This window comes from Pristiophorus japonicus, chromosome 6 (assembly GCF_044704955.1).
Source record: "Pristiophorus japonicus isolate sPriJap1 chromosome 6, sPriJap1.hap1, whole genome shotgun sequence".
Taxonomy (NCBI): Eukaryota; Metazoa; Chordata; class Chondrichthyes; family Pristiophoridae; genus Pristiophorus; species Pristiophorus japonicus.
This window is the reverse complement of record NC_091982.1, coordinates 47376067-47520245: the sequence shown is the minus strand read 5'-3', so window position 1 is coordinate 47520245 and position 144179 is coordinate 47376067. Positions and strand designations below refer to the sequence as shown.

The 144179-nt window shown below is 44.6% G+C and overlaps 4 protein-coding genes across 4 annotated transcripts; 2 read left to right on the top strand and 2 right to left on the bottom strand.

The window, feature by feature from the left end:
* Nucleotides 1–14274: 14274 nt before the first annotated feature.
* sowahd (sosondowah ankyrin repeat domain family d) lies at nucleotides 14275–16420 on the top strand. Its single transcript, XM_070882048.1, has one exon. It carries the CDS (start codon nucleotides 14563–14565, stop codon nucleotides 15739–15741), a length of 1179 nt encoding a protein of 392 aa, XP_070738149.1. The 5' UTR covers nucleotides 14275–14562; the 3' UTR covers nucleotides 15742–16420.
* A 34026-nt stretch (nucleotides 16421–50446) lies between these two features.
* Nucleotides 50447–70256, bottom strand: upf3b (UPF3B regulator of nonsense mediated mRNA decay). Its single transcript, XM_070882821.1, has 10 exons — nucleotides 70031–70256; nucleotides 68840–68946; nucleotides 65631–65737; nucleotides 63899–64024; nucleotides 61191–61304; nucleotides 59627–59670; nucleotides 59311–59502; nucleotides 59063–59217; nucleotides 53590–53893; nucleotides 50447–51993 (listed from the first exon to the last, which is right to left on the bottom strand). Exons 1-10 carry the CDS (start codon nucleotides 70139–70141, stop codon nucleotides 51826–51828), a joined length of 1428 nt encoding a protein of 475 aa, XP_070738922.1. The 5' UTR covers nucleotides 70142–70256; the 3' UTR covers nucleotides 50447–51825.
* A 278-nt stretch (nucleotides 70257–70534) lies between these two features.
* On the top strand, nucleotides 70535–84288 carry ndufa1 (NADH:ubiquinone oxidoreductase subunit A1). Its single transcript, XM_070882822.1, has 3 exons — nucleotides 70535–70762; nucleotides 83854–83943; nucleotides 84137–84288. The coding sequence occupies exons 1-3, from the start codon at nucleotides 70661–70663 to the stop codon at nucleotides 84155–84157; spliced, it is 213 nt and encodes a 70-aa protein (XP_070738923.1). The 5' UTR covers nucleotides 70535–70660; the 3' UTR covers nucleotides 84158–84288.
* A 987-nt stretch (nucleotides 84289–85275) lies between these two features.
* LOC139266107 (putative defense protein Hdd11) lies at nucleotides 85276–95879 on the bottom strand. The gene is made up of 5 exons (XM_070883954.1): nucleotides 95780–95879; nucleotides 94305–94417; nucleotides 94080–94195; nucleotides 91647–91711; nucleotides 85276–85524 (listed from the first exon to the last, which is right to left on the bottom strand). The coding sequence occupies exons 1-5, from the start codon at nucleotides 95877–95879 to the stop codon at nucleotides 85427–85429; spliced, it is 492 nt and encodes a 163-aa protein (XP_070740055.1). The 3' UTR covers nucleotides 85276–85426.
* Nucleotides 95880–144179: the final 48300 nt, after the last annotated feature.

Here is a 144179-nt window from a genome sequence, read left to right as displayed (position 1 = left end):
TGTGGGGGGGGGTGGGTGTGTGTGTGTGTGTGTGTGGGGGGTGCGAGAGGGATGTGTGTGTGGGGGGTTGTGAGGGGGGTTTGTGTGGGGCGGTGGGGTGTGGGGGGGTGTGTGGGGGCGTGGGATGGGGTGTGTGTGTGTGGGGGTGGGGATGTGTGTGGGGGGGAGGTGTGGGGGTGTGTGTGTGGGAGGCGTGGGTGTGTGTGTGTGGGAGGGGATGGGTGTGTGTGTGTGGGGGGGATAGGGGGGTGTGTGGGGGGGGGGATTGGGGGATGAGTATGTGTGGGGTGGGGGAGAGGCTGGAAGGAGGCACCCCTGCTCTCTCCTCCGGCCCTTCGATCATTGAGTGCCCCCCAACCCACGCTCCCTCCTCCGGCCCTTCGATTATCGAGTGCCCCCCAACCCACTCTCCTCCATCCCTGTTGCCACGCTCCCCCCCTCCCCACCCTGGTTGCCACGCTCCCCCCCCCCGGTTGCCACGCTCCCCCCTTCCCCCCCCCCCCGGTTGCCACGCTCCCCCCCCCCCCCGGTTGCCACGCTCCCCCCCTCCCCACCCCGGTACCCACGCTCCCCCCCTCCACCCGGTACCCACGCCCCCCCTCCTCCCGGTACCCACGCTCCCCTGAGCCATTGCGCAGGCGCACATGCTCCAACGCGCCTGCGCAATGCTGCCGGCACTGAGAAGAAGACATGATCCCTAGCCCCGCCCCCCTGCAGGCAGGCTCCTCCCCAGGGAGACTACGCTGCGCCACGCCACGCCACGTCATGGTCCAGGAGGACTGGAGAATTGCTGCAGAATATTCCGGCGCACCTTCGAGCCCAGGCAGGTCACATAAGTCTTGGAGGTGCGCTCGGACGAGGACGTGCGTGGAGAGGCCTATAAAAGGCACAGCAGGGAGTCCGGGGCCCAGCGTCGAGGAGGTGCGTGGAGAGGCCCAGCTTGTGCAGCTACAGGGAGAAGGCAAAAAATAAGTAGAAAAAAACAGAAAGGTGACGTCACAGCCAAGGGGGTAAGTGATTGGCTGGTGATTGGTGAGTAGTTTTTCTTTTTTCTCTTCTATAACAGTGAGTAAACTTTAGCATTGTTGTTGCCAATTTAAGTGTATCTAAGGGTTAAGTCATGACAGGAGAGCTCGGTCACGTGATATGCTCCTCCTGTACCATGTGGGAACTCAGGGACACTTCCGGTGTCCCTGACGACTACGTGTGCAGGAAGTGTGTCCGCCTCCAGCACCTGACGGTCTGCGTTGTGGAATTGGAGCTGAGGGTGGACTCACTCTGGAGCATCCAAGATGCTGAGAATGACGTGAGTAGCACGTGTAGCGAGCTGGTCTTACCACAGGTGAAGGGTCCACAGCCAGCTAGGGAATGGAAGACCAGCAGGAAGAGCAGTGCAAGGAAGGTAGTGCAGGGGTCCCCTGCGGTCATCCCCCTGCAAAACAGATACACCGTTTTGAGTACTGTTGAGGGGGATGACTCATCAGGGGAGGGCAGCAGCAGCCAAGTTCATGGCACTGTGGCTGGCTCTGCTGCACAAGCGGGCAGGAAAAAGAGTGGGAGAGCGATAGTGATAGGGGATTCGATTGTAAGGGGAATAGATAGGTGTTTCTGCGCCCGCAACCGAGACTCCAGGATGGTATGTTGCCTCCCTGGTGCAAGGGTCAAGGATGTCTCAGAGCGGGTGCAGGACATTCTGAAAAGGGAGGGTGAACAGCCAGTTGTCGTGGTGCACATTGGTACCAACGATATAGGTAAAAAAAGGGATGAGGTCCTACAAGACGAATTTAAGGAACTAGGAGCTAAATTAAAACGTAGGACCTAAAAGTAGTAATCTCAGGATTGCTACCAGTGCCATGTGCTAGTCAGAGTAGGAATTTCAGGATAGCTCAGATGAATACGTGGCTTGAGCAGTGGTGCAGCAGGGAGGGATTCAAATTCCTGGGGCATTGGAACCGGTTCTGGGGGAGGTGGGATCAGTACAAACCGGACGGTCTGCACCTGGGCAGGACCGGAACCAATGTCCTCGGGGGAGTGTTTGCTAGTGCTGTTGGGGAGGAGTTAAACTAATATGGCAGGGGGATGGGAACCAATGCAGGGAGACAGAGGGAAACAAAAAGGAGACAAAAGCAAAAGACAGAAAGGAGATGAGTAAAAGTGGAGGGCAGAGAAACCCAAGGCAAAAAAACAAAAAGGGCCACTGAATTCAAAGGGGCTGCAGGAGGGGTCAAAACTAAAAATCATGGTTTAAAAACTAATATTAAAACACTCTACCTAAACGCACGCAGCATTCAAAATAAAGCAAATGAGTTGACGGCACAAATCATTACAAATGGGTATGATTTGGTGGCCATTGCAGAAACGTGGTTGCAGGGTGGCCAAGACTGGGAATTAAACATACAGGGGTATCTGACGATTTGGAAAGATAGACAAGAAGGGAAAGGAGATGGGGTAGCTTTGTTAATAAAGGATGATATCAGGGCAGTTGTGAGAGACGATATTGACTCTAATGAATAAAATGTTGAATCATTGTGGGTGGAGATTAGAGATAGTAAGGGGAAAAAGTCACTGGTGGGTGTAGTTTATAGGCCCCCAAATAATAACTTCACGGTAGGGAGGGCAATAATCAAGGGAATAATGGAGGCATGTGAAAAAGGAATGGCAGTAATCATGGGGGATTTTAACCTACGTATCGATTGGTCAAATCAAATCGCACGGGGTAGCTTGGAGGAGGAATTCATAGAATGCATACGGGATTGTTTCTTAGAACAGTATGTTACAGAACCTACAAGGGAGCAAGCTATCTTAGATCTGGTCCTGTGTAATGAGGCAGGAATAATAAACGATCTCCTAGTAAAAGATCCTCTCGGAATGAGTGATCACAGTATGGTTGAATTTGTAATACAGATTGAGGGTGAGGAAGTAGTGTCTCAAACGAGCATACTATGCTTAAACAAAGGGGACTACAGTGGGATGAGGGCAGAGTTGGCAAAAGTAGACTGGAAACACAGACTAAATGGTGGCACAATTGAGGAACAGTGGAGGACATTTAAGGAGCTCTTTCATAGTGCTCAACAAAAATATATTCTAGTGAAAAAGAAGGGCGGTAAGAGAAGGGATAACCAGCCGTGCATAACCAAGGAAATAAAGGAGAGTATCAAATTAAAAACCAATGCGTATAAGGTGGCCAAGGTGAGTGGGAAAATAGAAGATTGGGAAAATTTTAAACGACAGCAAAGAATGACTAAGAAAGCAATAAAGAAAGAAAAGATAGATTACGAAGGTAAACTTGTGCAAAACATAAAAACGGATAGTAAAAGCTTTTACAGATATATAAAACGGAAAAGAGTGACTAAAGTAAATGTTGGTCCCTTAGAAGATGAGAAGGGGGATTTAATAATGGATAATGTGGAAATGGCTGAGATCTTAAACAATTATTTTGCTTCGGTCTTCACAGTGGAAGACACAAAAACCATGCCAAAAATTGCTGGTCACAGGAATGTGAGAAGGGAGGACCTTGAGACAATCACTATCACCAGGGGGGTAGTGCTGGACAGGCTAATGGGACTCAAGGTAGACAAGTCCCCTGGTCCTGATGAAATGCATCCCAGGGTATTAAAAGAGATGGCGGAAGTTATAGCAGATGCATTCGTTATAATCTACCAAAAGTCTCTGGACTCTGGGGAGGTACCAGCGGATTGGAAAACAGCTAATGTAACGCCTCTGTTTAAAAAAGGGGGCAGACAAAAGGCAGGTAACTATAGGCCAGTTAGTTTAACATCTGTAGTGGGGAAAATGCTTGAAACTATCATTAAGGAAGAAATATTGGGACATCTAGATAGGAATAGTGCAATCAAGCAGACGCAGCATGGATTCATGAAGGGGAAATCATGTTTAACTAATTTACTGGAATTCTTTGAGGATATAACGAGCATGGTGGATAGAAGTGTACCGATGGATGTGGTGTATTTAGATTTTCAAAAGGCTTTCGATAAGGGCCACACAAAAGGTTACTGCAGAAGATAAGGGTACGCGGAGTCAGAGGAAATGTATTAGCATGGATAGAGAATTGGTTGGCGAACAGAAAGCGGAGAGTCGGGATAAATGGGTCCTTTTCAGGTTGGAAATCGGTGGTTAGTGGTGTGCCACAGGGATCGGTGCTGGGACCACAACTGTTTACAATATACATAGATGACCTGGAAGAGGGGACAGAGTGTAGTGTAACAAAATTTGCAGATGACACAAAGATTAGTGGGAAAGCGGGTTGTGTATAGGACACAGAAAGGCTGCAAAGAGATTTAGATAGGTTAAGCGAATGGGCTTAGGTTTGGCAGATGGAATACAATATCGGAAAGTGTGAGGTCATCCACCTTGGGAAAAAAAACAGTAAAAGGGAATATTATTTGAATGGGGAGAAATTACAACATGTTGCGGTGCAGAGGGACCTGGGGGTCCTTGTGCATGAAACTCTTTTAGAGTTTATCTGTAAAACAAAACATTAAACCGTGCCACCCGACCTGGGTGACACACCAGACATTTACAAGGCCCTTTTTTTTCTTTCCTTTTTTTGTTTTTTTTTTGTGTTTTTCTTTTTTTTTGGTTTTTTTTTTTGGGCACTAAAATCACAATTTTTCCCCAGTGCCCCCTATAAAAGGGAAGGGGGATCCTTGTGCATGAAACTCTTTTTGAGTTTACCTGAAAAAAACATAAACATTAAACCGTGCCACCCGCCCTGGATGACACAGCAGACATTTTCAAGGCCCTTTTTTTTTCTCCTTTTTTTTGTTTTTTTTTGTGTTTTTCTTTTTTTGTTTTTTTTTTTTGGGCACTAAAATCACAATTTTTCCCCAGTGCCCCCTATAAAAGGGAAGGGGGACACTAAAAGCACCGGCAATTAAAACAAATTAAACTTAAAAACGTAAAATCAAATTAAAATTTGGTTGCCGGGCGTGATGATGCACTCCAGTCCCTCCGGTGCCCACCTCTCGCGCAAGGCCGCGAGCGTACCGGTGGACACCGCGTGCTCCATCTCCAAGGACACCCTGGACCGGATGTAAGAGCAGAAGAGAGGCAGGCAGTCAGGTTGAACGACCCCCTCGACCGCCCGCTGCCTGGACCGGCTGATGGCACCCTTGGCCGTGCCCAGGAGCAGTCCTACGAGGAGGCCTTCGGACCTACCCGCTCCCCTCCGCACAGGGTGCCCAAAGATCAGGAGAGTGGGACTGAAGTGCAGCCAGAATTTCAGGAGCAGCCCCTTCATATAATGGAACAGGGGCTGCAACCTCGTGCATTCAATAAAAACATGGAACACGGACTCCTCCAGACCGCAGAAATTGCAGGCGGCCTGGGAGTCCGTGCACCGGCTTAAAAATTTATTGCACGGCACTGCTCCGTGCACCACCCTCCAGGCCAAGTCCCCGATGAATAGTGGGAGGACCCCTGCGTAGAGTGCCCTCCATCGGGGACCCCCGCCTCCTCCGGACGGCAGGATGGTACGCCATGGCGTGTCCGGACGGCAGCCGAGGATGGCAAAGTTGAGAGTGTGCAGGAGCAGCCCGTACAGGAAACCCCTCCGCGCGGAACTGAAGGGCACGGAGGGGATTTCCCCGAGGCGGCTCAAGTTGTGAGGCGCCGGCCCCCGAGGGAGGTTCCGGGGTTTGGCGCCAATGAGGAATTCCGTCCGGACGGGGGTCAGTTCGGACGGGATCTCCCCACGTGCTTGAGCCTCCTCGATGCACCTAACGGAGTCAGGGCCCAGAGCTGTTTTTAGCGACTCGATGGCATCGGCCGCGTGGCGGACGTTGGCAGAATTTAGGCGCCGCACCAGCGCGTCTGGCGCCATCCAGCCCGCTCCTCCGCCATCGAGCAGGTCCCTGACCCTGGTCACCTCACCAGCCACAGCCCTCTCTTCCGACCGCCACATAAAACCTCGGTCGTGGAGGTACGGATTCCCGAGCAGCGGCTCCTGCAGGACGGCCGCCACTCCAGCCGGCGGAGAGCTGCGCTTGGTGGAGACTTTGTTCCAGACCCTGATGAGTTCCTTGTAAAAGACAGGCAGCTCCCGGAGGGCGGTCCTGACACCCCCCAAGTTCACAAACAGGAGCTGCGTGTCATAATTGAGGTCGCGCTGCTGGCGGAAGAAATACGTCGCCAGAGCGCACCACCTAGGAGGGGGCTCGACGTAAAGGTATCTCTGCAGGGTCTGAAGACGGAAAGTCGCGAGCTGGGCGCTGACGCACACCAACGACTGACCGCCCTCCTCAAGCGGGAGACTCAAGACCGCAGCAGAGACCCAGTGCTTCCTGTTGTTCCAGAAGAAGTCCACCAGCTTCTTCTGTATCTTGGCGACAAACGCAGGGGGAGGGGTCAAAGTGACCAGCCGGTACCACAACATTGCGGCCACCAGCTGGTTTATGACTAGCGCTCGACCCCTGTAGGACAGCACTCGGAGCAGTCCTGTCCAGCGCCCTAGCCGAGCGGTGACCTTGGCCTCCAGCTCCTGCCAGTTCGCCGGCCAGGCTCCCTCGTCGGGGCTAAGGTAGACTCCCAGATAGAGGAGATGGGTCGTGCTCCAGGCAAAAGGCCTGAGCTCCTCCGGCAGGGAGTCCACCCGCCACTGACCCACCAGGAGTCCGGAACATTTCCCCAGTTGATCCTGGCGGAGGACGCGGCCGAGTAAATCTCCTGGCACTCACGCATCCTCCGCAGGTCAGCGGGATCCTCTACCGCGAGGAGCACGTCATCGGCGTAAGCCGAGAGGACGACCTCCACGCCCGGCCCTTGCAGAGCCAGTCCCGTCAACCTCGTCCGCAAGAGGCGCAGGAAAGGCTCCACGCAAACGGCGTATAACTGGCCAGACATGGGGCATCCCTGGCGCACCCCTCTCCTAAAGCGAAGGGGCGCCGTCAAGGACCCGTTAACCTTAATCAGACACTCCGCGGCGGTGTACAAAAGTCGGATCCGGGTGACGAAATGCGTCCCGAACCCGAAAGCGCGCAGAGTTCCGAGCAGATAGTCGTGATCCACCCTGTCGAACGCCTTCTCTTGGTCGAGGGATAGGAAGGCGACCGACAGACCAGCCTCCTGGGAACAATGGATGAGGTCCCGGACCAGATGGATGTTATCGTGGATTGTCCGGCCCGGGACCGTGTAGGACTGGTCGGGGTGGATCATGTGGTCCAGCACGGCACCAAGGCGAGCAGACATCGCCCTGGCGAAGATTTTGTAGTCCGTGCTGAGGAGGGAGACCGGGCGCCAGTTCTTAAGGAGGCGGAGATCGCCCTTCTTAGGCAGCAGGACGATGACTGCCCTGCGCTAAGAGAGGGGCATCTCCCCGGTCGCCAGACTTTCCCCCAGGACCCGCGCGTAGTCGCTCCCCAGGACGTCCCAGAACGCCCTGTGGAACTCCACGGTCAGCCCGTCCAGCCCCGGGGATTTTCCCCTCGAGAGCCGGTCGAGGGCACCGGTCAGCTCCGCCAGGCTTAGCGGAGCTTCCAGATTTTCGGCGCCCTCCGGGCTGACCTTCGGCAGGTCCTCCCACAAAACTCTATGCGCTTCCTCGCTGGACGGATCCGGAGAGAACAGAGCCCCGTAATATTCACGGGCCCTGTTGTTGACGCCCTCCGGATCCGAGACGAGAGAGCCGTCGTCGGCCAGCAGCGTCAAGAGCTGCTTACAGACACTTTGCCTTTTTTCCAGCGAGTAGAAGAAGGGGGAGCCGCGGTCCAGATCCCGCAGGAACCGGATCCGCGACCTCACGAACGCGTCTCAGGACCCGACGAGCTGCAGGTCCTTCAGCGCGGCCTTCTTCGCTTCGTACACCGTCCGCAGGGCCGGGTCCTGGACGACTTGACCGAGACGGGCTTCCAGGTCGAGCACCTCTTTTTCTAGGCGCCCGACTCTGGCCGCCCGCCTCTTGGTCGACCCCCTCGCGTACTCTTCACAGAAGACGCGGACGTGAGCCTTGCCCACGTCCCACCATAGCCTCAAGGAGGGGAAGCCCCCCTGCTTCCTTCTCCAGTCGGACCAGAATCGACGGAACGAGTCCTGGAACCGCACGTCCTCCAGCAGCTGGTTGTTAAAATGTCAGTACGCGGACCCCGTCCTCGCGCGGAGCGAAGCGAGCTCCGCCCACACCAGGTGGTGGTCCGAACACGGCACCGGCCGCATGGAGGCCGCCGGGACGCAGGAAACGTACGCCCGAGACACGTAAAGGCGGTCGACTCTAGACCATCCTACTCCAGGCCTCGCCCAAGTAAAGGCGCTGGAGCCGAGGTGGAGATTTCGCCAGATGTCCACCAAGTCGAAGGACCCGACCAGGTCCCTCAACTTCTCCATCGCCGTCATGCACTGCGGGGCACCGGAGCGGTCCCTTGCCTCGAGGGTGCAGTTAAAATCCCCCCCGAGGACAATGCAGTCGCCGGCGTCGACGGAGCCAAGAAGAGCGGACACTTCTTCGAAGAAGCGCGTTTGCTGCGGGCCGGGCTGAGGGGCGTACACGTTCACGAGATGGAGTGGCACGTCCCCCAGGCGAACCGTTACGTGCAGCAAGCGGGCTGGCACGGGCTCCTCGACCCCAAGATCTCCGGCTGAAAATGCGGGCCCAGCAAGATGGCCACCCCACTAGAAGTACCGGTGAGGTGTCTCATGCGGACCTCTCCTTGCCATTCCAGGAGCCACGTGGCTTCGTCTCCCGGAACGGTGTGGGTTTCTTGCAGGAAGCACACCGCATATTTCCCCTCCCGCAGGAGCGAAAAATTGTTAAATCTACGGCGTGCCTCTCTGCTGCCGTTGATGTTGAGGTTGGCTATGGTTATCTTCATGACTAGAGCATAGTGCAACCTCTACCTAACCTATTGTGGGGGGGGAGTGGAGTCGTTTGTTGACCTCCACTCCTTCAGCAGCCCAGCGAGGAACTTTTTGAGCCGGCGCAGCTCAAGGCCTTGAGCCTTTGATAAGGGCCCGCCCGCGGCCATGGTTTTAGCGGCGGCGCGGACGGACGCGACGAGCAGCCCCGGCTCGGACCATCTTTCCAGGGCCAGACGGGCTTGGTCGCGGCGACCCCGGCACTGGACCAAAAAGTCCCGGAGTTCCTCTGCGGGAATGAGGAGGGTCTCAGTGGCGGCCGCGAGCAGATCCACCGCCTCACTGGCGATGGACTCGAGATCTTCACCCGCGTCCTCCACCGAGTCCCCGTCCCCCTCCGGGAGGTCGCCGCTAGCAGCCGGCCCGTCGACCGCACGAGGTACGGCAAACGGCCTGGCCGCTCCATCTGGCCCTGGCTCTGCCCCGATCCCACCCCCAGGATCGTCGGCAGAGGAGTCCCCACTGGGCTCTTTTAAAATTAGTGCTGGGTCGGGAAGCGACAGCGGAAGGGGTTCCTCCTCCGCCCCAGGAGCCGGGGAACACGGAGAGACCTGGTTTAGGAAATTATCCAGGTCCACCAAGTCCCTCAGCTCCAAAGTAGGGGGCGAGGGTTGTTGTTCTTCCCCCTCCCCACCGACACCCCCCGGCCCAGCGTGTGGATGTATATTAAAATTGGCATTTTCAGTTTCTGCCGAGTCGAGCAAATCCCGGGGGAAGTTGGGTATTGGCTGGGCGGGCTCATGTTCGGCCTTTTCGGCCCCGCCCGCCTCAGTCCCCGGGACGCTCGACCCGGCGGCTACGCATTCTTCCGCTGGCCCCACGCCCCCCACGACAGGCAGATCTTCCACGCCCTCCCCAGGAGGCAGCGGCTGGGCAGCCTCGACTGCCTCACCCTCCCCGGGGACAGATTCCTCGCGCCTACAGCGCAATTTGGGGGCGCTGGTGGGGGACGCGGGACACACGGCGGGCACCGCCTCCTCCGCGGAGGGATGTTGTTTCCCCTCCACCTCATTGGGGCGGTGCCTCCTTTTGTTCCTGGGGGTGCGCGGCGGCAGGGAGACCTCCATGTCTGCCGAGGTCTCCCGCTCCGCCCCCCCCTTTTCCTTATCTTGCCCTCGCCCGAGCCCCTCTGCGGTATTGGTCAAGGGCTCGGGCACGGGCTCAGGGCACCCCGCATTCGCCGGTGACTGGGTTGGGCTGAGCGCGGTGGTCAAACTTTCCGGTGCACTGAGGGGACCCGCCTCTAGATGTCTCGTCTTCTTCCGCGCCTTCTTTTCGATCGGACGCTCTCCCTCCCCCCCGCCAGAGGCCGTGAAAACAAAGGCCCCCGACGATGCCCGCGCACCTACGGCTCCCGGCACGCGGACGCAACTAGGGGGAGGGGTGGCGGCGGCGCCAACCTTGGCCGCCCTCGGTGGTTTGGCGGCCTTGAAGGCGGGGCAGTTCTTACGAACATGCCCCACCTCCCTACAGGCATGGCACCGCACGTCGTCCGACGTCCAGAAGACGCGGTAGGCAGTCCCCTCGTGCACCACATTGAAACTTCCCTCCGTCGTCTCCTCCCGCGCCAGCCGGACAAAGAGCTGGCGGCGGAAGGAGAACACGTGGCGCAGGCTGTTCTCCCTGAGGCCGAGCGGTATGGGGTTGATCCCCGACCTTACCTCCCCCAGTTGGTGTAGGTGAGGGAGGAGGAGCTCAGCGGGAACAAAGGGCGGGATGTTTGAAATGATGACCCTCTGCGCAGTGGCCTCGAGAGGGTCCACCGGCAGGAACGTCCCGCCCACCGTGAGTCCCTTTTCAAGGGTCAGGGACACCGCCCGCTCCGACCCCAGGAAGAACACGGCCTTCCCAGACATCTTGGAGGCTGCGACAATGGCCGAGGGGCCGACTACCCCAGCCATCGCCCGCACGCACTCCTCGATGGTCATTGTGGGGTGAGTGTAGCTCTTGACCCCGTGTTTTTTTGTAATTAATCTGAATGGTGGCAGGGCAGCGGGTGGCGCAGGAGGTGCCGTGGAAGCGGTTGCCACCTGCGCATATGTCTTCGCTGGCCCTGCCACCGGCGTGGATGGGATCGCCATCACGGGGTCCCTTTAAGGGCTACACCCACCCCAAAGTCACAGGCCTTAATGGTCTTAATTGGCCTCTTATAGTAAGACTGAGCAGAGGAGCTCTTAACGAGGCACACCTCTCCCCTAGTTGGCAATTGGGGAGGGGCCTTGCTCCCTCTGCTCAGTTGTCTCAATTGTTTTATATTTTTTACAAATTAATTTGGGAGGAAGGGGTCTCAGACAGAGAGGGGAGAAACAGAGTAACAGAGAAAGAGGGAGGGGGGGGGAACTGCGAGGGCAGGTCTCCCCTCGCAGCTGTTGGTGGGTGCAATCCCCAGTTGGTAAAACACAAAATAGTCTTTGGGATGGTCTTCGGGTGAGGGGAGAAGATGTCTTCACCTGGGGCAGCTAGAGCCACCAGGCACACACTCCTAATGATGTTAAGTAAGTGGTAAATAAAATCTTCAGCCTGGTAGCTCCAGCTATCCCAGGCTAGGCAATTGGGGGGGGGGGGGTTCAATTGTGTATGGGGCCTAGTCGTAAGCAAGGCCCCCACACACACTTCCACACACACACACCCCCCGCGATGTTCCGGCCCTCAGTGGTCTTCTTTCCTCCCCCCACCGATATAACAAAGTCTTTTTGGGAAATGCACCCACACCCACCTGTAGAAGATGTAGAGTCACCCTCCTTCCACACTGGATGTTGTTTTGGTCTTTCCCCCTCTCTCCAACTCTTTGCAGAAATGATAAAAGTTAGTAAAAGTTTTCTGCTTTTTCCTCCTCTCCCTCTGGGTGAAAGTTGGTGATGAAGCCCCTTCCTTCCTTCTCTTCCTGGGCTGTACTCAGGGCTCTCCAGGCCTTCCAGGCAGGAGCAAAAGTTGATAGCAGCTCAGCTCCAACTGTGCAGGACACACCTCCACTCCTCCACAATTGGCCCTTGTGCATGAAACTCTTTTAGAGTTTATCTGTAAAACAAAACATTAAACCGTGCCACCCGACCTGGGTGACACACCAGACATTTACAAGGCCCTTTTTTTCCCTTTTTTTTTGGTTAATCCCAAAAAGTTAGTTTGCAGGTGCAGCAGGTAATCAGAAAGGCGAATGGAATGTTGGCCTTCATTGCGAGAGGGATGGAATACAAAAGCAGGGAGGTCCTTCTGCACCTGTATAGGGTATTGGTGAGGCCGCACCTGGAGTACTGCGTGCAGTTTTGGTCACCTTACTTAAGGAAGGATATACTAGCTTTGGAGGGGGTACAGAGACGATTCACTCGACTGATTCTGGAGATGAGGGGGGTTACCTTATGATGATAGATTGAGTAGACTGGGTCGTTACTCGTTGGAGTTCAGAAGGATGAGGGGTGATCTTATAGAAACATTTAAAATAATGAAACGGATAGACAAGATAGAGGCAGAGAGGTTGTTTCCACTGGTCAGGGAGACTAGAACTAGGGAGCACAACCTCAAAATACGGGGGAGCCAATTTAAAACCGAGTTGAGAAGGAATTTCTTCTCCCAGAGGGTTGTAAATCTGTGGAATTCTCTGCCCAAGGAAGCAGTTAAGGCTAGCTTATTGAATGTATTCAAGTCACAGATAGATAGATTTTTAACCAATAAGGTAATTAAGGGTTCCGGGGAGCGGGCGGGTAAGTGGAGCTGAGTCCACGGCCAGATCAGCCATGATCTTGTTGAATGGCGGAGCAGGCTCGAGGGGCTAGATGGCCTACTCCTGTTCCTAATTCTTATGTTCTTATGTTTTCACCAGATGCCGAAACTTGGGCCCATAGAAACATAGAAACATAGAAAAAAGGTGCAGGAATAGGCCATTCGGCCCTTTGAGCCTGCACCGCCATTCAATAAGATCATGGCTGATTATTCTCTCAGTACCCCTTTCCTGCATTCTCTCCATACCCCTTGATCCCTTTAGCCGTTAGGGCCATATCTAACTCCCTCTTGAATATATCCAATGAACTGGCATCAACAACTCTCTGCGGCAGGGAATTCCGCAAGTTAACAACTCTCTGAGTGAAGAAGTTTCTCCTCATCTCAGTCCTAAATGGCCTACCCCTTATCCTAAGACTATGTCCCCTGGTTCTGGACTTCCTCAACATTGGGAACATTCTTCCCGCATCTAACCTGTCCAGTCCCATCAGAATCTTATACATTTCTATGAGATCCTCTCTCATCCTTCTAAACTCCAGTGAACAAAGGCCCAGTTGATCCAGTCTCTCCTCATATGTCAGTCCAGCCATCCCTGGAATCAGTCTGGTGAACCTTCGCTGCACTCCCTCAATAGCAAGAATGTCCTTCCTCAGATTAGGAGACCAAAACTGAACACAATATTCCAGGTGAGGCCTCAGCAAGGCCCTATACAACTGCAGTCAGACCTCGCTGCTCCTATACTCAAATACCCTAGCTATGAAGGCCAACATACCATTTGCCTTCTTCACTGCCTGCTGTACCTGCATGCCAATGACTGATGAACCATGACACCCAGGCCTCGTTGCACCTCCCCTTTTCCTAATCTGCCGCCATTCAGATAATATTCTGCCTTTGTGTTTTTGCCCCCAAAATGGATAACCTCACATTTATTCACATTATACTGTATCTGCCATGCATTTGCCCACTCACTTAACCTGTCCAAGTCACCCTGCAGCCTTTTAGCGTCCTCCTCACAGCTCACACCACCACCCAGTTTAGTGTCATCTGCAAACTTGGAGATATTACACTCAATTCCTTCATCTAAATCGTTAATGAATATTGTAAATAGCTGGGGTCCTAGCACTGAGCCCTGCGGCACTCCACTAGTCACTGCCTGCCATTCTGAAAAGGACCCGTTTATCCCGACTCTCTGCTTCCTGTCTGCCAATCAGTTCTCTATCCACGTCAGTACAATTCCCCCAATACCACGTGCTTTGATTTTGCACAACAATCTCTTGTGCTGGACCTTGTCAAAAGCCTTTTGAAAGTCCAAATACACCACATCCACTGGTTCTCCCTTGTCCAGTCTGTTAGTTACATCCTTTTACTACTCTAAAGGCGCTATATAAATACAATGTGTTGTCGTTGTTGCAGTTGGAGATTTATTTTCAAGTTACTTCCTGATCTGAGCGACGCATGTATGTGTTTGGGGGGATTTTTTGTGTGAAATTTCTATTCTGCTTTTTGCAATTAGAGAAAGAAAACGTGACTGAGTTCCACTTTAAGCGATGACGCGGCAGATTATTTTAAACATATTTATTAGCATCAGGGAAATTTTGAGACCAGGTCAGCAACAAAGGAGTTGTGCTGACGAGAAGGGCGAAAGGGCAGTGAGCAGTGAAACACGCCCTGAATCAGGAGGCAAAGGTCGCTCCAGCCTCTGTGCGTCTGATTTAGCAACACGAGGGAAAAAGAAACTGGGTTAAAGGGGCATTCCAAATGCCGGGCTAAAGAGTTTTAAATAAAACCGAGTTGGTGTGTACAGTACACACAGATTTATATCAAGGAAATTCCACGGGGGCGTGGCACATAGAGCAGCCTGGGCTAGACTGAGCACCAGTTAATCTCCGAGTACGGACCTGGCTGCCACCAAGCACGACTCGCAAGGACCCGAGAGGGAGAACAATCTGGCGAGAGGGAGAACGATCTGGCGAGAGGAGGCTGACGATGTTTGAGAAGGTGGGTGAGACGACCCACAGCCGCTTCTTGGCGGCGGCAGCCGGTCCGGGAGATGCGCTTCTCGCCCCGGACTGTGCCCGGAGCCTCTCGCCCTCCAAAAGCGGCAACCCCCTGAGCTACAACGCGGTGCTGGAGGACGTGAACCGCCTCTCCCACCTCCTGGGCCGCTTCCTGGACAGCTCGGCAGAAAATCCCGGGAGGCTGGCGGCGGGCGGCGCAAATCCGGCGCAGTGCCACCCGTCGGCGACCGGACTGTCGGAATGCCAGCGGGGGACACCCTGGCGGAGCAAGAGCGGAGACGCCGAAGGTCGCTTGCTCAGGCGCTCGTCGCGCGCGAGTTTCCGGGCCGGTCGGCGCGACGGTGGCGCAAGTGCGGCGGATCCCGCCCCGGGCTGGACGCCCGGCAGCCGGAGGAAATGCCGCAAGGAGCTGATGGCCAGCAATGGTTTCAGCGGCATGTGGGGCGCCTACGGCCCGCAGAAGGTGCAGGGGGACGGCGGAGGGGAGCTGGGGCAGAGGGACTCGTGGTCCTCGTCGGGCACGGATGAGTCGGGCACAGCGCAACCCTGCGCGGCCCTGGAGCCGGCGGAACACGAGTGGCTGCTGGCGGTGGCCGAGGGCGACTGGGAGCGAATGGAAGCCCTGCTGCTGTTGGACGCCGGCCTGCTGAACAAGAGGGACTTTGTGAGCGGGCTGGCCGCTGCCCACTGGCTGGCCAAGCAGGGCCAGGAGCAGACTCTCATCAAGCTGGTGCGCCTGGCGGAGCGCCGGGGATTGCGGCTAGACCTGAACGCCAGGGCGGGCGGAGGCGGCTACACCCCGCTGCACCTGGCCGCCATGCAAGGCCACCACGCCCTGGTCAAGCTGCTGGTGGGCGCCTACAGCGCTGACGTGGGCGCCCGCGATTACGCCGGCAGGAAAGCCTGGCAGTACCTGGACAGCAAGGCGCCCGGTCAGCTCAAGCAGCTGGCCGGGGCTGAGGAGGAACAGCAAGAGCCCCAGGCTGTGCCCGAGGAGAAGGAGAGCGCTCGGCCTCAGATGGCACAAGACCATCCAGTCCAAAAACCCAAACTGTCCAGAATAGCCTCAATACACCGATTATTGGCACCATTCTCCTGGTGGCGGAGGAAAGCAGAGAAAACACTGGAGTGCTCTACAGATAAATAATAGACAATAGACTGCAACCCAGGCATTGGGGTGTATTTAACTGGAATGGGTTCTGCATGAAGAATCTAAGTGTATATATTTTTAAAAGTCATGCCTAAAATCCCTCCTCGCAATTCTGGGATGTTTTAATATAATTTTAGTAATTTTCCTTAAACGTTGTTTCGCCTTTTGAAATGGTACACATGCGGGAAGAATCCCCGCAGAATGGGAGGTTGCGTTCATTAAAATCTCTTAAATATCTATTTTTGATTAGTAACTGGAATTTGGGAGTAACGCTGGATTAGAAATACTGTTGTGTTGTTTGTTGATGTAAACTCGAAAAGGAATTAACGAGAAATAAATGGGTTTGTTAATATCCGTCTTGTCCTTTCAGTGGGTATGTGATGACGTCAGGAGCAGATGCGTTTGAACAGATCACAAGGATAAAAGATTACTCAACTTTGACCAGTATATCTAAGCCATGCATTTTCAATACCCCTTTCAAAACATTATTTGTTCAAAGTTTGGATCATTAGAACAACTTTTCTAACGCCTCTGTGGATTACAAAATAATTCTTACTCTTTTCAGATCGGTCATTACTGTGTAAATACTGTCCGGGTCATTTGTTATATCTGTGATTCGACTTTAGTTGTAAAGATCAGTACTTAATGGTAACTGACATTAAAGGTAACCAGATACCAAGAGCAAAAATACATGACATTATGTGGTGCTTTTTTTAAAGTGAGTTGCAAACTTGAATGTATCCGTGGCAATACTTAAACTTAAATTTCAAATAGTACAGAAATACTGTTATACTAATTTTCAACATGGATTGTGAAAAACTGTAGTATTTGCATGCAAATCGAATATCAACTACTTTTAGAACCATATTTATAAGTGTTACATAGGAACACTATCTCTTTCTCCTGCATATACCACAGCCCTCTGGTCTGAATTTTGAAGTCAGTAATTTCGGACGATTAGAAACATAGAAACATAGAAAATAGGTGCAGGAGCAGGCCATTCAGCCCTTCTAGCCTGCACCGCCATTCAATGAGTTCATGGCTGAACATGAAACTTCAGTACCCCCTTCCTGCTTTCTCGCCATAACCCTTGATCCCCCGAGTAGTAAGGACTTCATCTAACTCCCTTTTGAATATATTTAGTGAATTGGCCTCAACTACTTTCTGTGGTAGAGAATTCCACAGGTTCACCACTCTCTGGGTGAAGAAGTTTCTCCTCATCTCGGTCCTAAATGGCTTACCCCTTATCGTCAGACTGTGACCCCTGGTTCTGGACTTCCCCAACATTGGGAACATTCTTTCTGCATCTAACCTGTCTAAACCCGTCAGAATTTTAAACGTTTCTATGAGGTCCCCTCTCATTCTTCTGAACTCCAGTGAATACAAGCCCAGTTGATCCAATCTTTCTTGATAGGTCAGTCCCGCCATCCCGGGAATCAGTCTGGTGAACCTTCGCTGCACTCCCTCAATAGCAAGAATGTCCTTCCTCAAGTTAGGAGACCAAAACTGTACACAATACTCCAGGTGTGGCCTCACCAAGGCCCTGTACAACTGTAGCAACACCTCCCTGCCCCTGTATTCAAATCCCCTCGCTATGAAGGCCAACATGCCATTTGCTTTCTTAACCGCCTGCTGTACCTGCATGCCAACCTTCAATGACTGATGTACCATGACACCCAGGTCTCGTTGCACCTTCCCTTTTCCTAATCTGTCACCATTCAGATAATAGTCTGTCTCTCTGTTTTTACCACCAAAGTGGATAACCTCACATTTATCCACATTATACTTCATCTGCCATGCATTTGCCCACTCACCTAACCTATCCAAGTCACTCTGCAGCCTAATAGCATCCTCCTCGCAGCTCACACTGCCACCCAACTTAGTATCATCCGCAAATTTGGAGATACTGCATTTAATCCCCTCGTCTAAATCATTAATGTACAATGTAAACAGCTGGGGCCCCAGCACAGAACCTTGCGGCACTCCACTAGTCACTGCCTGCCATTCTGAAAAGTACCCGTTTACTCCTACTCTTTGCTTCCTGTCTGACAACCAGTTCTCAATCCACGTCAGCACACTACCCCCAATCCCATGTGCTTTAACTTTGCACATTAATCTCTTGTGTGGGACCTTGTCGAAAGCCTTCTGAAAGTCCAAATATACCACATCAACTGGTTCTCCTTTGTCCACTTTACTGGAAACATCCTCAAAAAATTCCAGAAGATTTGTCAAGCATGATTTCCCTTTCACAAATCCATGCTGACTTGGACCTATCATGTCACCATTTTCCAGATGCACTGCTATGACATCCTTAATAATTGATTCCATCATTTTACCCACTACTGAGGTCAGGCTGACCGGTCTATAATTCCCTGTTTTCTCTCTCCCTCCTTTTTTAAAAAGTGGGGTTACATTGGCTACCCTCCACTCCATAGGAACTGATCCAGAGTCAATGGAATGTTGGAAAATGACTGTCAATGCATCCGCTATTTCCAAGGCCACCTCCTTAAGTACTCTAGGATGCAGTCCATCAGGCCCTGGGGATTGACATATCCTCCATTCTCCTTACAACAGGGGGTGTTCGGTGAGTATGTCAGTGCCTGGGGGAGGGGAGGTGGGTTGACCCTTTGAGTGTAGGCTCTCTGTTAGAACACAGTTGGCCTTCTCTGCTCCTCTTTTTTGAGGACTGACATACATACTGTATAAGAACATAAGAAATAGGAGCAGGAGTAGGCCATACGGCCCCTCGAGACTGCTCCGCCATTTAATACGATCATGGCTGATCCGATCATGGACTCAGGTCCACTTCTCTGCCCACTCCCCATAACCCTGTATTCCCTTATCGGCTAAGAAACTTCCATCTCTGTCTTAAATTTATTCAATGACCCAGCTTCCACAGCTCTCTGAGGCAGCGAATTCCACAGATCCACAACCCTCTGAGAGAAGAAATTGCTCATCTCAGTTTTAAATGGGCGGCCCCTTATTCTAAGATTATGCCCCCTAGTTCTAGTCTCCCCATCAGTAGAAACATCCTTTCTGCATCCACCTTGTCAAGCACCCTCATAATCTTATACGTTTCGATAAGATCTCCTCTCATTCTTCTGAATTCCAATGAGTAGAGGCCCAACCTACTCATAAGTTAACCCCTTCATCTCCAGAATCAACCTAGTGAATCTTCTCTGAACTGCCTCCAAAGAAAGTATATCCTTACTTAAATGTAGAAAAATTACAAAGTGCTGCAGTACAGCGGGACCTAGGGGTCCTGGTGCATGAAACACAAAAGGTTAGTATGCAGGTACAGCAAGTGATCAGGACGGCCAATGGAATCTTGTACGCAATATTCTAGGTGTGGCCTCACCAATATCCTATATGACTGTAGCAAGACTTCCTTGCTTTTATATTCAATCCCCTTTGCAATAAAGGCCAAGATTCCATTGACCGTCCTGATCATTTGCTGTACCTGCATACTAACCTTTTGTGTTCATGCACCAGGACCCCCAGGTCCCGCTGTACTGCAGTACTTTGTAATTTTTCTACATTTAAATAATAACATGCTCTTCAATTTTTCTGCCAAAATGCATAACCTCACACTTTCCAACATTATACTACATCTGCCAAATTTTTCCCCACTCACTTAGCCTGTCTATGTCCGTTTGCAGGTTTTTTGTGTCCTCCTCACACATTGCTTTTACTCCCATCGTTGTATTGTCAGCAAACTTGGCTATGTTACACTCGGTCCCTTCATCCATTGTAAATAGTTGGGGTTCCAGCACTGATCCCAGCAGCACCCCACTAGCTACTGATTGCCTACCGGAGAATGAACCATTTATCCCAACTCTCTGTTTTCTGTTAGTTAGCGAATCCTCTATCCATGCTAATATATTACCCCCAACCCCGTGAATTTTTATCTTGTGCAGTAACCTTTTATGTGGCACCTTGTCAAATGCTTTCTGGAAGTCCAAATTCACCACATCCACTAGTTCCCCTTTATCCACCCTGTTCGTTACATCCTCAAAGAATTCCAGCAAATTTGTCAAACATGACTTCCCTTTCATAAATCCATGCTGGCTCTGCCTGACTGAATTATGTTTTTCCAAATGTCCTTTTACTGCTTCTTTAATAATGAATTCCCACAGTTTCCCAACCACAGATGTTAGGCTAACTAGTCTATAAGTTTCCTGCTTTTTGTTTGCCTCCATTTTTAAATAGGAGTGTTACATTTGCAATTTTCCAATCTGCTGAGACCTCCCCAGAATCCAGGGAATTTTGGTAAATTACAACCAATGCATCCCTGCCGTTACTTCTCTTAAGACCCTAGGATGCAAGCCATCAGGCCCGGGGATTTATCCGCCTTTTGTCCCATTATCTTACTGAGTACCACCTCCTTAGTGATTGTGATTGTGTTAAGTTCCTCCCCCCCCCCCCCCCCCCCCCCCCATAGCCCCTTGACTATCCACTGTTGGGATATTTTTAGTGTCCTCTACCATAAAGACTGATACAAAATATTTGTTCAACGTTTCGGCCATCTCCATATTCCCCATTACTAATTCCCTGGTCTCATCCTATAAGTGACCAACATTTACTTTAGCCACTCTTTTCCTTTTTAATATACCTGTAGAAACTCTTGCTGTCTGATTTTATATTTCGTACTAGTTTACTTTCATAGTATATCTTCCCTTTCTTAATCATTTTTTAAGTCATTCTTTGCTGGCCTTTAAAAGCTTCCCAATCTTCTGTCCTTCCAGTAGTTTTGGCCACTTTGTATGCCCTTGTTTTTATTGGATACTGTCCTTTATTTCTTTAGTTAGCCATGGATGGCTATCTTTTCTTTTACACCCTTCCTCCTCACTGGAATATATTTTTCTTGAGAGTTATGAAATATCTCCTTAAATGTACACCACTGTTCATCAACCATCCTACACTTTAATCTATTTTCCCAGTCCACTTTAGCCAACTCTGCCCTCATACCTTTGTAGTCTCTCCTTTATTTAAGCTCAGTACACTAGTTTGAGATACAACTTTCTTGCCTTCCATCTGAATTTGAAATTCAATCATGTTATGGTTACTCATTCCAAGGGGATCCTTTACTAGGAGATTGTTTATTAATCCTGTCTCATTACACAGGACCAGATCTAAGATAGCCTGCCCCTGGTTGGTTCCCATTACATAGTGCTCAAGGAACTTGTCCCTTATGCACTCTATGAACTCTTCCTCAAGGCTACCCTGACCACTTTGATTTGTCCAATCAATATGGAGGTTAAAATCACCCATGGTTACCGTATGTTTCCAAAATCTTCTGTTTCCACTTCAGACCTCCTGCATCTGCATTTGCAGGATTTCCCCGCCAATATTCTCACTCTCCTTTTTCCTTGTGTAGGTCTTTCTCACACCTTTTCACCTTTTTAGCTAGTTGCATGCTGTTTTGTTCATTTATTGCCTTTTCATGGCCTCAGTGAGATCATGTTTTATACCATCTAATAGTTTCCTGCTTTTCTATTAAGCAGTTTGCAGGACATTCAGCTCATTAACTTCGGCCTAGAAATTGGCCTCCTTTGCGCCTCCCGTTAGCACCTCCGGGGGGGACGATAAAGTACTGACACCCGCCAAATTCCTGTTGAGGTTTGCGGCGGCGGTAACCTCAGCGCCATGATCTCCTGTGTCCGGAGATCGCAATGTCATCGTACTGCGCATCGCCCTGGTAGTACCCTGGACCCGAACTTCGGTTCCACCTCCTGCAGCATCACCGGGCAACAACACCGACAGGAGACGTTGTTAGGGAGGCTGGGCGCAGACACAATGGGCCGAAATGGCCTCTTTCCATGCTATAAATTTCTATGATTCAATGGGAACGCTATTTAAAGGTGATGGTTGCATCAAGAAAAAATATTTCTAAATCTCAATCAATATTTCTGCATTTTCTTTGGCCGCCATCATTCAGCCCTGCACTCCGCTAGAGTGCTTGGGGTGGATCACAGCTGATGTCGGCGACGAGTGACCTCCTTTCCATGCAGAGCCTGCAGCGATGGCCTTTCATTTTATGGAAAAAGGAACCTCTGGTCCTGGCAGCGCTGCAGTGCTATGGACCCTCTTGCCGGCTTTAGCGCTCCAAGGGAAGTGGTAGTGCTTGACTTAGTGCTTCACTTCCTTCCTGGAGCACTAAACCAGAAGTTCGCGTCAGAATCCCTTGCGTAGCGCCTGGCAATATTTTTGTGCTACTGCAAAAGTTATTGCCCCGAACAGGACGCTACGCAGTTTCTCCCCCTTCATTTCTGTGATCTGTTTGTCATAACTTTTAGTTTTCAGTTCTGATGAAGGGTCCACACCTGAAATGTTAAACTGTCTTTGCTCCTTGCAGATGTTGAAGGACCTGTGTATTTCCAGTATTTCTTGTTTTTAGTTTTTATTCAGAACATGTATGTTTTTCATCAGTAAATTGACTCATTGGCCCTCTTCACAAGTAGGGAAAAAATGATTTGTCCAGTGCCTCAAAATTTCAACAACATATCTGAAGCATAGTGCAAATAATTTTTGGTCTGTGTTTGTGTACCACTTTGTTATTGGACAATTTATACAGTATTTTCCCAATTTTTTAAATGGGTACTTTTTGTTTGTGATAAAATCTAGATTGCCTTGTGTGGTTAATTTACCACTGAATGTACCTGTTACCTTTCACGGTAATACAACAAGGTAATTATTGCTACTCAATATAAATATTATTATTATAATACAATGCAGGGCGTAGTTAAATTGCAGCTACTGATATGAACTAGTAGTTGCAGTACAGGTTCCACACGGATGTGCAGGGTCTTGCTGACGCGCTACAATGACCCTCTCATTCAGTTAAAGGGGAACTTTAGTGGCAAACACTGAGCCACTAGGGAGGGTTTCAGCCAGGCCCGGTACCCAAGTGTGGTGCCAGGGTCAGCCTGGCAGTTGGTCAACAATGAAAAGAAAATGGCGGCCGTGGCAGTGCACCTTCCCCTTTAAGGGTGACATGCTGCCCAGCCATAAGAAGCTTCCCATCAGGGAAAGCTGCCGGGGCACCGAGCGGCGGCCAATCCGATCCCGCAGGACAATTTCCCACATGGGGTGGTAAGGGGTTGGCACGTGCCTGATGGGACGGTCCTGTACACCACTCCAAAAGTAAAAGAGGGCAATTTTCAAAATGGCGGCACCTCCGTGCCAACCGAGTGGTGAGTCCTTACCAACCCGTAGCCCCTAAATGTTTGCAGAGGGGAAAATCCTTGCTTCTAAAAACTGAATGTGCTTAGGAATCACAATAGACGTCTAGAGAATTTTATAAACTAGATTTGGCACTGCGCTGGAGTTATACTCCATAAGGTGTTAATCAAATTGGTGTGAGACCACACACTCTCATTCCACTTCACTCCACAGTTGCGTCCAGACTCTGGATTTACACCTCAAGTATAGTGTCAGTGCAAAGTGGAAATTGCTATGCACCAATGCCAAACTTGCAGTGTTAATGCACCCTTAGGGTTTGAGACCCATGTTAAAGTTTCCGACTCCCAAGTTATACTACTGGCTTTGAATCGCTCTGGCCATGCCAATCATATTTTTGAATTTGTGTTTGTATGCAAATGCAAGTTAATATTTAAAGGTTGGAGCTGACGGGATTGTTGATTCTCTGTTAATGTTTTAAGACTTTTTTGACTTGTTTGCCTAAATTTGATTGGGGCGACCTAACATCCTCATTAGTTACATCATAGTTTCCATGGATGTGTAGCTACAGTTGTACAGGGCCTTGGTGAGGCCACACCTGGAGTATTGTGTACAGTTTTGGTCTCCTAACTTGAGGAAGGACATTCTTGCTATTGAGGGAGTGCAGCGAAGGTTCACCAGACTGATTCCCGGGATGGCGGGACTGACATATCAAGAAAGACTGGATCAACTGGGCTTGTATTCACTGGAGTTCAGAAGAATGAGAGGGGATCTCATAGAAACGTTTAAAATTCTGACGTGTTTAGACAGGTTAGATGCAGGAAGAATGTTCCCAATGTTGGGGAAGTCCAAAACCAGGGGTCACAGTCTAAGGATAAGGGGTAAGCCATTTAGGACCGAGATGAGGAGAAACTTCTTCACCCAGAGAGTGGTGAACCTGTGGAATTCTCTACCGCAGAAAGTTGTTGAGGCCAATTCACTAAATATATTCAAAAAGGAGTTGGATGTAGTCCTTACTACTAGGGAGATCAAGGGGTATGGCGAGAAAGCAGGAATGGGGTACTGAAGTTCCGTGTTCAGCCATGAACTCATTGAATGGCGGTGCAGGCTCGAAGGGCCGAATGGTCTACTCCTGCACCTATTTTCTATGTTTCTATGTTTCTATGTAGCAGTTTCACCTTTGCATTGAAGCAAAATGTGTTATTTAACTGGTCTGTCTAACATGAAATAAGTTGCTGATCTGACTTAAAATACAATAATTAAATGTACTGTGAAACAGCCTCAAATTCCATATGGGTTATCACAATTGAAGTAGAATGAAATACTATTTCAGGTTAACCCATGACATCAGAATAAGAGAATATAGAATCAAAGTGGCAAAGGTAACTTTAGGTCCCATATCTTAAAGTTCTTTTTCACACAAATGGACTTCTGAGCAAGGTAGTGAGACAAATCTCTGGAATAATTTGAGAAACAGTTGGATGCTGTGAGAAGTTTTATTTCTGAATAGATGAGCTAGAATAGGCATAATGGGCTTTCTCATCCAGATCTATTGTGTTTTCACAAATGTCTTGGATGAGTGTTTAGTTAGGTTGCTGGTTTTAGAATCATAGAATTTTACAGCACAGAAGGAGGCCATTCGGCCTGTCGTACCTGTGCCAGCTCTTTGACAGAGCTGTTCGATTAGTCCCAGAACCTGCAAATTAGTCTTCTTCAAGTACATGTCCAATTGCCTTTGAAAGTTCCTATGGTATCTGATTCCACCACCCTTTCAGGTAGTGTATTCCAGATTTTAACAGCCTGTGTGTGAATACCTTTCTTCTCATTTCCCCTCTAGTTCTTTTGCCAATTATTTTAAATCTATGACCTCTGGTTACCGATCCACTTGCCAGAGGAAATAGCTTGTCCCTACTTGCTCTATCAAAACACCTCATAGTTTTGAATACCTCAATTGGGTCTTCCCTTAACATTCTCTGCTCTAAGGAGAACAATCCCAGCTTCTCCACTCTTTCCACATAACTGAACTCCCTCATCCCTGGTGTCATCCTGGTAAGCCTCCTCTCTGCCCTCTCTGACATCCTTCCTAAGGTGTGGAGCCCAGAATTGTACGCAATTCTCCAGCTGAGGCTCTAACCAGTGATTTGTAAAGGTTTTGGGACCAATAAGCAATTTCTTGATTTCTGAGTGGATAACAATGTGTGCAGTGTTCTTTTTTTTCATACGAGACTACAGCTGCCATATATAATAGAAATAGAGGGATGGAGCGAGCGAGAGGGGGAATGGAGAAAGACAGAAAATGAGGTGGTTAGAGTGAGAACTATAGGGACTACTGCAACAACTTCTGGTCACCAGGAAGGGATGTTTTTATCATTACACAATATAATATTGAGGGGTAACAGATACATTTTCATTGGTTGGGAGGGAGATAAACCCACTTTCCAAGATCAGCAGTGGCATCAGTTGCAGTTTTGCTGGTTGCATTATATTATTAGAATAGTGGGCTACACCCACATGGAAATGACAGCATCAAGATACCACTCCACAATCTGCACCGACTGTAAGGGATACCACTCCCTCAGAATGCACAATCTGAAATACTCCTGGTGAATGCCAATGTCCTTAACTGAAATGAATGCTTTCACTTTAAATTAGTTCTGGACTAGGCTCTTTGATCAGGAGAGAACTAATCAATGGATGGGTTTAAGGAAGTATGATTTTGGTTTCAGGAACCACAACATCTGCATTACTTCAAACATTAGAAGAGCATTGTTATTACAAGTACATTGTGGCTTGTACCCAATCTGTTTTATTGCTATGCCTACTCTGTGAGTTCCATGTATTACTTCCTGAATGTATTTTGTTTGTGGCTTGTGTTTATCACGAGAAGGAATAGACACAATTATACTGAGAATGATATGAACTGAGCTAGTTAGTAGCAATGTCCCATTCAACTGTTGCTTCCATCATCTAACTGGAGACCAGAACGACTCCTGATATTGCATAGTATTTACAGCACAGAAACATGGCATAGATTTGATGCCAACACAGGCACAGCATTGACCAAACTCACCTTAGGCATTCCAAATCATATTGTACAGCAGTTTGCAGAGTAGCCAAGTGGTTAGATAACTGTGGTTATACACTAAATGCCTATTGATCCTTCACACAGTGTAAACTGCAAGCAGTGATGTAGCAGCAATTTTAGAAGTGGGTTTACTGCATGTCATGTATGACATTTATTTTCTAAGGGTCTGGGAGAGCTTGCCCCCAAGAAAACATTGATTTTTGAAACTTTATTTGATATGTTTTCCAACATTTTGGAGTAGACTATGTTCTGACGTGTCTACTATTTGATATGAGAAAATCTACCCCATTGAGACAGACAAAAACAACTAGAATTGTGAATAATGTGCAGTGATAATCAATTATTAGTAAAATTAATGTTTCTTGGCTCTCATTTCAAATTGTTTTTTTTCCTACCACCAATTGCTTTAAACTTAGAAATTACTGTTGATAATATTAGCAGACATAAGCTTAATGAGTTTGTATCATATTTTTCCTATTGCTATTGTAAAGCTCAATAATAGTTCTATTACAAAATGAATCAGTGCTGATATGACAGTGTTAGGATATTTAAAAAAAACTCTTAATTACAGAATCTGTATAGAGCCTTAAAATAGACGATTACACCTGTGGGGTCCACTGACCTCAGTTCCCCAATTCTCAATTGTAGCAGAGAAAGCTTCATGCTAGCAATGTAAAGCTTTGTGCTGGGAAGGCAAATTTCTTCGATGAATCCTAGTGAGTATATGTATGTGGAAGATATGCCCATGAGAACTAACCGTAAAGCGCTACTTTAGACTTCAAACACGAAAAGAGAGTCTACTATACCACCCACTAGAAAGAAAGAACTTGCATTTATATAGCGCCCTTTATGACCTCAGGATGGCCCAAAGCGCTTTACAGCACATTAAGTATTTTTTGCGGTGTAGCAGTCACTGTTGTAATATAGGCACAATACCCCCCACAGTGAGCCATCTCTAGTCTTAACCAATGCAGCTCAGAGCTGAATATATTCCAGCTCCAATGTCAGCAAAGCAAAAGTGTGGATCAAATTGCATTGCAACACTTAGACTGCTAAAACCAAAGTGACAGTAGTTTGATCATGTCATCTGAATTAGCTTGAATAACTGACTGGACTACTTCACTAACCTGCAGAATGGACTGAATCCCTGCCCAATAGGATTCCAATGCACCAAGTCTATCAGGGTTTTTTGGGTAAGAATTGAGTGTGTCTGCATCTCAATTGTATATTGACCATAGGATAAAAATTCTGGACCCGGCCCACTGCCAGGGAACTGAGATTTGAGCCGTGCACCACGCACTTGTTCACCGGAGAGCTGATCTCACCAGATATCCTGAGGTCATCTCATCTGAATACACTTTTCGAGCTCCTTATTCACATTGGTGCCGTGTAGCAGAAAGGCTTAAACAAAAAAAACCAGCAAAGCAGCAAAAGTGGTAGCAGCAGAGAGCAAGTGTGGAAACTCAGCACTGTTCAAGGAGTGTTCGGGTTTTCACCTTAAGGAAAGGACCTACCAAAGTGGGCAAGCATGTACGTGTTCTTTATTTTTATAACAGAAGTTGAACTGATGGTACCAAGGCACCCAATGGTTCTGTATGTTTTGTCTACCATGGAATAAAGCAGTTTACAAACCAAACCAAAAAAGGACACCTTGCCCATTGTGAACTCAGTCCGCTTTCGGAGTGATTAAAAGGAATACACATGCTTAAGACATGAAGATTCGGTCCAGATCACAAGGAAATTTCACTGTTACACAGAAACAGGGCAGTGGGAGTCAAATTCCATTTAAAGTAAAAGAAAACCAGACTGATTAAGAGTCCGACCGACACCACTGCACCCGAGGAGATACCTGCAGCAAATCCAAATTCCTAAGTGGCACGTTAGCATTGGTGTGGAAGCAAAAACATCGATGTGAAACTGCCTGTACAACCGCATCGTAAATCAATGATTGGAAACTGCAATCGGATTTATCACCTTCATTTTGCACCAGCAATACATTTATACGCAGGAATGTGAACATTACTGCACTTATAGCTCAGTGGTAAACAAGCATTGTGCGGACTGGTTAAATATTAAAAAATAATGAATTGGTAATGGTTATTATTTTCTATTTTTTTTCCCTTGACAAATTTCTCCCCTGCTTTCCTGAAGGCATTGACTCCTTGCTGGTGTCACCCATCATCTCATTTCCCAACTGGCTATGTTGGGTTGCGTGTAATGCCCCCAAGGGTCATATATAGCGAGTGCCAACGGGATATTTGACCCTTGGGGGCATTACACGCAATCCAAAGCTGCCCTCATCCCGTGTGCACATAGATGCTCTTTCAGCAGGGATTGCTCAGGGATGAGAACACAATCTGATTTTTCCTTACTACTACTCTGGTTGAGAGCCACTAACTCAACCGTCGGCTGGGGATTGAACCTGGGTCTCTGCAGATCAGCTGCTCAATGGATCGACTTGCTGATCCACGTTGGTCATGTGGATCCGCAGTCTTGCTTTCCTTATTCTCATTGGTTGATCTCCCAAGGCCTCTTCACACACAGAAATGAGAAAACTGGCTTGGAGTACCCAACCTTTGGTTTTGATAAATGAGAAAGGAAGCGTTTAAAAATGACTTCCAGATGAGGCGTAAAGTCAAGTGGAGGTTACAGGTCTCGTGGCACTGTTCAAAGTAGAACAGAAAGTTGTCATGGTGTCCTCTCTCAACCAACACCAAAATGGACATAGGATCATAGAAATTTACAGCACGGAAGGAGGCCATTTCGACCCATCGTGTCCGCGCCAGCCGACAGAGAGTTATCCAGCTTAATCCCACTTTCCAGCTCTTAGTTCGTAGCCCTGTAGGTTACGGCACTTCAAGTGCATATCCATGCACTTTTTAACTATGGTGAGGGTTTCTGCCTCTACCACCCTTTCAGGCAATGCGTTCCAGACCCCCACCTAGGTGAAAAAATTCCCCTCAAATCCCCTCTAAACCTCCTACCAATTATTTTAAATCCATGCCCCCTGGTTGTTGGCCCCTCTGCTAAGGGAAATAAGTCCTTCCTTATCCAATCCATCTAGGCCCCTCATAATTTTATATACCTCAATAAGGTCTCCCTTCAACCTCCTCCGTTCCAAAGAAAACAAACCCAGCCTATCCAAAATTCTCCAGTCTGGGCAACATCCTCGTAAATCTCCTCTGTACCCTCTCTAATGCAATTACATATTTCCTGTAATGTGGTGACCAGAACTGCATGCCGTACTCTCGCTGTGGCCCAACTAGTGTTTTATGCAGTTGAAGCATAACCTCCCTGCTCTTGTATTCTATGCCTCGGCTAATAAAGGCAAGTATTCCATATGTCTTCTTAACCACCTTATCTACCTGGCCTCCTACCTTCAGGGATCTCCAAGGTTCCTTTGTTTCTCCAGAACTTGCTGGCAGAGATACCCTGCCCCTCCACAGGGCGAGCAGTTGCAGTCCTCACCAGCACTGAAATGCCTGCAACAGTGTGAATTTGCTATACATGCCCATTAGTTCTGCATTAAAGTTAAGGCTGGTGCATTCAGGAGTAAGTTCATTTTTAAACAGTGTAATAAGTGATGATTATCACTAAACAACCTCTCTGGTACTGAAAAAATAATTTTACAAGTGTAGAGTCTCTGTCCCCCAGAAGAAAATGAGTGTTGGAGATTTCTGTCTGTCTCTTATCTCTCTCCTTTAATCCCATCTTTGTTTCCCAATCTTAATTTTGCTTTCTGTATATCATTTAAATCTAATTTATATTCCCTGCTTTATACTTCCTGGTTTGGACTCTGCATGTCTCAGTGAGGATACTTCAATCTGATTGGTTGAGGAGCCTTGCTGTTGCTTACCATGTTCACACATTATCTGTAGAGGTCGCCTCACTGGAATTGGAGGAAATCTCCACCAACAAACCCGCAAAAAGTCTTTGGCAGCTGTCAGCGAGGTGAATGGCGAATGCTGTTCTTTCACCGTGGAGAGCCATTCTTTCTTCCAATTTCAATAAAATAAAATCTCTGCTCTTGGCCCTCAAACCCACAAGGACATGGGAACAGCAGTAAAGTGGCAAATAAATTAAAATATAATCTTTCTGGTATCACTAGAATCCAATGTGGAATTCAGGAGAAACTTCTTTACCGAGAGAGTGGTTAGAATGTGGAACTCACTTGTACCACAAGGAGTAGTTGAAGCGAATAGCAAAGATGCATTTAAGAGTAAACTAGAAAAGCACACAGGGGATAAAGGAATAGATGTGCTGATAGGGTTAGATGAAGGGGGTGGGGGGAGGCTTGTGTGAAGCATAAACAGCAGGATAGACCAGTTAGGCTGAATGACCTGTTTCTGTGCTATCATCATCATCATAGGCAGTCCCTCGAAATCGAGGAAGACTTGCTTCCACTCTAAAAGTGAGTTCTTAGGTGACTGAAGAGTCCAATATGGGAATTACAGTCTCTGTCACAGATGGGACAGACAGTGGTTGACGGAAAGGGTGGGTGAGACTGATTTGCCGCATGCTCCTTCCGCTGTCTGCGCTTGATTTCTGCATGCTCTCGGCAATGAGACTCGGAAGTGTTCAGCGCCCTCCCGGATGCTCTTCCTCCACTTAGGGCGGTCTTTGGCCAGGGACTTCCAGGTGTTGGTGGGGATGTTGCATTTTATCAAGGAGGCTTTGAGGGTGTCCTTGAAATGTTTTCTTTGCCCACCTGGGGCTCGCTTGCCGTGTAGGAGTTCCGAGTAGAGTGCTTGCTTATTCCCAGTTATTCGCAGCATTATTTTTTATTTAAACTTCGCCTCTCATGGATTTGCAATAATTAGTTAAGATGCAAGTTCTTTCATTGTACTTTTCTCCCTCCTGAAAATCTTTCCATTTCTCAGATATTTACATGACTTAAAACAATATATCTTCCCTTACTTTCCATGTTGGATGTACAGTTCCTGCTGAAGTTGATGGCTGAATGGGGCTCAGTGCAGGATAGGTTATGGTTCAGCAGAGTTTTGGATGGGCTGACATTTACAGAGGGTGCAGAATTAGACTCCATCCAGGAGAGCATTGATATAGTTGAGTCTTGAGGGGATGAAGGCATGGTTGAGGGTTTCAGTGGCAGATGGACGGAGGCAGAGGTGCAGGTGAAAGCGAACAATTTTACAGATGTAGAAGTCAGTGGTCTTTGTGATGGAGGGGATATAGGGTCAGATGGTTTGGTTCAACCTGAGACATTAGCTAGCAAGGGGTCAATGTTGAGGTTACAGCGTTTGCGACAGAGTCCAAAGATGAAGGATTTGGTCTTCCCAGAATTCAGCTGGAGCAAACTGGCTCATCCGAGGGTGAACGATGTGCAAGCAGTCTGACGCCAGAGGCGAGGTGCGGAGAGATAGGCCTGGGTGTCATCAGCTCCTTGGAGAATTCCCACTATAACAGTGCAAGGTAGGAAGATAAGCCATTGCTGCAGTTACTTTGATTAGGTAAGACTGAAACCAAACGAGGGCAGTCCCACTGAGCTAGACAATGGAGTAGAGGCACTGCAGCAGACTGGTGGGATACTGCCCTGGCTCTCAATCCAGCAACGCCTCAAATTTAAAATTCTCATCCTGGTTTTCAAATCCCTCCGTGGCTTCACCCCACCCCATGTCCTACAACCCTCCGAGGTCCCTGCGCTCCTCCAATTCTGGCCTCTTGCGGGTCCCTGATTTTAATTTCTTCACCCTTAGCGGCCATGCCTTCACCTGCCAAGAACCTAAGCACTGGAATTCCCTCCCTAAATCTCTCCACCCTCTACCTCTCTTTCCTCGTTCAAGACGCTCCATAAAACCCACCTCTTTGTCCAAGCTTTTGGTTACCTGCCCTCATTTCATAGAAAAAACATAGAAATATAGAAAATAGGTGCAGGAGTAGGCCATTCGGCACTTCGAGCCTGCACCGCCATTCAATGAGTTCATGGCTGAACATGCAACTTCAGTATCCCATTCCTGCTTTCTCGCCATACCCCTTGATCCCCCTAGTAGTAAGGACTACATCTAACTCCTCAAATTGAAAAAACTCATCCTGTGTTCAAATCCTTCCACGGCCTTGCCATCTCCATATCTCTGTAACCTCCTCCAGCCCCACCACCCTCCGCGATATCTGCATTCCTCTAATTCTGGCCTCTTCAGTAAAACTGATTTTAACTGTTCTCCCATCGGCGGCCGTGCCTTCAGCTGCCTGGGCCTTGAGCTCTGGAATTCTCTTCCTAAACCTCTCCGCCTCTCTCTCTCTCCTCCTTTAATACGCTCCTTAAAACCTGCCTCAGTGACCCAAGCTTTTGGTCACCTGCCCAAATATCTCATAGAAACATAGAAACATAGAAAATAGGTGCAGGAGTAGGCCAATCGGCCCTTCTAGCCTGCACCGCCATTCAATGAGTCCATGGCTGAACATGCAACCCCAGTACCCCACTCCCGCCCTCCCGCCATACCCCCCGATCCCCCCAGTAGCAAGGACCACATCCAACTGCTCCCTGAATATATCCAGTGAACTGGCCTCAACAACTCTCTGTGGCAGAGAACTCCACAGGTCCACCACTCTCCGGGTGAAGAAGTCTCTCCTCATCTCGGTCCCAAATGGCCCACCCCCCATCCCCAGACTGTGACTTGTGGCTTGGTGTCAAATTTTGTCTGATAACAGTCCTGTGAAGCGCCTTGGGAGGTTTCACTATGTTAAAGGCGCTATATAAATACAAGTTGTTGCTGTTGTTTCCAAATGGTCTCTTTACAACATGCTTCTCTACCATTATGAAAAAATAAGAACATGAATTGTATAGTACCTTTCACCTCCTTCACAGCCAATGAATTACTTTTGAAGTGTAGTCACTGTTGTAATGTAAGCATTAATGGCAAATCTTAGGTACAAACTGTTATGTCTTTGGATGCTCTGATAATGACTCCATGAGGCAATGTATTGCACTTGAACTGTAGTGACCTTAGTCCATTTAATATAACTCCAGAGTGAAGATCACACATGGTGGCCTGCCTTTTATACTAGGCCTGGCACACTTGTACAGGTAACCTACAAGTTTCCCATAGTAGTGCCCTCTGGTGGCACATCATATGTAATATTGTACAAGCAGTAAACATGACTGGATACATGCCACAAACCATAGAGAAGTGGAATTTGGGTCAATTTCCAGTTTTAGGACAATCCCAGAAACATCTCTATCTTGTTCCCTTGGTTCCTTTTCTAAAAAGGCTAAGAAAATTTTGAATTTTCAAAAACCTTCATAGCTCCAGGCTGTACCAGTCCAAGATTGCATCCCTCCCACCCCCAGGTCACCCTCACATTGGCCGACTGATATGCCTGCTTTTACTCAGCATACTGGCTCACTGATGCTCCCCCAGGTACGGATGTGAAAGCTCCTGGCCTAGGAGCCTTCAGCTTCAGCCACACCTTCCCTCTTAATCCAGTGTCCTTGTTTGGAGGAGGTGGAAGCCAGAGCCAACGTACTGTGGTCCATGTCTCATTTGTGGCTCTTTTGCCAAACTCGCTGGATGTGTACTGGAAGCCAGTTATTAACCCTTTATGTATTATAACAGAATTGGATGCATGGGAACACTCATTACTTCGCAGTTCCCCTCCAAGTCACGCACCATCCCAACTTGGACTGATATCACTGTTCCTTCATCATCACTGGGCCAAAATCATAGAAAAACTCCCCACCCAACAGCATTGTGGGAGTAACTTCACCACACGGACTGCAGCGGTTCAAGAAGGTGGCTCAACTCCACCTTATCGAGGGCAACTAGGGATGGACAATAAATGCTGGCCTTGCTAATGACAGTTTCATATCATTTTTTCATTCATTCTTGGGATGTGGCTAAGTCTTAGACAAAAATAAATTTTTTGTCACAGTCACATCTGGCTTTCTCTCTTCCTTTTTCAAATTTAGAACTACCATAACAATGCCCAAAATAAGTACAATGCAAAACATTGTGCTTGCTAACACTGAAATAGCAGCTGTGAGAGAAAAGGATTGTGCAATTACAGTCTCGCAATGTAAAAAATAAATGCCCAGTACGTGGGAGCAGCAGCGGGAGCTGAGGCAGAGACTTAAAAGGCAAGGCTCAACAGGCAACATTCAAAAGGGACATCAGAGTTTAAAAGTGACGTCGGCACAAGGGAAGTAAGTAGCTGATTGGTGAGTTTTTTTCTCTGTTAAGTTAGTATTTAGCCTTTAGTTAAAGGTTAGTCAAATCAGCTGATTGCTGAGTAGTTGCTGGGTGTGTTTTTTTAAGGTTTAGAGTTTATTTTTGCTTGATAGCTCAGAATCTAACTAGAGGGATGGCAGGGCAGCTCAGTCCCGTGGATTGCACATCCTGTGGCATGTGGGAAGTCCTGGACGCTTCGCGCAGCCGGGACGACCACGTGTGCAGGAGGTGTCTCCAGCTGCACCAACTTGAGCTCCGCATTTTGGAGTTTAAGCGGCAGCTGGAGTCACTGCGGTGCATTCACGAGACTGAGAGCTACATGGATAGCGCGTTTCTAGAGATGGTCACCCCGCAGCTAGGCAGAGAGGGAGTGGGTGACCGTGAGACAGATGAGGAGGACTAGGCAGGTAGTGCAGGAGTCCACTGAGTCCATCTTGTTCTCCAACTTCTGAGTACCGGTGGGGGCTACGGTGCCTCTGGGGAGTGCAGCCAAAGCCAAGACCACGGGAGGCTCAACTGCATGAGGCGGGGGGGTGGACAGGGGATGGGGACGGTGGAGGATTAAGAATGGAAGAGCTATAGTGGTAGGGGATTCAATAGTCAGGGGAGCAGACAGGTGTTTCTGCAGTCACACACGTGACTCCAGAATGGTATGTTGCCTCCCTGCTGCCAGGGTCAAGGATGTCACCGAGCAGCTGCAGGGCATTCTGGGGAGAGAGGGTGAACAGCAAGAGGTCGTGGTCCATATAGGGACCAATGACATAGGTAGAAAGAGGGATGAGGTCCTGCAGGCAGAGCTTAGGGAGCTAGGAGAGAGATTAAAAAGCAGGACCTCAAAGGTAATAATCTCCGGATTACTCCCGGTGCCACGAGCTAGTGAGTACAAAAATAGGAGGATAGAGCAGATGAATGCGTGGCTGGAGAGATGGTGCAGGAGGGATGGTGCAGGAGGGAGGGCTTTAGATTCCTGAGGCATTGGGACCACTTCTGGGGGAGGTGGGACCTGTACAAGCCGGACAGGTTGCACCTCAACAGAGCCGGGACCAATATCCTCGCGGGAGGGGTTGCTAGTGCTGTTGGGGAGGGTTTAAATTAGCTTGGCAGGGGGATGGAAACCTGAGAATAGATTCTGTAGGGAGGGAAGTAAAGCCGGAATTAGAAAGTAAAAATATAGAAAGTGAGTTTGAAGGACAGAAGAAACAAGTAGGAAAAAAGGGTAAAAAAACAAATTTAAAAGCTCTTTGTCTAAATGCATGTAGCATTCATAACAAAATGAGTTGTCGGCACAAATAGATGCAAATGGGTATGATCTGATAGCGATTACAGAGACATGATTGCAAGGTGACCAGGACTGGGAACTAAATATTCAGGGGTATTTGACAATTTGGAAGGACAAACAGAAAGGAAAAGGAGGTGGGGTAGCACTGTTAAAAAAGGATGGGATCAGTGCATTAGTGAGAAACGATATTGACTCAGAGGATCAAGATGTTGAATCAGTTTGGGTGGAGATAAGGAATAATAAAGGGAAAAAGTCGCTGGTGGGCGTAGTCTATAGGCTCCCTAACAGCTACACTGTTGGACAGAGTATAAATCAAGAAGTAATGGAGGCTTGTAATAAAGGAATGGCAATAATCAAGAGTGATTTTAACCTTCATATTGATAAGCAAATTGGCCAGAGTAGCCTTGAGGAGGAGTTCATAGAGTGTATCCAGGATAGTTTCCTTGAACAGTACGTTGTGGAACCAACCAGTAAGCAGGCTATCTTAGATCTAGTACTGTGTAATGAGGCAGGATTAATAAATGATCTCGTTGTAAAAAATCCTCTAGGAATGAGTGACCATAATATGGTTGAATTTAAAATTCAGTTGGAGGGCGAGAAAGTTGGTTCTCAAACCTTAAATAAAGGAGACAGTCAGAATCAGGGGAAGTCATAACGGGGAACAAAGAAGTGGCAGACCAATTGAACAAGTACTTTGGTTCAGTATTCACTAAGGAGGACACAAACAACCTTCCGGATATAAAAGGGGTCAGAGGGTCTAGTAAGGAGGAGGAACTGAGGGAAATCTTTATTAGTTGGGAAATTGTGTTGGGGAAATTGATGGGATTGAAGGCCGATAAATTCCCAGGGCCTGATGGACTGCATCCCAGAGTACTTAAGGAGGTGGCCTTGGAAATAGCGGATGCATTGACAGTCATTTTCCAACATTCCATTGACTCTGGATCAGTTCCTATGGAGTGGAGGGTAGCCAATGTAACCCCACTTTTTAAAAAAGGAGGGAGAGAGAAAGCAGGGAATTATAGACCGGTCAACCTGACCTCAGTAGTGGGTAAAATGATGGAATCAATTATTAAGGATGTCATAGCAGCGCATTTGGAAAATGGTGACATGATAGGTCCAAGTCAGCATGGATTTGTGAAAGGGAGATCATGCTTGACAAATCTTCTGGAATTTTTTGAGGATGTTTCCAGTAAAGTGGACAAAGGAGAACCAGTTGAAGTGGTATATTTGGACTTTCAGAAGGCTTTCGACAAGGTCCCACACAGGAGATTAATGTGCAAAGTTAAAGCACATGGGATTGGGGGTAGTGTGCTGACGTGGATTGAGAACTGGTTGTCAGACAGGAAGCAGAGAGTAGGAGTAAATGGGTACTTTTCAGAATGGCAGGCAGTGACTAGTGGGGTGCCGCAAGGTTCTGTGCTGGGGCCCCAGCTGTTTACATTGTACATTAATGATTTAGACGAGGGGATTAAATGTAGTATCTCCAAATTTGCGGATGACACTAAGTTGGGTGGCAGTGTGAGCTGCGAGGAGGATGCTATGAGGCTGCAGAGTGACTTGGATAGGTTAGGTGAGTGGGCAAATGCGTGGCAGATGAAGTATAATGTGGATAAATGTGAGGTTATCCACTTTGGTGGTAAAAACAGAGAGACAGACTATTATCTGAATGGTGACAGATTAGGAAGGGGGAAGGTGCAGCGAGACCTGGGTGTCATGGTACATCAGTCATTGAAGGTTGGCATGCAGGTACAGCAGGCGGTTAAGAAAGCAAATGGCATGTTGGCCTTCATAGCGAGGGGATTTGAGTACAGGGGCAGGGATGTGTTGCTACAGTTGTATAGGGCCTTGGTGAGGCCACACCTGGAGTATTGTGTACAGTTTTGGTCTCCTAACTTGAGGAAGGACGTTCTTGCTATTGAGGGAGTGCAGCGAAGATTCACCAGACTGATTCCCGGGATGGTGGGACTGACCTATCAAGAAAGACTGGATCAACTGGGCTTGTATTCACTGGAGTTCAGAAGAATGAGAGGGGACCTCATAGAAACGTTTAAAATTCTGACGGGTTTGGACAGGTTGGATGCAGGAAGAATGTTCCCAATGTTGGGGAAGTCCAGAACCAGGGGTCACAGTCTAAGGATAAGGGGTAAGCCATTTAGGACCGAGATGAGGAGAAGCTTCTTCACCCAGAGAGTGGTGAACCTGTGGAATTCTCTACCACAGAAAGTAGTTGAGGCCAATTCACTAAATATATTCAAAAGGGAGTTAGATGAAGTCCTTACTACTCGGGGGATCAAGGGGTATGGCGAGAAAGCAGGAAGGGGATACTGAAGTTTCATGTTCAGCCATGAACTCATTGAATGGCGGTGCAGGCTAGAAGGGCTGAATGGCCTGCTCCTGCATCTATTTTCTATGTTTCTATGTTTCTATGAGACTACAAAGTTATGAGGGTAGACGTGGCTAAAATGGACTGGGAAAATAGAATGGGGCTGTTGATGAGCAGTGGCAGGCATTTAAGGAGATATTTCATAACTCACAACAAAGATATATCCCAATGAGAAGGAAAGACTGTAAGAGAAGGGATAACCATCTATGGCTAACTAACGAAATAAGGGAGGATATCAAATTGAAAACAAAGGCATACAATGTGGCTAAGATTAGTGGGAGGCCAGAGGATTGGGAAATGTTTAAAAGCCAGCAGAGAACGACTAAAAAAAATTATTAAGAGAGGGAAGATAGATTATGAAAGTAAACTAGCACGAAATATAAAAAAAAGATAGTACGAGTTTCTACAGGTGCATAAAAAGGAAAAGAGTAGCTAAAGTAATTGTTGATCCCCTGGAGGATGAGACTGGGGAGTTAATAATGGAGAACAGGGAAATGGCAGAGACATTGAACGAGTATTTTGTATCTGTCTTGACGGTAGTAGACACTAAAAACATTCCAATAGTGGATAATCAAGGGGCTATAGGTAGGGAGGAACTTAATCACTATCACTAATGAAGTAGTACTCGGTAAAATAATGGGACTAAAGGTGGACAAGTCCCCTGGATCTGATGCCTTACACCCTCGGGTCTTGAGAAGTGTTGCAGAGATAGTGGATGCATTGCTTGTAATCTACCAAAATTCCCTGGATTCTGAGGCGGTCCCAGCAGATTGGAAAACCGCAAATCTAACGCCCCTATTTAAAAAAGGAGGCAGACAAAAAGCAGGAAACTATAGACCAGTTAGCCTAACATCTGTGGTTGGGAAAATGCTGGGGAGAGTCAGCATGGTTTTATGAAAGGGAAATCATATTTGACACATTTGCAGGAGTTCTTTGAGGATGTAACGAGCAGGGTGGATAAGGGGGAACCAGTGGATGTGGTGTATTTGGATTTCCAGAAGGCATTCAATAAGGTGCCACATAAGAACTTATTGCTCAAGATAAAAGCTCACGGGGTTAGGGGTAATATATTAGCATGGATAGAGGATTGGCTAACTAACAGAAAAGAGAGTCGGAATAAATAGATCATTTTCCGATTGGCAAATAGTGACTAGTGGGGTGCCGCAGGGATCAGTGCTGGGTCCTCAACTATTTACAATCTATATTAATGACTTGGATGAAGGGACCAAGTGTAATGTAGCCAAGTTTGCTGATGACACAAAGATGGGTGGGAAAGCAAATTGTGAGGAGGACACAAAAAATCTGCAAAGGGATGTAGACAGGCTAAGTGAGTGGGCAAACATTTGGCAGATGGAGTATAATGTGGGAAAATGCAAGGTTATACGCTGGCAGAAATAATAGAAAAGCAAATTATAATTTAAAATGGAGAAAAATTGCAAAGTGCTGCAGTACAGAGAGACTTGGGGGTCCTTGTGCATGAAATACAAAAAGTTAGTATACAGGTACAGCAAGTGATCAGGAAGGCAAATGGAATGTTGGCCTTTATTGCAAGGGGGATAGAATATAAAAGCAGAGAAGTCCTGCTACAACTGTACAGGGTATTGGTGAGGCCACACCTGGAGTACTGCATACAGTTTTGGTCTCTGTATTTAAAGGAAGGATATACTCACATTGGAGGCTGTTCAGAGAAGGTTCACTAGGTCGATTCCGTAGATGAGGGGGTTGATTTATGAATATAGGTTGAGTAGCTTGGGCCTATACACATTGGAGTTCAGAAGAATGAGAAGTGATCTTATCGAAACATATAAGATAATGAGGGGGCTCAACAAGGTGGATGTAGAGGGTATAGTTCCACTCATAGTCTCAGAATAAGGGGCCACTCATTTAAAACTGAGATGAGGAGAAATTTCTTCTCTCAGAGGGTTGTAAATCTGTGGAATTCTCTGGTCCAGAGAGCTGTGGAGACTGGGTCATTGAATATATTTAAAGTGGAGATAGACAAATTTTTGAGCGATAAGGGAGTAAAGAGTTATGGGGTGTGGGCAGGGAAGTGGAGCTGAGTCCATGATCAGATCAGCCATGATCTTATTGAATGACGGAGCAGGCTTTAGGGGCCAAATGGCCGACTCCTGCTCCTATTTCTTGTTATTATGTGCAACTAGTGCATAAAGGACAATGCAGGAACTAAGTGTACGAAAATGCAAAAGGAAAAAAACCGAACTGTCAAAGCAGTAGCAATCTGTCAAATACACACTTAAGAGCTAAACTCCCAAAGGCTGCAGCAGGAAACCCCAGCAGTGCCTAGCTCATATTAGGCAAGCAGCACTAAAGGAGTGAGGAGGTGAAAAAAAATTTGGACTTTGGCAAGGGATCAATTTGCATTGGACTGTATTATATAAGGACCTCTAATGATGCTCTTGATCGCTCTTTGTGAAGCCTCCAGAAACTTGAACTCTTTTTCCATTGTTGATTCTGGAACCTTGTAATTCCTGCACTCGGGCCAGCTGACTGGCGGTGAGGTGTGCTCTCAGTGTGCACTACATCACTGAATCAGCCCTAAAGAATGCAGCTAAAGTGAGATAACTATATGGGGCTGATCAAAGGCAGGCTGTTGCAAAGCAAATAAAGTAAATTGCCAAAATCAAACAGCAAACAGCAGTAACAATGGAGCAAGTTTTCACCTTCAGATCAGTCACTTCAAAATGGTTTAGAACATGAGCAAATGTGGCCGAAAAAGAGAAGTGCAAATAGTATTTAAATGATTTGTCTAAGCTTATTTACAAAATTATTTAAGGCACGAGGTACAGATCAAGATTGTCTGGGATGACACGAGTGGTGAGAATGGAAATTGCACACTACAGTAGACACCTCAAATCACTGGAGAAATACCACCAATGATGTCTCCGCAATATCCTGCAAATCCCCTGGGAGGACAGACGCACCAACATCAGTGTTCTCGATCAGCCCAACATCCCCAGCATCGAAGCACTGACCACACTCGACCAGCTCCGTTGGACAGGTGGGCCACATTGTTCACATGCCCGACACAAGACTCCCAAAGCAAGCGCTCTACTCGGAACTGCTACACGGCAAACGAGCCCCATGTGGGCAGAGGAAATGTTTCAAGGACACCCTCAAAGCCTCCTTGATAAAATGCAACATCCCCACCGACACCTGGGAGTCCCTGGCCAAAGACCGCCCTAAGTGGAGGAAGAGCATCCCGGAGGGTGCTGAGCACCTCGAGTCTTGTCGCCGAGAGCATGCAGAAAACAAGCGCAGGCAGCAGAAGGAGCATGCGGCAAACCAGTCCCACCCACCCTTTCCCTCAAGGACTATCTGTCCCACCTGTGACAGAGACTGTAATTCCCGTATTGGACTGTTCAGTCACCTAAGAACTCACTTTTAGAGTGAAAGCAAGTCTGCCTTGATTTCCAGGGACTGCCTATGATGATGATTACTGAATCAACCCTAAAGAATGCAGCTAAAGTGAGATAACTATTGGGGGCTGATCAAAGTAAATAAAGTAATTGCCAGAACCAAACAGCAGTAACAATGGGGCAAATTTTCACCTTCAGGTCTGTCACTTCTAAGTGGTTTAGAACATGAGCAAATGTGGCCGAAAAGGAGAAGTGCAAATAGCATTTAAGTCACTCGTCTAAGCTTATTTACAAAATTATTCAAGGCACCAGGTACAGATCAAGATTAGTCTGGGATGATGAGAGTGGCAAGAATTGGAAATCGCATACAAATTCAATTTTAAAAGTCGATGGGGACTTTTAAAGGAGAGTACACAATGGGGAAGAGATTTTTTTAAATCAGCAAATGTTTGGAGACCATGTGTGTGACAGTGGATTATGGGGTAATTTAAGGGAGCCCAAAATCAGTTGCTTTCCACCCTCCAGCACCAACATAGCGAATGGGGGCTAGTAGTCTGTGCAAAAAGTGAATGTAAAGCATGAAATGATGTGATCAGGGAGTTTCCGAAGAACTTTCCAGTCTTATGGTTAGTCACACATTCAAATATTGTATTGAAGCCACGACAACTTGCAGTTATATAGAAACATAGAAACATAGAAAATAGGTGCAGGAGCAGGCCATTCAGCCCTTCTAGCCTGCACCGCCATTCAATGAGTTAATGGCTGAACATGAAACCTCAGTACCCCCTTCCTGCTTTCTCGCCATAACCCTTGATCCCCCGAGTAGTAAGGACTTCATCTAACTCCCTTTTGAATATATTTAGTGAATTGGCCTCAACTACTTTCTGTGGTAGAGAATTCCACAGGTTCACCACTCTCTGGGTGAAGAAGTTTCTCCTCATCTCGGTCCTAAATGGCTTACCCCTTATCCTCAGACTGTGACCCCTGGTTCTGGACTTCCCCAACATTGGGAACATTCTTCCTGCATCTAACCTGTCTAAACCCGTCAGAATTTTAAACGTTTCCATGAGGTCCCCTCTCATTCTTCTGAACTCCAGTGAATACAAGCCCAGTTGATCCAGTCTTTCTTGATAGGTCAGTCCCGCCATCCCGGGAATCAGTCTGGTGAATCTTCGCTGCACTCCCTCAATAGCAAGAATGTCCTTCCTCAAGTTAGGAGACCAAAACTGTACACAATACTCCAGGTGTGGCCTCACTAAGGCCCTGTACAACTGTAGCAACACCTCCCTGCCCCTGTATTCAAATCCCTTCGCTATGAAGGCCAACATGCCATTTACTTTCTTAACCGCCTGCTGTACCTGCATGCTAACCTTCAATGACTGATGTACCATGACACCCAGGTCTCGTTGCACCTTCCCTTTTCCTAATCTGTCACCATTCAGATAATAGTCTGTCTCTCTGTTTTTACCACCAAAGTGGATAACCTCACATTTATCCACATTATACTTCATCTGCCATGCATTTGCCCACTCACCTAACCTATCCAAGTCACTCTGCAGCCTCATAGCATCCTCCTCGCAGCTCACACTGCCACCCAACTTAGTGTCATCCGCAAATTTGGAGATACTACATTTAATCCCCTCGTCTAAATCATTAATGTACAATGTAAACAGCTGGGGCCCCAGCACAGAACCTTGCGGCACCCCACTAGTCACTGCCTGCCATTCTGAAAAGTACCCGTTTACTCCTACTCTTTGCTTCCTGTCTGACAACCAGTTCTCAATCCACGTCAGCACACTACCCCCAATCCCATGTGCTTTAACTTTGCACATTAATCTCTTGTTTGGGACCTTGTCGAAAGCCTTCTGAAAGTCTAAATATACCACATCAACTGGTTCTCCTATGTCCACTTTACTGGAAACATCCTCAAAAAATTCCAGAAGATTTGTCAAGCATGATTTCCCTTTCACAAATCCATGCTGACTTGGACCTATCATGTCACCATTTTTCAGATGCACTGCTATGACATCCTTAATAATTGATTCCATCATTTTACCCACTACTGAGGTCAGGCTGACCGGTCTATAATTCCCTGTTTTCTCTCTCCCTCCTTTTTTAAAAAGTGGGGTTACATTGGCTACCCTCCACTCCATAGGAACTGATCCAGAGTCAATGGAATGTTGGAAAATGACTGTCAATGCATCCGCTATTTCCAAGGCCACCTCCTTAAGTACTCTGGGATGCAGTCCATCAGGCCCTGGGGATTTATCGGCCTTCAATCCCATCAATTTCCCCAACACAATTTCCCGACTAATAAAGATTTCCCTCAGTTCCTCCTCCTTACTAGACCCTCTGACCCCTTTTATATCCGGAAGGTTGTTTGTATCCTCCTTAGTGAATACCGAACCAAAGTACTTGTTCAATTGGTCTGCCATTTCTTTGTTCCCCGTTATAACTTCCCCTGATTCTGACTGCAGGGGACCTATGTTTGTCTTTACTAACCTTTTTCTCTTTACATACCTATAGAAACTTTTGCAATCCACCTTAATGTTCCCTGCAAGCTTCTTCTCGTGCTCCATTTTCCCTGCCCTAATCAAACCCTTTGTCCTCCTCTGCTGAGTTCTAAATTTCTCCCAGTCCCCAGGTTCGCTGCTATTTCTGGCCAATTTGTATGCCACTTCCTTGGCTTTAATACTATCCCTGATTTCCCTTGATAGCCACGGTTGAGCCACCTTCCCTTTTTTATTTTTACGCCAGACAGGAATGTACAATTGTTGTAATTCATCCATGCGGTCTCTAAATGTCTGCCATTGCCCATCCACAGTCAACCCCCTAAGTATCATTCGCCAATCTATCCTAGCCAATTCACGCCTCATACCTTCAAAGTTACCCTTCTTTAAGTTCTGGACCATGGTCTCTGAATTTACTGTTTCATTCTCCATCCTAATGCAGAATTCCACCATATTATGGTCACTCTTTCCCAAGGGACCTCGCACAATGAGATTGCTAATTAATCCTCTCTCATTACACAACACCCAGTCTAAGATGGCCTCCCCCCTAGTTGGTTCCTTAACATATTGGTCTAGAAAACCATCCCTTATGCACTCCAGGAAATCCTCCTCCACTGTATTGCTTCCAGTTTGGCTAGCCCAATCTATGTGCATATTAAAGTCACCCATGATAACTGCTACACCTTTATTGCATGCACCCCTAATTTCCTGTTTGATGCCCTCCCCAACATCCCTATTACTGTTTGGAGGTCTGTACACAACTCCTACTAACGTTTTTTGCCCTTTGGTGTTCTGCAGCTCTACCCATATAGATTCCACATCATCCAAGCTAATGTCTTTCCTAACTATTGCATTAATCTCCTCTTTAACCAGCAATGCTACCCCACCTCCTTTTCCTTTTATTCTATCCTTCCTGAATGTTGAATACCCCTGAATGTTGAGTTCCCAGCCCTGATCATCCTGGAGCCACGTCTCCGTAATCCCAATCACATCATATTTGTTAACATCTATTTGCACAATTAATTCATCCACCTTATTGCGGATACTCCTTGCATTAAGACACAAAGCCTTCAGGCTTGTTTTTTTAACACCCTTTGTCCTTTTAGAATTTTGCTGTACAGTGGCCCTTTTTGTTCTTTGCCTTGGGTTTCTCTGCCCTCCACTTTTCCTCATCTCCTTTCTGTCTTTTGCTTTTGCCTCCTTTTTGTTTCCCTCTGTCTCCCTGCATTGGTTCCCATCCCCCTGCCATATTAGTTTAAATCCTCCCCAACAGCACTAGCAAACACTCCCCCTAGGACATTGGTTCTGGTCCTGCCCAGGTGCAGACCGTCCAGTTTGTACTGGTCCCACCTCCCCCAGAACCGGTCCCAATGCCCCAGGAATTTGAATCCCTCCCTGCTGCACCACTGCTCAAGCCACATATTCATCTGCGCTATCCTGCGATTCCTACTCTGACTATCACGTGGCACTGGTAGCAATCCCGAGATTACTACTTTTGAGGTCCTACTTTTTAATTTAGCTCCTAGCTCCTTAAATTCGTTTCGTAGGACCTCATCCCTTTTTTTACCTATGTCGTTGGTATCAATGTGCACCACGACAACTGGCTGTTCTCCCTCCCATTTCAGAATGTCCTGCACCCGCTCCGAGACATCCTTGACCCTTGCACCAGGGAGGCAGCATACCATCCTGGAGTCTCGGTCGCGGCCGCAGAAACGCCTATCTATTCCCCTCACCATTGAATCCCCTATCACTATTGCTCTCCCACTCTTTTTCTTGCCCTCCTGTGTAGCACCTTTATAGTAAAATGTCACAAGGCGCTTCACAGGAGCGATTATCAAACAAAATGACACCGATCCACACAAGGCGATATTAAGACAGGTGACCGAAAATTTGGCCAAAGCGGTAGGTTTTAAGTAGAGTCTTAAAAGAGGAACGAGGTAGAAAGGTACAGAGGTTTAGGGAGGGGAATTCCAGAGCTTAAAGCCCAAGCAGCTGAAGGCACAGAGAGACAGGAGCTTAATTAGGACACTCAAAAGGGGGCAGGGAAGGGCACACTTCGTTAAACCAGGCCCGTGTGTTAATACTTTCTGCAGAGGAAAATGAAATTAGCACATTTTGACATATGTAGGTTCCTCTTCCTAATTAGCATATTTAGGCTTAAATGGCCCATAATCCATTGTCGCACACCTCGTTTGCTCAGTTTCCAAATGCTGAATTTTTATCCCTCCCCCATTGTGTACTGCTTTCAAATGTTCCCAGCAAAGACATGTCGATTCAGGCCAACTTGAATAACCCACCAGCAACTCATCTCAAATCTAGAAGTCCATTTTGGACCATTGCCGAAGCCCTTCAGCGATCTCCCATCAGCCTTGATGACCGATGGTGAAATGCTTGGAAGAAATGCGACATACAGAACGGATTCTTTATTGACGACCCCACATTACAACCTGAAGGATCAAACCTTCCTCGCAAACAGTGGGCAACCATCAACCGCCTCAGAACCGGTCATGGTAGATGCTGCCACCTTCTCTGTAGGTGGAAGATTAAAGCATTCCCATCATGCTACTATGGAGTTCCTAATCAAGCCCTGGAGCACATCATTGAGCACTGCCCTCAGGGAATTTGCAGGCAGCCCACAAGAAATTCATGCTGTTACACTGGAAGTTTTGGCCTGGATAGCTGACTTAAATATTGACATTTGATTTGCTACTACCATCTAAAAGAAGAATGTTGCCATCAGCTTTTTAAATTTAGTTTGCATGCAATTTCTCTCTCACCAATGGTGGAGCGATTAAAATCAGGAATGTGCAAGAGGGCAGAATTGGAGGAGCGTAAAGATCTTGGAGGGTTGTAGGGCCACAGGGATCTACTGGTGCAGCTACTTGGGAAGAACCTATATCTGTCAAAATGTGCTAATTTCATTTTTCTTTGCAGGAATAGATGAACACACGGGCTTGGTTTAACAGCCCTTCTCTGCCCCCTTTTGAATATCCTAATGAAGCCCCTTGCCTTTGGCCACCCCAAATAACCAGAAATTCAATGTGAGGAAAGTGTGAGGATCCAAAAAAGACAAACCAGGTTATTTTCTTAATGGTGAGAAACTAGGACATCATAAATCATTAAAAGCTAATGGACAAAAAAAAAAATCGAAAAGGCTAATGGAATGCTGGCCTATCAGCTGTGGCTCAGTGGATAGCACTCTCACCTCGGAGTCCGAAGGTTGTGGGTTCAAGACCCACTCCAGGGACTTGAGCACACAAAAAAATCTAGGCTGTCACCTGTCACTCCAGTGCAGTGGTGAGGGAGAACTGCACTGTTGGAGGTGCAGTCTTTCGGAGGAGACATTAAACCGAGGCCCTATCTGCTCTCTCAAGTGGACATAAAAGATCCCATGGCACTATTTCGAAGAGTAGGGGAGTTATCCCTGGTGTCCTGGCCAATATTTATCCCTAAATCAACATAACAAAAAAAGATTCTCTGTTCATTATCACATTGCTGTTTGTGGGAGCTTGCTGTGCGCAAATTGGCTGCCGTGTTTCCCACATTACAATAGTGACTTCACTCCAAAAGTACTTAATTGGCTGTAAAGCGTTTTGAGACGTCCGGTGGCCGTGAAAGGCGCTATAGAAATGCAAGTCTTTCTTTATCTCAAGGGGCTAGAATAGAAAGTGGAGGAAGATATGATTCAGTTGTATAGTGCCTTGGTCCGACCCCACCTGGAGTAATGCGTTCAGCACTGTGCACCACATCTTGGGAAAGATATATTGGCCTGCAAAGGGGTGTAGTGCAGATTACATTTTAGAATGTAAACACGGAATGTCAATATAGAATAGCACATAATTATTGACAGAAGTTTCAGAGCACTACAATCAACGTACAAAATATGAATTTATATGAATCTTTTTAATCTTGTTTTTTTCCCTGCTCAATATCAGATTCAATAACTTGTGAACCATAGGGCTACAAAATTAATAGATTTAAAAAGCTGCCATCACTTAGAACCTTCCAAAGTTGCTTACTGAATTTCACTTACCTCTTCCCAGTAGAATTCTAGCTTAGATTAAATTCACTGACCACCCAATACCAGTTCACATTTTGATGTCTTTAGTTACCAGTTTCAAATTTCTTGTGTGTCCTGCTGTGTTTCTCTCAGCTCCTGTTGTTTTAGCTTAATGTTTCTTAGTTTAAAGCTACTGACTGACAGTTTCAGAAATAGTCACATTATCAGAAAATCTTTTTAATTGTTTTAATAAAGTGACAGAGAAAGGGATGGGGGGGGGGGGGCAGGGGAAAGAGAGGAGAGATGATGCTATGCAGAGATTTGAATAAGAGGATGAGAATTTTAAAATCAAGCATTGGTGAACCAGGAGCCATTGTAGGTCATTAGAGGTTCAATTCACTTATCTGACAAAGGTGTTCAAATTGGTCTCAAAATAGCTTTCTCTTCTCTCCAGATTTTCTCCTTTTATTTCTATTCTAAAAGTAGTAATTTATGCTGGGGTATGGTTCCACAGACATCAGCAGTCTTCTGGTTCCACACCTTGAGTGACTATTGTTTACATGTGAGCCTCGACAGTTTTAGTGGTTATTTGATTGAGAGAGGTGTTACTTATGTACGATCTTGTCCTCACCCAACATTCACAATGGTGGGTATTGGATACCAACTCGGAGCAAGATTGTCCCCAGGCAGGGTTGCAGAGGTCACAAATGTGTTTTCTGTTTTACTTGCTCTTAGTTCAGTTCTTCACTATCTGATTCTGACATAACATAAAATGTTCAAATCATTTACCAGACTAAAGTTTTTTAAATTCTTCCTGAATTTCCCTTCATGATTTTGAGGTACAGCAGGAATGTTTTCCTTCTTCTGTTTGATGGGTGGTAGTTGCCTTGACATTCAGGGACATTCATTTTGAGTTCAGCCACAGCGACGGTTTAGGTGGTGTATGCGTGTATGTGTGCTGCAGCTACCACAGATACAGGAGGAACCCTGGTAGGATACAAAAGATGTCTCTCCCTGTCGAAGCCACCAAGCAGAGGAATGATAAATTTTCTTCCCCTTCTGCCTGTTCTGTGGGAATGTTCTCCCCTTAGATCCATCACAAAGTTTCACTTTGCACCTTACTCTTTGTACCATAAACAGCCCCGCTTGATTAGCACCTCATCCACCATCAGCGCACCGTGGCTGCAGTGTGTACCATCTACAAGACGCACTGCAGCAACTCGCCAAGGCTTCTTCAGCAGCACTTCACAAACCCACGACCTCTACCACCTAGATGGACAAGGGCAGCAGGCGCATGGGAACCTCATCACCTGCAAGTTTCCGTCCAAGTTACACACCATCCTGGCTTGGAAATATATCGCCGTTCCTTCATCGCTGGGTCAAAATCCTGGAACTCCCTCCCCAACAGCACCATGGGAGTACCTTCACAAGGACACTTAACGGTTCAAGGCGGCGGCTCATCACCACCTTCTCAAAGGCAATTAGGGATGGGCAATAAATACTGCCCCTGCCAGTGATGCCGACATCCCAGGAATGAATATAAAAAAAAAGTGCAAGATAGGGAATGGTGGGGAAAGAGAGTGGTAGAAGAGAGAGAAAGGAAACCCAACACACCCATTGGATATTCCAATTTACATTCTGAGAAGTAAACCAGAGTCGTGTTAGCCTTCACACTTATGCCTAGCCTTGTGCAGCCAGCTGGCTGCAGTGTGCACAGGATGACATGTGGACCGCAGCCGTCAACTGCTGGGGTCTCGGGCACTTTGCCTTTGTATTCAATAATCACCAGGCAGAATTAGCGCTACTGATCACCCAGAGTTAAGCTGGAATTTTGAGCAGTGAGTTTACCCACCAAGAGATTAGCTGTCATAGCTACACTGATTTTGCCTACATGTGTAAAAGCCACCCCACCCACCCAAGTGCAATTGCACCAGAGATTCTGCACTCACTATTTGTGTAGGATTACAGCAGGGGTTTATTTGTTGGCTGCTGGCGACGGGATTCTTATGATTGGTGAATCCGCAGTATGGTTTCGATGAAGAGACACTGAAGGGGTGGGGATTTCTAGCCACAGCCTGGGATTTGCAGAGAGCATTTAATGGCTTTCTTGCCACATTTGCTTGGAGCCATGGTGCAGGGTGGTGATCCTTTCGCTCGTTACAGAAACAGCTTTCTGGGCTCAGCCGGTGAGAGTTTTACAGGAAATTGGTATCTAGGTCCAGAGTCTTCACCTTTGGGAGCCATGTGGGTCACAGTGCCACTAGGTTTGGTCACACCGTAAACTTCTATTGGTGAAGATGATACATTTGGCTTACATGGGGTTTTGAAAGAGCAAGTGGGGCGAAACCAATTCCTTTGGCAAGTGGGTCGGTAAAACAGAAGTCATAGATTTTAAATAACTGGCAAAAGCTCTAGAGGGGAAAGGAAAATACATTTCTGCAGATGGTTATTAAGATCTGGAACGCACTATTGGAAAGGATTGTACATTCCATAAGAACTTTTAAAAGGCAATTGGACATGTAATTGCAGAGGACTAATTTGCAGGGTTATGGGACTAAATTGGACAGCAAAGAGCCAGCACAGGTGTGATGGGCCAAATAGTCTCACTGCTGTGCTGCAAGATTCTATGATCATCTAGAAGGTCACTGGAATTAAAAAGGATGTTATTAAAACTGCTCATTTCTGATCAAAACAAAACTGCACGCATTTGGTCATTGGTATTTATTGATCGCAAGTTTTCAACACTGTTGAAAGTATAAACAATGCATGAAAAACAAAAGGAAATGCATAGTCTTGAGAATTAGTAAAAGTTTCAATTTTCTTCTGAAGGAATCGTTTCAGCAGTTCTTGGAATGTATGAACAGCTTTACAACCTTTCTGATGTAGCACAAAAAGTAAAACCAACTGAGTTTGCAGCTGCAAGTTGCTTTTTGTTTGATTGCAACAATTCCTCTGGACCCTGAAGATATGCGCAATGTCCACAAGATGTTAAAAAAAAACGTAAGGAACCAGCACTGTTGCAAATCAGGGATCAAGAAACAGGTTCAATATTCTCTTGGTTATTTTGCCACACATGATCCAATACTAGTTACACACATTAGAAATCAATCGTCAAAATAAAAGCACCGAACAGATTTATTTTATACACACACACACTGCCATGCTATCAGTGCCCTCTGCTGGTTGATGAGAGTGGCACTGCAAGAGACTTCCTAAGGCAATGAATGAATGGATAAGTTAAAAGCAAATTTTAATTTTTGATGACAAGCATGAGTAATTTCCAATAAGTTCGTATCTGTATTTTATATGTGGCTGAATGATGGGGTACTATTTGAGTCAAAAGAACTGGATTTGCACAGCGACAGATGAACAAAGTGAGATTTTTCAAGATCTTCCCTCCTACAGAAATCAATAGAAGTTCAGTAAATCGGTCTAAAGGGTAACCTCCACAGTCCCTTCAATATAAATTGCAACTGGTACTTTTTCCAGTTCTAGGTTATAGACAAGTCTAACCCTAAAATGCAGCACGCATGACAAGTGTGAAAGAGCAAATGCTATTTTTTTTCCCCCTGGGCCTCTTCATACATGCCACAAGTGAAAAGACCAATAAGGCCACTAAGAATTTGGTCTCATGCTATATGCTGTAGTTTATATTTTAAACTTACGACCCAGGTAAGTTATTAGCATTTGTTGATTTAATTCTGCTGCAGCATTTCCTTTACTTGCCTCTTGCCTACTGAAGCAAACGATGGGATGTCATTAACTCACATCAAAGCTGTTGGCTAGTACATTTTCGGAGTCACTAGCACCTGTCTAGTAAGCGCAACATCTAATTTACATCCCAGTTAATCTCCAACTGCAATAATCTTGCTCAGTGCCCGGTCACAATCGTGATGGCAAAAAAAAACCTCCATTCTTTTAAAAAAAAAGAGAAATTACCAGTTTCAAACATTTTATCTGACAAGCAAACTGCACCATCCTCGTTCTCCGAGCTCCTCTCCAATAAGGACACTTTTGGACTTCTCCTACACTCGGTCGGTGTACCGTGACTGCTCAACCCTTGAACGAAACAGCAGCCTTCTTTCTCATTCTTCATTCTCCTTTTCGGCAATATTCCCGGAAGCCTCAAGTTCCTCTTTATTCTCTTCATTTTCCTCTGGCGATTTCATGCAGCTCTCGCCGGACTTTGTGCACGTCACTACCCGGCTGCGGCTCCGAGCCCCTGGCTGGTAGAGCTGCATGGTCGGGCGGTCCTGGAAATTTAAAAAAAAAGTGCCACACAAAAAAAGTGAAACTATCCAGATGGATTGCACTTTTAAAAGTTGGATTAAATTCTGTAACATTTCAATATTATAAAATGCATTTTCTTCCATAAAAATATTTTAAGCACATTATGGGTGACCTTTCAAGAAGTTGGAAATCTTTTAGCCTTATGCAACCGAAATCAATGCAATAAAATCCAAAGAGCAAAGTGTACAATTTCTAATTATATTCCAGAGTAATACTCTCTAGGACTTTATGCAAGGCACACTGTAGAACAAGGCATCCTGTAATGCAACAAAACCACTAACACGTCAATCTTAGGCTGCTTAAAACAGGATATCTACACTGGATAAACTCAAAGACCAAATGATATACCCTAAAAAGGTATTCCTTACTATTGAATGAAGTGGATATTGCATTGCTTGGTTTCAATATCACCAGGGATTAGGATAAAAACTTAGCTTTCTATTAATAGCAATAAAATTTACCTAAACGTTTCAACACAACTAGGAATTTTAATGCAATCAAGCCAGCAATATTTTACTTATGATTAATTTTCACAGAATTATTTAGAGCAGGAGTTCAAGTATTTACTTAGCAATTTTATCTAGTGGCAGTCCACTTATTTATAAATCAAATTTGTAATTGCCTTGCACGGAAACCAAAAAAAAATACTTGTAAACAAGACATTTGATGTATCATGTTCTACTTTGATCAATGAAATGGCTCCAAGAGATTTAGGTGCGTTACCAACAGAAAAGATGGCAGACTATTATATTGGTCCTGAATTTGCGGTCGGTGGCTTCCCACGGAGAAATGCCTCCTATCGCAAATAGAATGCCCGTGTACAGAGTGGTCCGGGGAGGTATGGAGATTCACGGTCCTGGGCTTCTCCGTGTACCTGCAGGTAGTGGCCCACGTATCTCAGGGGCGCAGGCGGTTCGCAAGCATCCCGGGATCACGTGGGCCAGCCCAACCAATAAAAGATCCCCATTCATGCTTATGGGGAAATCCCATAAGCATGAATGGGGATAGCCCCAAAAATACATCTACTCATCAAATAAATAAAAAAAAACATCACATTTAAAATGCCATTTAATTAAATATTTAAAACAAATATAATTTTTTGAAAAATAAATTTAAATGTTTTAAAAGGGCTAAAACTAAACTTAACTTATTGTACAGGTATGTATAAATGATTGATAAAAATGTGCTTTTACGTTTTTTTTAAACTCTTAACGCTGATAAAAGCAGGCCTTACGCTTGCTTTTGCCAGCTGTAAAAATTTCACGGAAATTCACGTGAATGCCTGTTTCCTGGGGATGCAGATCATCTATCAGGAAAATTCTTGACAGATCATAAGTTCCGGGTTTTGGCACATGTGCTTTGCGCGCGAAAACCCGGAACTTGCGCGGCCCTTATGGGCGCATGCGCACCTCATAGAGGCCGCAAATTACAGCCCATTACATTTGCAACACAATTAAATTTAAAGCCCAGATGTCTTTATAGCGGTAGAAAGAATTCATCCTTTGATCTCTTGGTTTCAATTAGTTAACCCACATTTACTAAATGAAACATTCCTGTACCTTATTTCGGATACGTTCCTTTTTTGATGCAATATCCTCCTTCTTGTCTTCTTTTCCTTTCTCCAATTTGTCATAGCTTGATGCAATGTCCAAGCTTTCCTTTTTCCTGGCCTTTTCATTTGTTTGATCCTTTTCCTTCTTAATCTCTTCGTCTTTTTTTCTGAAAGGTTTGTCAGCCTCGCATCGTTCCCTTGGCTTCCGTCGTTCTTCGTCCTGGCGTTTCTGACGCTCTTTCTCCTTCAGCCTTCTCTCTCGTTCCCTTTCCTCTTTTTCCCGGTAGTCTCTTCCACCATCGTCTTCAATCCTGTCGGTCCAGACCAAAAAACTTATTCAAGGCTCAAAACAGAAACTCAAGGCTCAAAAACAGATTGTTTTGGGACGTGGTGGATCTTCCAAGGCTGCATGAATTGTTTTAAAACAGAGTGGCTCAATGGAATATTTCAGAGGGCATCAAGAGTCAAACAAGTAGCGAGAGACTGGAGACACATGTAGGCCAGACTGGGTAGGGGCACAAGTTTTCTTCCATGAAGAACATTAGTGAAGTAATTGGGTTTTTAAGCAACATTATGGTGGTTTCCCATCCATCTTTTTCTGATGCCAGCCAATAAATTACCAGATTTATTGAATTCACTTTCACAACATGCCATGCTGCGAATTGCATCTATCGACTCGGGATCAGTTCCTATGGACTGGAGGGTAGCTAATGTAGCACCACTTTTTAAAAAAAAGGGAGGGAGAGAGAAAGCAGGTAAGTATAGACCGGTTAGCCTGATATCAGTGGTGGGGAAAAATGTTGAAATCAATTATTAAAAGATGAAATAGCAGCGCATTTGGAAAGCAGTGACAGAATCGGTCCAAGTCAGCATGAATTTATGAAAGGGAAATCATGCTGGACAAATCTTCTGGAATTTTGTGAGGATGTAACGAGTAGAGTGGACAAGAGAGAACCAGTGGATATGGTGTATTTGGACTTTCAAAAGGCTTTTGACAAGGTCCCACACAAGAGATTGGTGTGCAAAATCAAAGCACATGGTATTGGGAGTAATATACTGACGTGGATAGAGAACTGGTTGGCAGACAGGAAGCAGAGAGTCGGGATAAACGGATCCTTTTCAGAATGGCAGGCAGTGACTAGTGGAGTGCCGCGGGGCTCAGTGATGGGACCCCAGCTCTTTACAATATACATCAATGATTTGGATGAAGGAATTGAGTGCAATATCTCCAACTTTGGTGATGACACTAAACTGGGTGGCGGTGTGAGCGGTGAGGGGGACGCTAAGAGACTGCAGGGTGACTTGGACAGGTTAGGTGAGAGGGCAAATGCATGGCAGATGCAGTATAATGTGGATAAATGTGAGGTTATCCACTTTGGGGGCAAAAACGCGAAGACAGATTATCTGAATAGTGGCAGATTAGGAAAAGGGGAGGTGCAACGAGACCTGGGTGTCATGGTTCATTGAAAGTTGGCACACAGGTACAGCAGGCGGTAAGGAAGGAAAATGGTATATTGGCCTTCATAGCTAGGGGATTTGAGTATAGGAGCAGGGAGGCCTTACCGCAGTTGTACAGGGCCTTGGTGAGGCCTCACCTGGAATATTGTGTTCAGTTTTGGTCTCCTAATCTGAGGAAGGACGTTCTTGCTATTGAGGGAGTGCAGCGAAGGTTCACCAGACTGATTCCCGTGATGGCAGGACTGACATATGAGGAGAGACTGGATCAACTGGGCCTGTATTCACTGGAGTTTAGAAGGATGAGAGGGGATCTCATAGAAACATACAAGATTCTGACGGGTTGGGACAGGTTAGATGCGGGAAGATTGTTTCCGATGTTGGGGAAGTTCAGAACCAGGGGACACAGTCTTAGGATAAGGAGTAGGCCATTTAGGACTGAGATGAGGAGAAACTTCTTCACTCAGAGAGTTGTTAAACTGTGGAATTCCCTGCCGCAGAGTGTTGTTGATGCCAACTCATTGGATATATTCAAGAGGGAGTAAGATATGGCCCTTACGGCTAAGGTGATCAAGGGGTATGGAGAGAAAGCAGGAAAGGGGTACTGAGGGAATGATCAACCATGATCTTATCGAATGGTGGTGCAGGCTCGAAGGGCCAAATGGCCTACTCCTGCACCTATTTTCTATGTTTCTATGTTACGGCCAATTCGTGCAAAAAGACTGATACTTTATTTTCTTGTAAGCCCATTATCTGGCAGCCAGATGAATAGATGTGCTGGTAAAAATTTTCATCTACTTGCATCTTTTCGGATGAGACGTTAAACCGAGGCCTCGTCTGCCTTCTCAGATGGATGTAAAAGATCCCATGGCACTACTTCGAAGAAATGCAGGGAGTTTATCCTGGTGTCCTGGCCAATATGTATCCCTCAACCAACATCACTAAAAGTGATCATTTGGTCATTTATTTATGGGACCTTCCTGTGCACAAATGGGCTACCGCATTTCCTACACACCACAGTGACTTAACTTTAAAAAGTACTTAATTTGGCTGTAAAGCATTTGGGACATCTGGTGCTTGTGAAAGACGCTATATCAATGCAAGTTCCTTCATTCACAGAACAAAATCCACTTGAATCATACCGTATTGATCTAGATAAGTGTTCTGAGTAGTTACCAGGTATCTGGTCCTTTTCCGCTACCACACTCTGAAGTCTCACCATAGTCTGATGCGTCAACAGACAAGTTTAAATTTCACACACTGCTCTGCAGTGCAACATGTTAGCAGTCCAGAGTGGCAAGATGCAGATCCGTGCCCACAAATCCTAACAGTCAAATACTTTTACACAGGAAGTGAGAAGGGAAAACAATACACAAGCCCAGTCACTCACACCAATAAAAACATTTCAAAAGATGCTTTGGCAGATGCTAGGGCATACCCCCCATTTTGTCGTCTTTGCTCGGAACAGATGCTCGACACAGAGAAAGAACAGAAAGATTATCCAAGATAACATGTGTGGTTGCCTGCTGAACAAGTTGCCTCAAGTTACACTGGAAGAAAAATATCAATAGACATCAGACAATGCATCACTTCTGAACTTATACAGGCAAGAAACCTATTTTAGAGCACTAGGTTCATGATGATAGTTCAGAATACACAATTCTGTAGGATTTATACCATCAAGTAACTCCTTGATTGCAGTGTACATGCAGACCATGGTCCAGAACTTAAAGAAGGGTAACTTTGAAGGTATGAGGCGTGAATTGGCTAGGATTGATTGGCGAATGATACTTGAGGGGTTGACTGTGGATGGGCAATGGCAGACATTTAGAGACTGCATGGATGAACTACAACAATTGCACATTCCTGTCTGGCATAAAAATAAAAAAGCGAAGGTGGGTCAACCGTGGCTATCTAGGGAAATCAGGGATAGTATTAAAGCCAAGGAAGTGGAATACAAATTGGCCAGAAATAGCAGCGAACCCGGAGACTGGGAGAAATTTAGAACTCAGCAGAGGAGGACAAAGGGTTTGATTAGGGCAGGGAAAATGGAGTACGAGAAGAAGCTTGCAGGGAACATTAAGACGGATTGCAAAAGTTTCTATAGATATGTAAAGAGAAAAAGGTTAGTAAAGACAAACGTAGGTCCCCTGCAGTCAGAATCAGGGGAAGTCATAACGGGGAACAAAGAAATGGCGGACCAATTGAACAAATACTTTGGTTCGGTATTCACTAAGGAGGACACTAACAATATTCTGGGTATAAGAAGGGTCAGAGGGTCTAGTAAGGAGGAGGAACTGAGGGAAATCCTTATTAGTCGGGAAATTGTGTTGGGGAAATTGATGGGATTGAAGGCCGATAAATCTCCAGGGCCTGATGGACTGCATCCCAGAGTACTTAAGGAGGTGGCCTTGGAAATAGCGGATGCATGGACAGTCATTTTCCAACATTCCATTGACTCTGGATCAGTTCCTATTGAGTGGAGGGTAGCCAATGTAACCCCACTTTTTAAAAAAGGAGGGAGAGAAAACAGGGAATTATAGACCGGTCAGCCTGACATCGGTAGTGGGTAAGATGATGGAATCAATTATTAAGGATGTCATAGCAGCGCATTTGGAAAGAGGTGACATGATAGGTCCAAGTCAGCATGGATTTGTGAAAGGGAAATCATGCTTGACAAATCTTCTGGAATTTTTTGAGGATGTTTCCAGTAGAGTGGACAAGGGAGTACCATTTGATGTGGTATATTTGGACTTTCATCAGAAGGCTTTCGACAAGGTTCCACACAAGAGATTAATGTTCAAAGTTAAAGCACATGGGATTGGGGGTAGTGTGCTGTCATGGATTATGAAATGGTTGTCAGACAGGAAGCAAAGAGTAGGAGTAAATGGGTACTTTTCAGAATGGCAGGCGGTGAGTAGTGGGGTACCGCAAGGTTCTGTGCTGGGGCCCCAGCTGTTTACATTGTATATTAATGATTTAGACGGGGGGATTAAATGTAGTATCTCCAAATTTTCGGATGACACTAAGTTAGGTGGCAGTGTGAGCTGCGAGGAGGATGCTATGAGGCTGCAGAGCGACTTGGATAGGTTAGGTGAGTGGGCAAATGCATGGCAGATGAAGTATAATGTGGATAAATGTTAGGTTGTCCACTTTGGTGGTAAAAACAGAGACAGACTATTATCTGAATGGTGACAGATTAGGAAAAGGGGAGGTGCAACGAGACCTGGGTGTCATGGTACATCAGTCATTGAAGGTTGGCATGCAGGTACAGCAGGCGGTTAAGAAAGCAAATGGCATGTTGGCCTTCATAGCGAGGGGATTTGAGTACAGGGGCAGGGAGGTGTTGCTACAGTTGTATAGGGCCTTGGTGAGGCCACACCTGGAGTATTGTGTACAGTTTTGGTCTCCTAACCCGAGGAAGGACATTCTTGTTATTGAGGGAGTGCAGCGAAGGTTCACCAGACTGATTCCCGGGATGGCGGGACTGACCTATCAAGAAAGACTAAATCAACTGGGCTTGTATTCACTGGAGTTCAGAAGAATGAGAGGGGACCTTATAGAAACGTTTAAAATTCTGATGGGTTTAAGACAGGTTAGATGCAGGAAGAATGTTCACAATGTTGGGGAAGTCCAGAACCAGGGGTCACAGTCTAAGGATAAGGGGTAAGCCATTTAGGACCGAGATGAGGAGAAACTTCTTCACCCAGAGAGTGGTGAACCTGTGGAATTCTTACCACAGAAAGTTGTTGAGGCCAATTCACCAAATATATTCAAAAAGGAGTTAGATGTAGTCCTTACTACTAGGGGGATCAAGGGGTATGGCAAGAAAGCAGGAATGGGGTACTGAAGTTGCATGTTCAGCCATTAACTCATTGAATGGCGGTGCAGGCTAGAAGGGCCGAATGGCCTACTCCTGCACCTATTTTCTATGACTACTCCAGCAGTGGGTAAGAAACCATGCATATTGCAGCAAACAACATGATTGGAAAGCGCACCAGTAAGTTTAATTTATCCTCACTCACTTCTTTCCTTTATCCTCCTTGATGGCACTTTCCAGGCGTTTTCCCTGTCCAGCGAAGGATCTGTCCTCTTTAGCTCTCTCTCTCTCCAGTTTCTTTACTTTGTCCTTTGGCTTTTCTAAACAGGAGTCATCCCCTTTATCTGGCTTCTTCAGAAGCTACAAAACCACAAGGATATTCTGCCGTTAGACATGTAAACATTTTTAAATAAGAAAGTAGCTTTGTAAGATTATGGGCATATTTTCGTGCACCTTTATCTTCGGTTCGTCCTTTGATCTCTCTTTGTCTTTATCAAATCCTTTTTCTAACATCTTCTTTTGTTTCTCTGCTTCTCTTCTTTTCCGCCTTTCGTCCTCTCTCCATTTTCTCCGTTCTTCTTCTCGGAGTCTCCTCTTTTCCAGCTCTCTTCTCCTCCTTTCTTCTCTTTTTTCCTCTCTTATTCTCTGGTGCAGGAGAGAATAGTGACACACAGTAGACAATTACAGACATATTTTGGATAAACTCAAAACTACTTTTTTAAAAAAAAGTCAAAACATGGGTAATCAAAGACAAAATGAGAGTCGTTACCTGCTTATTTTTCACATAGTCCAAAAGAGGTGTAGTTTTCTTAGCTGTTAAAAAGGAAAAAAATATTCCATTTACATTAATGCAAATAAACTTTTGCTTTGGAGTTCCTACAAAATTACAATAACACTGGAAAAACACTATACAGTACCAGCACTTGGGGGCAAATTGCTAATCAATACTAGTCCATCTAGTCATGAATTGAACAAATTAGTGTCAATGAGCCAGCATGCACAAAAGGTGATGGGTTTATTTGGGAGTGCGTAATTTCGTAGGAGGCAACACATTTATTACCCAACGCTTGTTGCCATGTCAACTGAGCGACTTGCTAGGACACTTCAGAGGGCATCAAGAGCCAACCAGTTAGTGTGGACTAGAGTCACACGTCATTCCATATACAGGGTATGGTAGCATAGTGGTTATGTTACTGGACTAGTAATCCGGAGACACCAGTTCAAATCCTGCCACAGCAGCTGTGGAATTTTAATTCAGTTAATTAAATCAATCTGGAATTTAAAAAAAAGTATCAGCAATGGTGACCATGAAACTAGCAGATTGTCATAAAAACCCATCAGGGAAGGAAACCTGCTGTCCTTATCCAGTCTGGCCTATACATGACTCCAGACCCACAGCAATGTGGTTGACTTTGAAATGGCCGAGGAAGCCACTCAGTTATACCAAACCTGTGACTATGTGAGTAACTTCACCACAGGACTGCAGCGGTTCAAGAAGGCAGCTCACCACCACCTTTAGGGCAATTAGGGATGGGCAATAAATGCTGGCCTTGCCAGTGACACCCACATCCTGTAAATGAAAAAATAAAAAAATAAAAAATTCCAGACTGGGTAGAGGTGGCAGATTCCCTTCCTTGAAGAGGATTAGTGAATCAGTTGGGCTAAACTATTGGAATGTCATATTTTCTGGTGCCACATAAATTCCCAGATTTACTGAATTCAATTCACGCTAAGATTTGAATTCATAACCTTGCAGTTGCTAGTCCAGTACCATATTCACTATACTGAATTTGTGGTTTTGAATTTCAGCAGGAAAACGGAATACAAGACAAGGATAGAAAAAAAAAGGGAAAGATGCTTGAAAATAACTCAAATGGCATCCATGGAAGATGTTCACAGTCACTGATTACGCAGGCATTATAATGACTATATGCATTTTGGCCTCTTATTAAATGACCAAACTTTTATCAGGCAGGCTAGAATGATGTGATCCGATGGACATCTATAAGATTGATCAAGGACACATCACGAGCCATGAACCAAGATCGTTAACTTTAACAAAAAAAAAATCAAGTCAATCAGCGTAGCCCTACTTTAGGGATCTTCATTACATTTGTAAACTTACTCAAAACAATTACTAAAATAAAATTTTAATATATGGAGTAAAAGGTTTCCGCATTAAGATTAAAGAGCATATGATTAGCAAATGAACTCTGCAATAATTTACAGGATCAAATTCTGCAACCATTATTTGAATCTACAGATTTTTACAGTCAGAGCAGGTAAACAGGTGACAGCTCGGAAACGGAGCAGACTTAAACAATCCTATTTACCCGCTAGCTCTTTTGTTTTAGCTTCGATTTCCTCCAGAAGTGTTTCGGGATTGTTTGAATTTTTCTCATCATCCGCGTTATTGTAACTCTCCAAAAACTTTTTATATTCAGGATCTGGTAAAAAGAATACAAACAAATGGAAAAAAAATTCAACCAATTCTAAAATAAACACAAATCAAGACTCCAAATAAGCTGCTCCTTCCCTGAAAAAAAAAACACATTTCCAGGAAGGGTTCCCTGTGGGACAACACGTCACCTCACGTCCCCTCAGCACCTTTCCAAAGCAGCAAGGCTAAACAGCAGAGGATTGAACCCATATTCCAAGGTATCACACATTGACGCTCAAGGTGTACCACCACTCAAGATCAGTTTAATTGTAGTTATTATGCTTCTTTTAAACAATCCAAAATGCCAGTTTAGAGGAAAAAAAAGCTAAATGCCAATATTTTTGGTTGTTAACCCTTTCAGTAATACTTTTGCACACAATATACATTTTTTGTGTTTGTTTATTTGGACAGCTTTGTGCATCGTCCTGAGTTAATTGATCTCAGTCTGGGGCAACGGTTAAGGCACTACAATAGAAACAAAAAATGCTGGAAAAACTCAGCAGGTCAGGCATATGTGGAGCAAGAAACAGAGTAAACTTTTCAGGGCACTGACCTTCCACCTGAAACATTAACTCGGTTTCTCGCTCCAAAGCAACTGCCTGAGCTGCTGAGTATTTCCAGCATTTTCTATTTTTATTTCAGATTGCCAACATCCGCAGCATTTTGCTTTTGGGTTAAGGCACTACAACTGGCTTCAGTGCCTCTGGATTAGGCATGGGGAAGATTAACAAGGGACTGTGCTCACGACTGCTAGGTGCACTTTTGTCCAGAGACAGGCTGAGCTGGTCTATGATTCCCACCACCTCGACAGTCCTCCAGCTCTCACTAAAAGCTCGTGTGTGAATAATGTCCACTTGGAGAAAGCCAAAGGGAAGCTGGCACCCATCTCCGCAGCCCGGTAAGAAACAAATGCCTTCAGTAGGAGAGGGTGCAGGAGAAAACTGGGCAAGAGAAGTTGCTTTAAGGAATTGTTATGTAGGTTTTGAAAACTTGCTCCAAGTCCAGTTTACATTTGCATTAAAAAATTTGCACAATATATCTCTAGATAGGATAGTAGAAAACTATCTGTCCATATTTTCTAAAAAAGGAAGAAGATAACATTTTAAAACTTGGTGAAATGCTTATTTTCAACTGAAACTGTAACTGATTTTTTAAAATGACAAATATGTGCAAAGATGTCCTGTGTGCACTGGCGTCATGAAATCGCAAATCTATTTAAGAAAAAAAGACTTGCATTTATATAGCTTATTTCACAACGTCAGGACATTCCAAAGCGCTTCATAACCAATTAAGTACTCGGAGTGTTGTCACTGTTACAATGTAGGAAACACAGCAGCCAATTTGCATGCAGCAAGCTTCCACAAATAACAAAAAAAATGAGCAGAAAATTTGTTTATAGTGATGTTAGATGAGGAATAAATATTGGGCAGGGAACCGGGGAGAAATCCCCTGCTCTTCGTCGCAATAGTGCCATGGGATCTTTTACATCCACCTGGGAGGGCAAATGGGGCCCTCAGTTTAACGTCTCATCCGAAAGACAGCACCTCTGACAGTGCAGCACTCCCTCAGTATTGCACTGGAATTTGTGCCCACAACCTTCTGACTCAAGAGGAGAGAGTGCTACCCACTGAACCACAGCATATAAAAAAAAAAGACGTTGACAATTTCATGAAAATTATAAGCAAAATCATCCCCCCCCCCACCCCAAATTGGTATAATTGCAATAAAAAAAAAGTGTATTACTTTAATAAATTTCAACAGCAGTCAGCATAGTGACTATAACACAGAGCACCGACAACTCACTAAGAGACCAGAATCCCAACAGATTCCATTTTGGCTTCTCTAAACAAAAACCCTTTTCACACAGCTTCCTTCAGCCAAGAGGAGGGCAGCCCAGACAATTCTCTCCAACTACCAGCAATACTGATCCTAGAGTAGCTACAGGATGCCTTGTGTTGTACCAGGAGACCTGGAACAAAACCATCTTCCATTAAGAGCGCTGTTAATACAAGACATACAGTCAAGTGGTCTAGCTTAAAGAAAAAAATAAACTCTTGACAACGTCAGAGCTCTGGAACATGAACCAGCAACATCTGTATTAACAAAGTAATGGTGCATCCAAGGTCATTTGGTTTAAAAATAGATCTTGTCCATTACTCTGCAGATTAAATAGCAAAGCATGAGAGATTAACTAAAATTATAAAAGGTTTGAAATTCTACTAAAATCAATATATCCATCAGTTCCACACCAACTCCCCCCCACCCCACATGAATTGTTCTGTAGCCATTTCCCAGCTAGAACATCAGCTTTTCCTTAAACAAGTGGAATAAAAATTAGCTCAGCAAAAAGGAGTTTAGGGATAGATTGAAAGAACGGGGCACGATATGGAATCCAGCTTTTAACCCAGTAAGGTTACACAATACACTAAACACATCCCCTACGAGGGGACAGAACAATAGCGATAACTAAGGAGTAGATTACACCCTTCACATCTAGCTGAAGAACATGAAATCAGAAACAAAATGGAATAATAGGCACAAGACAATAACAGTTTACGATAAAATGTTTACATTGTAAAAAGTAATATAGGCACTCCATACCATCGCTAAAGTGTATATAGTCCGCACCATCTTCAATAGTTCCCACTTTCGCATCTTTTTTCTTGCTCTTCTTTTTGGGAATTTTCTGAAATGGGGCAAATTCTACAATAGCAGGGTACTCCTGGCCTATTGGCAGGAAACAAATAAAAAAGATTCTTAATTAAGAATGGATCGAACTAAGCTCCAGCAAAAATATGTTTTTAAATTCATAAACAAGTAGGATGGAGACCAGATCAGTCTGTCCAAAAAAAAGTTAACCTTTTCTATTTAGATCCATTAGTCAGACTATGCAGAAATTTTAACGAGTAAATCATAATACATTGAAAAATGTAAAAAAGGTAATGGAGTATGTTGTGCCAGCTCAGTATTGTTCCTTACAGTGTGCAGTAATACTCACTAACGTCGCAACCACAGCAAGTTCCTCTCACATGCAAAATAAATCCAGTTACACAATGCTAACAGTAAAACATTCTTTATGGTCATATGTAAAGGATTCCTTTTAAAAAATGAAATTGACTGTGTGCCTGCCAGAACAATGTCTGTCTGTTCCATGGTGCAACTCCATTCTCTGATGTGTTCCACGTCTACTGGTGGAAGTATAGTAAAAGCAACATAATAAAGCTAGACTGATCGGTACACTTAACTGAAAAAAATTAAACTCTTCTACTTAACATTTCCTCACACCAGTGGTTTACAATTGCGACACTCAGCGCGCCAATCCTTTGATAAAATGTACCGTGGCACTTTAGGGCAATCATGCAAACATAAATAGGAGCAGAAGTAGGCCATTAGGCCCCTCGAGCCTGCTCCGCCATTCAATAGGATCATGACTGATCGGATCTTGGGCTCAGCTCCACTTCCCTGCCCGGCCTGCTCCCTATAACCCTTATCGTTCAAAAATCTGTATCTCCACCTTAAATATATTCAATGACTCAGCCTCAACAGCTCTCTGGGGCAGAGAATTCCACAGATTTATGACCGAGAAGAAATTCCTCCTCATCTCAATTCTAAATGGGCGGCCCCTTATTCTGAAATTATGCACCCTACTTCTAGATTCCCCCACAAGGGGCAACATCCGCTCTGCATCTACCCTGTCGAGCCCCCTCAGCAACTTATGTTTCAATAAGATCACCTCTCATTCTTCTAAACTCCAATGAGTATAGGCCCAACCTTTCTTAAGTCAACCCCTTCATCTCAGGAATCAACCTAGTGAACCTTCTCTGAACTGTCTTCAATGAAAGTATATCCTTCCTCAAATAAGGAGACCAAAAAGAGAAACTTTTCATAGTAATTGGATGCTTTAAAAGCACAGCATTAAAATGTGATCACAGTAGTACTCACTACTAGATTATACTACAGGAGGAAATCTCAAAATCAATATTCCTTTAAGCAATAAAACTATTAAAAAAGAATCATTATTCAACATTCCCTCCCCATTTATTTTGTTTGATTTAAATGGAAAATGTTTGTTCAGTAATAAGAAATACTAATGACAAAGGGAACTTAAGAGATGTTTCTGTGTCTAATGTCAAGCTTCTGTGAATGAGCAGATTACGGAGTTGTTTTCCTCATCCCTGTTGCATCAGTTGTTGTTAAAAGCTTTTTAAAAAAAAAAGGAAATATCAAAAATAAAGACACACAATTCCTTACAATACATTTTTGAAACCAATTAAAGAAAGCAAACGAGGAGGTACCGACAATGCACAGACGTAGAGTGTTTAAAATACCATACCTTTGCTATCAATGAAGACATAGCCATCAAATTGATCCCTGAAGAGGACAATGTCCTCTTGGTTTTTAAAGTTGATGTACGCTCTAGAAAATATGTGGGGAAATAAACTGTAGGGAAAAAAAAAAGAGATTTTACATAGGAAATCATTTTAAACGGTGCAATTAACCTCCATTGTTTTGAGAGACTATGGCAGTCAATAGTTATGCTTTCAGTAACCTGTACAGCAGAATTTTTCCCTCGTTATAGCCAGATTAAGTTTTACACATTTATTGTGGCTCAGAAATTGAACTCAGACCCAACATAAAAGACCCGAACTGCAACATAAATTTAGGGTTAAACTCAATAAAGGCTGAAATTTATTGATCGTAAAAAAATTAAACCACTACAGTTGGAATTTCCCCAACAGGTCAGCCAAACCGACTCGTGTTACGCCTCCATGAAACAAGAAATACTTAGAAAAATCCCACTTGTGAGCATCATCTAGCATTTCGGAAAGTTTAAATCCAGAAATGGCTGCCCACAAATCAGGTTGATTGCGACCACAAAGTTCTATACCATGTTCAGACCATCATTGCAAGCAAAAGTGCAGAGGTGTTGCCCACTGGGAGTCAAAATAAGTGTCACTCAGTCAGCACTAGGTTTAACAATCGGTGTGACACATTGTCCACTCATCACTGTGCTACACCTTTTTTTTTTGGAGCATAGGAGGACTCCGAAAATACCAATTTAATCAGAGGAGATCTTGGTTTCAGACTGCAGTTATGCTGTTCTATTGGTCAGAGACCAGTAGCTGTAGAGTGTGAAGTGCAGCCAGCAGTGCCCAAGCTGAGCCGGTGCACAAATCATACTTGGTCTGCCAGGAGATAACTCTGTGCATGTATTTTTACATGTATGTGCAGAGAGCCATGTTTTAATGTTAAGAGTTGGTGGGAGCAGTCTCTTATTATATATAGTCTTGTTAAGGTTCAATTGTACTGTCCTTCACACGGTGCCAAGCACGGGTTTATTAATTGTACAAGACAGCAACTTGAAGGGTTTATTGCATTCAATAGACAGACTGGGATCTGACTTAAGGAGTTATGCTGCCAGTTGTATTGGTGCGTACCCAAAATTGTCCTGCAGCCTCTCAGGCTTGTGACCAATGCAATCTTACAATTGTTTCAACGCACATGTGCAAATCAAACTCTAGTGTGTCTCAATGGGGTTCAAAGATTTCATCAACTGACCAACACCATGAGGTAATGCATTCGGGGAGGGCTAACAAGGAAAGGGAATACACATTAAATAGTAGGACATTGAGAAGTGTAGAGCAACAAACGGACCTGAGAGTGCATGTCCATAGATCCCCGAAGGTGGCAGGCCAGGTGGATAAGGTGGTTAAGAAGGCATCCGGAATGCTTGCCTTTATTAGCCGAGGCATAGAATATGAGCAGGTGGGTTATGCTTGAACTGTATAGAACACTGGTTAGGCCACAGCTGGAGTACTGCGTGCAGTTCTGGTCACCACATTAAAAGGAAGGACGTGATTGCACTGGAGAGGGTAGAGGAAATTTACGAGGATGTTGCCGGGAGTGGAGAATCTTAGCTATGAGGACAGATTGAATAGGCTTGGTTTGTTTCCCTTGAAACAGAGAAGGCTGAGGGGAGACTTCATGGAGGTGTATAAAATTATGAGGGGCCTATAGAAAAGACCTATTTCCCTTTGCAGAGGGGTCAACAACCAGGGTGCATAAATTTAAAGTCATTGGTAGAAGGTTTAGAGGGAATTTGAGGGGAAATGTCTTCACGCAGAGGGTTGTGGGGGTCTGGAACTCACTAACTGAAAGGGTGGTCTGAAGCAGAAACCCTTACCACATTTTAAAAGTACTTGGATGTGCACTTGAAGTGCTGTAACCTGCAGGGTTACGGACCTAGAGCTGGAAAGTGGGATTAGGCTGGATAGCCTCTTGTTGGCCGGCACGGACACGATAAGCCGAAATAGCCTCCTTCCGTGCTGTAAACTTCTATGATTCTATGAATATAGCATCATAACATTTGCACTTGACCAATACCACACGAGGGTAATAAGAACATAAGAAATAGGAGCAGGAGTAGGCCATAAGGCCCCTCGAACCTGCTCCGCCATTCAATAAGATCATGGCTAATCTGATCATGGACTCAGCCCCACTTCCCTGCCCACTTCCCATAACCCCTTATTCCCTTATCGTTTAAGAAACTGTCTATTTCTGTCTTAAATTTATTTAATGCCCAGCTTCCACAGCTCTCTGATGCAGCGAATTCCATTGATTCACAACCCTCAGAAGAAATTTCTCCTCATCTCAGTTCTAAATGGGCAGCCCTTTATTCTAAGATCATGCCCTCTCGGTCTAGTCTCCCCCACCAGTGGAAACATCCTCTCTGCATTCACCTTGTCAAGCCCCCTCATAATCTTATACGTTTCGATAAGATCACCTCTCATTCTTCTGAATTCCAATAAGTAGAAGCCCAACCTACTCAACCTTTCCTCATAAGTTAACCCACTTATCCCCAGGATCAACCTAGTGAACCTTCTCCGAACTGCCTCCACAGCAAGTATATCCTTTCGTAAATATGTAAACCAAAACTGCACGCAGTATTCCAGGTGTGGCCTCACCAATTCTCTGTACAGCTGTAACAAGACTTTCCTGCTTTTATGCTCCATGCCCTTTGCAATAAAGGCCAAGATTCCATTGGCCTTCCTGATCACTTTCTGTAACTACATACTATCCTTTTGTGTTTCATGCACAAGTACCCCTAGGTCCCGCTGTACTGCAGCACTTTGCAATCTTTCTCCATTTAAATAATAACTTACTCTTTGATTTTTCCTGCCAAAATGCATGACCTCACACTTTCCAACATTATACTGCATCTGCCAAATTCTTGCCTACTCACTTAGCCTGTCTATGTCCTCCTCACACATTACACTTCCTCCCATCTTTGTATCATCAGCAAACTTGGCTAGATTCCACTCAGTCCCCTCTTCCAAGTCATTAATATAGATTGTAAATAGTTGGGATCCCAGCACTGATCCCTGCAGCACCCCACTAGTTACTTGGTTAAGGTTGAGCCCATCAACACAGATAAGAGCTTAAGGAACACAAAGGCCACTCCCTCTGATTTTTAATCCAGTTGATAATGTGGCCCTTGTGATTTTAAAAAGTGATACAATCCTGTTTATAGTAACTAGTTACCTTGAATTGGTAGAAAAAAACTCAAAGTAATCATGCTCAGGTAATGGAGCAAGTTGCTCTTCTAACTGTTCTTTTGTCAGACTGGGAGGCAAACGACGGACCACCACCTAGTGGGTAAAGGCAATTAAAATATCAGCTACTTCTTTAAAAAAATATATTATTATATATATATAAAAAAAATATTATATATATATATAAACACTGCACTTATATCATTAAAACAATTTAAAAAATAGCAAAATATGAACATCCAAATTACTGAAACACAGGAAAGATTGTTATAGTTTTGCAACAGATATTTTGATGGCCCTACTGCAGTCCTTCGGACCCCATCTGCCCTCTCAGGTGGACACAAAAGATCCCATGGCACTATGTCGAAGAAGAGCAGGGGAGTTATCCCTCGTGTTGTGACCAATATTTATCCGTCAATCAACATCACTAAAACAGATTATCTGCTCAGTATTACATTGCTGTTTGAGAGAGCTTGCTGTGCGCAAATTGGCTGCCATGTTTCCTATATTACAAGTGACTACACTTCAAAAAGTACTTCATTGGCTTTAAAGGGACGTCTGGTGGTCATGAAAGGCACTATATAAATGCAAGTTTGTCAGTAAATTACCATTAAAGACCCAAGTAACACAAACAATTATTTAAAGGGGAATCTTACCATCAGGATCATTTAAACATTGCAAATATTTATTTTTAAAGAATCAGTTTAAACAGCAAAACTACCGAAGGCAAATCTGCAGCAGTTGGAGAACTGATCAGTCGAGACACAGATTAAACTCTAGGATGACTCCACAGATGCCGTCTGCCCTGATTATTTCCAGCATTTTCTGTTTTTATTTCAGATTTCCAGCATCCGCAATATTTTGTTGTTAGGCTCGTATTATTGTTGTCGCATAAAAGTGCATTTCTCACATGAATCACTTACAATAACAAAGCAGCATCGATTAGAATGATGTGCCTATAAAAACAAGTAACGCTGCTGGAAGAAACCAGGGACTTCCAGAAAACAACCTCGGAATTGTTGTATCGCAACTTTAGAACTGAGGACATGGTTCTAATTTACAAAGCTGAACATGGGATTGTTAGCAAGAAGGTGTGTGATGAAACAGCCAGCCATTTGGGTGGACATTGCATCCTAAAGCTGGCTCTGTCCCACTCAGGCCTGCTGCTGACTTCACCAACCTTGGTCAAGGCCTCTTTCTTCTCCTTTTTCTCGGGTCTCTCGGCCCTCTCCTCATACTTAACATCGACTTTCTTATCGCGGGGTTTAGTATTCTCCTTGTCTTCCTTCATGACTGAAATGACGATCGCTACCCTGCACAGACACAAGGCCTCTTCTTCCTTCCCCACTCGTTTGCTCGCTCCGCCTGCAGCGGGACCTGGACTTGTCGTTCCTTGTTCCGTCACTCACACCCGCCTCCTTTTCTGATTGGTGGGCGGAGGGGCGGGATCAAGGCTGGCAAGTTGCCGTGAGATTTGAACCGTGCGGGGAGAGGGGGGGGGGCGTGTCTCTTCCTCCGCCTGCGGTGTGTGTGAGGTAGCGGCGGCGGCGCGCACGTGTGAGTTCTGGTGATTTTTTTTCCCGCAGCGTGCGTGTGACCGTGCTCGCCGTTTCTACGCATGCTCGCGGTGCCCCCCTGCGCACCCGACACTTCACGCGAGGGAGCCGTTTCTGCGCATGCTCGATTCCCCCCTCCGTACTTACACAGGCGACAGTTCACGCGAGTGAGCCGTTTCCACGCATGCTCGTTGTGCGCTGAGTGAGCGAAGGTCGGTTGGGTTGCTGAGTGAAGCAAGCGGGTGGGTGCAATTATGTGGTACGAAATCATCCCCAGCCTTAGCATCATGGCCGTCTGCCTCACGATCCCCGGGCTCGCCACTCTCTACGTTCACAGGTGGACGAACGGCGGCAAGGTAAGTCGGGTCGGAGCCGTGTGTGTAGGCCGTTGGGTGGTATTGCAACCCACCCCTGCGGCCTGCTCACCTGCACAGATATTTCTATAGCGCCTCTCACCGCCTCAGGACGCCCAAGGCGCTTCACAGCCATTGCAGTACTTTTTGTTTTGGAGTGTAGTCACTGTTGTAATGTGGGAAACACGGCAGCCAATTTACGCACAGCAAGATCCAACATACATTAATGTGATCATGAGCAGATAATCTGCTTTTAGTTATATTGGTTGAGGGATAAATAGTGACCCAGGACAGGGGATAAGTCCCCTGCTCTTCTTCGAAGTAGTCCCCTGGGATCTTTTACGTCCACCTGAGAGGGCAAACGTCGGCAGCTCCCTCAGTACTGCTGTCACTGAGCCATAGCTCCCACCATTGCCTACGTAAGAAGAACAGAAATTTATTCGGAGCAAGTGTAGGCCGTATGGCCCTTTGAGCCTGTTCCACCGTTCAGTAAGATCATGGCTGATCTATGACCTCACCACCACTTTCCTGCCCGATCTCCATATCTCTTGCTTCCCTTAGAGTCCAAAAATCTATCCATCTCAGTCTTGAATATACTCAACGACTGTGCACCCACAGCCCTTTGGGGCAGAGAATTCCAAAGATTCTCTGCCCCAAAAGAGAAGTAGAAAGAAATCGAAAGGTGATGTCACAGCCAAGGGGTAAGTGATTGGCAGGTGATTGGTAAATAGTTTTTCTTTTTCCTTTCTATATCAGTAAGTAACCTTTAGCATTGTTGTTGCCAATTTAAGGGTTAAGTCATGGCAGGACAGCTCAGACATGTGTTATGCTCCTCCTGTACTATGTGGGAAGTCAGGGACGCTTCCGGTGTCCCTGACGACTACGTGTGCAGGAAATGCATCCACCTGCAGCTCCTGATGGGCCACGTTGCGGCCCTGGAGCTGCGGGTGGATGAACTCTGGAGCATCTACGATGCTGAGAATGACATGAATAGCATGTTTGGTGAGTTGGTCTTACCGCAGGAAAAGGGTACACAGCCAGATAGAGAATGGATGACCAACAGGAAGAGCAGTGCAAGGAAGGTAGTACAGGGGTCCTCTGCGGTCATCCCCCTGCAAAACAGATATACCGCTTTGGGTACTGTTGAGGGGGATGACTCATCAGGGGAGGGCAGCAGCAGCCAAGTTCATGGCACCGTGGCTGGCTCTGCTGCACAGGAGGGCAGGAAAAAGAGTGGGAGAGCTATAGTGATAGGGGATTCAACTGTAAGGGGAATAGATTGACGTTTCTGCGGCCGCAACCGTGACTCCAGGATGGTATGTTGCCTCCCTGGTGCAAGGGTCAAGGATGTCTCGGAGCGGGTGCAGGACATTCTAAAAAGGGAGGGTGAACAGCCAGTTGTCGTGCATATAGGTACCAACGATATAAGTAAAAAACGGGATGAGGTCCTACAAGATGAATTTAGGGAGCTAGGTGCTAAATTTAAAAAGTAGGACCTCAAAAGTAGTAATCTCAGGATTGCTACTAGTGTCACGTGCTAGTCAGAGTAGGAATCGCAGGATAGCTCAGATGAATACATGGCTTGAGGAGTGATGCAAAAGGGAGGGATTCAAATTCCTGGGACATTGGAACCGGTTCTGGGGGAGGTGTGACCAGTACAAACTGGACGGTCTGCACCTGGGCAGGACCGGAACCAATGTCCTAGGCAGAGTGTTTGCTAGTGCTGTTGGGGAGGAGTTAAACTAATACGGCAGAGGGATGGGAACCTATGCAGGGAGACAGAGAGAAGTAGAATGGGGGCAGGAGCAAACAATACAAAGAAGAAAAGTAAAAGTGGAGGGCAGCGAAACCTCAGGCAAAAAGGGCCACATTATACCAAAATTCTAAAGGGGCAAAGTGTGTTAGAAAGACAAGCCTGAAGGCTCTGTGCCTCAATGCAAGGTGTATTCGGAATAAGGTGGACGAATTAACTGCGCAGATAGCAGTTAACGGATGTGATGTAATTGGCATCACGGAGACATGGCTCCAAGGCTGGGATTTCAACATTTAGGAAGGATAGACAGAAAGGAAAAGGAGGTGGGGTGGCATTGCTGGTTAAAGAGGAAATTAATGCAATAGTAAGAAAGGACATTAGCTTGGATGATGTGGAATCGGTATGGGTGCAGCTACAGAATACCAAAGGGCAGAAAACGCTAGTGGAAGTTGTGTACAGACCACCAAACAGTAGTAGTAAGGTTGGGGACAGCATTAAACAAGAAATTAAGGATGCATGCAATAAAGGAACAGCAGTTATCATGGGTGACTTTAATCTACATATTGATTGGGCTAACCAAACTGGTAGCAGTGCGGTGGAGGGGGATTTCTTGGAGTGTATTAGGGATGGTTTTCTGGACCAATATGTTGAGGAACCAACTAGGGAGCTGGCTATCCTAGACTGGGTGATGTCTAATGAGAAAGGACTAATTAGCAATCTTGTTATGCGAGACCCTTGGGGAAGAGTGACCATAACATGGTAGAATTCTTTATTAAGATGGAGAGTGACACAGTTAATTCAAAAACTAGGGTCCTGAACTTTAGGAAAGGTAACTTTGATGGTTTGAGGTGTTAATTGGCTAAAATAGACTGGCAAATGATACTTAAAGGGTTGATGGTGGATAGGCAATGGCAAACATTTAAAGATCACATGGATGAACTTCAGCAATTGTACATCCCTATCTGGAGTAAAAATAAAACGGGGAAGGTGGCTCAACTGTGGCTAACAAGGGAAATTAAGGATAGTGTTAAATCCAAGGAAGAGGCATATAAATTGGCCAGAAAAAGCAACAAACCTGAGGACTGGGAGAAATTTAGAATTCAACAGAGGAGGACTAAAGGTTTAATTAAGAGGGGGAAAATAGAGTACGAGAAGAAGCTTGCCGGGAACATAAAAACTGACTGCAAATGTTTCTATAGATATGTGAAGAGAAAAAGATTAGTGATGACAAACGTAGGTCCCTTGCATTCTGATTCAGGTGAAATTATAATGGGGAACAAAGAAATGGCAGACCAATTGAACAAATACTTTGGTTCTGTCTTCCGGAAGTACTAGGGGACCGAGGGTCTAGTGAGAAGGAGGAACTGAAGGATATCCTTATTAGGCGGGAAATTGATGGGATTGAAGGCCGATAAATCCCCAGGGCCTGATAGTCTGCATCCCAGAGTACTTAAGGAAGTGGCCATAGAAATAGTGGATGCATCGGTGATCATTTTCCAACAGTCTATCGACTTTGGATCAGTTCCTATGGACTGGAGGGTAGCTAATGTAACACCACTTTTTAAAAAGGGAGGGAGAGAGAAAGCAGTTAATTATAGACTGGTTAGCCTGACAACAGTAGTGGGGAAAATTTTGGAATCAATTAATAAGGATGAAATAGCAGCGCATTTGGAAAGCAGTGACAGGATCGGTCCAAGTCAGCATGGATTTATGAAGGGGAAATTATGCTTGACAAATCTTCTGGAATTTTTTGAGGATGTAACTAGTAGAGTGGACAAGGGAGAACCAGTGGATGTGGTGTATTTGGACTTTCAAAAGGCTTTTGACAAGGTCCTACACAAGAGATTGGTGTGCAAGATCAAAGCACATGGTGTTGGGGGTAATATACTGACGTGGATAGGGAACTGGTTGGCAGACAGGAAGCAGAGAGTCGGGATAAACGGGTCCTTTTCAGAATCGCAGGCGGTGACTAGTGGGGTGCCGCAGGGCTGGGAACCCAGCTCTTTACAATATACATCAATGATTTGGATGAAGGAATTGAGTGTAATATCTCCAAGTTTGTAGATGACACTAAACTTGGTGGCGGTGTGAGCTGTGAGGGGGACGCTAAGAGGCTGCAGGGTGACTTGGACAGGTTAGGTGAGTGGGCAAATACATAGCAGATGCAGTATAATGTGGATAAATGTGAGGTTATCCACTTTGGGGGCAAAAACACGAAGACAGAATATTATCTGAATGGCGGCAGATTAGGAAAAGGGGAGGTGCAACGAGACCTGGTTGTCATGGTTTATCAGTCATTGAAAGTTGACATACAGGTGCAGCAGGTGGTGAAGAAGGCAAATGGTATGTTGGCCTTCAAAGCTAGGGGATTTGAGTATAGGAGTAGGGAGGTCTTACTGCAGTTGTACAAGGCCTTGGTGAGGCCTCACCTGGAATATTGTGTTCAGTTTTGGTCTCCTAATCTGAGGAAGGACATTCTTGCTATTGAGGGAGTGCAGCAAAGGTTCACCAGACTGATTTCCGGGATGGCAGGACTGCCATATGAGGAGAGACTGGATCAACTGGGCCTTTATTCATTGGAGTTTAGAAGGATGAGAGGGGATCTCATAGAAACATATAAGATTCTGACAGGACGGGAAAGGTTAGATGCAGAAAGAATGTTCCCGATGTTGGGGAAGACCAGGGCCAGGATAAGGGGTGGGCCATTTAGGACTGAGATGAGGAGAAACTTCTTCACTCAGAGAGTTGTTAACCTGTGGAATTCCCTGCCGCAGAGTTTTGTTGATGCCAGTTCATTGGATATATTCAAGAGGGAGTTAGATATGGCCCTTACGGCTAAGGGAATCAAGCGAAATGAGAGAAAGTAAGAAAGGGGTACTGAGGGAATGATCAGCCATGATCTTATTGAATGGTGGTGCAGGCTCGAAGGGCCGAATGGCCTACTCCTGCACCTATTTTCTATGTTTGTATTCACAACCCTTTGAGTAGCTGTGGCTTAGAAACACAGAAAATAGGTGCAGGAGCAGGCCATTCAGCCCTTCTAGCCTGCACCGCCATTCAATGAGTTCATGGCTGAACATGAAACTTCAGTACCCCCTTCCTGCTTTCTCGCCATAACCCATAGATGGAAAGTAAACCAGGATTCCTGTTTGTGATGACTATCCGGTGATTTCAGTTGGAGTGCCTTTGTCTGTTCATTGGTTGTGGGCATGATAAGTTTCAAAAGAGGTTGAGACGTTATTGGATGTCGGACAAGCAGTCTGACAATTTAGAGACAATGGAGGGGTTGAGAGAGTGGTAAGAGTGATGGACCAGTATTTGTTGCTTCAGGAGGGAAGGAGAGAATTGGATTGGAGTATCAATATAGATTATGTATATTATGTACGTTCGTGGTCTGTACTTGAAGCAGCAGTGCCTTTGTAAACCTTAGAAATACACTGGAGGGGGGGATAGAAGCACCAACGGCAGTGTTCTCGCTCAGGCCAGCATCGAAGCACTGACCACACTCAACCAGCTCCGTTGGGCAGGCCACATCATCCGCTTGCCCGACACAAGACTCCCAAAGTAAGCGCTCTACTCTGAACTCTACACGGCAAGTGTGACCCAGGTGGGCAGAGGAAACGTTTCAAGGACACCCTCAAAGCCTCCTTGATAAAGTGCAACATCCCCACCGGCACTTGGGAATCTCTGGCCCAAGACCGTCCTAAGTGGAGGAAGAGTATCCGGGAAGGTGTCGAGCACCTCGAGGCTTGTCGCTGAGAGCATGCAGAAATCAAGTTCAGACAGCGGAAGGAGTGTGCGGCAAACCAGACTCCCCACCCACCTCTTCCCTCAACCACTGTGTGTCCCACCTGTGACAGAGACTGCAATTCCCATATTGGACTGTACAGTCACCTGAGAACTCACTTTGAGTGGATGCAAGTCTTCCTCGATTTCGAGGGACTGCCCATGATGATGAGAAATACATCTCTTTTTCCCCAGAGCTAAGTTTCAGGAAAGTGCACTTTGTATCTCCATTCCTTTTAATTGAGGGAAGTCCTGAAGAAGAAAGGAGTGCATCCGTGTGAGTACATAAACCGCCTGTTCCTGAAACAAGCAATAACTCATTAATTAGGCTTCTTTAACTCCTTAAAGTCAAAAAAGTCATTTATTTTGGCATTATCACCCCATGATGTCCTCTCTGGAATCTCTCTTTTCTAGGCTGGATAGGTAGCTGTAGTTTAGCAAGTCATTCCCTATACCTTTACCCTCTCTCACTGGGAATAAGTTTTGTTCCTGTGTGCTGAATGTTGCAGCAACCAGATCTGTCCAGTTTGACCAGCGCACTCTACAGCTTTGGCATGCCCTCTGGAGCTTGAATTTGACAGAATTGACCGTATAACCCAACATTCTGTTTGGTTATTTTGCACTGAATGATCCCAGTTGGCAACAAATAGACTTTGTGCTAGAAATTAATGAAAAGCACAATCATGCTAGGAATCAACTGATTCTTGCAGACCTTTTTGCTACTGAAGTATTGTGCTATTGAGTTGTAGAGCACAAGTTTGCATTTTCCTTGTGTGCTGAATTCTTGATCTTGGCAGGGGCCATAAAAATTTACAGTGCAGAAGGAGGCTCATCGTGTCCGCGCCGGCCGACAAAGAGCCACATGGCCCTTGGTCAGCAGCCCTAAAGGTTACATATAAACCTATGAACAATGACGGAAAGGCAAAGAGCACCCAGCCCAACCAATCCGCCTCACCGCAACTGCGACACCCCTTATACTAAAACATTCTACGCTCCACCTCAACCGGAGCCATGTGATCTCCTGGGAGGCAAAAACCAGATAAAAATCCAGGCCAATTTAGGGAGAAAAAATCTGGGAAAATTCCTCTCCGATCAATCCAGGCAATCGAAACAAGTCCAGATCATCATCCTGGTCGTATTCTATTCCCTGCAGTACTTACCATTATATCTGCTCCGTCCAACAAAAGGTCATCCAGTCTAATCCCAATTACCAGTTACCAGCTCTACCATGCCAAGTGCTCTCTTCATAGGGGGAAGGGAAGAGGAGTAGGCCATTTGGCCCCTCGAGCCTGCTCTACCATTTAATAAGATCATGGCTGATCTGATCTTGGGCTCAGCTCCACTTCCCTGCCCGCTCCCCATAACCCTCTCACCCCATATATCTTTAAGTGATTAATTACAGAATAACTGCAGCAAAGGCCTGGTAGCAGATCAACTGAAACAAACTAAACTGAGTGAGTTAGATTACTGCATTGTTCTCTGGTTTTCATATTGTTGGCTATGTAATGCTTGTTATCCTATCCACTTCTATTAACGGACCCAACTAGAAATAACTAATTGGTAGATTTACAAATTTATATCAAACGATTGCATTTGAGATTCAGTTAATTGAGAATTTAAAAAAAATATATACACTTGTATTAACTCATTGTTAGAGCAGATAAGGTGACCATTCACGTGTGTGAAAGTAATTGCCGAAAGGTTGTTTGCTCAAAAAATGAATTCTCAGCCCTGCATGACAATCTAATTATCCTGAATATGGAAATGTACAATTGGCAAGGTAAGTACAGGTACTTGGATTTAACTCAAGAATGTCCCTTTGGCAATTAATAGTATGCGTGTAAAGCAAATAAGATCTTTAAAAGCAGAATAAACCTTGTACAGAGTGCACTCCAACCTGATTCGCCCGGTTTAATTTAGGTCAGCCTTAATCCAATACAAACCTGATCGATAGATTTTTGGGCATGAGGGGAATAAGGGATATGGGGATAGTGTGGGAAGGTGGAGTTGATGTAGAAGTTCAGCCATGATATTGAATGGTGGAGCAGGCTCAATGGACCATATGGCCTACTCCTGCTCCTATTTCTTACGTTCTTAAACCACTGTTGCTTTACAGATCCTATTCAAGGAGTCTTTTTTTCCCTTTGGTTTTTTTAATTTTCTTTACATTTAATCAACTTTCCTTGGGTTTGGGTTTCCTCGTTTCCTTTGTGGTATAATGGTATTGTGTGGCTATAACTTTCTTGATTCTAATCAATAGTGAGGTATTTAAAAAAATAATAATTATGACATAACTCATTTCTTCTTGATTACTGTGCGCTCAAGGGAAAGGCAGCAGTTTTCATCAGACTTTCACTTTTCAACAGTGAAGAAGTTGCTCGTTCTTCGGCCAAGGAATGGTGCGTTCAGTAGTCGATTATTTCCTGTGGAGAAATGCTGCAAATAGACACAACTTCAGGCTAATAGGTGTTTGCTGAAGGAAGTTTGTACAAACAAACTCGAGCATCAATTCCACCTCCCCTTCTGCGAGTGAGCACATGTAACAGTTCATTGGCCTCCTGATGTCCTAGCTTGTCAGCTGCTTATAAGTTCCAGGATACCCTTTTTAGGTATCAAGGTCAGGTAATCAACTGGAAATTACTGGCTTTTAAAAAAAAAGATACAATATATTCCCTACTTGTTCAGTTGTGATTTGTTGTTGTAAGATTATTCAAACTAATCTGGTATAAATGTGATACATGCTTTCAAGTTTAATACATGGGGCAGCTGCAAACTTTTACTTGTATGTATATCAGGGGTGGGTAATTATTTTGGGCTGGAGGGCCACTTGACAATTTTGCTGAGCTGCTGAGGGCCGCACACCAATGTTCCTCCTAAGGCACGTGGCTGCACGGTTGCGCAACAATCGCGCAGTCCCTCGCAGGCCCCTCCTCAGCTCCTGCTGCTGAAGGGATACAGCGCATGCGCGGCTGATTTAAAGGGACCGAAAGCAAAATTAGAGGGAATATTGCATAAATATAAAAATTACATAAACATAAATTCAGATAGTAGTCAGATGCTATCTTACATACACAATATGGATTGGATACTGCTCAGAAATCAAAGATAAAAGTTGAAATTTTGTCTAATCTTCTGGTCTCTTGTAAATCACTACTGTGAAATAGAATTGTACCCTCTTTAGAGCCTGCATCAATTACCCACCTCAGTCATCCTTATGCCCCTCTGCAACGATTGCTAATGCTGTCCTAATTGGTGCCAGATGAAAACTCTCCTGCAGTCGTACCGGGAGAGGAAAGATTCAGCGCTGGTCACTTTCTTTGGTTAAAGAGTTCTGTAGTTGAGCAGCCATGATTCCACTCTAAAATGTATAGTGCATATTCGAGTACGCAGTGCATTCTGGGTATGGGCATGCGCCATTGGGGCGCAGAATCACAGAACGGATTCTCTTACGATCGGGCCAAGGAGAATCGCTTTTGCGTATTATTAATTTGAATGAAGTATTACTATGTTTTTTCCTTAGCTTAGGTTTGAGTCTGTCTCTGACCCATGAGAAGTGAAAGTGGCTCAACGAATGTGTAGCTCGAGCTCCGGCCCACGTTCTATTTCTGTCTGATCCAGCGGGACGGATAGAATGACTTGGTAGGCCGGATATGGCTCACAGGCTGTATTTTGCCCACTACTGATGTATATAGACAATAACAACAATGTGTATTTATATAACGCCTTTAATGAAGTAAAACGTCCTGTGGCGCTTTACAGGAATGTTGTAAAACAAAATTTGACCCTGAGCCACATAAGGAGAAATTAGGGCAGATGACCAGAAGTAGGTTTTAAGGAGCATCTTAAAGGAGGAAAGAGAGATGGAGAAGTTTAGGGAGGGAATTCCAGAGCTTGGGGCTTTGGCTGCTGAAGGCACGGTGGCCAATGCTGGGGGCGATTAAAATCAGGGATGCTCAAAAGGCCAGAATTAGAGAGCGCAGGTATCTCGGGGTCATGGGGCTGGAGGAGATTACAGAAATAGAGAGGGACGACTGTATCTGAAATGGCGAATGTGATGTTCTGTAATTCAGGCGGCACCATATTTATGAAAATACATAATGGCATTGGAAAGAGTTCAAAGGGTGACTAGGATAATACCAGGTATTAAATTGGGGAGCTATGGAGCGGTTATGGAGACTAAAACAGGAGAAAAGAAAATATATGGAATTATAGTATAGAAGGGTCTAATCAGCTCATTGTGCTTATACCAACTCTCTGAAAGAGCTATCTACTGGGGCTCAATTCCCTGCCCTTTTCCTATACCCTTTGAAATAGTTTTTTGCCCTTTTTTAAAAAGCCGCTATTGGTTTTGGTTCTGCTTCTGGCAAGACACTGCGTCCTATGGTGGAGCGATTAAAATCGGGGATGCACAAGAGGCCAGAATTGGATGAGCGCAGCGATCTTGAAGGGTTGTAGGACTGAAGCAGGTTACAGAGATAGGGAGAGGTGAGGCCATGGAGGGATTTGAAATCAAAGGTGATAATTTTAAAATTGAGGTGTTGCCGTACCGGGAGCCAATGTAGGTCAGTGAGCTCAAAGATGATGGATGAACGGGACTTGGTGCGAGTTAGGATGAGTTCAAGTTTATGGAAAGTGGGAGGCCAGCCAGGAGACCATTAAAATAGTCAAGCCTAGAGGTAACAAAGACATGGATGAGGGTTTCAGCAGTAGATCAGCTGAGGGAGATAGGGAGACTGGTGATCCTACAGAGGTGGAAGTAGGAGGTCTTGGTGATAGAGCGAATATGTAGTTGGAAGCTCATCTCGGGGTTAAATACGACACCAAGGTTGCAAACGATCTGGTTCACCTTCAGACAGTTGCCAGGGAGGGGGATAAAGTCAGTGGCTAGGGAATGGAGTTTAGGGAACAATGCCTCTATACCCTCCTTGTAATATGGAGACCAGAACTGTGCATAGTACTCCATGTGGTCTAACCCAAGGTTCTATACAAGTTTAACATAATTTCCCTGCTTTTCAATTCTATCCCTCTAGAAATGAATCCCTGTGCTCGGTTTGCTTTTTTAATGGCCTTATTAACCGGCATTGCTACATTTTGTGATTTGTATTTTTGTACCCTCAGATCTTTTTGCTCAGTTTTTCCTGATTGACCATATTAAAACTCTCTAATTTTGAACTCCTCTATCAGATCTCCTTGTGAGGAGAGAAACCTAGCTGAAGGGTTATCATTTTTAAAGGGAACTGGTGAGGTGTCTGGAGATGTTCTTTGTGCAAAATTTAGAGATGATGATTAGGGACACAATTAAAAGAAAATAAGTTAAATCTAACTTGAGTAACAATATTGCAATTCCATTTGACAGAAGCAAATTTTCACAGGTTTCTAATTGAACAGTGCACAGAGGATTACAAGCTGGGCCATTCTTCACCCCTACCTCCTTGTGTTGTACTCCAACCTTCCAAAGGAAAAGGGTAAAATTGGAGGCAAGTCAAGAAGGACATTAGGAACTGATGCCTAGGATCACCTTGCCATGCCAGGGAATAATCTTGTCACGCACCAACCACTAAGTATTAAAACTGGTTTAAAAGCCACAATTGGAATCAAATCCACAGTTATATGTTCTGTGTGTAAAATAAACAGATATATTTATCTATGGCAGAGCTGGGTTAAAATACTGCTGCACCAGTGGTATTCTAACTGTCTGCTACAGCTACACGGGATAATCTTTGGTTGACTTGTTAATTGATTTTCATAGACACGCACATCCACCCCTTCCTCTGGGAAAGCACCTTGCTTCAGCTTAATGCCATTTCCATAGAACACTTGAGATTGAGAACTCTCCACTTAGGCAATAACACCCTTGAATTGCAACCTTCCCGTAGTATGTTTAAGTGCAATGCCTATGTCCTAATATTTCCTTATGTGGCTCGGTGTCGAGTTTTATTTGATAATGCTCCTATGAAGCGCCTTGGGATGTGTTACTATGTTAATAGTGGCATATAAATACAAGTTGTATGTAATTCTACACTGGAATAGAAAGGACATTTCACATTTTTCTTTCGAATTGATGGTTTGCTGTGAATTTATTTTAAGTATCTATTTCAGAGCAAAGTAGATGCTTACAGATTGAAATATATCCTTGATCCTTGTAGCCTTTTAAAATTCTGGCAGATTAAAAAGTTCCCTTTACCAGGATTACATTACTCAACTGTGCGTTAGGGATAATGGGCCCAAATTTGGCTCTCTGGTTTTTTCCGAGCCCCCCGCCGACATTTGACCTCAAACGCAATGCCGAAAATGCTCCCTGCAATCATGGCCAATTTTCGTGCCATCTGTGGAGCTGGCGTGGCATACAATGAAGAGAGGGGGGCAGAGTTAGGTCCCGGTGCTGAAAACAGTGCCGGGACCTCTGCACATGCACGCTAGAGTCTGCACGCGTGTGCAGTAGCTCCTGGCAGACCGTTTCTGCAAACGTGCGCTGCAGGCTTTGTGGGTGGGGCTGAAGCACGCCGTCTCTAGCCCTGGCCGAATGGGCTCCCTTCTCTGGTGAGCATCAAAAGACTTCTGTTGTGGAAAATAACAAGAGTTTGACATCGGGCGATGAGCCCACAGATACAACACCTATAAGAATATTGTGACAAAATCCCTGATAACCTCCTCTTTCTCTTTTTATATGGTGTAAGCATCAAAATTGAGAATTCCAAATCTGTGGGAGTAAAATAAACCATGGGATTGGGTGATACAGTGGATGGGCACATTGTCCTTTCACCTCTGGGAGCCGAGCCAGAATCCAAATTACAGCATGAAAATTTTCCCTCTCTGCCAGCTGTCAGGAACTCGATGTGAAACAAGTTTTGCAAACACCAATCTAGTTCCCAGTGCGGAAAATGTTATTGTTGTTGGTGATTTTCTGCAGTTGTGGCTAAGGTACAGTGTGAGGGAAGAATATTACTTTGGTCTTGGTGCTTTAGGGGCCAAATTCTATTGTATTTGTTAATTAATTGCTTATTACTTTTTGTGCTTTGTTTGGTGCTTGCTTTAACTGTAGTTACTTGCGCCGATTCCTTAACTGTAAGTAAGGTCTTTCTGTGCTGACAAAAGAGTACATATACACTGCCCTAAGTTAGTTTAGTACTTTTTTCTGGCCAACTTGGCATAAATGGTGTAAGTAGCTGGGAACGCCCCCTTTTGGGAAAAAAAAACTGACCTAACAAAAAATGTAACTAACTCACTTACACTGGTGCAAATTAAATGGCCATATTTGCAATTAAAAAGATACACCCAAAAAAATGGTGCAAACTCATGGGGAAATTTGGGCCCAATGTGGGGGCAGTGGCTGAAGTTCACCCAGTTAATATCAGTGGAAGAGACCATTGAGAATTGCTGGAGTAATACAAGTCTTGGCACTAAAATTAAATGTTATTCGGGATAGTCAATTTAAAAAAAAAAATCCGTGGCACTTTTTAAATCAAGGGCTTACTTTAAGCATAAAGAACTACTGCTTGCTTTAAAAAAAAAAAGTAAATCCTGTGAACACATTTCAATGATTCTTTATGTTTAGGAAAAGAGGACTGCTCGTTTACCTTATCATTGGAGCCTATTGGAAAGGGACAGGAGAATATCTGGCTGCAAAACCTATTACAAATCAAAGGTAAATTCTTGAGAGTGTAACTACTGAAATTGCTTATTGGGACAACAGTTGGATGCACTTTTACTTGGTCAAAATAACATTTCACAATGTAATTTAAAAAAAAAAACTATGCCAAGTCGATTTAAGGTAGTATACTTTTATTGGGTGTAATTGTGTAAAACTCATGTCCCATTTAACTCTTCTGTTTTATCAGGGATTAGAAAACATCGACTGATGGGCGTTTCACTTCAAACAACGGGACCCGAGCACCTGAAGGACGATGGTTGCTAAAATCTTAACTTTAATCTTTGTTTCGTAATGTGAACCACATATTTAACTTTAATGGAAAATAAAAGTGTTAAGTTATGTAGGTTGTCCCTTATTGCAGATGTAATAGGGGCAGGAATAGAATACTTACAAGCAAAATAAAGTGAGTGAGTTGGGACAGTGAATGTACTGGTGTGGGAGACTGGTATATTCAGTTAAACATATTTCAGCAAAAAGGTGGCCTTGCTGCTATTGCCCAAATCCATATCTTTAGACAAAATAATTATTAAAACAATCATCCTTGCTTGAAGAGTACTTGAGGAAATTCAACTAACAGCCATACGTTTTGCACCTGACAAACGGGTAACCAAGAATTGATGCCCAAGGAAAGCCTGATGCCATATTCAGGGGGGGCAGTACATGATCGAGCAGCCCACCCCCTGAAAACGACCTGAGGCGACTTCACTATGCAAATTGTGGTCCTATGCTCGTTGTAGGACCTTGATGCAGATTTCTGGTACAAATGGGTGGAGCTTGCACCACACAAGCTCCACCTAGTTGTACTGGGTCTTGATTGGCCTAACCAGTGGATCTTAAAGGGACTACTGAAGGCCGTTCAAAAAAAAATGGGCACCAAACTTTGCTCAAGGTTATATTTTCATGGAGCCAGAAGAGCAGAACTGCAGTGCTGCCTACCTGGGCTCAATCCCCTCAGTTTCGTCTCCTCCCCCACTCCACAAAGGACGAATCTGCAGTTTTGGCGTCAGACGAATGGAATCGACAGGCCACCAGCGAGCTCTATCTGGTTGCCCATTTGGTGCCAGCAGTTTGCTGCTTCCATTCAAATGAGGCCTGATGCTGAATTTGGCTTGGGTCTTAAAGAGACAGGATGCTTTGGCACCCAAAATAGCCTGCAAATTTTTCCCTATCCAGGCTCGCAGAGGAAAAATGGTTTCTTCAGCGAGGTAATGCAAGGTTTGTGGAAATGTAAGCTAGTACAATTCACTGATTTCAGGAAAGTACAAGAGAGAGAACTGGAGAAAGAAAAATACATATGAGAAATCATGAAAAAATTCTACCAGGTCAAATCAGGGGAGTAAAAAAGGTGCTTTTTAAAATCCATTTATTATTTCTCAAATTGAATCACTTAATTGGAGATACACTCATAATTGTAGCAAACTTTTATGGGCCAGATTCTAACACATCCATGCCTTTGCTGATTTGTTGCATATCGATGTTAACTATTGCATCCAGTGATCAGGAAGGAACATAACAGTGTAGTGATGATGCTGATCCCATAGGTGAACTTCACACCGCAACATGCAATTCCTGGAGCTAGAAAGAAATTACATAATTAATGTTTGATATTTTCCAATCTTTATAGGAAGAAATTTAACAGTCTTAAAGAATCATAAAATAATACAGCACAGAAGGAGGCTTTCGGCCCATCGAGTCTGTGCTGGTTCGTTCAAAGAACAGTCCAGTTAGTCCCACTCCCCCATCTTTTCCCTATATCCCTGCAATTTTTTCTCCTTCAAGTATTTATCCAATTCCCTTTTGAAGGCTGCTATTGAATCTGTATCCACCACCCTATCAGACAGCATATTCCAAATCCTCACCACTCATTGCGTAAAAAACATTTTTCCTCGTGTCGCTTCTGGTTCTTTTGCCAATCACCTGGTTATCCACCCTTCAGCCATTGGAAACAGTATCTCTTTATTTACTCTAAACCCTTCATGATTTTAAACAGCTCCATAAAATCTCCTAACCTTCTCTGCTCTAAGGAGAACGAGCCCAACTTCTCCAGTCTCTCCACGTAACTGTAATGTTAGCATTGATTGTCTAACTTCTATCATACCTTAAAAAAAAATGATCTGAAAACTTTACAAAGAAGCAACATTGGTTGTGTGTTTTTGGGAATTAGCACCAATCCGAAAAGTATGAGTTTATCAAAGAATAAGATGGATTTGTGAAGGATAGGATATGTCTAGTTGAATTAATTTGAACAGGTCGCTAACAGGGGAATCAATGTGGACTTCCAGAAAGTATTTGATAATGTTCCGCAGAAGTGATTATTAGCAAAACTAAAAGTGCACAGGAGTGGAGGTAACTTGGTGACATTGGTTGGTAATTGGAAGGTTACGAGCCAGAGAGTAGGGGTATAGGGAATGTACTGTGGAGAATGTGACAAGTGGTGCTCCAGGGGATCTGTACTAGAGCCTCAGCTTTTCACCATCCATATCAATGACTTGGATAAAGGAGTAGAGAGTTTTATATCCAAGTTTGCAGATGACACTTAAGTTAGGAGGCACAGTAAATTGTGTGGATTGAAGCAGGAAGTTTCAAAGGGACATAAATTAAGTGAGTGGGCAAAACTATATGGCGGATGGAATGTAGGGAAATGTGAGGTCATCCACTTTGGAGACAAGAAACACAAATGGGAATATTTTCTTAATAGTAAGAGATATGGAACTGGAGGAGCAAAAGGATGTAGGTATCATGTACACAAATCACCAAAAGCTAATGCACAAGTACAAAAAGTAATCAAAAAGGCTAATGGAATGTAGGACTTTATCTCAAAGGGGAGGAAATTATGCATCAGTTGTCGAGAGCCTTGATCAGATCCCATCTGGAGTATTGCGTCAGTTTTGGGCACCTCCGGAAAGGTAGATTGGCCTTGAAGGGGGTACAGCGCAGAATCACTAGAATGATACCGAGGCTCAAAAAAGCTAAATTTAGAGGACAGGTTGCAAAAACTTGGATTGTATTCCCTTGAGTTTAGAAGTAGAAGGGTGATCTTTGGGGTATGTCGAATCCTTTATAATTTTATCGGGTAAATACAGAGCAGATATTTCTTCTGGTGGGGGAATCCAGAACAAGGGAGCTCAATCTTAAAATTAGAGCTTGACCATTCAGGAGCGGAATCTGGAAGTGCTTTTCCCCAGTATAATCAGAAGCAAGAATCTAAAATTATAAGTGTCAGTTTTATATAGACCAGCACAAGTGTTCAGGGCAGTTTTGTGTACAGGTACAACGTCTGAAATCCGGCAACCTTGGGATGGAGTCCAGGCCAGTTTTCGGGTTTTGCCGGATTTTGGACCTTGCTGTTAGTGCTCCTCGCCACCTGCCAATCCTCCGCTCCTCGCCGATCACCAATTCGCGCTTTTCCCCGACGCTGCGTTTTTTACCGGTTTCCTCGTCCCTCGCCGCCTGATGTCGCCATCTTGGCCGTCTCAAAAATGTCAATTTTTCGGAATTCCGGATTTGGAACATAGAAACATAGAAAATAGGTGCAGGAGTAGGCCATTCGGCCCTTCGAGCCTGAACCACCATTCAATAAGATCATGGCTGATCATTCACCTCAGTACCTCTTTCCTGCTTTCTCTCCATACTCCTTAATCCCTTTAGCCGTAAGGGCCATATCTAACTCCCTCTTGAATATATCCAGTGAACTGGCATCAACAGCACTCTGCGGTAGGGAATTCCACAGGTTAACAACTCTCTGAGTGAAGAAATTTCTCCTCATCTCAGTCCTAAGTGGCTTACCCCTTATCCTTAGACTGTGTGCCCTGGTTCTGGACTTCCCCAACATCGGGAACATTCTTCCTGCATCTAACCTGTCCAGTCCAGTCAGAATTTTATATGTTTCTATGAGATCCCCTCTCATCCATCTATACTCCAGAGAATACAGGCCCAGTCGATCCAGTCTCTCCTCGTATGTCAGTCCTGCCATCCGGGGAATCAGTCTGGTGAACCTTCGCTGCACTCCCTCAATAACAAGAACGTCCTTCCTCAGATTAGGAGATCAAAACTGAACACAATATTCCAGGTGAGGCCTCACCAAGGCCCTGTACAACTGCAGCAAGACCTCCCTGCTCCTATACTCAAATCCCCTAGCTATGAAGGCCAACATACCATTTGTCTTCTTCACCGCCTGCTGTACCTGCATGCAAACTTTCAATGACTGATGTACCATGACACCCAGGTCTCGTTGCACCTCCCCTTTTCTTAATCTGCCGTCATTCAGATAATATTCTGCCTTCGTGTTTTTGCCACCAAAGCGGATAACCTCACATTTATCCACATTATACTGCATCTGCCATGTATTTGCCCACTCACCTGCACCTGTATTTTTAATTTGTACGAGTTTATCCATTTTTAAAAAACAAAATCACCACAGACACACATGTTCCCTCTGAACATACATGCCATTGTTTTTCTATTCCAAAAGTACACATCAAGCCACAGTCAGGGTTCAACAGGTGAAAGTTGGACCCACCAGGCTCTTTCTAGCTCCTTTACATTAAGAAGCCAAGGTGAAGGCTCATCGTGTTGGACATCACCAAAGTTGGAAGAAAAAAATGAGAAATTGGGGTTAATGATTAGATTGACACCAATCATAGGGCCGAAGATGGCGGTAACAGCCATGAGATGGGAGTTCCACCCAGCGAGCTATATTGTGATTACTGCCCCCAACAGGAACTGCAGTGCAAAATCTCATGCTGCAGTTCTTGTCGGGGGCGTAAAAGGACGCAAAGTTTCCAGTGCTACGTGGTGGGACGTGCCAAGCTGCAAGATCGCAGCACGGGTCCCGCGATCTACAATCAAGACTGCGATCAGTATGTCGGCCATTTAAAATTTTTTTACTTCCCTTACATTTTCATCCACGAGCGGCCTACAGCCCGGTACATGCCCCGCGAAGCTATCGTGGGCGCTACCGAATTTTCACTCCGGGGCAAAAACGGATCGCTGCGCAAGGTGATGACGCCATCATCATCGGCGCAGAGGCTTGGGGCGCTACCGGTTAGCGCCGCCGCTGCTAAACTCCCACGAAATTTCCCGCGAGTTAGTAGTGGTGCTGTGCCGGGGGAAAAGTAGTTTGCGCCCCGTTAGCATGGAACCGAAGGCGCAAACGACCCAAATTTTTTCCCCCATGGAATTTTAAAACATGAGAATTTTAGAAGGAAGAAAAGACTGAGGGAGGTTAAGGGCTTCCATCGTTTTAACAGTCCTGAAAAAGAACTGTTTTAATTTCAACAGAGTGGAGATGTAGGGAGGAAGAAGATTACATAAGATGGCTTAATGAAAGCTTAGAAGGAAATTTCATAGAAGCTTTGACTACTGTAATATTCATAAATAAAGGCAAAAAAAAGTTGTGATAGGGAAAGAGATTGGAGCAGGAGGTAAGAGATGGATCATTTAGCGGACAAGCACTTTCTTGTATCCTAACCAGGAATGCGATGGATATTGTGCTGGAGTTACTTCAGGTCCCCTCTCCAGTCACTCCTGCCACTAGCGGGATTTCCTGCTGAAATTGACGGATGTAAAATGTGTCCGCCAATAGACGGGTGGGTGCATATAATATCCAAACGAGGAAAATAAGTCATTTGCACCACAGCAGGGAAAGATTTGCTTGTTTGTCCCTGGTGTCCAATGTTGCTTTAAATTTTTAAATGCTTTAAAAAAAAATGATGCAATTGATTCCAGAGTATGACATTGCAAAAAAAAAAGTACAATCTTCAACTTGACAGCTTGAAGGTTGCTGCAATATTGTCACATCCATTTTCCGGCCCGACTCGAGGCAGAGCCCAGCGGCTCCCACCAAAATTATGTAAATGACCCTGAGACGACAAATTCAGCTGGGGTCAGGGGCACATCTTTGTGATGGGAAGAAGGTCCCAGTTCACTGAAGGCATGACTCAACTTCACTAAAGTTCATCAGCTGCTGAAGCCCTCATCCATACCTTTGTTACCTCTAGATTTGACTGTTCCAACGCACTCCTGGCTGGCCTCCCACATTCTACCCTACATAAACTTGAGGTCATCCAAAACTCAGCTGCCCGTGTCCTAACTCGCACCAAGTCCCGCTCACCCATCATCCCTGTGCTTGCTGACCTACATTCACTCCTGGTTAAGCAACGCCTCGATTTAAAAATTCTCATCCTTGTTTTCAAATCCCTCCATGGCCTCGTCCCTCCCTATCTCTGTAATCTCCTCCAGCCCTACAACCCCCAGAGATATCTGCGCTCCTCTAATTCTTCACTCTTGAGCACCCCTGATTTTAATCGCTCAACCATTGGTGGCAGTGGCTGTGCCTTCAGATGCCAAGCCCTAAGCTCTAGAATTCCCTTCTAAACCTCTCCGCCTCTCTACCTCTCTTTCCTCATTTAAGACGCTCCTTAAAACCTACCTCTTTGACCAAGCTTTTGGTCATCTGCCCTAATTTCTCCTTGTGTGGCTCAGTTTCAATTTAGTTTTGCCTTATAGCATTCCTGTGAAGCACCTTGGAACGTTTTACTATGTTAAAGGTGCTATATAAATACAAGTAGTTGTAAAGAGGGAAACTTAGGCCAAAGAGTGCTATAGTCAACAAGTTGTGAGGAGGATGCAAAGAATTTGCAAAGGGATATAAATAGACTAAGTGAGTGGGCAAAAATTTGGCAGAGAGTATAAAGTGGGAAAATTTGAGGTTATCCACTTTGGTAGGAAAAATAAAAAAGCAAATTATTATTTAAATGGGGAGATATTACAAAATGCTGTGGTACAGAGGGATCTGGGGGTCCTTGTACATGAAACTCAAAAAGTTAGCATGCAGGTACAGCAAGTAATAGAAATGTTGACCTTTATTGTAAGGGGGATGGAGCATAAAAGTAAGGAAATCCTGCTACAACTGTACAGGGCGTTGGTGAGACCACACCTTGAATACTGCGTACAGTCTTGGTCTCCTTATTTAAGGAGGGATATACTTCCATTGGAGGCAGTTCAGAGAAGGTTCACAAGGTTGATTCCTGAGATGAAGCGGTTGTCATATGAAGAAAGGTTGAGCAGGTTGGGCCTATACTCATTGGAGTTTAGAAGAATGAGAGGTGATATTGAAACATATAAGATTCTGAGGGGACTTGACAGGGTAGATGCAGAGAGGATATTTCCTCTCGTGGGGGGGCATAGTCTCAGAATATGGGTCGCCCATTTAAAACGGAAATGAGAAAAAATTTCTTCTCTCAGAAGGCTGTGAATCTTGGGAATTATCTACCCCAGAGAGCTGTGGAGGCTGGGTTATTGAATATATTTAAGGTGGAGATAGACAGATTTTTGAAAGATAAGGGAGTCAAGGGTTATAGGGAGAGGGCAGGGAAGTGGAGTTAAGCCCAAGATCAGATCAGCCATGATCTTATTGAATGGCAGAGCAGGCTCGAGGAGCCAAATGGCCTACTCCTGCTCCTATTTCTTATGTTCTTATGTATATTATAGAGGATATTTTATATTGGTTTTCTGTTAACAAGGAACCATTACAAATGGATTTAACATCAATGCTTGTGGTCATCGTAGAATATTATAGTGAAGTTGTATTATTTAATTTCAATACTGGAAATCAATGAAAAGCCACAATGTCCCAAATAATCTCGATGATGCTGTATTGAGAACTTAATTCAAATTTGCATTGTTTTTCCACTCACCTTTGGGTAAAGGATATGATCGAACATTCAGCCAGTAGATTTCACGAGATTGTGCTACAGTTGCCCTGTAATGGGATATGAAATATATCACTAACAGCAGGAGCCATTAATGCTAGACTTATGATTTCCCCTCGCCCCCTCGCCCCCACACCCCCACCCTCAAAGGCCTAACAGGCTAAGGCATTATCTAATGTAGCACTAAGTCATTCAGACCTGAAGGTCCCATATTTGATTCCCATTCTGGGTTGAGTTAGCTGATCTCATCAGTGGTAGTGGTAAATGTCCTTGGTGTCACTGGGCTAAGGATTGGCAAGATCATCTAAACGTCCTCTCCTGTTGTTAAAGATTGTATCTTTTTACAATGTCATGCTCCTGACTGCTGTTCAGTGATCTCTGGTCAAAAGTATACGTGTACACATTGATGAGAAAAGGGTCGTGCTTTGGCTGTGATGCTTCCCACGGTTGAATGGTCTGCCAAAACTCACTATCTGGACTCAGCCGTGATGAACGGGCACTCGGCTGATGTACCAGAGGCCAACTTGCACCTGTGGATCTGTGCCCTAGCAGGAGTTGACCGCTTCACTACAGACAAGGGAAGAAAACTGGTATGAAAAAAATACTATTAACATCAGCTTTGGTTTTGTATCGATTGAGAAATCCATTGTCGAAAATCAAAATCCATAGTGCAGAACACCACGGAAAAAAACCTGTTAAGTGACTTTTCATTATTACTTCATTCTTGTTTCTTTTTTGCCTTGGGTCAGCAGGATAGGTGGGTTAGGTCACTGATGATGATGATGCTGCTGCATCATATTCATCTTGTACCAATGAGTCAAATGCATAGAGGGATATACTTCCCCATCAGTGACCACAGAACATATGGGTAACCTCACTCAAGTCATCACAATATTGCAATTCAGGTTCAAGAAGCTCCCACTCAGCCTAGATCTACAGGAGGACTGAGGCATTCCACCACAGCTAGAACAAATACAACCCTCACCTACCAAGGCCAGGAAGGCTTAGATGGAAACAGTCAGATGGGATACAATCCAGCCAACATCACTCCATCCATCAAATAACAATTAAAATGAATTTTAATTTTATTCTTAGACGTGTCTAATGCAGCTCCTCTAAAGGAACAGTCCATGCGGCCCCGTGGTTCGGAAACCATGTGAACCAGGATTGCTCCTTAGCTGAACTCACACCAAGGTAGTGGATGTCAGTTAGCAGTATGGGTAAGGGAAGAGTACAATCATGGTTCCTGTTCCTGACAATTATACAGTTGGAAAGTTGGTACACATGGGCATCAGGGGAGGGCAGGATTGGGCTCAGCTATGATGCCTCTTACAGTCGAATAGCCCACTGGCACTTATCATCCGGGCTCTCGCACAGCGAGCGGCTGTTTCTAGATAGTGTCCATCAAAGCCAGCAATTAAAGAATTTCTGTGGCAGGACATAGTCGTAAAAGGGGAATTCTTAACAACACTTTTGAGGATAAAGGTTAGGCCAACTTTTGTCCTGTATTTGGGAAACAGTATACCATAATGCATTACAGTAATTAAAAAGAAAACAAACTTCGATAAATAAAGAGATTGTCTGTTACTGATCCAGGACTAGTGTCAAAGCAGCTCTTGGTTTTAAAATCATGACCCTGGAGACTTGTTTGATTAGACTTTTCTGTTTTTGTCACCCATGATTTTTTTCTTTCCCTCTTTCTGTATTCTTTCCCTTATAAAAATGTTTTTCATCCCTTTGATCCCTCTGCCAGGAAATGACCTCATCTGACAGCAGTTGCTCTTGTGCCTAATTTGTACCACTAGGCGGCACCACAACAACCATTTCTACCGTACCACCTGATTCCTTTCAGTTCCGATCGGAATCAAAGCAAAACATACGAACAGAAGTAAGCCATTGAGCCCCTCGAGCCTGTTCCGCCATTCAATGAGATCATGGCTGATCTGCGACCTAGCTCCATATACCCGCCTTGGCCCCATATCCCGTAATACCTTTGGCTAACAAAAAGCTATCTATCTCAGATTTAAAATGAACAATTAATCGAGCATCAATTGCCATTTGCAGATGAGAGTTCCAAACTTTTACCACCCTTTGTGTGTAGAAAAGTTTCCTAATGTCACTCCTAAAAGGTCTGGCTCTAATTTTTAGACTGTTCCCCCTAGGTACCCCAACCAGCGGAAATAGTTTCTCTTTATCTACCCTATCTATACTGCATCAGCACCGCAGTTATTACAACATTACTTTGTTATTGGGATATTAAATGAATATACTCAGCACCAGCAATGTAATATTAATCAAAGTTCTTGGCAGATTCTGTATTAACATAATTCTCTTTGATTATTCTGATTACCACACAAAGAGATGCAACTTAGAACTTAGGTGATTCTCTGTGTAGAGAATTTTAAATTCAATACCTACACAAATTTAACAGCAGTGGGACAGGCTGTCTCAGGAGGGAACCATAGAAATGTGGTGGAATTGTTCTTGGCGGCTGTGTTTGAGTGGGTAACAGCAGCTCCTAGGTTTCCAAAGCACTGAATTTAAAAAAAATCAAATATTGGGATAAATATATGGGTGACAAATTAGAAAAAAATGTAATCGAAAGAAACAATTTTGAATCTCTTGTTTTAGTCCAGACTTTACCTGTAACAGTTGGGTGTTTTCGGGTGGATTTTGCCAGGATCCCAGTGGAGAGGTGTCTCCATCCTTCCGTGCTTGCAGTAAGAACGCTCGGTATTGCGGCCCCAGTATTCGAACTGAATGTAACATTAATATATGTGATTAACATGCTGTCCTCCATAATAGATCTTTATTAAAGCCTTTCAGATCAGTTTGAGCAGTGCTGTACTGGCCCATTCACAAACTGCATGCAGAATCTAGCAACGGGCCAGCACAGACTTTATAGGGCCGAATGGCCTCCTTTTCCTGCTGTATATTTCTACAGTTCTGTAACACTGGTATAGACATAGCTAACCCATTGAGCTGTGCAAAAACTGTGTTCAAAATTATTGTATAATAAATTGCCATAGCATCGTAAAGTCATTACGCACAGAAGGAGGACATTCAGGCCATCAAGTCCATGCTGACTATCTGTAGAGTAATGCAGTCAGTGCCTTTTCCCCGCTCTATCCCTGTAGCCCTGAATGTTTATTTCCCTAAAGTGCCTATCCAATTTCCTTCTAACGTAACCACCCCTAACACGTATTGTGTTGTTGCGTGTTATTTGAAGACAGACTAATTCCATTATGTTGAACAAATATAACCTAGCAGTCAGAAAGGGTCTGCCTGTACTGCGAAGGGAGACCTACAGTAACGGGTCAACCGAAGGGTTCAACCTACGATCTTGCTCTTCAGACCAAACTGATTTGATTTTAATTCCATGCAGTGCATGCAGTCAGTCTCTAATACTTTATTTGAATGTTATGGTTCACACACACAGGTTCACTCCTACACTGGGAAAACCTTCCATCACATTTCACTGAATAATACACCTGACCGTGTTTTGTAACGAAGGACAAAGAAAGACTTGCATTTCTATAGCAACTGTCCTGACCACTGGATGTCCCAAAGCGCTTTACAGCCAATGAAGTACTTTTTGAAATGTAGTCACTGTTGCAATGTAGGAAACGTGGTAGCCTATTTGCGCACAGCAAACTCCCACAAACAGCAATGTGATAATGACCAGATACTATGTTTTTGTTATGTTGATTGAGGGATAAATATTGGTCAGGACACCAGGGATAACTCCCTGCTCTTCTTCAAAATAGTGTCATGGGATCTTTTATGTCCACCTGAGAGAGCAGACGGGACCTCGGTTCATCCGAAAGACGGCACCTCCGACAGTGCAACTCTTCCTCAGCAGTGCACTGGAGTGTCAGCCTAGATTTTTGTGCTCAAGTCCCTGAATGTCACTTGAACCCACAACCTTCTGCCTCAGAGACGATGGTGCTACCAACTAAACCACAGACGGATACATAAATGCTCATGTGATGTATAGTAGATACCGTGAGGCTACCAGATTTGTCACAACAGGAAAGGGATAATTATATCATTATAAATTATTATTGCAGCAACTTTTACCGGGAGGAGAGTAACTCCAGCATTACGCAAAAGCATACCTTTTACTAGTGTTCTAGGTTGGTAGACGCTCGCTCCAATATCAATGGTATAAGGTGCAGCGTTAGACTGTGGCACAACTCCAGAGTGTCTGGGCATCATGCTTTCACACGTTGATGAAGGAGCACCATTCGGGAAGCCTTTGCTCAAATTGGGAACTTTCAGAAACACGATGCAACACACAGCGAGGAAATTTCTACAGATCATTTCTGACATTCTATATCTGATACTTCCAAGAAGACGACTGCAAACTATCTGCGAGGTGCGCTGGTTAGGTTTGCCTGTTAACTTCCTGAGACGGTGTTTTGCTGACTCATTTATGATAATAAAGTCCTTTCTTTGAGTTTTCATCTCTCTTCCAAGCACATTTGCAATTATACTCAATGAGGTATTGCTTGGTTCTTAGTTACACTTGTGAAAACATTTTAATCAATGGTTAGATTTATACAAAGGACCTCTTTCTCTGTTAGACTGCTGTGCTTGGTGTCTTGTTCTAAGCAGTGAAAATACTTCAAAGGAGAAAGAAATTCCAACATGAATATCTCCGTATGAAATGTACTGAAGCAGTTATTAAAGTGACAACTTATCATAATGAAGGGGTGGATTTATATCATCAGGTTTGCTTTCATACAAAGCACTGGTAAAGAAATGGAGATGCCATTTACTCTCGTCTCTGCGACAGAGGGTTGTGGGTTCAAGTCCCACTTCATTGACTTGAGCACACAATCTAGGCTGGTACTTTGGTGCAGTACTGAATGAATGCTGCACTGTCGGACGAGCCATCTTTCAGATGAGACGTTAAACTGAGCCCCATCTGCCTTCCCAGGTGGGCTAAAAAGATCCCATGGAACTAATTTGAAGAAGAGCAGGTGTGTTCTCCTGGGTGTGCTGGGTAATATTTATCCCTTAATCAAAATATAAAACAGATTATCTGGCCATTATCTCATTGCTGTTTGTGGGAGCTTGCTGTGCATAAATTGGCTGCCACGTTTCCTACATTACGAATGCACTAGTGAGAGGAGCTCACTGAAATGGACCAATTCTTAAATGTTTGAACTGAAGTAATATCTTTACATGACATTGGCAAACCATACCCTCAAAAGTACATAATTTCCTGAGGTTGTGAAAGGTGCTGTAGAAATGCAAATATTTCTTTCTACTTCAGGTGGGCAGGAATGCTCCAGTAATTTGATTTTCACACTCCTTATGTCCAGTTAAAAATACTGAATTTGTAGATGCAGCACAGTGTTGGAGTGTGTTGGAACATTGTCCTACTCCACTGTGCTCCCTACCTCAGCCACACTGGTGTACATTCATGCTGTTATTTTTGTCATCAAAACCTTGATACCCAGTGATAAGGGAGTGCATTTGAATTCCATTGAATCATCAATAAAATAACATGATCGAATAATGCTCATTGAATAGGTTTGATGAACAACTTTCATTGACTGTCAATCTAGAACAATATCCAGCTTCAATCAGCACAATAAGCTGGCTCACAAGATCGCTAGTTAATTAAGGTAGAGGAAACCTAGTTAACTCAACCTTATCCACTTGGTGTGATAATCAAGTGAGAGTCCTTGAGTGAAAAACTTTCTCATATGGGTCCTAAATTTGCCTTTCATCAGTTTGAACCCATTTCCCATTGCCTGCTTTCATGGTTTACCTTATATATCAAATCCCTTCTCACTTGCCTCTTTTCAAAACTGAAGAGCCCAGGTTATCATAGAATCAAGAACATTTAAAGCACAGAAGGAGGCCATTCAGCCCATCTTGTCGGTGCCAGCTGAAAAAGAGCTATCCTGCCTAATCCCACATTCCAGTTCTTGGTCCGTAGCCTTACAGTTTACAGCACTTCAAGTGCATGTCCAAGTACTTTTTGAATGTGATGAGCATTTCTGTCTCTACTACCCTTTCAGGCAGTGAGTTCCAGACCCCCACTACTCTCTGGGAGAAAAAAGTTCTCCTCAACTCCCCTCCTTATTCTTTCTACCAATTACTTTAAATCTATGCTGCCTGGTTGTTGACCCCTCTGCTTAGGGAAATAGGTCCTTCCTATCCACTCTATCTAGGCCCCTCATAATTTTATATACCTCAATAAGGTCTCCCCTCAGCCTCTTCTGTTCCAAAGAAAACAACCCCAGCCTATTCAATCTTTCCTCATAGCTAAAATTCTCCAGTCCTGCCAACGTCCTCTTAAATCTCCTCTGTACCATCTCTAATGCAATCATATCTTTCCTGTAATTTGGTAACTAGCTGTGGCCCAACTAGTATTTTGTACAGTTCAAGCATAATTTCCCTGCTCTTATATTCTATGCCTCGGCTAAGAAAGACACGTATCTCGTATGCCTTCTTAACCTTCTTATTTACCTGCCCTGCTACCTTCAGGGATCTGTGGACATGCACGCCAAGGTCCCTCTGTTCCTCTACACTTCTCAGTATCCTACCATTTATTGTGCATTCCCTTGCCTTGTAAGCCCTCTCCAAATACATTACATCACACTTCTCCGGATTGAATTCCAGTTGCCACTTTTCTGCCCACCTGACATAAGAAATAGGAACAGGAGTAGGCCATCCGACCCATTGGACCTGCTCCACCATTCAATAAGATCATGGCTGATCTGATCACGGACTCAGCTCCACTTCCCCGCCCACTCCCCATAACCCCTTATCTCCCTATCGTTTAAGAAACTGTCTATTTCTGTCTTAAATTTATTCAATGTCCCAGCTTCCACAGCTCTCTAAGGCAGCGAATTCTACAGATTTACAACCCTCTGAGAGAAAAAATTTCTCCTCATCTCGTTTTAAATGAAAGGCCCCTTATTCTAAGATCATGCCCTCTAGTTCTAATCACCCCCATCAGTGGGAACATCCTTTCTGCATCCACCTTGTCAAGCCTCCTCATAATCTTATTTGGTGTATTTGGACTTCCAGAAGGCATTTGACAAGGTGTCACATAAAAGGTTACTGCACAAGATAAAAGTTCATGGGATTGGAGATAATATATTAGCGGATAGAGGATTGGCTAACTAACTGAGAACAGAGAGTCGGGATAAATGGTTCATTGTCTGGTTGGCAACCAGTAACTAGTGGGGTGCTACAGGGATCAGTGCTGGGACCCCAACTATTTACAATCTATATTAACAACTTGGAAGAAGGGACTGAGTGTAACGTAGCCAAGTTTGCTGACAAATAAAAGATGGGAGGAAAAGCAATATGTGAGGAGGACACAAAAAATCTGCAAAAGGACTAAGCAACAGGTTAAGTGAGTGGGCAAAAATTTGGCAGATGGAGTATAATGTTGGAAAGTGTGAGGTCATGCACTTTGGCAGAAAAAATAAAAGAGCAAGTTATTATTTAAATGGAAAAAGATTGCAAAGTGCCGCAGTACAGCGGGAGCTGGGGGTACTTTTGCATGAAACACAAAAGGATAATATGCAGGTACAGCAAGTGACCAGGAAGGCCAATGGTATATTGGCCTTTATTGCAAAGGGGATAGAGTATAAAAGCAGGGAAGTCTTGCTACAGCTATACAAGGTATTAGTGAGGCCACACCTGGAATACTGCGTGCAGTTTTGGTTTCCATATTTAAGAAAGGATATACTTTGCTTTGGAGGCATTTCAGAGAAGGTTCACTCAGTTGATTCCGGGCATGAGAGGGTTGACTTATGAGGAAAGGTTGAGTAGGTTGGGCCTCTACTCATTGGAATTCAGAAGAATGAGGTGTGATCTTAACTAGCTGTGGCCCAACTAGCATTTTGTACAGTTCAAGCATAATCTCCCTGCTCTTATATTCTATGCCTCGGCTAAGAAAGGAAAGTATCTCGTATGCCTTCTTAACCTTCTTATTTCCCTGCCCTGCTACCTTTAGGGATCTGTGGACATACACCACATCCACTGGTTCCCCTTTATCCACCCTGTCTGTTACATCCTCAAAGAACCCCAGCAAATTTGACAAACACAGCGTCCCCTTCATAAATCCATGCTGACCCTGCCAGACCGAATTTTGCTTTTCCAAATGTCCTGCTACTGCTTCTATAATAATGGACTCCAACATTTTCCCAATGACAGATGTTAGGCTAACTGGTCTGTAGTTTCCTGCTTTTTGTCTGCCTCCTTTTTTAATTAGGGGCATTACATTTGCAGTTTTCTAATCTGCTGGGACCTCCCCAGAATCCAGGGAATTTTGGTAAATTACAACCAACGCATCCACAATCCCTGCTGCTACTTCTCTTAAGACCCTAGGATGCAAGCCATCAAGTCCAGGGGATTTATCTACCTTTAGTCCCATTATCTTACTGAGTACCACCTCCTTAGTGATTGTGATTGTGTTAAGTTCCTCCCCCCCGCTATAGCCCCTTGACTATCCACTGTTGGAATATTGTTAGTGTCCTCTACCATAAAGAATGATACAAAATATTTGTCCAGACTTTAGCCATCTCCATGTTCCCCATTACTAATTCCCCGGTCTTGTCCGCTTAGGGACCAACTTTAGCCACCCTTTTCCTTTTTATATACCTATAGAAACTCTTGCTATCTATTTTTATATTTTGTGACTAGTCCATTGATATCTTCCTGCAGTCTACAGCTTTCTTCCTCACTACCAACCACACGGACAATTTTTGTATCATCCGCAAACTTCTTAATCACATCCCCTACACTCAAGTCTAAATCATTGATGTGTACCACAAAAAGCAAGGGACCTAGTACTGAGCCCTGCGGAACCCCACTGGAAACAGCCTTCCAGTCACAAAAATATCCATTGACCAGTACCCTTTGCTTTCTACCTCTAAGCCACTACTCCCACCTTTTCTCATAACTTTACGGACACTAGGGTGGCTCCTCTCTCTAACCTTTTCCAGGCCTTGAATGTTTTTCCTTGTTTCTCAGTGAACAAAACTGGACACAGCGATTGAGGTGCAATCGATACCAAGCTCAGTATAGATTCAGTCTATAGTACTTGGATAATATTACATTTAATAATGTCACTATTACAGAAGAAAATTAGGGTGATAGATCTCAACAAATAATAACCATTTTTGTGCATACAGCTGCACTTAAAGACATATTATAATCTGTCTATTATCACAGGATTCTAAAACTTCCAACCATGCTCGACTTATTTAATTGATGTCATAAGAACATACATATTTAAATACCCTGTATTTAAATATCATATTTAAATATCTTTAATTTCAATTTGTTTATTAGATAACACTACTTATTAGATAACAAGTTTACCATTTTCCTCTTCCAGTTAAAAAAGGCCATTCAGTTTTAAAAAACAAACTGATTTATCATTACCTTTAATAATGTTTTGTTTATTTTGGTGACCATAGCTTTGCTTGAGGAACAACAAGGTAACTATGCCAGGGAAACTAGTCTAGGTGAGCAATTTAGCCCAATGCACTGAATCTGACATACCTCGTTGTTTAAAATGTATAATTTGTGTGTAGATGGTTACAGTAGTGTAGCCTCCACATAACATACCTCACTTTCCTCCACACCATTGGTTCTCAAAACCGTGGACTCTAAGGGGTCTGTAAGATCATCAGATTTCTGTCAAATTTGGGCTGGGTACACACCATGTTCCACAAGCACAGTGTCCCAAGAATTCTGTATCCTATATTTATCTGCATCACATCCCTCTACGAACTCTTGCCACTCCTTCGCCCCGACCTCGCCGCTCCTGCTATACCTGCCCATATTGCAATCAGCCGTCACCCTCCTGCAGCAGCACGCGCTGCTCCCTGAAGTGGTATGCTGGTATGCTGATGGTCTTGCAGGCCGGGACCGCTGCTGATATATATAGCAATAAAAAACATTGCCTTCAATGACAGCACTGTTTTCCTTTGGGTAACTGACAGTGTCTCTCAATGACTCTCTTAGTCCCCAGGAGTATTTGCAGGGGATCCTCCACACAGAAAGGTTTGAAAATCACTACTCCACAGTGCCTCTCCATTAGTTACAGTGACAAACTCAACAGTGAGCTTATTGCAAATGTACCACACACAATCTGCAAAGAAGGGTCTGAGGCAGAACAGCTGCTGGCTGTCAATGCATGGCTGCAGTTTACTAATTCTGCCCATATGAAATAAGGCAACTCAGTGGGATAGCAGGAGTGAAATTGGTGTTTAATTTAATGGTTTGCGAAAGATATTTATTTGGCACATTGTTTGCAGTAGAACCACAGCATTAATGATGCTGTTGTCAAAATTGACTGATTAAGCAATACGTTCCTTCAACTTTTAGCTCCAGTCAATTTGAATTTTTCTGCTGTGTGTGGAGAGGGTAATTGAAAAACTCCATCTTTAGGCATATAAAGTAACAGTAACGCACAATGACACAGGGATCTAAGGTAAGGGTCTGCTCTGTGGTTTGATCTTAGAATCAATAGGCATCATGCTTTTATATGTTGACCACACTGACATTTCAGTTTGTGTACAAGAACTCATAATTTTCCTAACATCAGTCAGCATTAACCTTGAGTATGAGAACTTATAGATGTTCCCTCAATGTCTCAATTAAGAACAATGAACAGGTAGGGCAGTCAGCACAATGGAGCTTGTAAGCAAAATGTTTCTTGATCGTAAAATTGTTCTCAAACAACAACAACTTGCATTTATATAGCACCTTTAAAATAGTGAAACATCCGAAGACGCTTCACAGGAGCGATATCAAACAAAATTTGACATAACCACAAGCAACCTAGTGGTTATTCCTTTATGCTCTGGCCAATATTTATCCCTCAACCAACACCTAAAAACAGATTATCCGGTCATTATCACGTTGCTGTTTGTGGGATCGTTCTGTGTGCAAATTGGCTGCCGAGTTTCCTACATTATAACAGTGACTGCACTTCAAATAGTACTTCATTGGCTGTGGGACATCCTGAGGTTGTGAAAGGCACTATATAAATGCAAGCTGCTTATTTATCATTCAATGAGAAACCTTACGCACAATATAACAACAATGAACTATGATGATGAATCTTGAGAAACAATGGAAAGACTCTGATAGAAAGACTTGCATTTATATAGCGCCTTTCATGACCACCAGATGTCTCAAAGCGCTTTACAACCAATGAAGTACTTTTGGAGTGTAGTCACTGTTGTAATATGGGAAACGCGGCAGACAATTTGTGCACAGCAAGCTCTCACAAACCGCAATGTGATAATGACAAGATAATCTGGTTTTGTTATATTGATTGAGGGACAAATATTGGTTAAGACACTGGAGAGAACTCCCCTGCACTTCTTCAAAATAATGCTATGGGATCTTTTTATGTCCACCTGAGAGAGCAGACGGGGCCTCGATTACACGTCTCATCCGAAAGACAGCACTGCACTGGAGTGTCAATCTGGATTTTTGTGCTCAAGTCTCTGGAGTAGGACTTGAACCCACAACCTTCTGACTCAGAGGCAAGTGTGCTACCCACTGAGCCACAGTTGACACTTGTAACTGAAACTTCCAACCCAATATTTCTGTCAAATGACTGTAACCTTAAACAGCAAACTCAAGCATGCTCGGTGCGCTGATTAAAGCTTTTTTGAATTTGAGAGGGAATTTTAAGCTGACTTGTTTTAAGTGACAAAATCTATTTCTGTACTACTCTTTCTGAGAACAATCGTAACCATTTCAGTCACGCTGCGTTGCTCCTTTGTGAACTATTACAGCATTGCAAGCATTGGGTGACTGTGCTAGAAAGACAAAGGATTCTTTATTAAGGTTCTGCCTCTGTTTGATACCTTCCACTAATTGCTATTAATACACGATTTTGTTTTGCATCTAGCCAGGCAATTGCAATTAATCCTTTCCATTCAGCAACTAAAGAAACATAAAAGTAGAAATGAGTTTAAAAATACAAATGCAATTTTCTGCGTGTTTATATCTCTGACACACAATCAGCAATAGGCTCATGTGAGCTGTAACTCATAGAATTACCTAGTCATTTTCATTTCATAGGCAGTCCCTCGGAATCGAGGAAGACTTGCTACCACTCTAAAAATGAGTCCTTTGGTGACTGAACAGTCTAATACGAGAACCACAGTCTCTGTCACAGGTGGGACAGACAGTTGTTGAGGGAAGGGGTGAGTGGGACTGGTTTGCCGCACGCTCTTTCCGCTGCCTGCGCTTGATTTCTGCATGTGTCGGCAATGAGACACGAGGTGCTCAGCGCCCTCCCGGATCCACTTCCTCCACTTAGGGCGGTCTTTGGCCAGGGACTCCCAAGTGTCGGTATGGATGTTGCACTTTATCAGGGAGGCTTTGAGGGTGTCCTTGTAACCTAGTGTGCTGTAGATGATAGGATTTTTTTAAAACTCCGCACTTTCCATGGAGGGTTGCACGGCGACCTGAATCCACCTTAACATTAGCACCAGTACTCCTTTATGTCACACAGAAATCTTGAGAAATCTTGTTTATTTAACAATTGCAAATCACACAGGTTAGTATTTGCATATGACCGGTCTTGGAGTCTTCAAGTGCACCTGGTTGAGGGTAGGAGTCGGTTCTCCTTCTTCACGGTGATCCTTCTTGAGACAAGTACCTTGCTGACCCACCGACTGCAGCCCTGGGCCTCCTTTGTCTTTGCCTTATATCATCTTGTCCGTTTCTTCTTCGCATGGTTTGTTTCCGCAGCTTTTCAGTCCAAGCAGAACTTTTTGTTTTCGTCAAGTTTCTCTGCGCTCAGCGATTTCTCTCCCAAGGCTGCATCCTTTAATTGGTACTTTCCCCTTCCAGAAGAGCAGGCTGAGAACAGTTTCTCTCTCAAAGCCCCATTGTCTGTTATAACTGCCATTTGTACAGCCACAGTTTCACAGTCGCACAGTTTCACAGACTTGTCTTGTGCAAAATGCAGGAAAAGAAACGTTGCTGACAAAAAGCACTAAGTGTTCTTTTTCTGAGAAATAAGGTAATGTTGTTGTTTGTTTTAGTGTTTTAAACTGAGTCTATTGGCCACAACATTTTTGATGGGTTGGTCTTCAAATGGTCATCACTGGCGTTAAAAATAGTGCCAGCTATTATCAGAAATAGTTTTAGGTGAAGATTATGGGGCGGTGCCATGCTGGACAAAACACTGTTGCTGAAGTGTCAGGAACTGAAGTGTGAATCCTATTTTCCGCTCAGCTCAACGGGTGTTGGTTTATCAGCTTCACATGGTGATGAGACACCCAATCTGCGGGTGATGGGGGAAGGAAAAAATGGACTTGCTTGAATTAGCCTGCTATTGGCTCATTATTTTGTATGAGCAACAAAAAAGTTTACAGCCTAATCATTCCTTACCTCTCAAATGAAGGAGTCACTGTGGCAAAAGGTAGGACATGAAAGAGATCATAAACATAGAAACATAGAAATTACGTGCAGGAGCAGGCCATTCGGCCCTTCGAGCCTGCAGCGCCATTCAATAAGATCATGGCTAATCAAACCTTTCCCTACATTACAATAGTGACTGCATTTCAGAAGTACTTCATTGGCTGTAAATCGCTTTGGGATGTCCTGGTACCATGAAAGGCGCTATATAAATGCATGTCTTTCTTTCCTTCTTTTCTTTTGATGCAACATATTTAATCTATGCATGTTACTGGTTGCTCTCAAAATGAACGTAGCCACTTCCATACTATCTCATAGAATCATAGAATAGTACAGCACAGAGGGAGGCCATTTGGCCCATCGAGTCTACGCCGGCTCCTTCGAAGAGCAATCCAGTTAGTCCCACTCCCCCGCTCTATCCCCATATCCCTGCAATTTTTCTCCTACAAGTATTTATACAATTCCCTTTCGAAGGCTACTTTTGAATAAGATCATAAGAAATAGGAACAGGAGTTGGCCATTTGGCCCCTCGAGCCTGCTCCGCCATTTAATATCATGGCTGATCTGATCATGGACTCAGCTCCACTTCCCTGCCCGCTCCACATAACCCTTTATTCCCTTATCGCTCAAAAATCTATCTATCTCTGCCTTAAATATATTCAATAACCCAGCCTCCACAGTTCTCTGGGGCAGAGAATTCCACAGATTTACAACCCTCTATGAGAAGAAATTCCCCTTCAGCTTAGTTTTAAATGGGTGGCCCCTTATTCTGAGACTATGCCCCCTAGTTTTAGTTTCCCATATGAGTGGAAATAGCCTCTCAGCATCCACCTTATCGAGCCACCTAATTATCTTATATGTTTCGATAAGGTCATCTCTCATTCTTCTGAACTCCAATGAGTATAGGCCCAACCAACTCAACTTATCTTCATAAGTCAACCCCCTCATCTCCGGAATCAACCTAGTGAACCTTCTCTGAACAGTCTCCGGTGCAAGTATATCCTTCCTTAAATACGGAGACCAAAACTGTACGCAGTACTCCAGGTGTGGCCTCAACAATACCCTGTACAGTTGTAGCAGGACTTCTCTGCTTTTATACTCTATCCCCCTTGCAATAAAGACCAACATTCCGTTTGCCTTCCTGATTACTTGCTGTACCTGCATGCTAACTTTTTGTGTTTCATGCACAAGGGGCCCCAGGTCCCTCTGTACTGCAGCACTCTGCAATTTTTCTCCATTTAACTTATAATTTGCTTTTCTATTTTTTCTGCCAAAGTGGATAATCTCACATTTTCCCACATTGTACTCCATCTGCCAAATTTTTGCCCACTCACTTAACCTGTCTATCCTTTTGCAGATTTTTTGTGTCCTCCTCACAATTTGCTTTCCCACCCATCTTTGTATCATCAGCAAACTTGGCTACATTACACTTGGTCCCTTCATCCAACTCATTAATATAGATTGTAAATAGTTGAGGCCTCAGCACTGATCCCTGCGGCACCCCACTAGTTACTGTTTGCCAACCGAAAAATTACCTGTTTTTCCCAACTCTCTGTTTTCAGTTCGTTAGCCAATCCTCTATCCATGCTAATATATTACCCCAAACTGCATGAACTTTTACCTTGTGCCGTTAGCTTTTATGTGGCATCTTATCAAATGCCTTCTGGAAATCCAAGTACAGCACAACCACTGGTTCCCCCTTATCCACCCTGCTCGTTACATCCTCGAAGAACTCCAGCAAATTTGTCAAACACGATTTCTCTTTCTGCTCCCCATCAGGCAGTATATTCCAAATCCCAACCACTTGTTGCATAAAAAAAGTTTTTGCTCATGTCACCTCTGGCTCATTTGCCAATCACATTGGTGCCGAAATTCAGGGTCCGGATAAGGGCCGTTACCGTGGTTTATCAGACTTCCGCTGCGGTATGGGTCTTGCGGCCGTAATGACGTAATTAAAGAGCGCACCGCTGCCGTGTGGCCACGCCACCTATTTTCACTATTAAAAAAACGTGCTTTTTTTGTGACAGTGCCCCCGCCAGCTTCGGTGCATTTTGCCGACTGCTCGAGATCACCAGAGGAGGAGAACGGATGTTTGGTGCGTTTTGTTGGTTTTTTGGGCAAACTTTATCATATTTTTCTGTGGGGATTTGGTAAACCTGCAACGAGCTTTTAATAACTTTTTGAGAGTTTAGAACACTTTTTCACTCTCGTTGAATAGTCATGGCCTGTGGGCCTCATTTTCTGCTACACACAGGTCTGCTTGTGAGGGTGGAGCCTGCAGACAGAATGTGCTCAGTATTGGCAGGGGAACGCCTTGTGTATATTGCAAGAGGCAAGGCGGCATGCCAGAGAAGGTGGCGCTGTCAGCAATGGGTACAGAGGCAGCGGGCAAGGGAGCCAGCAGCCATGGCTGCCTAACAGGGAAAGGGGCCTGCAGAAGGCCGCAGACCTCCATGTAGAGAGGGTGGCCAGGAGGGAGATGGTATGAGGAGGAGGGTCAGGTACGCTGACCCCCCCACACCATATACTGGGTCAGGAGCCTTGCCAGCAGCAGCCTGCAGAGGCTCCCGAACATCACCAGGAACAGGGAGTGGGGGAAGGAGGCCCTACCGTCAAAGGGTGTACCGATGACAATTTTCCTTCCTGGAGCTCAGTGATGAGCAATGTTTGTGAAATTTGCAATGTAGAAAGGACAGGGAGCTGTGCAATCTCCTGTGGGCAGATCTGCAGCCTCACACAAGGCTGAGGACAGCTCTCACCGTTGAGACCAAGGTCACCATAGCTCTCAACTTTTATGTGACGGCTCGTTCTAGTCTGCCACTGCAGACATATCCAATATTTCCCAATTCTCCGCCTATCGCTCCATCTGGCAGGTGACCGAGGCTCTGTATAAGAGAAGAGTCCAATATATCTCCTTCCTGATGACCAGGGAGAAACAGGAGGAGCAGCAGGCCGGATTTGTCAGGATTGCAGGGTTCCCCAGGGTGCAGGCTGCCATCAACTGCACACACGTTGGCCGGAGGGCGCCACTGAACCATCCCAAACTCTTTATGAACAGAAAGGGATTCCACTCCCTGAATGTGCAGCAGGTGTGTGACCAGCAGCGTCGGATCCTGGCAGTTGATGCCAGGTACCCAGGCAGCAGCCATGATTCGTTCATCCTGTGCTAGAGCTGTCTTCACCGGGCCAAACCACGATTGTGGATGGTTGCTTGGAGACAAGGGATATCCCCTGTCCACTTGGTTGATGACTCCATTTCGGAGCCCCAGGACTCCGGCCGAGCATACATACAACGACGTTCATTCTGTCACCAGGTGCATCATCGAGCACTGCATCAGGATCCAGAGGTTCCGTTGCCTGGACCGCTCTGGTGGAGCGTTGCAGTACTCTGCTGAACTGGTCTCCACATTCGTGGTGGTCTGCTGCATGCTGCACAACCTGGCTCTCATGAGGGGCCAGCTGCTGGAGGTAGTGCCAGCAGTACCACCTGAGGAGGAGGACTAGGATCCCCGTCGCCACCAAGGCAGGAGGCGTCGTCGCTATCCCAACGTTGCATGGGAGGTGCAGAGACTCTGATTGCTGCACGATTCAGATAATCTCATCCCCACATGACCCTTCAGCTTCTATTTTCCATGGCCATCCCAATGAGTGCCTTCACGCACAACTGCCCACTTTCAAATGATACACCCGTCCAGATATAAGTGCAAAAAATAAGGATTTATAAAATCATCCAAATCAGTATAAAAAACTAACAGAACAAAAAACAATCCAAAAAACTTGAACAAAAACATAATCCTCTCCAACCCAGCACCGATACACTCGTTCCCTTGTGCCCGTGCTGTAATGGCAGCTGCCACATCACCTACAGGTTGCGACATCACAGCTGGATCTGCACGGACAATCTGGGAGTTCCCCATCGCCTGCACTGGCAATGATGGACTCCATGGAGTGCGCAGAGCTGTTGACTATGCGGGAGGCGGACTCCTCCATGCTCCTCACCATTTCCGACAGCCTCTCTGGCACCCTTGCCAGTGCCCCCAACATCTGAGAATGCATGACCTCCACCCTTCTTTCATAAGCTGCTACATCGATGAGCTTGTCTGAGTCCTCCGCAGCAGAACTCCGGTGCGGACTTGCCCCCCAGAGAGATAGCACCTGTGGTTGACTAGCCCTGTCACCATGCTGCAGCCCTCTATGCCCCGGTGCAACACCCAGTGCAGACATCTGCACGAGATTGGACAGCGCACTCCCAGTATCTGAGCTGGTGCGTGTGGGTGGAAGCAGTGATACGTTGGTGCCAGCAGTGTCCTCCTCTTCCTCTTCCTCATCACTGAGGTCCCCAAAAGATGGACCTACAGCACGAGCAGTTAAACTTTGGAAGCAGCCACTAAGCTAAGAAAGAATCTATACGAGAATCTGCCTTTATGCATTTCAGTATTATGGTTTGAGAATGTCTATTTCACTCTAAAGAAATTAATTATGCCAATATCCTCAGGGAGATGATCTAATTGTACATTTGCCTGGCATTCATTGTTATGAGGAACATAGCATACCACAGAAATATTCTCACACCATTGTGGCAAGTACAGTGGGGAATTACTTGCTCTGGAAGCTATGTGTACTGTCATTGTAAATACAGTCACCAAGATTCATAGAAACATAGAAAATAGGTGCAGGAGCAGGCCATTCAGCCCTTCTAGCCTGCACCGCCATTCAATGAGTTCATGGCTGAACATGAAACTTCAGTACCCCCTTCCTGCTTTCTCGCCATACCCCTTGATCCCCCGAGTAGTAAGGACTTCATCTAACTCCCTTTTGAATATATTTAGTGAATTGGCCTCAACTACTTTCTGTGGTAGAGAATTCCACAGGTTCACCACTCTCTGGGTGAAGAAGCTTCTCCTCATCTCGGTCCTAAATGGCTTACCCCTTATCCTTAGACTGTGACCCCTGGTTCTGGACTTCCCCAACATTGGGAACATTCTTCCTGCATCTAACCTGTCTTAACCCATCAGAATTTTAAACGTTTCTATGAGGTCCCCTCTCATTCTTCTGAACTCCAGTGAATACAAGCCCAGTTGATCCAGTCTTTCTTGATAGGTCAGTCCCACCATCCCGGGAATCAGTCTGGTGAATCTTCGCTGCACTCCCTCAATAGCAAGAACGTCCTTCCTCAAGTTAGGAGACCAAAACTGTACACAATACTCCAGGTGTGGCCTCACCAAGGCCCTATACAACTGTAGCAACACCTCCCTGCCCCTGTACTCAAATCCCCTCGCTATGAAGGCCAACATGCCATTTGCTTTCTTAACCGCCTGCTGTACCTGCATGCCAACCTTCAATGACTGAAGTACCATGACACCCAGGTCTCGCTGCACCTTCCCCCTTCCTAATCTGTCACCATTCAGATAATAGTCTGTCTCTCTGTTTTTACCACCAAAGTGGATAACCTCACATTTATCCACATTATACTTCATCTGCCATGCATTTGCCCACTCACCTAACCTATCCAAGTCACTCTGCAGCCTCATAGCATCCTCCTCGCAGCTCACACTGCCACCCAACTTAGTGTCATCCGCAAATTTGGAGATACTACATTTAATCCCCTCGTCTAAATCATTAATGTACAATGTAAACAGCTGGGGCCCCAGCACAGAGCCTTGCGGTACCCCACTAGTCACTGCCTGCCATTCTGAAAAGTACCCATTTACTCCTACTCTTTGCTTCCTGTCTGACAACCAGTTCTCAATCCACGTCAGCACACTACCCCCAATCCCATGTGCTTTAACTTTGCACATTAATCTCCTGTGTGGGACCTTGTCGAAAGCCTTCTGAAAGTCCAAATATACCACATCAACTGGTTCTCCTTTGTCCACTTTACTGGAAACATCCTCAAAAAATTCCAGAAGATTTGTCAAGCATGATCTCCCTTTTACAAATCCATGCTGACTTGGACCTATCATGTCACCATTTTCCAAATGCGCTGCTATGACATCCTTAATAATTGATTCCATCATTTTACCCACTACTGAGGTCAGGCTGACCGGTCTATAATTCCCTGTTTTCTCTCTCCCTCCTTTTTTAAAAAGTGGGGTTACATTGGCTACCCTCCACTCCATAGGAACTGATCCAGAGTCAATGGAATGTTGGAAAATGACTGTCAATGCATCCGCTATTTCCAAGGCCACCTCCTTAAGTACTCTGGGATGCAGTCCATCAGGCCTTGGGGATTTATCGGCCTTCAATCCCATCAATTTCCCCAACACAATTTCCCGACTAATAAAGATTTCCCTTAGTTCCTCCTCCTTACTAGACCCTCTGACCCCTTTTATATCCGGAAGGTTGTTTGTGTCCTCCTTAGTGAATACTGAACCAAAGTACTTGTTCAATTGGTCTGCCATTTTTTTGTTCCCCGTTATGACTTCCCCTGATTCTGACTGCAGGGGACCTACATTTGTCTTTACTAACCTTTTTCTCTTTACATACCTATAGAAACTTTTGCAATCTGCCTTAATGTTCCCTGCAAGCTTCTTCTCGTACTCCATTTTCCCTGCCCTAATCAAACCCTTTGTCCTCCTCTGCTGAGTTCTAAATTTCTCCCAGTCCCCAGGTTCGCTGCTATTTCTGGCCAATTTGTATGCCACTTCCTTGGCTTTAATACTATCCCTGATTTCCCTAGATAGCCACGGTTGAGCCACCTTCCCTTTTTTATTTTTACGCCAGACAGGAATGTACAATTGTTGTAATTCATCCATGCGGTCTCTAAATGTCTGCCATTGCCCATCCACAGTCAACCCCTTAAGTATCATTCGCCAATCTATCTTAGCCAATTCACGCCTCATACCTTCAAAGTTACCCTTCTTTAAGTTCTGGACCATGGTCTCTGAATTAACTGTTTCATTCTCCATCCTAATGCAGAATTCCACCATATTATGGTCACTCTTCCCCAAGGGGCCTCGCACAATGAGATTATTAATTAATCCTCTCTCATTACACAACACCCAGTCTAAGATGACCTCCCCCCTAGTTGGTTCCTCGACATATTGGTCTAGAAAACCATCCCTTATGCACTCCAGGAAATCCTCCTCCACCGTATTGCTTCCAGTTTGGCTAGCCCAATCTATGTGCATATTAAAGTCACCCATTATAACTGCTGCACCTTCATTACAACAGTGGCTACATTTCAAAAGTACCTCATTGGCTGCAAAGCACTTTGGGGCATCCTGAGATTGTGAAAGGTGCCTATAGAAATGCAAGTTCTTCCTTTCTTTGCTTTCTCTGGTCGGTACTTCCAGCAAAATCATAAATGCATTAAAGAAAAACAGCATTCAAAAAGAGGTTTGGAATGTGGGCCGTTGGGGAAAATGATGTAGGTGTGGATCCGGGCGGGTTTGCCAATCTTTCCTAAACAGGGAGGTGCCGTCTTTCAGATGAGACGTTAAACCGAGGCCCCGTCTGCTCTCTCAGGGGAATGTAAAAGATGCCATGGCATTATTTCGAATGTAGGAAGCCCAGCAGCCAATTGCGCACAACAAGATCCCACAAATTGCAATGTGATAATGACCAGATAATCTGTTTTAGTGATGTTGCTTGAGGGATACATTTTGGCCAGGACACTGGAAATAGTGCAGTGGGATCTTTTACATTCCCCTGAGAGAGCAGACGGGGCCTCGGTTTAACGTCTCACCCGAAAGACGGCACCTCCGACAGTGCAGCACTCCCACAGCACTGCACTGGAGCGTCAGCCTACATTTTTTGTGTGATTTACTTTGAGGTGATTTGGCTATTTGAAATACTGAGAGATGACAGCTCAGTTTGCAGTGCGCAGTCCAGTCCTCGCTGGAAAAGTTGGGAGTGGGCTCGTGTAGGAAGAACTACACAGGATGACCGAGAACTATCAATGCCAGACACAGACAGGCTCTGCTTGAAGCCTCACCCCTCCTACCCGGGCTGCTCAAGGCATGAATGAATTCGACCACCTGCACAGTTCTTCAATTTGGAGTCCTGCTATCTAATGGTTGCTTTAGAAACGGGGCTGTGAATGGATGTATTTCTCTCTCTATATATATATATATAAAAGCCTATTTTCAGGGCAGTTAGAGTGGATGGGGTGGGGTCCCAGATCTCAATGGAGCTTCCCCCTTGTCCTGTGATGATGTGTTCAGTGATCTGTCACTGTATTTAAATAGCTCCGGCTGCCCTGCGGTGCGAGTCTCAGTTGCCCGGTGAAGCATGTTTTGGCTCGGGGAAGGCGAGTGAGGGGAGGAGAGCTGGAGCTATCTCCACGCAGCTCGGGTCAGCACGATGGGGTGTGCCCCCGCCAAAGCCCAGGCTGCGAGCACTCAGGGCAATGTGTGCAAGGACTTCGACACCTGCTCCACCTTCGTATCAAGCTGGAAAACGTCTTCCACCCCGGAGAGACCCTCCAAGAAAGAGCAAATTGGCAACACGGAGGCGAAGACAGCCTTTTTAAGTGGTAAGACTATCGCTGTCAAACTAAACGGAAGTCCACGGGTGCATGCAATACTTGTACATTTGCATATACAGGGCTTTGGGGAGGAGCAGGGGGAGTGGGAATAATGGGACACTTTCAGTGAGCTGGCACACGATGGGCTGAATGGCCCTTTCTGTGCTGTATCATTCTATGATTGTACTGTTAAATGAATGAATACAATCGAGACAAACCTTAGCAGAGCGCGAAACTGTAGTGCGCCATCTGTTTCCATCAGGGATGATACTGCACGGGAGATTTTGTTTGATAATTTGGAGATCATTATCACATCATACCAAAGTGACAGAAAAGCAGCGACATTTTCTGCTTTCGCTGTTTGGGGAGTTTTACCTGTCCGCAGTACATGTCTCGAACAAATGTCCCACCATTATCGCCCACCCGAGTTTCCGATCTGTTCTTGGTGCGGGGAGGCGCCCGGCCGGCAGCGCGAGGTTGGAAATTGACCGCGAATGGTCCATGTTAGGAAGATCCCTATCATCCTGCCATATGTTTGAGAAGGAATGGCGTTGGCAAACGTGTTCCCACCGACACCATTAAAACGGAAACCGAATTGGCAGAAGATTTACTTTATTTGCAGCAAAATTTATTTCAATTAAGGAATTTCTGATTTTGCTACAAATAACAAAACAGGAAACTTAGCCCCTGATTATAAGGACCGCGTGGTGCCCATTGTCACCTCTGTAAATTTACTGGGATAGTGTGACCCCTGTGTTGATCAACAGCTAACCTGGTGTGTGCTTTGCAATGATGACATTCACAGTGAATGCATTGCTAGATTATTTCAGATTGGAGAGGTGCGTGGGATCTGCGTGGCCTCGATGTTAGGCTGCTCTTCTCTTCCCAGAGAGCAGGGAGTCCCTGGAGTCTGTTGCCTGCTTGTGCAGTGTGGGCTGGCCCTCTGCACGTCTTCAAAGGGTAATTGAGCCGGCTCTGAGCTGGGGCCAGAGACCGCATCATATAAACGTTAGATGGTTCAACAGTTAATGTAGGTATGCTCAATGTCATCTCCTGGGCTGGCTTCCATCGCCTGAGGGGGTCGGAGAAGAAATTGACAGATTTTTCCCCGCTTATTGGCCCCGGGTTTTTTTTTGTTTTTGCCTCTCCCAGGAGGTTACATGGTTGGGGAAGGGGGGAGGGAGGAGTGGGGGCGAGGGAGCGGGATAGGAAGCGCCTAGTCATGATGCTCCAAGTCAATTTCTTTTGTTCATATATGTTGCAAAAATACAATTTTTTCAGCCAATGTTCTCTCCTCGAAGGCAGCTGCTCATGGTAGAATATGATACCATGGGAGCTGGCATCCCACAGGTAATTTGCTGTGATTTTTGTGTGTGTGCCTGGGGACATGAGTGTAGGAATTTGAGGCCAGTTATGTCTTCAGCTGAAGTCCACATATGCATTTTTCATTGGATAGCATTTAGGAATGAGAACCATGATCTTATGTTCTTATCAACCAAAGAGGTTCCATTGAATCAATGACATATAGAAGGTTCTTACATGTAAATGCACAGTACTCGTGATCAACATATAACGTCATGACAGGAACACAGGTGCAGCATTGATTTCCCCCTGCCTAAGCTGGGAAAACTAAAGGCAGTTGTAGTTCTCCCACCACTGCCCCAGCTGAGATCTGAATACAGACCAGGGATCAAACCCGACACCTTTCGGGTCTCTATGGTGTCCGTGACTAATGTAACTGGGCCACATTTTCAGTCATAGCCCAAACCCTCCAACAACAGCCTGGCATTCAACCACCACATTTCAACTCTACAGACAGAACTGAATGGCCAAGAACTGAAAATAGGAAACACTTCTACACACAAAGGGTGGTAGAAGTTCAGAACTCTCTTCCACAAAAAGCAATTGATGCTAGATCAATTGTTAATTTTAAAGCTGAGATTGATAGCTTTTTGTTAACCAAAGGGATATGGGGCAAAGGCGGATATGTGGAGTTAGATCGCAGATCAGCCATGATCTAATTGAAGGACGGAACAGGCTCGAGGGGCTGAATGGCCTACTCCTATGTGTACAATTATGTTACATGTAAGAACCTTCAATATGTCATTGATTCACTGGAATCTCTTTGGTTGATAAGAACATAAGAAATAAGAGCAGGAGTAGGCCATTTGGCTCCTTGAGCCTGCTCCGTCATTTAATAAGATTACGGCTGATCTGATCTTGGGCTCATCTCCACTTCTGTATTGTATAGGGTTAATCACATAGGGTTAATTATGATATTCCGACATTTACAGTGTGTTTTCTGCTTCATGCTTCGTGGAATGTTGTTGATGCAGAGAGAGAGAGAGAGAGAGACCTTGATGCGCACACCATCTTGTTTATGGGACGATCGGCGCCTCGAGGTCTCATGCTTGTGGAAGAACAGCTGGGGCCATACTGATTAGGAGTTGGCCATAAGCCACATGCACCCATGTTTGTTCAATAGTATAAAGGAACGGAACTGTCCAGTAGCTCTTTGAACTTCACCTTGGACCGTGATTCGCGAGCGGTGCCGGGACTCCCAAGGCTCCTGACCAGCCGTCATTGCCGAGTTCCCGACGGGCTGAAAGCTGTGAGCTTTGTTGCACCTTATCATACTTCACTTTTCTTCGTAAACTGTATTATGTTTCTTTTCTCTCAGTAAATGGTGTTTTATCTTTACTTCATTTGTCTTGTCTCTTATTTAACATTCATTCAGATCCCGAACCTGGGTCTATTATTATTGATCCAAAACATTTTGGCGTAGTCAGCAGGATCTGGTAAAATGTTTAAGAGAAAAGACAAGAAGCAGTCTCCCCCTGAGGGAGAGAAGTATAGAATACCAGGGTGGAGCACGAGGGATGAGGGCTTTGGCTCTCTTGGCAATGTGCTAGCCCGGTTTGGACCCCCGCAACATTGGGATACACAGTTATTGGAACAGAGCAAAGATAGAACCGTACCCCACGCGGTACTGTCTCTCCTGGAGGAAGCGGGCTTCCCACAGGAGAAAAGTAGTCCCCCACAAATGGGATGGATTTTGTTGACAGCATTAAGGGCGATGTGTGAACAACTTAAGGAAAGTGCGGCAGAAAACCTACAGTTAAAAACAGCTGTTAAGGTTTTGGAAAGTCAAAACTCGACTCTGACTGAAGCGGTCCGCACTGCACAAGAACGGGTGGATAAAGTCAATGAACAATCAGAAACTTTAATATGCCGTCTGGCGACAGTACAAAATAAAAAGAAAGCCAGACGATGGAAATTACAGATAGATCGATCAAAGGTACATGCATTGGTAGCTGGACCCACTTGGGATCCGGCTCGTTGGGACGGAGACATCTAGTACTCCTCTGACTCAGAATATGAGTGGACAGATGGAGAGGGGGGGAATGGGAGGAAACTAAAGACCCTCCCCCATACGCTCCGAGCACGGAAGCTAGACCCCTTATGACAAATAAGACGAAACAGCAAGATGGGGAACAGACGGTAACCACTAGAGGGGTGCGTGACTTCACCACTAGTGAGTTACAAGAAATAGGGTCTCAATTTCACCAAAAACCCGGGGAATCATTGTCAGAATGGCTAACCCGGATTTGGGACCAGGGAACATCAGGCGTAATACTTAGCCCCGAAGAATTAACAAAAATGGGGACTATGAGTACGGACCACCATATCACAGCAGTGCTACGGAATGTCCAGGGCACAGGTTCGCTACGGGACATGGTTACTATAGGGGTCCAGCAAAAATATCCCTCTGCCGTTGATTGGGAAGGGGAGGTAAAACCTTGGAATACTATGGCGGAGGGTGCGATACAGTTGCGCAACATGGCAACACAGGGAGGATTATATCACCAACCATATGGGGGGCCAGATCAGGAGCTCTTTACAGCAGGAATGCGGAGCAGGCTGATGAAGAGTGGCCCTCCTATGATGAGGGGTGCGCTACTCGCAATATTGAGACCAGCCCAAGGGCAGCGGGTGGGGCATGCTTGCCTATTGTTAGGACAGTTAGAGGATGTAGAAGATAGTGTGTGAGAGTTGAGTACGGCTAATGTAGAGGGGAATCGGGACCAGCGACAAGGTTCGACCTCTGGGAAAGGTACAGGGTCAGGAAAGACAAAAAAAAGAATTACACGGAGGGACATGTTCGCGGCTTTACTGAAGGCAGGGGCCCCCAAGGAAAAAATTGAAGGAATCCCAACAGGAGCGATGTATTCTATTTGGAAGCAACACTGCGTCCCGGGAACAGAGAAGGGTGAAAGGAGGGAGGTAAGGGAAACTAAGTCGGATAGCGATAAGTCTGCAGATGCGGAGAACCCACCTCCCGCTAGCCTATACCCCAACGTAGAAGAGCTGTGGAAGGCTAGTAATCCCTTCGACTAGGGGTGTGGCCAGGATCCAGGAGTACTCCCGGTTAGAACCACATCAACCCAAGCTCCCGGGGACCTGAGGCCACACATTCCGATTACGATACATTGGCGGGGCGGGGGGAACATACAAAGAGATGTTGCTTTACTAGACACAGGGGCAGAAGTTACTATTGTCCATAGAAATCCTAGGAAACACATAGGGACCCGTATGATGATTAATGGGTTCGGATGGGCAGAAACGCCCGCTGCTTGAACAACTATCAGAATGGCGTTGGGAAATGAACCTCTGCGCTGGTTAACGGTCTTAATATTGGCAGTAAAGGAACATATTATTGGGATGGTCCTTTTAAAGGGAACCACACACAACACCTCGTTCGGGCGATTCTCATTCGGGATATGGGCGATCACTGTGATTGCAGGGGAAGCAAAGTGGGAACCAGTGGTAATACCACGGCCATCGCGTATAGTGACCATGAAATAGTACCGAATACCTGGGGGACACAAAGAAATAGGGGAAACCATACAAGGGTTCTTGGAGGCGGGTATCATTAGACATGCGGTGTCCCCCTACAATAGCCCTGTTTGGCCTGTACAGAAACCCGACAAAAGTTGGAGGATGACTGGACTACCGACAACTGAACAAATTTGCCCCTCCCCTGGCAATCGCTGTCCCAGATGTAGTAACTATAACAGAGCGGATGTCTGAAGAAGGTGCAGAGCGGTATGCGGTAATCGACTTGGCCAATGCCTTTTTCTCCATTCCAATAGCAGAAGAATCCCAGGACCAGTTTGCATTCACTTGGGAAGTTGGCAATACACGTTTAAATGCCTACCTCAAGGTTACCTACATAGCCCTACCCTATGTCATGGATTGGTGGCCCGGGACCTGGACATGTGCACGTTGGCTCCTAATGTCTCACTGGCACACTACATCAATGATAAGGGGTCCCACCGAGGCAGTGGTGTCAGAAGCCCTAGCTACTTTAGTCCAACACATGCGAGACAGGGGCTTGGAGATAAATCCGAAGAAGGTGCAGGGCCCGAGCCAGACTGTCCAGTTTCTGGGGATCCAATGGTCTCAGGGTGAGCGCATCATACCCGAGCCCGTGAAGAATAAAATTCAAGAAATGGCCACCCCCACAAATAAAACTGAGACACAACGGTTTGTGGGACTACTGGATTACTGGAGGAGACACATACCTCACCTCACGATGTTATTAAAACCGCTGAATGCCGTAACAAAGGCCCACTTCGACTGGGAAGGAACAGCAGGTGGCTTTTGATGCAGCCAAAAAAGCCGTAGCTCAAGCTTTACACCTAGCTCTGCGAGTGCCTGGGCATCCTTTTGAGCTACAGGTATCCGTTACCAATGATAGTGCAGTATGGAGTTTGTGGCAGGTTCAACATGGCACTCGTATACCGTTAGGGTTCTGGTCTAGAAAATTGACAGATGCTGCTACTCGTTACACTCCATTTGAGAAACAATTATTACATAGAAACATAGAAACATAGAAAATAGGTGCAGGAGCAGGCCATTCAGCCCTTCTAGCCTGCACTGAGTTCATGGCTGAACATGAGTTCATGGCTGAACATGAAACTTCAGTACCCCCTTCCTGCTTTCGCGCCATAACCCTTGATCCCCCGAGTAGTAAGGACTTCATCTAACTCCCTTTTGAATATATTTAGTGAATTGGCCTCAACTACTTTCTGTGGTAGAGAATTCCACAGGTTCACCACTCTCTGGGTGAAGAAGTTTCTCCTCATCTCGGTCCTAAATGGCTTACCCCTTATCCTCAGACTGTGACCCCTGGTTCTGGACTTCCCCAACATTGGGAACATTCTTCCTGCATCTAACCTGTCTAAACCCGTCAGAATTTTAAACATTTCTATGAGGTCCCCTCTCATTCTTCTGAACTCCAGTGAATACAAGCCCAGTTGATCCAGTCTTTCTTGATAGGTCAGTCCCGCCATCCCGGGAATCAGTCTGGTGAATCTTCGCTGCACTCCCTCAATAGCAAGAATGTCCTTCCTCAAGTTAGGAGACCAAAACTGTACACAATACTCCAGGTGTGGCCTCACCAAGGCCCTGTACAACTGTAGCAACACCTCCCTGCCCCTGTATTCAAATCCCCTCGCTATGAAGGCCAACATGCCATTTGCTTTCTTAACCGCCTGCTCTACCTGCATGCTAACCTTCAATGACTGATGTACCATGACACCCAGGTCTCGTTGCACCTTCCCTTTTCCTAATCTGTCACCATTCAGATAATAGTCTGTCTCTCTGTTTTTACCACCAAAGTGGATAACCTCACATTTATCCACATTATACTTCATCTGCCATGCGTTTGCCCACTCACCTAACCTATCCAAGTCACTCTGCAGCCTAATAGCATCCTCCTCGCAGCTCACACTGCCACCCAACTTAGTGTCATCAGCAAATTTGGAGATACTGCATTTAATCCCCTCGTCTGTTATTGGACCCTAACAGAAACAGAAGGACAGACAGGGGGCGACAAAGTCAGTTTAAGACCAGACCTAACCATATTATCCTGGGTTCTCTCAGAAAATGAGACACACCAGGTCGGGCGAGCACAGCAAAGCTCCATAGTGCGCTGGAAATGGTATATCGCAGACAGAGCAAGTAAAGGAAAAGAAGGAATCACCCGACTACATGAGCATGTGGCTGAATACCCACAAACAGCTGAGAGTGAACTTACGCAGTCGTCTGTCGGTTTAACTAAAGAGTCACCGATCTCCTGGGGCGTGTCTTTTGAACAGTTAACACCTGAAGAACGTAGCCATGCCTGGTTCACAGATGGCTCAGCGGTCTGGTGGAACGGCCTTAGGAGATGGCGAGCCGCTGCCTTCAATCCAAAAACCCAGACAATTGTGCATGATGAGTGCATGGGAGGCTCCAGCCAGCTAGCAGAACTAGCAGCTGTAGTCCTTGCGTTAGAAGAGGAACAGCAACAAGTACACATATATACTGACTCATGGGCAGCAGCCAATCGCATGGCGAGCTGGATGCGAAACTGGCATGAACATAACTGGCAAATAACTGGGAAAGACTTGTGGGGAAAGCACCTATGGGAACAAATATGGTCCAAAGCCCAGAAGATGAAAATAACTGTATATCATGTGGACGCTCACATGATAAACACTTCAAAGACCTCTGAACATAATAACACCGTTGATAATATAGCCCGGGTACGAGCTGTCAAAGAGGCGGAAGAGGAAGAATATGGCATAGGCAAGTGGGCCCACCACAAATCTGGACATTTGGGCATTCAGGGTACGATACAATGGGCATGAAATAGGGGGTTACATTTGACTACGGACGGTGTTAAACAGATCATAAACCCCTGTGAAATTTGTCAAAAGGTGAAGCATTTTCCCCTACAACGATAACCCGGTGCCCATATTAAGAGAGGGACTCAACCAGCACAAATATGGCAAGTTGATTATTAGGACCTTTACCATTGCAACAACGGTTCCAATATTTGCTCACTGTTGTTGATACCTATTCTGGACTTTTGATAGCTTATCCAGTGACTAAAGTGAATCAACAAAGTATGATCAAAGGACTGGAAAATTTAATCACATACTACGGTGAGCCAGCAGAAGTACAGTCCGATAATGGGTCGCACTTCACAGGTCAAACAGTGCAACAGTGGGCGGTAGACAACGGGATCTATTGGATGTTTCACATACCTTACTATCGGCAAGCTGCAGGGTATATAGAACGCATGAATAGACTACTTAGAAAATAGATGCAGGAGTAGGCCATTCAGCCCTTCTAGCCTGCACCGCCATTCAATGAGTTCATGGCTGAGCATGCAACTTCAGTACCCCATTGCTGCTATAGAAGCAACAGATTAAAATATTAACTCCCACTAACACATTGCAAGGGTGGTTAAAGGTCTTACCACAAGCAGTGCGCAATCTGAATCACTGACCATTGTGGGAGGGAACTCCCATAAGCCACATGTTAGGCAAAGTTAGTGTCCCTACTATTGAAAAAGAAAATCAGACTCAGGACACAGTTTGTGAAGGAGGAAAAGTGTGGGTGCAGTACCTGTGGCAAGTCTCTGTGTTTCGTTATCTGTGACTGTGCTACTTCCATCCTCAAACACAGCATGGGATGGCCGTATAGGGTGGCGGTTAGCTAACACTGATTGCACGCAAGACAATTTTACCTGTCCTTCCAGGCAAGCCTGCACTATAGGACACTGGAGCGTCACTGGGGAGGCCCAGGACAGGTGCTATTAACAGTAAGCACGGGGGCCAACATCACGTTATCAATCCAGTGGCAAAAAGATATGACAATGATATGCAATGTGCACTCCAATGTGTCGTTATTGCACAACGTCACATGGTTAAGGAGTTGGGCCCACAACATTACGTCAAGCAATGACACTATGTCAGACGAAATTAAGTTAAATGCGTTTCTATGGTATGGATGTACAAATGTCTTCGTAATCACTGGTAGGGGGATCATTAGCCACAATATTCGGAGGCGTACAAACAGGAATAGGAGCATTAAACTCTATGGATATCGAGACCTTACAAAACAAAATACAAAAGATAGGGAGACTCACTGGAGATGCAATTCGATTGCAACATGCATGGGACAGAGGTCTCACAGGACAGATATTTTCTAGTTGGCTGTCGGACGTAATGCGGTGGGAACACATAGATAAAACTACTCAAGAGAAAGGGAATGTCACCGGGCGACAACAAGAATTAGGTCATCACACACAATGCATGTTTGAAGAAGTAATCTAGCCACTATTAAGGGCCGAGTTAGACGTATTGCCTTGTCAGGGCATGCAAATAGTTGGAGCAAAATATTCCACTTCGGCAATAGAAATCTAAGGGTAAAACCTGATATGCAACATACACATTGTGATGACCAGGGGTGTAACTTTACTATGAGAATAGTCAATATCACAAAAACCAACATTTGGTGTCAGTTTATAGTGCTTCCCCACCTGTATGGCCAAAATCTGTGGGTACCCGAGTTCAAGGGTGGATGGATTGATGCTAGCAATAGAACTCACCAAGCTCAAGATTGTCAAATATGGCCTTTCGGTATGGTGTGTCCTTTGCACACACCTGTGTTTGAACCATGCTCCCTACAGCATACAGCGGGAACATGTATTTGGACACTTGTACCATACAATGATACAATTTTACATGAAATCGGACAGAATCATGTTTATATTACTAGTGTCTATCCCATTTATCTTGACGGCGCCCATATAGATCCTCCTCTAAGTGTTTGCTTTAAAGATGTGTATACCATATATGACCTTTATTCTAATAGGTCATATCGATTTGGATGATGGAAAAATGTTGTGCGCCATCGCACCGTCCTAGGCATTACTAACCTTCCTCCCACTGTAGATCTAACTCGTTTAGCTCAATTTCTAAAAGATAACCAAAAGGTCACTGACAAATTGAGCAAACGAGGGCGTACTCTTCATACTCTGCAAGTTGCTATGAGTTACAGTGAAGGCGCCTTGGTCAGAGTTGTGACAACGGTCACTGACCTTATGGTACCCCATTGGTGGGACATCTTTTACGGATGGTCCCCAAAAACATCTGCCGCTTTGAAGCTGTTAATACATCCTATCGTTGTTTTACTCGTCGCGTTATTACTGATATTACTGCTCGTATGTATTCCTTGGTGTAGATTGCGGGTGTTGCTTGCGTATACTCAACGTGTAACTGATGCATTACGCCTTCAACTCGATTATATTACTTAGAATGTCTAAATATCAAGAGTGGATTGTATTGTATAGGGTTAATCACATAGGGTTAATTATGATATTCCGACATTTACAGTGTATTTTCTGCTTCATGCCTCGTGGAATGTTGTTGATGTAGAGAGAGAGAGAGAGAGAGAGAGACCTTGATGCGCACACCATTTTGTTTATGGGACGATCGGCGCCTCGAGGTCTCATGCTTTGTGGAAGAACAGCTGGGGCCTTACAGATTAGGAGTTGGCCATAAGCCACATGCACCCATGTTTGTTCAGTAGTATAAAGGAACGGAACTGTCTAGTAGCTCTTTGAACTTTAACTTGGACCGTGATTCGCGAGCGGTGCCGGGACCCCCAAGGCTCCTGACCAGCCGTCGTTGCGGAGTTCCCGACGGGCCGAAGCTGTGAGCTTTGTTGCATCTTATCATACTTCTCTTTTCTTCGTAAACTGTATTATGTTTCTTTTCTCTCAGTAAACGGTGTTTTATCTTTACTTCATTTGTCTTGTCTCTTATTTAACATTCATCCAGATCCCGAACCTGGGTCTATTATTATCAATCCAAAACAACTTCCCTGCCCACTCCCCATAACCCTTCACTCCCTTATCTTTCAAAAGTCTCTCTATCTCCACCTTAATTATATTCAATGACTCAGTCTCCACAGCTCTCTGGGACAGAGAATTCCATAGATTTACGACCCTCTGAGAGAAGAAATTCCTCCCCATCTCAGTTCTAAATGGGCAACTCCTTATTCTTAAATTATGCCCCCTAGTTCTAGATTCCCCCACGAGTGGAAACATCCTCTCTGGATTTACCTTGTCGAGCCCCCACAGTATCTTTTATGTTTCAATAAGGTCACCTGTCATTCTTCTAAACTCCAATGAGTTTAGGCCCAACCTGTTCAACCTTTCTTCATAAGTCAACCCCATCATCTCAGGAATCAACCTCGTGAACCTTCTCTGAACTGACTCCAATGGAAGTATATCCCCCCTTAAATAAGGAAACCAAAACTGTACACAGTGCTCCAGATGTGGTCTCACCAATACCCTGTACAGTTGTACCAGGACTTGCCTGCTTTTATACTCCATCCCCCTTGCAATCCATTTGCCTTCCTGATCACTTGCTGTATCTGCATACTAACTTTTTGTGTTTCATGCACAAGGACCCCCAGGTCCCTCTGTACCTCAGCATTTTGTAATCTCTCCCCATTTAAATAATAATTTGCTTTTTTTATTTTTTCTATCGAAGTGGATAACCTCACACTTTCCCACGTTATACCCCATCTGCCAAATGTTTTCCCACTCACAGCCTATTTATATCCGTTTGCAGATTCTTTCTGTCCTCCTTACAACTTGCTTTCCCACCCATCTTTCTATTATCAGCGAACTTGGTTACATTACACTCGGTCCCTTCATCCAAATCATCAATATAGATTGTAAATAGTTGAGGCCCCAACACTGATCTCTGTGGCTACCGTTTGCCAACCGGAAAATGACCCAATTATCCCAAAACTCTGTTTTGATGTAGGCTATTGGATTGATTGTTCAAAAAAAAAAATTAATTCTTGGGATATGGATGTCGCTAGCAAGGCCAGCATTTATTGCCCAATCCTTGGAGCTATATCTGGGATATGCTTAGTGCATTCTTGTGAAGAAACAATTGAGATATAAGGAATCATGACCGCAAGCTTGTGCCCTACTATTCAATAGCCCAGTATCTGTTACGATGTGATGATTGTTACATCTGGCACAATTTGCAATGGCCACTCTATTATGATAGGAGAGCTTGGAGCTATTTTTGGTACATAAGAACATTCCGCCATTCAATAAGATCATTGCTAATCTGATGATGGACTCAGCTCCCACTTCCCCGCCCGCTCCCCATAACCCCTCATCCCCTTATCGTTTAAGAAACTGTCTATTTCTGTCTTAAACTTATTCAATGTCCCAGCTTCCACGGCTCTCTGAGGCAGCGAATTCCACAGATTTACAACCCTCTGAGAGAAGAAATTTCTCCTCATCCCTGTTTTAAATGGAAGGCCCCTTATTCTAAGATCATGCCCTCTAGTTCTAGTCTCCCCCATCAGTGGAAACATCCTCTCTGCATTGACCTTGTCAAGCCCCCTCATAATCTTTCGATAAGATCACCTCTCATTCATCTGAATTCCAATGAGTAGAGGCCCAAGCTACTCAACCTTTCCTCATAAGTCAACCCCCTCATCTCCAGAATCAACCTAGTGAACCTACACTGAACTGCCTCCAAAGCAAGTATATCCTTTCGTAAATATGGAAACCAAAAGTGCATGCAGTATTCCAGGTGTGGCCTCATCAATACCCTGTATAGCTGTAGCAAGACTTCCCTGCTTTCATACTCCATCCCCTTTGCAATAAAGGCCAAGATTCCATTGGCCGTCCTGATCACTTGCTGTACCTGCATACTATCCTTTTATGTTTCATGCACAATTACCCCCAGGTCCCGCTATACTGCAGCACTTTGCAATCTTTCTCCATTTAAATAATAACTTGCTCTTTGATTTTTTTCTGCCAAAGTGTATGACCTCACACTTTCCAACATTATACTCCATCTGACAAATTTTGTCCACTCACTTAGCCTGTCTATGTCCTTTTGCAGATTTTTTGTGTCCTCCTCACACATTGCTTTTCCTCCCAGCTTTGTATCATTAGCAAACTTGGCTACGTTACACTCAGCCCCTTCTTCCAAGTCGTTAATATAAATTGTAAATAGTTGGGGTCCCAGCACTGATCCCTGCGGCATCCCACCAGTTACTGATTGCCAACCAGAGAATGAACATCTTGTACTTTTAATAGTAATGTAATTAGTGATGAATTACACTGGGTAGTGAGATCACGTTTTTAAACTTCTAAATACCACAACTATATTTGTTTCAGTGCTGTTGCTTATGAGTACATACGAGAGTTTCAATGGTGGCATAAGAGCAATTAATGAACATGCTGCAGGTTTGGAAACATAAATATGTGGACATCTGATATTACAAATAATTTGATTATTTTCAATGCAGTTGTCACTCATTGCTTATTGAGTACAGTACGAAACACAAAATTACAGAGCTGCAATCATTTAATACATGTTATTGTCATAATTCATCTTGATTTCCTCAAAAATTGGTGTTAGCATCGTGACCTTTGATATTTGTATAGACTAAAGTTGCTTTCTGGTGATTAGCAGAGTACTCGTCTTCTTTCAGTTCCAAGGAATGATTTCCCTAAGTGTAGTGTGACACACTTACCGAACGCAGACCCTCAGAGCGCCCATGAGAGAACCCAATCCTGCAGCAAAGAAAATCTCAGTGACAATGACTCATCAGCTGAGGAGGAGCACACCAAACATTGATTCAATGAATACAGGAAGACAAAAAGGGCCAAGCCAGCGACTAACAATGACGTGATTGTGAAAGATTCTGGAAATGACTTGAGTTGCAGGTAGGGCAATGCTGAAAGCTAAGCGGTTGTTAATAAAAACTAATAGCAATGTTAAAAAAAATCTAATAACTTCGCTAGTAACCTAGTGAACTTTGTTGCAAAATGTTGTGTCATCACAAAACATAAGGAAACCATGGCAACTCAATTAACAGAAGATACAAAGCAGTGCAGTTATTGTACCTTCATTAATGGCAAGTTCAAGAGTGCAGCTGTTGTTTCTAGACCTACCTGCCTGCCCATTCCTAATAGGCTATAGTTATGAAACAAAGAAAAACCGTGTTCTTCGATTGTAGAATGAATGTTTTGATATAAAATCCAAAAGTGGCCGATTTTACGTTATGTACAAAGTAATCCTGAAAGGAAACATTTTGTGTAATAAAAAACAATGGGCCTGATTTTGTTCGTTACACTTGCAGTTGTCTGTAGACTTTCTATGGGGTTTTAAATGACAAATTACTATCAGACAATGATCCAAAAAGCACAGCACCCTCTAGAGGGCATTTGGGACCTGTGTGAACAGGGCAAGCCATGATGTATCTCCTTAATCAAACAGTTTGAAGAATTGTTAATGAGCAGCACAGAGTCTAAACCAGGAAGTGTAAGTTAGAATATTGAATTCAATGTTAAATCAGGTACAGAAAGTGAAATAAAGAGAGAGAAAGAATGATTGCATGAAGAGAGACAGAGAGCTAAAAAAAGAGACAGGAAGAAAACAATCAAAAAATGTTCAGTGTTCATTTTTTTAAAAATCTCCAACTATAATTAAAATCTGAAGGAATGAGATTCAATTTGCAAAAGTTAATTTTCAGTGCTAGAGAGGTTGTTTGGCAGTAATTAAGACATAAGATGCCTTTAAAAGAGTACTTATACTGAAATGGATAAAGCCTAACTTTTTATGGCAAGTTTAGTCCATATCTATGATGCCAGGACAGGAACTTCACACTGTTCGATGTATTTGAATGGCGAGTCGCTTGGTGAGATACTTTTATCGTGTAGCTTCTGGAGAAACAAGGCAACTTGGACAGCAACTTCCTGATTTCCACGTTTAACTGCGCATGTGCAGTTGTTGGAAGTTGCTGTTTGATTTCCACATAAACAGCAGTGAGCAGTTTTAGCCTCACAATTACTTCTACTGCAAAATTCGGTCCAATGACTATTAGCAACCAGACCAATGCCTAGCCAATACTACCCTTAAAAATCTAAGGTTATCTCCCTCTACCCACTTCCGTCAACAGCAAGAACCTTCCTGTGGGTTGCAGCAGCTCTCACTCTCTCTCACTCACTGCATCTTTTAAACCTAGACAGTAAGTGTTGCCATGATTTTCAACCATATGAGTCATTGTCGCTGAACCCATCTGACATCCACAAAATAATGGCACTGAAGTGTGACAAATGCCCAGGACCAGATGGTTTTAAAGGAAGTAGGTGAGCACATTGCAGATGCCCTAACTGTAATCTTCCAAATTTCTCTCAATTCGGGAACTGTTCCTTTCGATTGGAAAAATTTGTGCATGTCCGAAAGGTGAGAGAATGATACCAGGGACTTATAGACCAGTTAGCCTAACATCTGTTGTCGGGAAATTACTTGAGTCTATAATTAAGGATAGAGTGATTGAAGACCTTTAAAATTTTCCGCAAACATCAATTAATGTTTATTATCAATTGTCAATTGATCATTTTAATCTGAGATTGATAAGATTTTTGTTAAGCAAAGGTTTTAAGGGATATCATCATAGGCAGTCCTTCAAAATCAAGGAAGACATGCTTCCACTCTAAAAGTGAGTTCTCAGGTGGCTGTACAGTCCAATGTAAGAACTACAGTCTCTGTCACAGGCGGGGCAGACAGCGGTTGAAGGAAAGGGTGGGTGGGGAGCCTGGTTTGCAGCACACTCCTTCCGCTGTCTGCACTTGATTTCTGAATGCTCTTGACGACGAGACTCGACGTGCTCAGCGCCCTCCTGGATGCTCTTCCACCACTTAGGGCGGTCATGGGCCAATGGATGTTGCACTTTATCAAGGAGGCATTGAGGGTGTCCTTGAAATATTTCCTCTGCCCACCTGGGGCTCGCTTGCCATGTAGGAGTAGAGCGCTTGCTTAGGGAGTCTCGTGTCGGGCATGCGGATGATGTGGTCTGCCCAACGGAACTGGTCGAGCATGGTCAGTGCTTCGATGCCTGGGATGTTGGCCCAATTGAGAACACTGATGTTGGTGCGTCTATCCACCCAGTGGATTTACAGGATCTTGCGGAGGCAGCTCTAGTGGTACTTCTCAAGCGTTTTGAGATGCCTGCTGTATGTGGTCCGCGTTTCTGAGCCATATAGGAGGGCGGGTATCACTACTGTCCTGTAGACCGTAAATTTGTGACAGATTTGAGGTCCTAGTCTTCAAACACTCTCTTCCTCAGGCGACCGAAGGCTGCACTGGCACACTGGAGGCAGTGTTGTACCTCATCACTGATGTCTGCCCTTGCTGATAGTAGGCTCACGAGATATGGAAAATGGTCCATGTTGTCCATGGCCATGCTGTGGATTTTGATGACCAGGGGGCAGTGCTATGTGGCGGGGTCAGGATGGTGGAGAACCTTTGTCTTACGGATATTTAGCGTAAAACCCATACTTTCGTACGCCTCGGTGAAGGTGTGAACGATGGCTTGGAGTTCGGCCTCTGATTGTGCGCAGACGCAAGCATCGTCCACATACTGTAGTTCGATGACAGAGGATGGGACAACCTTGGATCTAGCCTGGAGGTGGCAAAGGTTGATCAGGTTCCCATTGGTTCTATAGTTTAGCTCCACTCCAGTGGGGAACTTGCTGAGAGTGAGATGGAGCATTGCAGCAAGGAAGATCGAGAAAAGCGTTGGTGCGATGCCGCAGCCCTGCTTGACCCCAGTCCGGACATGGATTGGGTCTGTGGCAGATCCATTGATCAGGATCATGGCTTGCGTGTCATCGTGGAGCAGGTGGAGGATGGTGACAAACTTTTGGGGGCCAGCTGAAACAGAGGAGCAAGATATGGGCCAAAGGTGGGTGTATGGAGTTAGGTCACAGAGCTGGCATGATCTCATTAAGTGGTGGAACAGGCTCGAGGGGCTAAATGGCCTACTCCTCTTCCTATGTTCACAACACACACACTTCTTGCAGAAGTTGCTTGATAGCAATCAGGATTTTACTTCTTCCCTAGCCTGATTAATGTCAAGTGTCTGAGTTATGAGGAAAGACTTGGGAAACTTGGGCTTTTCGGCCTAGAACATATGGAATATTACTTTAAATTAAAGTGTGGGAGTAGAACTACGAAACACAGGTTCAAACCAGTAAAAGGTAATTCTAGGACTGATAAGAAGAAAATCTTCTTCACACAAATAGTGATGGACTTCCAAATGGAATAGTGGAGGAAAAACCCTGGAATCATTTAAGTAAGAACAGGATGCTGCAAAGGGAGGAATTTAGGATCTTTCTGGATGGATAAATTCAGACAAGCCAGATGGTTTTCCTCATCCGTACTTATCTTGTGACCAACTCTGGCCATCTCCCCGAAACAACAAATTCAGCACAAACCACAAATAGAACTTGGGATCTTCTTGGCCTCAGTGCCATGCCATAAAGTGGGCTTATCTTCATTGCAGGATGCCCAATCCAGCCATTGGTAAGCTGAGGAGGTTTCTTTACTTTCTTTTCATTTCTTGTATCTCTGCCTTGGGAAACTGGGGTGTTAATTTCATGGGTTGAAAAATGCAGCCAATGTATAAAATATCGCACTGATTCATGCTGATAGTTATATAGCAGAGATGTATGTCACTGTTGTACCTGGACAGATATCATGGGAATCCTTGTTTCTATGAGACTCACTGTCTACAGGAAGTTGAAAACCATCCACTAACAACAGTGCTTTGAAATGGACACCAAAATTATGATCCTCTGAGCCATTAGTCTCTGACCTTTTTTGAATCTTTGGAATTCTCTACCCCAGAGGGCTGTGGATGCTCAGTCGTTGAGTATAGTCAAGACAGAGATCGATAGATTTTTGATACTAATGGATTCAAGGGATATGGGAATAGTGCAGAAAGATGGAGTTGAGGTAGATCTGACATGATCTTATTGAATGGCGGAGGGCTGAGTGGCCTACTCCTGTAAGATAAAACTTACCTGCATATTAGGATATTGTTTTAATAATGCTTTTGTTTAACTGTTATATGATAACTTAACTTACACACATTTTAGTTAATTTTAACACTTTTTAAGTAAAGCATGATGAGAGAGCCATTATTATGTTAACCATTTGCTTTGTAATTTTCTGAAGCAACTTCATTTAGAACTAGAATGGTCGAGGCCAAAATATATTAATCAATGATAAAAGTATGCAGCATGTACCATTTTGTAAAGCCAAGCTCAGTAATGAAGTCTGTGACACAATCTTTGTAAAAGTTCTCAGAGAAGAACTCGAGATAACATAGAAGGTCAGAGGCACAGACTTAGAATGATCTATTGTAATCCTGATATAGCTGCAGACTCTCACAGCATTTGTATGGGAGGAAAGGGGTGTAAAGTAACAGCTATTGGACTTTGGGGGCAGCGCTAACACAGAGGAAGACTGGAGGAGGACTACAGTCAACAGAACACAGCAAGAGACAAGCGCTGCAGTCACTCAATGGGCCAGCATTGAGGTTTCAAGGAACAAGCTGTCGACTATCGCCTTGTTAAGTATTATTTCTTTGTACTGGAAGCAAACTACTTAATAAAATCCATTGTGCTTATTAGAAAATACCTGTACCCAGCGTGGTTTGTTGTGGTCATGGACATAAGTCTCTTCTGACAGGGGCTGAAATTCTGGTTGGAGGCTTCCCGTGGGCAATTGCCTCCAGCCTGAAACATTGCTATGAATTTACCTGTTGTTCCGGGAGGCGCCTACGATTCCAATGGGGAGGCCTTCTCTTCCCGCGCTGCGAAGCGCGCTCCCATCCAAAGGGTTCCCATGCAGAAGGTGCAGTCACGTGTGACTGCTCAGCCAATCAGGTACACTATTCCACAGCGTTTGCATGAATAGCAATGAGAACTCTGTATCTATGAGTTCTCGTTGCTATTAATGAGTAAAATAAAAACAAAGACACTAAACACGTAATAAAAAATAAAAAGACACACCTCACATAATTAAAATTAATTGAAATTAAAGTTAATAAATATCTTAGAGAAATATTTTTTCCCGAGTTTTTAAAACGTTTTATTAATTATGGTTAAAAATAAATGTAACAGGGTTAAAAAAAATGTGTTTTTAAAATTTAATATAATTATATTTTTGTATGTTTTAAAACTCTTACGCCTGCAAAAGTAGGCTATGCGCCTGCTTTTATCAGGAGCAAAAATTTGGTGGACATTTGCTGGGCAAGATATGGGTAAATACCGCAATCTTGCCCTTGCAAATTTCCTCACACCCGATATGTATTGGCTTGACAGATCAGAAAAGCCGGTTTTCAGCGCATGTGCACTGAAAACCGGCTTTTGCGATGCCTTCCAATGTCCGTAGACACTCAGTGGAAGGGAGGCCGGAATTTCCAGGCCAATAAATCTGACAGATCTAATAAACCTTACAAATGGCGACCACGAGGGGACTGTGACTTCAACTGAAACCAGGTTTATTGTGAATATGGCAAGGGTTTCATCGGGCTAATCAATCCTTGTCGAGTTAACCTCGTGAGAAGGAGCATCAGTATTAACTGTCCGATAGTGTCTCTTAAGTACACCAAGATGCCGAAATGAATATAAAGCAAAGTTAGGTAAGCAGCGTGATGAGACACAGGTAGAGACACTATTAATGGAGTGTCTAAATAAGCATCCAAGAGTACCTTTGGAGGATGCAGTCGCATTCATTCAAAGGAAGATTAAGGTTAAGCAATAGAAACCAGATAAAGCGATGAGTTTCATTGCATATGCAGCAATGAACTGTGTGGAGAGAGATAAAAAGTCATTACACAAGATAAGGGCTCATGGGATTTGGGGTAATATAATAACACAGGTTGTCATCCTCAAGCAGGACGATAGAATCAGATTGACCTTCTGCAGAGTCAAGTTGCCTCTGCTACTGCGGTCATACACAGCGGAGTGTGAATGCAGTTCAGGCAGGCTCGGCGCTGCAGAATCTTGACGAAGCCAAGTGTCAGATAGGCACCTTAACAAAAGATAATAACAGTCTCACGAGACAAGTATATGATTCATGGGGAGCTTTAAGAGAAGCTCTCGAACGGCCTCAAAGAGATACGGATCATAGGCACTGTCATGCCATTATTAATCAATTAGAGAGACAACTGGATAAACAACACAGAGTGGTTGCAGCCGTAACCATGGGTGACCTTTACTTAAATTACGGCCTGGAATGTAATGAATCTGGTGGAAATTGCAAGCGCTTGGTTGAGATTGTATCCCAAGTGAATGCGGAAAAATGAAAGAAGCCGGTTAGAAACTGGCCTACACAACCCACGTGAAGCGTGGAGACTTCATAAACAGGATAAGCATAAAGTGTAGGAGAGAGATTAGGAGATAGAATGGGAAGATCTAAGAACTCAGCAAAGGAAGAAAAAAACAGGCAACTAGAAAATAAGCTGCTGAAACAAGAAATTAATAATAATAATTTAAAAAAAGAGAAAGTAAAACCGACACAGAAGCTTCAGCTTTTATGCCGAGAAAGAGAAAGGTAAGCTTTGTTGAGTGAAAGGTTGGTGTGAATGTCTATCTTTAAAAGAAAGTGTCTGTTATGTTTATTTAAGCTCCACCCACTTCTGTGCAGAAGCTAGCTGGTTACCCCTTTTGTCATGGATGTGGGAAGTTTTATGAGAGTGTGGATAATTTGAGTGTTAAAAATATACATTTTGCACCTAGAATTGAATTACATTTTAAGTTAGAAACGCTAGCGTGTATTTATTTTGATCATGATTTATGGAGCTATGGAATGATTTGTTTAACAAAAGATAAAACTTTAGCCTTGAGCTTACAGTTGCTAAAAAAAATGATGAATTGAACGTTTTAATTGGATTACAGGAAAACATTGCTAAAGTCTTGTGTAGTTTAAATTAAAATGTGCGGTCTCATTTTAACTCAATTCGAATCATAACAAAGCACTGTCTTTTCAATTGGTTCTTGTAAGCAAATCAATTTGAATGTTTAAAAGGCACCATCGTCTTTAGTGTCCCTTTAAAAAAAATTAAAGCCTACATAAATTTCTCAGAGCTACAAGCTAAAGGAAGCTCTCCTCTATTTTTCCTTTTATGTAGAATTTGTGTGAAGTTTGTAAAATACAAAAATTAATGTTGCTCCAGTTATATTCAGAATTTTTACAGTCAATTGGAAAGGTATCTGAAGAAAGAAGAATATGGAAACTGACATAACTTACTGTGTTATTTTGTTTTATTTTATCTGCTCTGTATTTAATAACATATTGGCTATGAAAAAAATATATTGGTCTGAATTTAATTGGAATTACTGAGGTTAATTAACCTATGAAAACCTGCATTTCATTGTGGCCACGGTGAAATTCTGGTTATTTCAAAGAGTGAATGTCCCTAGTTCTGGACATGAGAGTTCACATTGAAAAAAAATGAATGAGGACACCCTATGTTGATAATGATTTTTACTAGAAAAAAAATTGCCATTTGGTAGTTTGGAATATTTTATTTTAAATTATGTGAAAGCTTTTAGTTCAGTAAAAGAGATTTAAATAAAAGATTGGCAGTATTTGAATTAGAATTTTGAGACATGCCATTTTCTCTGATGAGAGACAGAAATGCTATTTCGGGGAGACAAGATAGGATATGGAAGTAGCCTTGTAAATAATTTGCAAGCACTTGAATTGAATAAGACATTTGTAAACTATCACTTATTTTTGAAATTAAAATGTAATTTAATCTGTAAAATCGAGAGAGAAAGTTTTGAAGGTAAAAGACTGAAAAAAAAATCAGGAAAGGTTTTTATTAAAAAGAAAAAATAAATTACGTAGTGACCTAATAACGTCAATGTTTTTCTTCACCTTCTTATAAACCTAGAAATAAGTTAGCCTTTCTGCTGACATGTTTTTTAAAAAATTCAGCAAGGATCTGTTTTTTGAATTGCTGTATGAAATTTTAAAGATATTGGACATTATTATGATTTGACAAATTAACTCCTTGGGCTCTTAAGTAGAGCTACAATTCAAATACTTAAGAAAGGAAAATCTAACTGAAGTTTAAGGGGAAAATTGCTGTGTATAAAGAGAAAAGTTTGGGGGGAAATAATTTGAACACTGACAAAACCTGTCAGTGCACCAATACTGCTGTTTGGACTTGTGATGAGTTTGAAATTATGAAATTGATTTGGGCACAATATAGCTAGTTATAAAGAATTGTAAGGGGATAAAATACAGTCACTAAAGTGGATACTGAAGGTAGTGAATGGATCTGACACATGGTCCAGATTGAAGGGCTTATCAGTATTAGGAGGTTCTGAGGAATCGGAAGTTCTTCTACCGTAATATATCGTAAATTGACCGATTGTATGTAAAACTCACTTATGTATGTAAAACACGCTTATAACACTCGCTTACAATGGGTTTTAAGAAGGGGAAGCAGCAAAGCTTGCTACACAGAAAAGCTTGATGGTTAATGGACCATCCGTTGTGTTAACCTTAATACAGATTGAGGGAAGCTTACATTCAGTACTGAATAACAACCCACCAAGGACAGTGGAGAGTCAACAGTCTAGAAACATTGTAGCAACATCTGAAGGGATGTTTGGGAACAAGACAGCAAACCCTGGGAAACAAGATTAATCAACATGTCATGAGGAACTGAGGCAAAGTTGACACCACTGAACCACACATTCCATAAGACTGACAGGTGATGGAAGATGGAAAGGTTGGGGGAACCACTGAGCCAGTCTGATGTAGCTTCGCTGATAGCAGTCGGCCAAATTTGTAGGAGGGTCGCACACCTCAAAAACTGTATAACTGTAGATGTAAAACCTTTGTTCTTAGAAGGTTCATCCGTGAACACTTCCCCTGCATGCTTGAATAAAAACCGGTTGAACCGAGGTTTCGTCTGAGTGATTCCATGGTCGCTATATGGGCGGGGATACGGGCAGGTGTTGATTCCTTATATCAGGGAGTCCACCATGAAGAAGAGAAGTCTTTTTACCCCAACAGAATTTAAAAAAAATAAGTGTTAATAACTTTGACCAAGTTAGAACATTTGTTCTATGTTTTCTATCTTTAATATTGTATTGGACAGCAAGGCTACTCCAGACCTCATGAGATATGATTGGTAATTAATGGGATGCCCCACTTAAGATGCAAGATAGAAACAGGAAAAAGTACATCAAATGGGAATTTTTTTAACATTTTAGTGAAAGTCAGGAAAGTGTAGTTAAGAATAGTAAACCGATACCTTTCTCTTGGAAACATTTGTGTCCTTGCCTCTGGACTTTTTAAGAAAACTGAATTTAATAGCCGAGACATTGGAAAAGATCTCCAGACAATCTTTTGATAAATCACCTGAAAGCCCACGATGGCTTGCATCGGACAGCATCGAGATACTGGTGTGAGCGTGCAGACGTGATTTGTAGTATATGAAGCAATTAGCATGCGAAAATGCATGGTGAATTTGCACTGAAGAACGTGTCTCAGACATGCTGACAACAGCAAGACATGAAATGTTTCATGTGGCTCAGGAACTGAAACTTTTTAATGCATTGACACTTACTCCATCGAGAAACTATCTAATTAATGAAACAATCAGAAGATAGTTAAACACACTGGTATCTGTTAAAGTGATTGAAAGTATGTTAAAAAATGATTAAAGTTTAAGTTAAAAAAAACAATTGCAGGCTTGGGAACATTAAATTTAGTAAGAATTATCCACACTGGATGGATACAAGTAAAAGAGATCTGGAGAATCTTTTAAGTCCATGATTTGTTGTTAAGATGTTAAACTTTAGCTTTCTTTACAATGTTAGTTTTCTTTGTCTCACACGTTCAAACTCTGAATAAGTTTTACATTAATCAAGTCATAAATAAGTCTTCTAATTAAAGAGATAAGTTTTACATTTTGACCATGTAGCAACACTTTGATGTATAAGCTAATGTCTATGACTAATAGAAACATAATAAAATAAGCACTAAAAAAAAAATTAATTGATTAGAACACAAAATTCCATGAAAATGAGTAAATATGGGAATTATCATACCATAATTTAGAAAGGAAGCAGTTAATGTTTTAAAGCGTATGGATATCGGAGATAGTGAATTAATCTGGATTTACTGCTGATCCAGATTAAGAGGGCTAGCCAATATCATGATAAAGGCGTCAGAAATAATTCATCGGCCTCAAGCTGGGGATTGTAAGATAAAACTTACCTGCATGTTGGGATAGTATTTTAATAATGCTTTTCTTTAATTGTTATATGATAAAATTATTTAAAATGTGTGTAAGCTTATGTTAACCCTTTTTAAGTAAAGCATGATGGGAGAACCATTATTATGATAACTATTTTTTTTGTAGTTTGCTGAAACAGCTTCATTTCGAACTAGAATGGCCAAGGCCAAAATTTACTAATCAATAAGATAAAAGTATGCATCATGTATAATTTTGTAAAGCCAAGCTCAGTAATGAATTCTGTGACACAGTCTTTGTAAAAGTTCTCAGAGAAGAACTAGAGATAACATAGAAGGTCAGAGGCATAGACTTAGAATGATCTATTGTAAGCCTGAGATAGCTGTAGACTCTCTCAGCATTTGTATGGGAGGAAAAGGGTATAAGGTAACAGCTATTGGACTTTGGGGGCAGCACTAACACAGAAGAAGACTGGAGGAGGACTACAGTCAACAGAACTCAGCAAGAGACAAGCGCTGCGGTTACTCAATGGGCCAGCATTGAGGTTTCAAGGAACAGACTGTCGACTATCGCCTTGTTAAGTATTGTTTCTTTTTACTGGAAACAAACTATTTAATAAAATCTGTTGTGCTTATTTACAAAATACCTGTACCCAGCATGGTTTGTTGTGGTCATGGACATAAGTCTCTTCTGACAGATATAATAAATCTGACAGATGTAATAAATCTTACACTCCTGCTCCTAATTCTTATGTTTTTATGTTCTTATGGCCTCTCCTTCACAGTGCCTTGCTCATCAGAATTCATCAGCACATTTCTTCCATTAGCACGCAATCCATTACATTACCAGCTGTCATTGAAGAAGCTTATTGGGATGGAGAGTGGTGTTCAGCATCCACTAGTTCAGCACTATCAGCAAGGGCAGACATCGATAACGAGGTCCAACACTGCCTCCAGTGTGCCAGCGCAGCCTTCGGTCACCAGAGCAAGAGAGTGTGTGAAGACCAAGACCTCAAATCTGGTACCAAGCTTATAGTCTATAGGGCAGTAAAGATACCCGCCCTCCTATATGGCTCAGAGACGTGGACCATATATAGTAGACACCTCAAAGCGCTGGAGAAGTACCACCAGCGCTGCCTCCGCAAGATCCTGAAAATCCACTGGGAGGATAGACGCAACAACGTCAGTGTTCTCGATCAGGCCAACATCCCCAGCATCAAAGCACTGACTACACTTGACCAGCTACGTTGGGCAGGCCACATCGTCCGCATGCCTGACACGAGACTCCCAAAGCAAGCGCTCTACTTGGAACTGCTACACGGCAAGTGAGCCCCAGGTGTGCAGAGGAAATGTTTCAAGGACACCCTCAAAGCCTCCTTGATAAAGTGGAGGAAGTGCTTTGATGCTGGGAATGTTGGCCTCATGAGGGAACTCTCTGGTGGTGAGGGATTTATTCCAAGATGCCACTCCATACATCATGCCTTGTTGAACAAAAGAATAGGAGCAGGCCACTCAGCTCCTGGAGCCTGCTCTGCCATTCAATGGGATCATGGCTGATCTGCGACCTAACTCCATTTGGCCTTTGGCCCATTTCCCTTAATACCTTTGGTTAACAAAAAGCAATCAATCTCAGATTTAAAATTAACAATTGATCTAGCATCAATTGCTGTTACCGGAAGAGAGTTCCAAACTTCTACCACCCTTTGTGTCTAGAGGTATTTCCTAATTTGACTCCTGAAAGGTCTGCCTTAAATGTTCAGACTATGCCTCCCAGTCCTAGACTCTCCAACCAATGGAAATAGTTTCTCTCTCTACGCTTTCTGTTCCCCTTAATATCTTGAAAACTTTGATCAGATCACCCTTAGCCTTCTAAATCCCAGGGAATACAACACTAATTTGTGTAATTTCTCCTCGTAATGTAACCCTTGGAGTCTGGGTATCATTCTGCTATTTGCAAAACGCTTCTATTAATCTCTTAATTTAAACCCACCCACACCCTTATATCTGAAACACAGATCCTTGAATCATTGTTCAAAAACGATTGTTCACAAACAATGGCTCCAGTGTTATGATGGCCAAAGATTCACCTAAATTTGGAAATGTATCCACACAAAAGAATGGTTCAAGTATCTATGCTTCAGTTACATGGGTGTGGGTGGGTTTAAATTAAAAGATTGATAAAAATGTTTTGCAAATAGCAGCATTTAATTATCTGCAGCTAGATTAGGAACTGGGCATATAGTTTTGTGGGCAGAGGTCTATTTACATCTCGCTGTGCACCTTCAATGCTATTGTTTTAATGAGGGTGACAGAATGCCACAGTGTTTTGGAACCTCAAAGCACCATGCCACAGAGAACCAGTGATTATTAGACCCTCAGTTCCCCATTTCAACAATCTCATCAAAAGGAATTGAGAAATTTTGCCATTAGGAGCACGGGAAACTTGAGAACAATTCAGCCCACACTCGTTGTCTGCAAAAGAGCAGTCTTAATAAGGGAGTCTGGAATATAATATTGAAAAAAAAATGAACTGCCACTACAAGGTAAACTCACCCATTCTGCAGTCCTGTCAGGGAGCTGTACTCGAGGGGAATGAGGTTTGAAGATAGGGCTATTGTAGTGCTGATTCTCCTTCCTACACGTCATTTGAGTGCAGCTCCCCACAAGGAGGCTAGAATCTTCCCAGGCCTGCGAGTGCAGGTTTGGAGGTGGGCCCACTGTCAAAATGGTCGTGATTGACATGGGGCGGACGTGGGCACCTTTGTAAGTGGTTTAGTGAGTTGTAGTGAATGGTGAGACAATGGTGATGAGTGTGAAAGGAATGGGTTGGAGCTGATGTGGGGTGGTGCCAGCCTGGCGTATTATGGTTGGGTGCTAATGCCCTTCGTCCTGTGCAGCATCAGGTGATTGCGGAGAAGGTTGGTGTTATTGGTGGTGATGCTGGTGTGTTTAGTGATGTTGGTAGGATTCTAAGGACCAAGGTAAGATTTTTTGAAGGGCACCGATGCTGCTGGAATAGACAGCAGGTGAGGTTGAGATGACTGAAGTGCTCTGTCAACGGTGAGAGAGGTTGCTTCAAGGAGCTGACAGTAAATAGAGAGTTCACTGCAAACACTTCCAAAGTGCATACAGCTCAAATACTCTTCCAAAACCTGAAGGTTTCAGCTTCTGACATTAGAAAGTGAACAGCTGTGACATGGTAGCTCTTTTACCACTTCTGTCAACTAGCCAAAGCAATGGAGAGACACTGAGAATCTGACACACTTACCTTGGATATTCTTCGAGGCATGGCAAATCCGTCAAAAGGTTTGTAAAATTGTAAGTGCCTGTTTTTAAGCCTCTTAACAAGCATTTAAGTACCTTTTAATGATGCTAAATACAAGTCCCACCGCTTGCTGTCGGGTCTGCTATCTGAACGCAAATCTGACAGGCCGGAAACTCATGCGGCGGCACGTTCAGAGCGAGATCCCGAGCCGCTGTCAATCAGGGCCATTTTGACAGTGGGCCCACCTCTAAACCCACACTCGCAGGGCTGGGAAGATTCCGGCCAAAGTGATCAAAATAAAGATTTTAATGTTTGACAACACATTAGCAGAAACTCTACATGAACATTGGCTAAAACACCCAAGTGCCTACCCTTGTGTGTTGTTAGTTGGCATGATTGGGCAAGGATGAGGATGAGTGTGAGGAGTGGCTAGTGAGATGGGAATGTGATAATGTAGATCGAGAGAGAGACAAAGGGATGGATGGAGGTGCAAGGTCAGTTGGTCTGAGTGAGTAAGGATGTGCAGGTGTAGGGTAGGGAAGGCAGAGTGATGGGGATGTGATGAATGGCACAGTAGGATGAGGTTGAGCATGCCTTTGCAGTAACATTTCGTGATCTACTGAGATCATTGAAAGGTTTTTGCCACTGTAGCCAGGTCCTCCTGACGACATCCCTGCTTGTGCCCTCCAGGCTGCGGTGGAGTCCTGGGGAGGTGCACCTTTGTGCAGTGTTTGTGTTTGCAGCATCTCAATGCCACAGAACACTGACTGCACAACGGTCAAAAATAAGTTGGCTGTAAGGGGAAAATGGGAAGGCTTCTCCTCCCACGAGCGGGCCCCCTGATATAGAGAGTCGTGCTCGCCCCAACCCGCGTAACAGCCCCCGGAGTTAGCAGACAGAGACGACTGGCAAGGTATAATGATCTTTTATTACGAATGTCCGGGAACACCTCTCATCACAGCCACCTGTGAGTGGAGATGCTCCCCGAACAGCAAAATCATACAACTTTTATACATTTCAAAAACCCCTCCGTTCCCTGGTAAGACCTCCCTAGATCTCTAATTGGACTACCTTATTAGTGCTACTTTGGATTGACAGGCCAAGACCCTCATGACCACCTTAGGCCGTGACTAGAATGACTTCATTCGGTTAGAATTTGTTGATTCTCCTTGATGCCCATGAGTCTGCCTCGCGCCTCTTTGCAAGGTCTTATCAATGTCTGTTTAGGTTCTCACATCGTATCCTGTCGGAATATTATTGAATTAATAACTTCTGGAGCCTTGGTACTGGAATGTACAAAGCCAAAGAGAGGCCTTTTACCTCCTTATGGGTCGGTGCAGGAACCAGCACTTTAACCCTTGTCCCGCTGGTACCCCTAATGCCAAATTTTTCTCTTACATTTCCCCCCTTTTGGCCCTTGGTTATACGCTAAGCTGGCCATATTTCCCGATAACTATCTCCCTGTAGGCAAGTTCCAGATAGGTCCGTTCACCTAGGTGGCCATCTCCCAAGCTTCGGGACCTCCTGAGACCTTTCCCGCAGAGTTATATAAGGCAAGTCCTTCCTGTAGGACTGCTTAAATTTTCATCCCTTATGGCCTTAATCATAGTTTTTGCCCTGCCGTATCATTTGGCCTGTTTAATTCGTGCACAGGTTAGCCTTACCAGTAACATCAGGACTAGGCCTTGTATTACTACAAGTGCATGTGATATAATTCTTATCCATGGGTGGATCTGAATATTAAGTCCAATATCCCACAGCTTTGAGTACCAAGGCTGGTTGGCCAGCATCGCGTTAGTGTCTCTTTGTAGGTTTGTCTATTTCTTCCATCAGCTGGATATTGCACCAATCGTTCCTCACTTAATTCGGGTATCTGTTTTTCTTGCGGTTGCCATACTGCCTCCTTGTACCCTTCTCGGAGGGTATCCGTGACTATTCCGTGGATGATTTCCGTTGTCTCGGGATGTATGCGGTATCCATTTATGTCTATTTTTCCCATGGGCCTGAAACAGAAGTTAGGGTTGGTGATGACACAGGTGGTGACTCCTCCCCGGTCTTAATTGTCAGGTTGGCTGCTCTTGTGCTCACGCACCAATCTCCATTCCCTTGTGGAGCAACGATTGTTTCGGAATCGTGTTTGAGAGGAGTGATACTCAGCATGCATCCGTTTGTTTGGTGGAATCTGCAATCATCATTCGTCATTCGTGACGTACCTCGACATAAAATCACTTGATTATTTTTATAGCAATCGGTTATGTCAATGCCTTTCATACTGATTTAATTTTAATCACCCGTCTGGCAGGCTGATGGTAACGCAACCGAGTTTGGTTTCTCACTTCACCGATATTATTGATCTGGTATAAGGGGTCTCCCTGTGTTGCAATATATATAGATGACCTGGAAGAGGGGACAGAGTGTAGTGTAACAAAATTTGCAGATGACACAAAGATTAGTGGGAAAGTAGGTTGTGTAGAGGACACAGAGAGGCTGCAAAAAGATTTAGATAGGTTAAGCGAATGGGCTAAGGTTTGGCAGATGGAATACAATGTCGGAAAATGTGAGGTCATCCACCTTGGAAAAAAAAAACAGGAAAAGGGAATATTATTTGAATGGAGAGAAATTACAACATGCTGCGGTGCAGAGGGACCTGGGGGTCCTTGTGCATGAATCCCCAAAAGTTAGTTTGCAGGTGCAGCAGGTAATCAGGAAGACGAATGGAATGTTGGCCTTCATTGCGAGGGATGGAGTACAAAAGCAGGGAGGTCCTACTGCAACTGTATAGGGCATTGGTGAGGCCGCACCTGGAGTACTGCGTGCAGTTTTGGTCACCTTACTTAAGGAAGGATATACTAGCTTTGGAGGGGGTACAGAGACGATTCACTAGGCTGATTCCAGAGATGAGGGGGTTACCGTATGATGATAGATTGAGTAGATTGGGTCATTACTCGTTGGAGTTCAGAAGGATGAGGGGTGATCTTATAGAAACATTTAAAATAATGAAAGGGATAGACAAGATAGAGGCAGAGAAGTTGTTTCCACTGGTCAGGGAGACTAGAACTAGGGGGCACAGCCTCAAAATACGGGGGAGCCAATTTAAAACCGAGTTGAGAAGGAATTTCTTCTCCCAGAGGGTTGTGAATCTGTGGAATTCTCTGCCCAAGGAAGCAGTTGAGGCTAGCTCATTGAATGTATTCAAATCACAGATCGATTTTGAACCAATAAGGGAATTAAGGATTACGGGGAGCGGGCGGGTAACTGGAGCTGAGTCCACGGCCAGATCAGCCATGATCTTGTTGAATGGCGGAGCAGGCTTGAGGGGCTAGATGGCCTACTCCTGTTCCTAATTCTTATGTTTTTATGTTCTTACATCATACTGTGGTATGGACAACACAAATCCGATCATA

What these genes read in the sequence shown, in the direction of transcription:
- sowahd (XM_070882048.1), top strand. Translation starts at nt 14,563, where the DNA reads ATGTTTGAGAAGGTGGGTGAGACGACCCACAGCCGCTTCTTGGCGGCG.
- LOC139266107 (XM_070883954.1), bottom strand. Translation starts at nt 95,879, where the DNA reads ATGATGCCCAGACACTCTGGAGTTGTGCCACAGTCTAACGCTGCACCT. An exon ending in CCCACTGCTGTTAAATTTGT is followed by an intron (nt 91,712 to 94,079) that starts GTAGGTATTGAA and finishes ATCCCATTACAG; the next exon opens with GGCAACTGTAGCACAATCTC. An exon ending in ATCATATCCTTTACCCAAAG is followed by an intron (nt 85,525 to 91,646) that starts GTGAGTGGAAAA and finishes ATTTCTTTCTAG; the next exon opens with CTCCAGGAATTGCATGTTGC.
- ndufa1 (XM_070882822.1), top strand. Translation starts at nt 70,661, where the DNA reads ATGTGGTACGAAATCATCCCCAGCCTTAGCATCATGGCCGTCTGCCTC. An exon ending in GGTGGACGAACGGCGGCAAG is followed by an intron (nt 70,763 to 83,853) that starts GTAAGTCGGGTC and finishes CTTTATGTTTAG; the next exon opens with GAAAAGAGGACTGCTCGTTT. An exon ending in AAACCTATTACAAATCAAAG is followed by an intron (nt 83,944 to 84,136) that starts GTAAATTCTTGA and finishes CTGTTTTATCAG; the next exon opens with GGATTAGAAAACATCGACTG.
- upf3b (XM_070882821.1), bottom strand. Translation starts at nt 70,141, where the DNA reads ATGAAGGAAGACAAGGAGAATACTAAACCCCGCGATAAGAAAGTCGAT. An exon ending in AGGACGAACCGAAGATAAAG is followed by an intron (nt 59,218 to 59,310) that starts GTGCACGAAAAT and finishes GTGGTTTTGTAG; the next exon opens with CTTCTGAAGAAGCCAGATAA. An exon ending in AGGAACGTATCCGAAATAAG is followed by an intron (nt 51,994 to 53,589) that starts GTACAGGAATGT and finishes TTAAATTTCCAG; the next exon opens with GACCGCCCGACCATGCAGCT.